The following is a 144,179-nucleotide window of genomic DNA, read 5'->3' as shown; positions in this document are numbered from 1 at the left end:
CTTTTTTTTTTTTTTTTTGAGACAGTGCCTTGCTCTGTCACCCAGGCTGGAGTACAATGGCATGATCTCAGCTCACTGCAAGCTCTGCCTCCCGGGTTCACGCCATTCTCCTTCCTCAGCCTCCCCAGTAGCTGGGACTACAGGCGCCCGCCACCACACCCAGCTAGTTTTGTTTTTGTATTTTTAGTAGAAACGGGGTTTCACCATGTTAGCCAGGATGGTCTCAATCTCCTGACCTCATGATCCGCCCGCCTTGGCCCCCCAAAGTGCTGGGATTACAGGCCTGAGCCACCACACCCAGCCAGGAGCTGATATTTTTATTGATGCACATGAGGTCACTGTGTACCCAACATAGTCACTAAGTTTCCTCAAGCCTGTTTGGACTATTTCTCCACAGATGACTCTGTGTTCACACAAAGCTGGATTCTGAGTAAAATTCACAAAGCACATGATGGAAAGATGCATAACTGGATTTCCATGCAGATTCATGAAAATTCCAAATGATTTCTCAAACATTTGTGTTTGGATTAAGTCCAAAGCATGATTTGCCTCAAGCTACTTGCTCCTTAATTTTAAATCTGTATGGATCATCAGGAAAATGAAATCCATACGTTTCTCATTTATTCATACTTACTTCATCAAAATACAGTTTGAAAGAATCACTTGATGCTTTAAGCACTTGAAATCATATTTTCCTTCCCAAATAGGGAAACTGCCTGTAGTCTGTGCCTCAAAGGAAGAAAATGTGTTCATTCTTTTGCAGTGCGGTGGAGTCTCAGCTCAGACTTCTTCTCTCTGTTGGACTCAATAAAAATGTCTTCCAAATACAGCCTGCATATTGTCATCACCATATTGCAATCTAGCAAATTAAACCACAATGTCCGGCCATCAGAACGAGATATATTTCTTTCAAGAAAATGAAAGATTCAAAGCCAGTGAGTCCAGCATTTCTCCCAGGCACCGACACTTTCCACTGGCAGTCCTTTTCTTTGCAACCAGACAACTTCAATGTTTCTATCTTACTTCTAGCTGATAAGGAAAGTCATTTTGAAATCCTACTTGCTTTCGTATTAGGAAAACATTAAACATTTTTCGCATGTCATAACTAGCTTTTTCTCCCTTACCCTCACTTACTTTAATCTCTCTCCCTCGACACCAAACCACATGTAATTCCCCAAACATGACCTGTTTCAGTTCCTTTGCAAATGCTGTCCTCACTCACTGGATGCCTTGATCCCCTCAGTCCACCCAGGTGCCTTCGAGATTCTGCTGGAAGGCTCTGTGGTCCCTGTGCAATTACATGCTTCATCTCCAGTGTTTCCATGTGGCTGTACACATATTTCCACTCACATTTATCTCATGGTGTAATTATTTATATTCAGAGTAATCTCCTCCAATAGATTTTGTCCTATTTGAGGGCAGTAAACAGGCCTTCCTTTGTCTTTGTTTCTGTCTCAATGCCAGATAAGAGACCTTCAATTACTGTTCACTGGTTGAATAAATGGTTAAATCCATGCAGGGCTGAGTGACATTTAATAGTCATTACCATATCTTTACTGTATCTATACTATGTAGATATTTACTATATCCTTACTATATCTATAGTGAGAAAATATATATTCTAGGTTGGGGAAGTAGGGATTCAAGTTTCACGTGTAATAAAATATATCAGAGTTGGCATTTTTTCAAATTAGTAATTAAAAAATTCTGTTGCTGAAATGAAAGCAGAAAGAGAAGAGAGACCGCCAATTATCCAGAGTATTCAGACAATGTGGAGATAGTCTAGATAGGGGAGGCAGCGCCTCCTCCACAGCTTCATAGGTCGGCTGTGCTCCATGTTAATTATGCTTTTATAATTTTTCCAGGATTTATTTTCCCCCTACATCTCTAGACCTTGTTGCTAACCCAATTTAAGTCTCTGAAAGTGCTGAATTTTAGATAATTGAACCAAAGGCATAGTTTCTGGGGGGAGGCATGGGAAAGACCAGGCAGTTTTTTCATAACTTTTCACATATAAATTCTCTCTGCTTATCTATCTTTATACACACCATGTATGTGTATGTGTGTATACATATGTATGTATGTATATATACACACACATATGTACACACACAAATATATATTTTATATATGTAAGAGTATATATATACATGCACACACCCATATACAGGTAATATTGTATGTGTGTTTCTGTGTGTCTATGTTCATTTAACCTTGGATGTGAATATATTATCAGATCCATTCAAATCCAACCTTCTAATTACCATGTTGCCCTAAAGGAAAATCCTAGATTCCTACTGTGTGCAAGATAAAAAAATTAATGCATTAACCACACATTATTAAAATAATAAGAAATACCATAAAAGCTGAATGGATTCTGGCCTTCATGTTTTCAGTATCAAAAAGAAGAAATTGATGATTTAAAGAGGAAATGAGAAACTAAGCAAGTAATTCAAACAAAGTGCATGTGTCTTCTTTCGAAATAATGAAAGAATCCATTAAAAGTTTTCTTATTGACCTCCCTTGCCTCAAAACTTTGAGAAGCTCGTCCAATTTTTTCTGTTTGTTATGTTAAAACTATGGGTTGAGCAGTCTAGGGAGAGCTCAGGAGTGACAGGGGAATAAAGTTCATTGGGTATTTCAGAGTCAGAAAAACCTTAACTCACATTAAAACTGTAAGCACTGAGAAGTAGGAAACGGTGATTCTTATCTCCTAAAGAGTTTTATAGTCATCAATGCCCAGAGTAAGCTGATGGACAGGGAATGGGTGACCTTAACAGATATAACTATGTATGGGTTCATTGTACCATGAAATTAAATTTTAAATCTGAATTGATGAACAAAAATGCTGGTTTGATATTTTTGAACAATAGCTTTAATAATTTTGTAACTATTTCCTTTCCATAATAATCGATCTAAATTTGGGACTATGCAAGGAAGCTCCCCTTTTCCAAAAGACTGTAGCTGAGCTCTGCCATTAATTAGTAAATTTTAAATGTAAGTAAAATTAGTGCATTTAAAATGTTTCTGGAATAATAGGACTGATTATCCATGGATTAGAAGGATCTCCATATCTTCATCCCTTTTTTTTTCTTCTTCTTGCTCCTTTACAGAGACTGTCCTCTCCTCCCTCTTGCTGTGCTATTGATCCCCCTCCATAGTCTTTAGGACCCTATTGCATTACACATCTCCACTTTTTCATAGCTCAGTCCCTCCCTGTCCGCTCTTCCTCAGCTCAGGTTTCTCTTTTTCTGGTCTATGCAAATATCCTATTTCTTCTCCTTTATTTCATAAGAAAGACAATTTAAAAAGGGGTCTACATCTTTTTCCTTCACTTTTCCATCACATGCACTCATGTACTGACACCAAATAACAGCTTCCTCTACAATCTCTTGACTAAATTGCAGAATCCAACGGCTTCTTTCCAGTCCTCATCCTACTGCTTTCTTTGTGTGGGCATTGCTAATGCTTCTCTTCTTAAGAACCTCTTCCTTCTGGCTTCTAGGACAAAGGCTTCTACTCCTTTGTTTATGACTTTTTCCTGTTTGCTGTGTTTTCTCCCATATTCCCCAAGGTCCTACCCTGGCCCTGATCTTACTTGCTCCGCCTTCCCCCATTTCCCTCCATCAGTCTCATGCTTTCTTGTGCTTGCACCACCACTGCTTCAGATGGCTCCCAAAACTGCACCCTCTATTCTGGCCTCTCATCTGAGCACTTGTGCCATATCCTATTTGTCTTCTTGACATTGTCACGTGGATGTCCTCCTAGCCTCTCAGAATCAGTAGGACTAAAACCCAAATCATAACCTATTTCCCCATACCAGCAACTGATTCCTTGAGAAGCTCTTGCTGAATTGTTTTTGTTTTTGTTGTTGTTGTTTGTTTGTTTTTTGAGATGGAGTCTCGCTCTGTCACCCAGGCTGGAGTGCAGTGGCGCAATCTCGGCTCACTGCAAGCTCCGCCTGCCGGGTTCACGCCATTCTCCTGCCTCAGCCTCCCCAGTAGCTGGTACTACAGGTGCCCGCCACCACGCCCGGCTAATTCCTTTCTGTATTTTTAGTAGAGATGGTGTTTCACTGTGTTAGCCACGATGGCCTTGATCTCCTGACCTCGTGATCCACCCACCTCAGCCTCCCGAAGTGCTGGGATTACAGGCGTGAGCCACCACACCCAGCTGAATTGTTTTTGTTTGTTTTGTTAAAACCATGGATTGAGCAGTATAGGGAAAACTCAAGGATGGCAAGGGAATACACTTCATTGGGTGTTTCAGAGTCAGAAAAACCTTAATTCACATTAAAACTGTGAGCACTGAGAAGTAGAAAACAGGAATTCTTATCTCCAGAAACTTCCAAGTTCTAAGCAGTGAAGAGCTGGAGTAAGGAGTGTATGGGGAGACTAACTGTACCAGTTTCTCTTCAGGGTATTTTAGGATTTTTTTTTTATTGGTATCTTTACTTACTATTCATTCATTTGTTTATCCATCTATTCACTTATCCTTGCAATTCCTCATTCATTCATAAAATATTAGTTATGAAAATTATTTGTGCAGGAATATAAATGTCAGTAAGACATAGTCCCTGACTTCAAAGAATTTCATAGGAAGGGACAAAAATTGCATTAAACTTTTCAGATGCTATGATAGAAATATTCAACATTTGGAACCAAGTAGGAGATGGCCAGCACCACTGGGGACAGATAAGTTTAGGAAATGTTCGAAACTAGTTGGCACCAGACACATAATGAAGGATAAGTTGGTATTCATCATGTACGCAGGCTTGAGATACTGCCTGAACAAGGGCATCAGGATCTTAAACAGCCTAGTGTCCCAACTAGACAGAGGCAGGGAGACTGAGAGCTGAAACGACAGCAGTAGGCATGGCCGGATAGTGAAGACGCTTGTTCTCACCATGCTTAGGAGTAGAAGTTTTATCGTGTAGTCTTTCGGGAGTTCCGAAGAGTTTGAGATGGGAGAGTCCCCACTAGAAAGTGGATTAGTTTCCTAGGGTAGCCAAATACCATCAATGGATGGCTTAAAACAAGAGAAACATTCTCACACAGCTTTGGCGGTTAGCGCAGTTCCCAAGGGCCATGCTCTTTTTGAATCCTCTAGGGGAGGTTCTTCCTTGCCTATCCTAGGTTCTGGTAGCCCCAGGCACTCCTTGGTTTACAGCAGCCCACACCACCAACCACAGTCTCCTTCATCACATCACATTTTCTCTTGCTGACTCTGGGTCTCTTCTCTTCTCACCAGTCATAATGGCTTAGGGACCACCTTAATAACCTTAGCTTAGCTTGATTATGTTTGCAAAGACCCTATTTTCAAATAAGATCACATTCTCGGGTACTGAATGTGAGGAATTAAACCTATCTTTTTAGGGGAAACAATTGTTCAAGCAATAACAGGGAGATGTAATTTTATTTTATCTTTGGGCTCCTGCTACCATCACCCTACTCAAGTCTAACATTTACTGTTCAGACTTTATGTTCTTAGTCCAGTGAAACTCACAGCTTCCTTTATTTTACTCCTCTTAAAACAGCTGGAATAGTTTCCAATTTTCAAATAGAACTGTATTAAATGCTAAAGAGGAATAAAAGGAAATTATTGAGGAAATGTCATCTGTATAACAATAATTTAGTTTCCTAAGTACAGATATATTTGTCTACCATCCTGTTTAAAAAAGCGAAGAGGTTTATTTGGTTTCCAAATCTCTTTCCACTAATCATGCTACCATTACCAGCAGCACTGTTTCTTCTACCACCACCACCACTATTGCTGCTCCTGTCGCCACTAGCAGATTGCTGGCAGCTATCATATATGAAGTGTGTATCTTGTGCCAGTCACCATACTAGTTGCTTTATTTAATATGTTTCATTTAATCCTTATCAAAATAAATAAAAGTGATGAGGTGTTTGTCAATATCCCACATTATTGATAAGGAAACTAAAAACTTGGATGGAAATAAAGGAGCTTCCCTAAGATTACACAGCACGTAAATAACAGGACAGGCAGTCCATATCAGAGAACTCAAGGGGAAGAAGCAGGTTTTTGCTGCATGGAAGAAACCAGGGTCATGCATACAAAGATACCTCAATGTCTGACTCGCTGTAGGTCACACTAAATGTTGGACACACCCAGGCTCGTGTCTTTTCTGCCCTCAAGTGTTTTCTCTACCTTTTATCTAACAAAGTGCTTGGTTGAGATGGGAGCATAGCCTTTCTCATCTCAAAGCACTACCCCAGAGCCAAGACTCATAATTCTCTTAAATGGAACATTCTATGGGGAAAAGTGGGGTGGGATAAGTGTTGATCTGACATGTGGTCACCCAAATATGGGCCAAAGACAAATTAATAGATGACATTTGAATGTCATTTATTTCTTGCCATTCTCTTAGATTAAAGGCTCTGGGCAGTGAGGAGGAAAATAGTAAAAACTCAACTGCATCCTTCTCTCATGTGGTTTTGAGAGGATTCTTCATGCATTGTGTAGGTTTATGTTGTGCTCATTTCCAACAACCATCTTCAGATGTAAAATAATTAGTCAGTTCTGGATTTAGTAGAGCACTGCCAATGCAAGAACATAGGCCACATCCCAATGAACTATGCCTATCTCTGAGAGTCATCCTATAGCCACCCTATTCTACCATCCCCTCAGTGGGGATGATAGACAGCTTTCACAGATTTTAGAGATTAGGATAACAGTTCTTTATCATCATCCACATTTATGAAGCATGTATCATGTTCTAGGCACATCTTCAAATGTGTTATATATCTCACAATAACCCTATAATATAGGAAATACTATCTGCATATTTTAGATGATTGTATTGAAACGTTGTTAGGTGGGTAACTTATCCAATGTTGCACAACTAGTTAAGTGACAGAGCTAAGTAGCAAAACTAGATCAAACAAACACCATGCTTTGCTTAGCATTCACAAATCTGTATTTGGGGCAGCATGGCCTTGCTTTCTGTGCAAAGCCTAGGGATACTGTTTCCCAACAATAGATCTGTTGTGCCTTTCGCTCCTCTTTGTCCTAAGTTCCCACCCTGGACACCATCCACTGCTTATATTTTTAGATTGCCAGTACCTTTTAATATGACCTACAATCTCCCAACACTGACTTCAGTCTACTAACAGCCCTACGTCAATTAGCCTCTGCTTTTTGCCTGTCTTTCCAGTTTGACCTGAAGTCAGAGAAGTTAAGTTCAGCCTCATATTCTGTATTCATGAGATCACACTGCCTCTCTTTCTACAGAGCCTTACACTCTGCAGTAAAGCCTCTGTCTTGTATTCTGTGCCATCAGCCATACCCACTGCAGAACCATTTCTTAACCTTCTTATTCTTCAGATGCCCCTTACTGTCCCAAACAAAGATACCAATGAGAAGGATTATGCAGCAGTGTTAATGAGAAATCAGAAACAAGACATTTTGAGGAAAAGCCACATTGACCAAGAGTTGTCAACAACTTTCTCCCAGGCAGTGACTTTATTTCCAAAGATCATAATCACTCAACTTTGAAGTCTTCAAAGTCTGTTCTTCCTGGTGAGTGTGTGTGTGTGTGTGTGAGAGGGAGAGAGAGAGAGAGAGAGAGAGAAAGAGAGAGCATAATTATTTATTTGAACATGGAAATAGAATCTTCAGAGAAGCAATTACCATGCAGAACTGACAGCTCTTGCTTCCTAAGTTCAAATGGTGTATTGCAGCTTCTGCAAATTGGCTCATTTTCCTCTATCATCTAAATGCCCCAGATCTTCCTTAGTGCTCAAGTGAAAAGCTGCTCAAGGAAGATGAAGTATCCACCCAGCTCTTTGCCAAGGAAGCAATTACTTATAGCCCTGAGAGTTTTCTGTAGCACAAGCAATAATAATGGATTATATCATCATCACTACCACCATCATCATATCATCTTATTTGGCATTTTACAGTGCAATCACAAAATGTTTCCACAGCCAATTTATACTTTGATCCTTATTAAAACTACCCCATGATTTAGGCATTGCTATCCCCACTTATATATATGAATACAGAAGTTCAAAGAGGTCAAACTACAAGAGAGTAGAATCTGTGCTAACCCCCTTGCCTCCGAACTTCTAGACCTGACTTGTTCGTTTATATCATATTGTGTACAGTCAGAGGTAGATGATCCCTTACATAGGCAAGCAATGTGATATAGTGGTTGGGAACACTAATTCTGGAGGGAGACAAAATTAATCAAATCACCTAGAGGTTCAAATCTTTGCTTTTGTGCATGCTAGTTGTGTGGCCTGGGATATGTTTTCAATTGAAACTCAGTTTCCTCACCTGGAAAATTGTGTTTATATGTCTACATATGATACTGGAGCAAAAATTAAATAAAATAATTCCTGTAGAGTAGTCAGGCTCAGTGCAGTGCTTGATACAAAGCAAGTGCTCAATAAATGGGAATTCTATTACAAGAGGTCCACAATCATCCTTCTTCAATTCACGACTATGTAAAAGCTCTAAAAATCAAAATGATAAATTATTTAATCACAAAACCCAAACTAAATAAACCTGAGGCTAACTTTGTATTTCTTATCTTTAATGAAGTTGTTTTTAACTTCATTTATGCAACTTAACTGTGCTGCAGAATTATCACTACCTTTGCTGCCATAAACCCCACTGGGAGTGTTACATAATATTCAATATATGAAATACATTACCTTTCTAAAATTTAAAACTTCTGAAACACAACTTTCTAGGAGGGTGTTAGCAAATGACACTGGGTTCACGCTTCCATACAGGTGATACTAGCATTAGTAAAGGGTGTTAGTACTTTTAGTATGCCAAATTCCTTAGGTATTTATTTATTTGACCTGCTGGGGATGGACTATCTTGCCCCTCATTGTGGAGTTCTAGAGGCCTGGAGCTGAAATGGAAAAGATAACCGACAAAGTTTTAGCCATAGGGATGACTGAGAGGTAAGACTTGTCAGGTGCCTGAGAAAACAGAGGAAGGACACAGAGGGCAGGGGCCAGAGAAGGGAGTTGTGCCAGAATGAGCACTCCAAGAAGAAGACACCAACCCAGAGTTAAACCTGCAAGAGACTGAGTGGAGGAACCACCTGCAAAGGATAAGGGGAAGGGGAAGCAAGAGTAGGCAAGGAAGGTCCACAGACCGCAGTGCTGGTCCAGCACCTGTAAAAGGAGAAAGAACAGAAAGAAGGGCTGACTAGGAAAAACCTCAGATGGCAGCAGAGATCTGAGAAAGTTTGAGCCAGGCTGATGGGGAGCCCTGGAGTACATCTTTGTTAAGTAAGTCCTGCTATGGGTAGGAATAGACCAGCCCTAGTGCTTTCCATGATCAGCCATTGGCTTGGAGCACCCTGGAGAGACTGTGGTCTCAGCATGGGCAGATCTGAATGGATAGCACCTGGGGGTTGTCAGCTGACCACATCCCCCCAGCAGTTCTCTTGCAGGAGGGTCTGAGAGGCATATCTCTATGGCAACTATGAAAGTCAAATTTTGTCAGAGGAGGCATTCTGAGCCAGGCAGAAATGCATCAAAATGAGAGCAAATTAAAACCAAGTAAAGTGAATGAAAGTGCATGATAAGCCAATTTCTAAAGACCTCAGAGTTTATTCCCAATTTACCTCTCTGGGCAGTGGATTTGTGCATCGGCCCAGGTGACTTAGGTACATGTCAGGGATTCTGATTTGTTAGGAATTTGTTTTTGGTTCATCTTATCATCCCCAGAAAAGAGAAGAGGCCATTGGGTCACACGCCCAAACACTGTGGTCATCTAGGGTAATCCATCACACCATCGCTCCTCCCTTCAGTCCTTTTTTGGAACACTGTTTATGGAATTCCAACACAATACCCCACACACAGCAGATTCCCTGGAGCTACAGTCCATGGTCTAGCGCTGAACCTGGACATTGTTGCTTGAACACAAGGAGACACTGTGTTCACTTCTGTGTGTTGAAATTACTGCTCAGGGCTCTGTCCTCTAGAGATTACTTCTTGGGTCTGATAGCTCCACTCAAAGATGAAGGCCTTCTCTTTCTCTATCCCTCCTTTGGACTTTTCCAGCACTCTCTGACTTCAACAGAATGCTCATTTAAAAGAAATGCTTTAGAGTCTTATTCTGAGCTGAGGATTTTGGAACTAGTCTTTATCTAGGACAAGGAAACTTGCTGGTGTTGGCAGACAATACTGTTCAAGGGAACGGAAATCTGTGTCAATCGATGTTTTCCTCAAAGATCAATATAGTACTAATATATTTAGTGTTACTGAACTTCATTAAATATGTATTGGTTCTTTTTATTCTCAGCTTAAAATCATTGTAAGTGTATTCTGCATGCAAATGAGTATTTAGAAATGATGAACAAATTGAGGCTCAGATTGCTGTAGTGCCCCGTTTCGAAGCCTGAGGTGTTTGCCCAAGCTCAGGCTTCATTCACAAAATTAAGATTCAAGGAGCACTGTATATTGAGTGCCTTAGTATGACTCTTGACACAACTCTAGATGGACTAACTTCCTGCAGACTGAGTAGTCATGTGCCCTCCTAATGCCAATGGAAATTGAGATGGGCATTGAGCAAGAACTTTGGCAAACTATAAGCAAGAGTAATATTTGGACAGTGCCATTTTGAGGCAAGCAGGACTTGAAAAAATAAAACGCAGCATATATTTCTACAGACAGCTCCATCTGGCCCTTCTTAAACAGCCCATGTCTGCCCCTCAGTTTGCCTTTCAGGAGAAAGGGGACAGCCCAGGGCTACCTGGGCTGGGAAAAAGATGACTTTTTAATTACAAAGTTGGCCAAGTAATGAACATATCTATAAATTAAGGGAGGATATGTCATAATCTTTGAAGTCTCTTGCAAGGCAAAAACTCCAAGAGACTCATAAATAACATTTAGAAGATGATTGTGCAGGAGTGAAAAAACACAAAGTTCAAGTTGTTCAGCCTTATCGATGGCTTTACAAAAGTTTGTTCTCTGATGTACAGATATGGCCATTTGAGTTTTGATTAGAAAGTTTCTTTTTCTTCTCACCACTAGGAGAAAATGGGGCTTATGCCCATCAAATCCTAGATGAATTTATAATAGAGCATGAGATTTGCAGTCATCACCTGTGATGAAGGTGATTCTGCTTACTCTACTTGACATCTGTCTACATTTTCCTGTCTATAAAATAGGGTCAATAAATATGGGCCTTATATATCTGATATATGACCTAAATGTGATAACTGACGCAAGTTGCCTGCAAATATGATGTGATCAAAAAACAGCAGTTCCTTCCCATACGCAAACACCAGAGTCAATATGGGTTATAGCATCCCTGTGTCATTCTTTATAATTTAGAAGGATGAAAGAATTGGGCCTTAAAAGGGTCATGGGAGTCACAGGCAAAACCAAGCAGACATGAATGGTGCTTTTTAGGTGTGCAGTAAACTCCTGGAGAATATATATGCTCAAAGGTGAAAATCAATGCCACTTTCCTCCAGGACAGAGCACCTCTCAAAAAGGGAAAGTTGGCTTTATACACAGAAGGCAGAGAAATGTTCTTCGTGTACATCTGACAGCTGCACTAACATGTGGTTCCAGGGACAGATCACACTATTCTGGAGCCAGTAGTCAACAGTGAACATCAACTCTGAGAGTTTTGCCAAGAGATATTACAAGAAAGTTTAAGAGTCATTATGCTGTCTCTAGAAGAATGCCCAGAGACCTGCATAACAGCATAGCAGTTAAAATATAACAATTTTTTAAATGTGTGATATTAGTAATCTACTGCTGTGTAACAAAGTAGTCTAAACTCAGAGGCCCATGCAGTTCTCTTGCAGGAAGGTCTGAGTGACATACCTCTATGGCCACTACCAAAGTCAAGTTTTGTCAGAGGAGACATTTTGAGCCTGGCAGAAATGCATCAAAATGAGAGCAAATTAAAACCAAGTAAAGCAAATAAATTTTTAATAGCTCAGTTTAATAGCTCAGTTTTGTTGCTTGGAAATCTAGGGGCAATTTAGCTGGAAACATTTGGTTCAGGGTTTCTCACAAGGTTGAAGTAAAGCTGTTGACTGGGATTGCAGTTTTCTCCAAACTCAGCTAGAGAAGGGTCTTACAATGTCAGTCATGTGCTTTCTGTCTGGCCTTGTAGCTCTTCTCTCTATAGGATGCCTGAGTGTCCTTACACCAAAGCAACTGGTCCTCCTCTCCCCAGGGCTGCTGATGACAGGGCAGTTGGCTCCTTTCAGAGTGATTGAAAAGAGAGAGAGAGAGAGGGCCGGGCACGGTGGCTCACACCTGTAATCCTAGCACTTTGGGAGGCCGAGGTGGGTGAATCACAAGGTCAGGAGTTCGATACCAGCCTGGCCAATATGGTGAAACCCCATTTCCACTAAAAATACAAAAAAAAAATAGCTAGACATGGTGGTGCATACCTGTAATCCCAGCTACTCAGGAGGCTGAGGCAGGAGAATCGCTTGAACCCAGGAGGCCGAGATTGCAGTGAGCCGAGATTGCACCACTGCACTCTAGCCTGGGTGACAGAGCAAGACTCTGTCTCAAAAAAAAAAAAAAAAAAAAGAGAAAAGAAAGAGTGCACCCAACACAGAATCCACAATCTTTTTATAACTGTATATTAGAAATGACATCCCATCATTTCTACTCTATTCTACTCACCAGAAGTGAATTACTGAGTGCAGCCTACCTTCAAGGGGAGGGGAATTATTCTCCACCTCATGAGGAGAAGAGAATCAAAGAAGGCATAGACATATTTTCAAAGCCACCACATGTATTGAAAGAAAGGATTCAATTAGAGAAATAGTAAGCCTAGTGGTGGTCATGCTGTGAAAGATCATAGATGAAAAGGAGACAATACAATCTGAACAAATTCTGTTATCCATTCTGAATAAGAAATTAGTGAGATTTTGAACTGTCTGGGTGAGACCACTGTGTTCATGGAACGTTTCCTTTTTACGTCTAGACATAGACTTAATTTCCCCACCTCCTTTACAGAGATGTAAGACTGAGTTCTAGCCAGTGAAATATGGGGAGAAGAGGTATTGATCTGTCCTAGGCTTTCCCTGTAAAAACTTCTTCCATATCCCCTTTTTTTATCTACTGAGTGGAAATATTAATTGGAGAAAACTTAAGGACCTAGAAAAGAGTAGAGACATTAAAGAAATGAGTAATAGTTCCCAAATTTGCAACAGGAAGTTAGCCTGAGCAGGAATTCTGATTTGAATTAAAACAGGCCCAATTGTCCCATAGAAATTATATGTATGGGTTTTTTGAATAAACAGAAGTTGACCACCTGGTTTTGAAACTTGAAATTTACATTTGTCTCATCTGAATTCCTCCCTCAGGAAACTGACCCTCAGGCAGGGGACTGAGACTTACCAGATTACGGCATCCAGACACTGAGACACCAGACCCCTTGTTCCTCATGATTTCTTCCTTACCCCTCCTTAATTCCTGTTTTACCTGCTATATAAACCCCTCAATATTTTAGTTGGTTGGGAGATGGATTTGAGACTGATCTACAGTTCTCCTTGGCTACAGCACCCGATTAAATCCTTCTTCCATAGGGATACTCATTGTCTCGGTGATTGGCTTTCTGTGCTGCAAGCAACATGACCTAGGCTGAACCCCTGGCATTTCAGTAACAGAATGAACATGAGCAAAAATAGCCTTTTGATTGTTTATTGGGGCTTGACGGGTTGTTTATTATAGCAGCTGCCACAACTTATTCTAACCAATTCACTGTCTTTTAAGGGAGATGGTTCGAAGGTAATAGAGTAAATAATGTTAAGTCTTTAGGATGTTCTAATCATGAATTAATAAGATTATACTTATCTAAAGACTTTTGAAGACATTCAAGAGTAAACTTGCAAAATAGTTATTTAATACCTGTACCCTATGATTGATGAGTTGCTAGTCTTAGGCTGATTCTTGAAGTGTACTATGGGAACTAGACCAGTAATGTATGCTTCTATACAATTATGATATAGAATCCATGATAGAGCATACAATTATTAATCAATGGAATGCATATAATCTGCATGGCCTTAGGGAGAATCAGCATAATGGATAAGGGTATATGTAGTTTTTGGAGTCAAACCTGAGATCCTATCTCTTCCACCACTTAAAACTTTCATAACCTTACTTTTCTTATGCAACTTGTTTCAGTTTCCTAATCTATAAATTGGGATTATGACAATAATAATTATAATAACAATTATAGTATTTACCTAAAATTATAGTGAGGATTAACTGAGATAATATATATCAAATACACAGAAACTTCACATAGTAAGTGCTTGAAAAGTATTAGCCATTATTATTATCATTGTTGTAATTCATGTTGTTTTGGGGAGGGAAATTCATTTTTGCTAGTCCCCAATTGACTGTTTTTTGAGAATAGAGAAATAATGTTAGAGATAAGATAGAACTAAAGATTGTAATTTGTTGGAGTTAAAAAGGCCTTTTACTAAGGCTCATGGCAGCAATCATCTATAGGACCCATGGAAAGATTTTACTGTGATAGGTGAACTCTGTGGCAAACGATAAGAAAAAATAATCCAAAACATATTGGCCAGATGCAAGAATCTATGAGTTTTCCATCATAAACTAGGAAAAAGGTAATCACTTAGACATCTCTGCCCCTTATATTTTTCCTCTTGAGGCAGCTGCTATCATGAAGTGCAAAGCTTCAGTAATTTGGTAAGAAAGGTGAAGGTAAAAGCTAGAGCCTGGTAAGGCTAACTTGGGTGCCACAACTGGTCCCAGAAAGAGCAACTGGTGGATCCAATGTATTCAGAAGGAATGGACAGCTTAAACATGGGTCATGCAGGTACCACACTGGTGAGAAAGAGCAGTCCATCTTAAAAGGCAATACTGGCTCGAGAAGAAACCAACGTAATTCTCAAAGTTTTATTGGCAGTATTGTCATTGCAAGAGGTCAGTCCAACAGGCCAGGCCGATGAAGCAAAGTGTTGAGATGCAGGAGCTCTAACCAAGCAGGTGTGGGTCAAACTTTGAGCTGAGGCAGGGTCCAACTTTGAACTGAGATTGGAAATGATGGAACATCAAGACAGAAGGATAGTTATATTATCTGGGACAGTGATGATGCTTAGAGTAGGGAAGTGGGAATGAATATTAAGAAATGCTCTGCCTGCCTTGCCACACCAGAAACTAGATCAAGTTGGCAAATATCTGTCAGAGCTGAGGGCTATTATTAACTTCTTTTAGAAGCCAGAATTGCCCAAAACCTATAGGTAGGCCTCCTCAATAATGGATATAGCCAAGGAAAGCTGAGAAATGTCAGGACAGAGGAAATGAACACAGATTGACAGTTACTCAAAAAGCTGTAAACAAGTCAAAAAAAAAGCACACCAAAGTGATAGAAGCTACACTCCACAGTGAAGAACTCTCATGACTTTCTGTGGACTAAATATCAGTTTCGAAATTCAGGAAGCAAAGCCTCCAGAAATTACAAAAAACTTATCAGTAGAAGGGAACTTACTAGGCCTCTCTAAGCTAGTGATAGATCAAAAGATGATATTACAGGCAACATTCTCTGATCAAAATGCAATAAAACTAAAACTAGAAACAAAACTAACCTATCATCTAGAAATTTAGAAACTCTTAAATAATTCTTGGGTCAAGGAGGAAATCAGAGAGAATTGGTCACCATGTGGAAAATAGTATCGGACTCTACATGGTACAATAAAAGCAAAGCTCAGTGGAAAATTTATGGTTCTGAATACTGTTTATATAAATAAACAGAAAGATTAAAATAATTGAATTAAGTATGAAACTTAAGAAGTCCAGAGAAAAAGTCATCCAAAAGAAAACAGAATAAAGATAAAACCAGAAAATAATAAGAAAATCCAAAATGATAGAATAAATAAATATATGTAAGAAGGAGTTCTTTAAAGAGGTAGAATAGATTAGATAAAACAATAGCTAATTACAGCACAAATAAAAAAATAAGAAATAAGAATGGAAAAATAACCACAGATGGAAAAGGAAAGAATCTTTAAAAACTACTTTGCTCAACTCTTTGCACATAAATATGAGAACCTAGTTACAATGGATGCTTTTCTAAGAAACTATAAGCTGCTAAAACTAAACTCAGAAGAGATCAAAAGTTTCAAACAACCAATATCCATAAAAGAAATTCAGAAAAATTCAAAAAACTAGGCCTAGATGTTTTCACAAATGAATTCAACAAAACTTAGAAATAAACAAACAGACCATTTCAATGTCGTTTAAATCGTTGCTACTCAAAGAGTGATTGAGGACCAGCATGTGGGCAGCACCTGGGAGCTAGTGAGAAATGGAGAGTCCTGGGCTACCCTTCAAACCTACTAAAGGAAAATCTAGTTTTAATAAGATTTCTGGGATACTGTAATTGTATGCACATTAAAGTTTGAGAGAGCTGATTTATACCAGGGTTGGCAAACTATGGTTCATAGGCCAAATCTAGCTCACCTCTTCTCTTCTTAAATAAAGTTTTATTGGAACACAGTCATACTCATTTATTTGCATACTGTTTATGGCTGCTTTCCCACCATTCCGGTAGAGTTGGGTAGTCAAGACAGTGACCATGGCCGGGCAGAGTGGCTCACACCTGTAATATTAGCACTTTGTGAGGCCAAGGTGGGCAGATCACCTGAGGTCAGGAGTTCAAGACCAGCCTGGCCAACATGGTGAAACCCCATCTCTATTAACATACAAAAAAATTAGCTGGGCATGATGTGGGTTCCTGTAATCCCAGCAACTCGGGAGGCTGAGGCGGGAGAATTGCTTGAACCAGGGAGACGGTGGTTGCAGTGAGCTGAGATCACGCCACTGTACTCCAGCCTGGGGGACAAGAGAGAAACTCCGTCTCAAAAAAAAAAAAAAAAAGACAGTGACCATATAGCCCACAAAACCTAAAATATTTACTATCTGGCCCTGTAAAGAAAAAATTTACTGACCCTAATTTCTACTGCTCTAGGACATAGGGCAAATGAGAAAAGCTTTCATTTATTTTTATGGTACCAGCTTAACAAAGATTAGGAAAATTATGAAACAGGTTGCAAAGACTTCAGACTTGGCAGATATTTCACAAGCAACAGCAAAATAAGATCACTTTCCCTTATGAATTGCAATGCAAAAATGGAACTCTGTTAAAATAATTCAAAAGAAAAATCATAAGATAATTATAATTCTCTCAAGTATCAAAAAGCACTTGACAAAGTTCAACATCATTCTTGATTTTTTTAAAATTGTTAATAAAATGGGGATAAATGAAAAGACTTCCTCAACATTCTAATAAAATTTATAAATTTCCACTCTAGCAGCAAGCTTGATAAGGAAACAATAAACAATTTTTTTATAAAATTGGGACCATTATTATATGTAGACAATATTGCAATCCTAAGAAATGCAAGAGAATCAGTTGAAAAAAACTATGCAAGCAATAAGATAATTCAGTAAGGTACATGTATTAGACATCTATTGCTGCTTGACAAATTATCCCCAAATTTGATATTAGCAGCTACTGAAGACAAATCTGTAATAGCTATTGTCCTCAAATTTAGCATCTTCTATGAAGACTGAATATTTATGTTCCCTCAAAAGTCGTATGTTGAAACCTAATCCCCAGTGTGATAATGTTTGGAGATGAGGTCTTTAGTAGGTCATGAGGGCAGAGACCTCACGAATGAGATTAGCGCCCTTATAAAAGAGGCCTTAGAGAGCTGCCTTGCCCCCCTGCCACACACGTGCTATATGAGGACACAGTGAGAAAGTGTCATCTATAAGCCAGGAAATGAGCCCTCAACAGACACTGAATCTGCCAGTGCTTTTGATCTTGCACTTCCCAGCCTCTAGACTGTGAGAAATAAATTTCTGTTGTTTATAATCCACCCAATCTATGGTATTCTGTTATAGCAGCCTGAACAGACTAAGATAGCAGATTAAAACAGGAAATATTTATCATTTTACACAGCTTCTGAGGGTAGGAATCCAGGATCAGCTTAGCTGGGTTGTCTGGCTCAGGGTCCCTCATGAGGCTGCAGCCAAGATGTTGGCCAAGGCCACAGGCATCTGAAGTCTTGATAGGGGCTGGAGGATTCAGATCCAAGATGGCGCACTCACATGGCTATTGGCAGGAGGCTTCAGTTTCTGCCTGGCTGTTGGCCTCAGTTCTTTGCCACATGGGCTTCTCCACAGGGCTGCCTGAGTGTCCTCACAACATAGCAGCCAGCTTACTCGCAAACAAGCGATTCAAGAGAAAGTACAAATAAGCAGGAAGCCAAAATGCCTTTTATGACCTCGTTTATGAAGTGGCACACATCACTCTTGCGTTAGAAGGCAAACTCTAAGGATATCCCACACCAAAGGGAAGGGGAATTAAGCTCCACCTCTTGAAAGGAAAAGTATTAAAGAATGTAATAGCATCATGGTACCATATCATATACCATCATGGTATGTGAAACATAATTCATAGACAAAATTAATACAATAGCATTCCTATACAAGGTACTTAAAAAAATATGAGATTAAAAAGAAAAAGAAATAAAAATGCTCAAAAGACATCAACAAGAGGTTCATTTTTTAAAGGAAAGGAAACCTAGGGCCAGGCGCAGTGGCTCACGCCTGTAATCCCAGCACTTTGGGAGGCTGAAGCGGGCAGATCACCTGAGGTCAGGAGTTTGAGACCGGCCTGGCCAACATGGCGAAACCTCGTATCTACTAAATATACAAAAATGAACCGGGCATCATGGCGGGCGCCTGTAATCCCAGCTACTCGGGAGGCTGAGGCAGGAGAATTGCCTGAAAAAAAAAAAAAAGAAACAAGGGAAACCTAGGTGGCTAATAAGTATATGAAAGATGTTCAAACTCATTAATAATTAGGAAAATTTAAATTAAATGTGATACTCTTTTACACAACCTCAAAATGAAAAAATAATAAAGTTTCACAATACAGGTGAAAGACAGGATGAGAAACAGGAAATTCTTAGGCATAGCTGGCGGGAGTATTTTACCTTCAAAACAGTTTGATACTATCTTGGAAGTTGGATGGTGAATTTCCTCACAACCCTTTAATTCTACTCCCAGAGAAACTCTCTCTCCTGTACCAGGAGATATGAACAAGAACATCCCCACCATCATTGTTTCTTTCTTTTCTTTTCTTTTTTTTTTTTTTTTGAGACAGAGTTTCCCTCTTTTTGCCTAGGCTGGAGTGCAATGGCCTGATCTTGGCTCACCGCAACCTCTGCCTCCCGGGTTCAAGCTGTTCTCCTACCTCAGCCTCCCGAGTAGCTGGGATTATAAGCATGCGCCACCACACCTGGCTAATTTTTTTATATTTTTAGTAGAGATGGGGTTTCTCCATGTTGGTTGGTCAGGCTGGTCTCGAACTCCCGAACTCAGGTGATCCACCCACCTCAGCCTCCCAAAGTGCTGGGATTACAGGCATGAGCCACCACGCCCAGCCCCATCATTGTTTCTAATAGGAAAAAGAGAAGAGAGATACCCTAAATGTCCGTTTCCAGGATGATGGGTAAATAAATTGAGAAGTGCTCCCTCAACAGAATGAATTAACTAGGAACATATATATCGGTATGGGTAAATTCTCACAAACACACTGAGCAGCAAAAGCAAGCTGAAGAAGAGCACATTTCCGTAAAGTTTAAAAACACTGAAAACAATTCCACATGCCGCTTAAGAATGCATATCTATGTCATAGAAATACTTTCAGAAATGTGTAGGAATGATACACATCGAATGTAGATAATGATTATTTCTAGGAGTGAATGAGAAGAATGTGATAAGAAGAGATAGATGCAACTTTATCACTGATGTTTTGAAGCAAGTCAACTGGTGGACACATGGACATTTGTTTTGTTATTCCTTATGCCTTTGAAAATGTCATTTCATAATGGAGTTTTTTAAATAAAAGGTAATGGAAGAAAATATCCTATTTAAAATTGCAACAGGGAGGCTGAGTGCCGTGGCTCATGCCTATTAATCCCAACACTTTGGGAGGTTGAAGCGGGCAGATCACTTAAGGCCAGGAGTTCAAGACTAGCCTGTCCAACATGATGAAGTCGTGTCTCTACTAAAAATACAAAAAGTAGCTGAGTGTGATGGTACACACCTTTAATCCCAGCTACTGGGAGGCTGAGGCACAAGGATCACTTGAACCCTGGAGGTGTTGGTTGCAGTGAGCTGAGATCGTACCACCGCTCTCCAGCCTGGGCAACAGAGCAAGATTGTCTTTAAAAAAAATTGAATTAAATTTCAACTGGGAAGAAGCTAAAATACCTAAGCTAAGAAATTAAAATAATCTCAGAAAGGAGAAGTGATTAATTGAACTGCATTTGTTTGCATAATAAGTAAAATATAAATAAAATGTAAAGATTAATAAAAACTGGGGAAGGTATTCCCATGTTCCAAAGGGTTAATGTTTTTTATACATACAGAGTTCTTTGTTATAAGTCATCTGAACAATAACTCAGAACAACTACAGACTAAAGTCATGAACTGACAATTTTCAGAAATATAAATAGCATTTACATATATAAGAGAAATACTGGAAAAAAACACGAAGTAATAGATTTGTGAATTAGATTGTCAAAGATGTAAATGTTGGCCAGGGTGCAAGGAGGCAGCCACTCTCGTGTGTTGTTGTCAAACTGTATGGCAGTGTATGTTGTGCGATTGTCTACAGCGGGGAATCTCTAATGATCTATCAAGATGTAAAGAGCTGGCATCCTTTGACCTAGAAATTCCATCCCTAGGATCTTTCCTGGTGATATATTTGCACATGTGTGAAATGATTTATTATACCATTTATAATTGCAAAAAGTTGAAACAAATTAAATATTCCTTCATATGGGCTTGGTAAAATAAAATATAATACATCCACTGAATTGAATATGAGGTAGTGGTCTTAAAGTGGGTCACCTCTCTGTATACACTGAAGAATGATATTCAGGATAAACTGTAGAGCAAAAACTGATATGAAGAATAAAGCGTATGCTACCATTTGTAGAGCAAAAAAGAAATAGTGTACATATATGCTTGTTTATACATAGAATATTCCTAGAAGGAGGCAGATAAAACTAGTAATAGTGATTGCCTCCAGTAGTATCATGGCACCATAGTAGTATGGGAAAACCTTGAATCATGTAATAAAAAAAAGAGAAACAAACAAAAACGAAGCCTAAAACAAAGAAATGAAGAAACCTGATCGAATTTAGCACCAAGTTTCGAATTTAAAAATCCACAGTGCCAGCCATTTGAAAATGGCTAGAGGAGTGTTGCTGATGTGCAATTCTGGCCCTAATTACTTTCTTGCTAACCTCTAAACCTTTCTCCTGAAAGTTTCTGCTACACAGCCAGTCAGAGAGAGAGAGAGAGAGAGAGGGGCAGACAGAAAGAGAGGGATGTGGCTTGTGATCAACATAGTCCCCCAAATCCAGTCAGCATCCTGCAACTGCTTACCTGGTGCTTCTGAGTCGCTTCTAATGAGAGATAATGATGTCAAGGTGAGGAGGTCTCAGGTGCATGTCAGGGAAGGATACCAGTGTAGACCAGCTCAATTTGGATTCATTGCACATTGAACTTTTCTCATTTCCTTGTCTGGCACATTTATAGTCATTAGTGAAGAACGGGGAAGCATTGCAAACACAAGCGTCGGCGAAAGAGACTAGGTTCTCTGTGGATGTACCTGGGAACTGGGGGTTTCAATGAAGAGAAATAATGTCTATCCTCAAGAAGATGCCTTAGAGTGAATACCCCTGCATATAAAGGAGGCATGCTTGGAGGGGTGGGGGAGGGGAGGGATGACAGAGAAATCCTGTCCAAAATATGTAGAATTTGTTCAGATGTTGGCTGAAGACTGTGAGGAATGTAAAGTGAATAAAGCTGGATGAGCTTCATTAGCATATGTGGCTCTGGAAGCATAGGAAAGCTACATGATTTATCATACAGTTAATTGAAATGTTCAATATGGAACCATTCCATCAGAAATGAACATTTGTTGAGCACCTACAATATGCCAGGCACTGTACTAGGTCTTAGGGATGTGTCAGAGAACAAAACAACATCTTGATCTTCACAGTGCCTACATTCTCCTGGCCAGAGAGGGATGTTGGGGAGAGTGGATATGGAGAAAATTGATGACACACAAGTAAATAAGCCTATGACATGCTATTAGGTAATGATCAGAGTCAATTTGCATAGTAACAAAAGAGAAAGACAAGGAGTGGTGTGAGAACAGGGGCTATTTCAGATAAGGTGGTCATGACAGCCTCTCTGATGAGCTGACATTTGATTAGAGACTTCACTAAAGTTACGAACCAAACCATGAGGGAAATGATATTGCAAAGGCCCTGGGGCTGAAACATGATTTTCCACCACACAGGTGAAGAAAAAGTGTTCACAAAATAATGATCAAAAATTAAGACACAAAATGTATATTTCCTATGATTATGTATGCATAGGTATATATGTATATATGTGTTTGCAAGATACATATTTATTATATATTTATTTATATTATCAATTTTTATGTATTGATATATTATTTATGTTGATAATATATAACATATATAAAAGTGTTTACAAAATAATGATACAAATTAAGACACAAAATGTATATTTCCTATGATTATATATGCATTGGTGTATATACACACACACACATACATATATATATATGATATATATATCAGAAAAGACTACTGAAAAATATAAATCCTTATAGGACTTCAATGAAAAGACAAAAAACTGAGTGTTTCTTAAGAGCAGGCAGTGTCTTCTAATTCTTTGGGTCTGATTCAGCCATGACTGGTATAGGTAGAATCTTAATATCTGATGACTAAATGGATGAATCACTGCAATTATTGTGAAAATGTTTTATTCATCATTTAAAAAAAATTAAATGTCTGTTTTTAAAAATTAAGTTTGTGATGACACATTGCATACTCTTCACAGTGGTGGGGTTACTCAGAGGGATATGACTTTAGCTCAGGGCCAGCCCAAAATATATTGGGGAAAAAGACAGAAAGCTAGAATGTATGGATTATCTAACATCTGCTAGATGTTAGATGCTAGTACATCCGTTATTGTGGGCAAGCCACAGAACAGCTCAAGGAGGAAGGTATAGTTATGCCTGTTTTGCAGTTTAGGATGATGAGGCTCAGAGAGCTTCAGTTTCTAGCCCAAGAGCTGAATAGTGAATCTTCTGACCCCGCGTTCAGACCTGCTGACCACAACTATGCATGGTCTACCCTGGAATTCTTCCTTCATGCTCAACTGTGTTTGAATACCACTTCCCAGGACCCAGTACTTTCAGTGATCCTTCATTTTCCCACACCCTCCCAGAGCGGCACCTTGCTGGGAACTGTTCCCTCTGTCCTTCTCATCTATGATTTTAGTGCCAAAAAATAAGCTGACTCCAAAGCTTTGGAGCCATTTACCCTCTTACTAGTGGTGTGACTCTTGGCAGGTTACCTAACCTTTCCTAGTATCACTTTTGTCATTTCTAAATGGAGATAACTATGTGTTAGAATTGTAGGGCAGAGTCGGTGAGATCATGCAAGACTTTGGACCAGTGTGTGATTATATGGCAGACACTCAATAAATACTGGGTGAATCTATTTGTGGCCGACTTATGTCTGGCTCCTGCTAATGGCTGGCTAACCTGATAAATAAATCCTGGATTAGTCACCAATGATAATAATAATGTAAAATATTGTGCCTCTCCAGTAACATTCACAATTTAACATAATTCAAATTCATTGCTGATGGCATGAAGACCAGTCATGGCCACCAGGGAGGACCTCATTGTCATCCCTTACCTTGCAGTTCACCGGAAGGCAGCCCATTTGTTCAAAACTCATTAGGCTGTGACTTAGGCTCGGAGTAAATCTAATGTGGAGGTTGACTGTCATAAATTAAATGAAAATCTCCTACTCAAAGGAGACCAGTCTGCATATGTAGTCCCCAAATTTAAGGTTCAGAAAAAAAAAAAAAAAAAAAAGAAAGAAACTCTTTAGAGCATCCTGGAAGTGAGTCAGTCTAGTAAGCCGTGTTTTCTGAAATCTAGGATTTATCTTTTCACATGACAATTTTATTTTCTTTATTATCTTGACTGAGCACAAGAGAAAGAAATAGACCTGGAACCTGAAAAGTGGGTACATCAGTTTCCCAGTGCTGCCATAACAAAGTACTACCAATTGGATGGCTTAAAACAACAGAGATTTCTCATCTAACAGTTGTGGAGGCCCAGAAGTCTGAGATCAAGGTGCCACCAGGACCCTGCTCTCTCTGAGACCCATAGGGGTAATCCTTTCTTGCCTCTTCCTAGCTTCTGTGATGGCTGGCAATCCTTGGCTTGCAGATGCCTTATATTGTTTGGATCTGTGTCCCTGCCCAAATCTTATGTTGAATTATAATCCCCACTGTTGGAGGTGGGGCCTGGCGGGAGGTGATTGGATCATGGGGGTGGTCCCTCATGAATGGTGTAGCCCCAGCCCCTTGGTACTGTCCCTGCTATCATGAGTCTCATGAGATCTAGTTGCAAAAAAAAAAAAAAAAAAAAAAAAACGTGTAGCTCCTCCCCCCACCTCTCTTCCTACTCCCATCATGTTAAACACCTCTCTCCTTGTTTGCCTTCTGCCATGATTGTAAGTTTCCTGAGGCCTCCCCAGAACCTGAGCACATGCCAGCATCAGGCTTCACATTCAGCCTGCAGAACTGTGAGCCAATTAAACCTCCTTTCTTTATAAATTACTGAGTCTTAAGTATTTCTTTAGAGCAATATGAGAACGGACTAATAAAATGCCTCACTCTAATCTCTGCCTTTGTCACCACACAGCCATCTTCTCCCTGTCTTTGTCTCTGTGTCTCTCCTCTTTTTCATGGACACCAATCACTAAATAAACGGCCTGACCTACTCCAGTATGACCACATCTTAACTAATTACATCTGCAACAACCCTATTTCCAAATAGGGTCACATTCTGATGTATTAGGGATTAGGGCTTCAACATATCTTTTGGGGAACACAATTCAATTCATAACAGTGGGTAACCTGTCTTCCTTGGGGCTTAGGGGGTCACAGGGCTGAGAGAAAGAATGGTTTTCATTGCAGAGGGCCTGTGCCTCACATTCCATAGCTGGTGGGAGAATCGGAAGGCCAGAAATTACCTCACCCCTTCTTTCTCACTATTAAATGCTTGATTTACAGATGCTGCAAGTCTTGAGCTAGGCTTTCCCATTCAGTTATCTTAGAGCTATAAGATGTATGGAACTTTAGGAGCTGGAGTAAATTACTCTATTTCCATTTTAAAAGCCAGATTTCAATCCTGTGTGTGAGAAAAACATATTAAGTGTGACTTAGCCCTGGTTATCCTACTTTTGTTAGGTTGAACCATATGAAATTTCCACTTTTAGAGATAGAAAATGGTCAACTGTTGGCAATTTTACATGATTTGACCCATACATTTCATTAGATGCTGTCATGGATGATCCCTTCTTGGCTCTGATTCTTTATATTGGTCCCAAGACTTTGACTTTTAGACTGTATTCAGTTCCTGCCATTATATCCAACTGGGGCAATGGTGAGAACTTATACACTCTTATCCTGTCTAGTATCCTTTCACGGGCACATGCTCAGGAAAGAAATAAGGGTTTGGGTATTCCAAAAAATCTGTTTTCGAATTAGCCCTCTATTATTTACTAGGTGTTTGACCTTAGAGGGCCAATTATTTAGACTCCTTTTTGTCTCAAAATCCTTATTTGTAAAATGGGATAGACCTTCACAGGCTTATTGTAAGGATTAAATTATATATGTACATTAATTATAGTTTATGTAATTATAATGGTGTGAAATTATACATTATAATAAATTATATATAATTATATACATATTTTTATATATATATGCTAAGCGTGCTATCAGCACACAGTAGTTATTCAAGAAATGATGATTCCCTACCTCCATGATCCCCATGACCTCTACTACAGTCTCTAATAGTCCCAGGAACTGCTCAGAGATGAACTGAAGCAATGAGAAAACCCACTAATGAAAAGGAACCAGGATTAAACAATGATGGCACAAAAATGGGACAAATAAATAGACTACCATGCTACCATGTTTGGATTCAACTGCAGACACTAGTCTCAAGGAATATACCTTGAAACTCAGTTAGCTAAATACTACGTCATTATGTAATCTTTTCTCATCTCACAATGACTAAACTCCATTTGAATTGCATACATAATACAGTCATGTTTACATCAAATGTCGTTTTCAGCATAGGAGTTCTCAACTTTTTTTCCATTGAAAATTCATATTGAAATCCCCTGTGTGTATTTCATGGCACACTCCCTGGAGGCTATTCAGAGACTTCTCTAATTCCTGATAGGCATTTTTTTTTTCCTACTCTAGAAAGCCTGTTGGAAGGGTGACATTATAGGGATAATTGCCCCATTTTTTTTCCAATTCAATTAATTATCTACAAACTTTAACAAATCATCCACCAATATTATGCTTGTAACATGCCTGAAATTTGTGTGTGGTACAATACTGAGGTTGAGAATCACTCTTCTAAGACAGGGGTCCCCAACCCCCAGGCTGTGGACCAGTACTGGTCGGTGGTCTGTTAGGAACTGGGCCGCACAGCAGGAGGTGAGCAGCAGGCCAGCAAGTGAGCATTACTGCCTGAACTCAGCCTCTTTGCAGATCAGCAGCAGTATTAGATTCTCATAGGAATGTGAACCCTGTTGTGAACTGCACATATGAGGGATCTAGGTTGCGCGCTCCTCATGAGAATCTAACTAATGCATGATGATCTGAGGTGGAACAGTTTCATCCTTTTCATCCTGAAACCATCCCCAAACCCCTCGCCGTCCATGGAAAAATTGTCTTCCACAAAACAGGTCCCTGGTGCCAAAAAAGTTGGGGACTCCTGTTCTAAGACATGCTATTATCATGACCATTCAGAATGGTTAAAGCACTCTGAAGCCACTAGGCATTTCAAATCCAAGTAGACAATCACAATCTCCAACATCTTAGATGTTTCTAGGTGCTCTACCCAGAGTGACTGTACAAAGTCAGGACACATTTTCTCTGCATGCTTATGAACAAATGAATCTATTTCAATGACAGTGCGTTGGCAGAAATGGCACTCCTACCTCCATGTCACAGAGGCGTAGTATTCAGGAATGAGTAAAACCACTCTAGGCTTCCTGTCTTCCAACATATTCTATATGTGTCATATTGCCACTGATATGATCAATTCTATCTAACCACCAGAAGCAGTCTCCCATGCCTTTAGGCTCTTAAGCATTCCATTCAGCTCATCTACTCTCCCCTCTGGTCAAAGCCATTTATTACCAATTGTAAGTAATGTGACTATGGGGATGCTACCTGGGGCCACTGGAAACCCGCCATGGTTTACATCCCTTGGAACAGACTCAGATATTGTAAGTGAAAACTCTTTAAGCCAAACCTAAACCTTTTATAATTGAAATTATTATAAATCACACCTCTTAAATCTTCCTGGAGAAGACTTGGGAAAAGTCTCTTCTTGCTCTCTTTCACTGCCAGAGAGCTCCTTAATAAGGAAGCGAGATTAAAATTAAAAAAAAAAAAAAAAAAGACAACTGCCACTTCAGCTGTCCTAAGGGCTAATGCAGGATGTATACGATTTGGTCAAGACATGGAAGCTAGGAATAGGGACAGATAGAACAGAAGGGCAAGCCAAATTAGAGTTATGTTTGATCCCAGCTGTAAAGGCCAATGGCTTCCTATCCAACTCTAAGAAAAAGTCCACACACTTGAGCATAATATACATATAGGGCCTCTGGGATCTGCCCTACTCCTGATGTGTCCCTCTCCTATAGCACTTACCTCTCTGTATTGCAACTATTTGTTTGCCTTCCCTATTAGACTGTGAGGCCTGTGAGGGCAGAGATCATGACTTAGTCAGTTTTAATCCTTAGTAACTTCAGAAACCCAGTAAGTGCAGGGTCAGTTTGCACAATTCTGAAAAAATGAGCAAACTGACTCTGCACTAAAGCTGCCCATAAGCCAAGAGGGCAAAGTCAAGGGAAGTGGACCTCAGATTGTGCATAATCTGAAGCACTCAGGGGCATGTCCTTTTCTTCTAGCTGGGACTGTAAGCTATTCAGGGAAGGCTATTACAAGCAGTAGCCATGAAACGATAAGCTTCATCTCCCCACCCCGACAAATGTATCAGAATCTATGACCCCTTCTAAGTACTCTCCTTGGGAGGCAAAGTGTATATTCTGAAATGGCTATGTTTGCTCAATAAGCCTTTTTTGGAATTGTGATCGGATTCAGTTTATATACCACACAATTAAACCAATCTAATTTCTTTATAGGCACATGTATTTCCAAAGCAATGTTCCCCAACTTGATTGCCCACCATATTCATTGGCCATAGCTTCAGGGCAACTTTTAATAGCTTTCAACAAATTCAGCCTCTAAGGATGAAGATGTACCACATTTCAAGATATTTAAGAGAGTACCAACAGTGTCCATGCATAACTTTCCAGAAGAGTTCCAAAAATGCTTTGAGCAATTTCTCAGTATCTTGAGAATCAGCAAAAATCTACTGAAAGGACTACTTTGTAGGCAATAGTGCTGCTTTGGAATTAGACATTCTCATTCATGTGTTACATAACAATAACCAGCACTTATTAACTGTTTACTATGAACCAACTCTATCCAGCAATGTTTGCATGTGTGTATTCTCACTGAACCCTCCCAACAATTATATGAAAACAACAACAACAACAATGGTTGTTTTTGGCATTTACTGAGTGCCCATGATGGGTCAGACAGTGTTAAGGATTATTTCATTTTAAGCCTATTTTACAGACAAAAAACCTGAGGTTTAGAGAAAAGTAAAGCACTTTGCTAAGGTCCCAAAGCCAGTAAGAGAGGAACTAAGATTCATATGCGAATGTATCTGACTTGCTTATAATTACTCTGATTTATGCCTGTGGTAGGCTCTGCGCTGTGATGTGACTGCTAGATTTATATATATATATATATATATGATATATATATTATATATATTTTGTATATTATATGCTAGTAGAATGAATATATTACATATATGTATTATATGCTAGTAGAATGAATATATTACATATATATATTATATGCTAGTAGAATGAATAAACTTATATCAGTGGCAGTGGTCCAACCAACAAGCAAAAGTGATACAAGATGGTTCAGCTCATCTAATTCCTAAACTACAGCTACGTTCCTGTTCATGGGAGAGAGCAGTGGGCATCAGAGACCAAACCTGGATGTCTCCAAGCCAGCTGCAGCATGGGGCTTTGTGATTTGCTGTTTCACTCCAGTTAAGCCCCTGCAGGGCCCTGAGTCTCAGTCACTCCAGCCAGGCATCAGGAATGGGTACATTCACCTCCCTTCCCCAGCCTTCCCCTATGAATATTTATAAAGGGCTCTAGAATCCTGGTATCCCATAAAAATGCAAAGTACTATTATTATTAATGATACAGTTAGCAAGAAGGACATTTGTTATTTCTACTCAATTGGTTTCCCCCGGGAGCAGAAACAATTTTTTTTGACATAGTATTAATGTGCCGTCTCTGCAACTTTGATCATCTGTCATTTTCTTTCGGACAAAGTTAAGCCAGTGTCTCAGGCAGCACCCTTCCTTCCCCTTTGCAATATCGGCACTAGTTGAGCCCAAGTGGCTTTATGGTTTAGATGAAACTATGGATCTTTATTTGATTTCTAGTATCAGGAAACAATTTATTAGGATCAAGGCAGTTAGGCTACGCGACTTCCTTTCTTGCCGAGGTAGTTGCTAGTCGCACAGGCAGCCCTGGCTCATAAATCTAGTTTTATTTCCCCATCTATTCACCTGGAACTAAGTGATTTTTTTTAAGGCAAAGGGGAGAACACATTTCCTTATGTAAGCACTCTTCCTCCAGCTCGTAATCACCATTGTTTCTCAGACGAACTAGTGAGCAGCTGAAGCAGGGAGCCATTTCCATTTTCGTGCATCATACTTATATTTTCAGAGTTTACAGAAAAATACTGCAACCAATTTGGGATTTCCCTGTAATGAACCACTTCCTCTAAATAAACCAGAATTGATTCCAATGTGAATTTCAGAGACGAAAGGGCTTTCTGAAAACATCTATTTTCATATGCCCTTCAGAAACTACCTTGCCTTTCTTTTTGCTCCCATCCCCCGCTCCCACCCTCCCTCAAGCCCCCCACCCCGCCTTCCCCTCCTTCTTAAGAAGACTTTCCCAGGTCCCTCTTGGCTGTGGTTGAACGACGTTGGCTCCTGTCCATGCTGCAACAAAGACCTGGCATTCCAGCTGTCTGCGTCTAATCTCCAGTGTCAGCTCTCGTTAATGTGTGAGCGTGAAATCAGAGGGGGCAGAGCTGCACGGAATATTAAAACCATGATCAGAATTCCACTGAAATGCTGAGAGTCTGCAAGCACCATTAGAGGAGGCTGTCAAATCACGGCTTCGCATTAAATAAAAGAAAAGATTTCTATCAGAGGAAAGTACAATCAGTGAATCGCTGAGCTAAATTAGCATTTTTTCAATTGGAGATCGAAGTTGATTTATTGTTCTACACGACATTAATGTAACTATGTGCTTGACCTGCTAAGGCAGCTAATTTTTCATTTAAATGGTTTTTTTCCTTCCCAGTGCAAAGGCTGCAATCATATTTCAACTTTGCAGAGTGATCAGAAAAGTCGTGGAATGCTGCAGAAATGTCTTAGGGCGGCCTTCCTTCCCCTCCCCTCTCCTTCCTTTCCTTTTCCCAACTCCAGCGCCTTCCTCCTCCCCTCCCCTCCCCCCTAACCTCATGGCTGGTGGTCAAGGCCACAGAGGAAGAGTAATCTCAAAGCCACCGACTTCAAAGCCTCCATCAAAGAAGCCCCTACGTAGCCATTGAATTAAAAGGGAGTGGGGGAGGGTGGGGTCCTGGCACTAGACGTTCCTACCAGCAAGAAAGGACCCTTTAACTGCCCTGCTGGTGTGGCCAAATCTGGGGCATCCTGGGTCCGGTTTTCTTCTGCAGGCCTCTCAGTATGTGTCTCTTCTCATCCTCCCCATCCCCCTCTCCTCCACACTCACATCGCCTGAAGATAATATACATTTCCAATTAGCAGAGCACATTCTAGTCATGTTCTCTTTTACTGCCCTAACTATCTTCCTTTTGCTAAAAAGCTGGGCTGTCATTAATGAAATCCTGCAGTTCTGTTAATCCGAGGTACAATGCTCCTTTCTCTCTCAGTCTCTCCCTAACATAAAAACTACAGTTACTCAAGCTCCCCTCTTCTGTTTGGAGTCCTCGTTGTTTGTCTTTCATTGCATACCTGATGTAGCATAGTAGCAGTCGAAGTTCCCGGATGGATGTAGAAGGAAAGAACACAATTATATTTGTTTCCCAATGTCCTTGTTTGCAAAGGCAGCTGGCATTTTCTGTTTTTATTTTTTTAAGCACATTGATTTTTAAGCTCTGGAAATTTAGGAATATGTCTTAGGGTAGTTTGGGGGCCTTTGCATATAGCAAATTTGTTGGATTTAAAACGATTATAGCTGGAAGCCCTGGAAGAACCCTGATAAATTACTTTCCGGCATTTATCTGAAATGCCTCTTATGAATTAATGCATTGTATCCATAAGAGAAAGGGCAGGTGGGTGGTGGGCAGTGGTGCTGACATTTGCCACACCTTACCAATATCAATATGACTTCCAAAACATAGTGGACATTGGACCAATAGCTGGTACTTATATTTTTGTTTTCTTCTTCCATCTCCAAACATCTACATTCTGAATTACAAATTGGGAAATTTCCTATATTTTGAGGAGGCATGAAGGCAGTGTCAGTCCCTTAGATCTGGAGGACTTGAGAATTTGAGGCTAAGAACAGAATCAGCTGCCACATACCCAGCTAGCCAAGGACAGATGAGGTGAAGAATAGCCCCCTACCCCACCCCCGTGGCCTCTAAGACAAGGAAATCACTCAGGCATTGGTGGGGGGCGGTCAGTGGAATGAGGGAACCTTCCCTCTACCTTCATCACAATCGGATCTAATTAGCACCCCTTGGTTGGCCAAGATGCCATGGGGTGATTGGGTCGGGGTACTGACCTCTGCTCTGACCCAGTGAAAATGGCTCTACACAGGCCAAAGGTGAGGTTCTTGGCAAGAGACTGTTTAGTTGAATGCTGGAGACAGGCACCAGTTGTCTTTATACCTGCTGCTATGTGGTGGAAGTTGCTTATCTTGCTCATCTTTTACTCCATTTAGAAAGTAACACCATCTCTCCCCCATGTTGACTACCACTCAAAACAACCACTCTAAAAAAGAAGCATGGATTTCATTCTCCAAAGGCAATGAAAGTTTGGTCACTAAATATAGAAAATGCTTCCCCATAAGGCACACTAGTCGTCTGCTTTCCCTTGGGTGATTTCCACTGGGATTCTGTACCAAAAGTCAGTGTTGGTTGATCAGAGTTCCCTCTGTCGCCTGACAATCCACATGCATTAGCCAAGAGGTGGCGTCGCAGCATGATGCTCCCAAATTCTCCATCTGTAGGGCGATCCCATTTGCAAACTCTACTAGAGGGCCTAGATGCAAAGCTCAGTAACTTTCTGCACTCACCATTTCCATGGGCATTTGTTCCCCAAACACAATGCACCTCTCCTTTGCATGATAATCTTCTTGTGAGTGTAGTTTTATTCATGAAATTAAGGACTTTCAGATGATTTTGGTCACTTAATTCTCCTGGCACCTGGAAAAGATAATGCAGATGTTTAATCAGTCAGCCCACATGGCCTGCAACATGCTGAGACCTAAGCAAGCAACATGAATCTCAAAGGCTGGAAAGATCCAGTCTGGGAAAAAAAGCATATGTTTGGGATCAGGAAACAAGCTGGGGAACCAATCAAGACGAGGAGGCAGACTCTACAGAAGGTAGCCAGACTGCACCAGGCAGTACAGTCAAAGGGCATGGTTCAGGCTGTTGGAGCTCAGAAGACAATACCCGAAAGTCTGGTGCTTTGACACACTGAATACTTCAAACTAAAGGAGACTGGAAGATCTCAGAAGCAAACTTTCCAATCTTCTCCTGCCCTCCTGTCTCTTGCCCCTCTTTCTCCACCAAAGTGAGTCCTACAAACCAGAATTCCTCTTCCCCAACACAGGTCATAGAAACTAGAACTTCTTCTCCCCAAAGCAAGCCATAAAACTTACAAAGATCACTCTCTCCCTTCTCCTTTGAAGACCCTCATTCCAGAGGGGTCCTGCCTGACACCCAGGAGGAAAGAATGCTACACAGAAAAACCAGGAAGAATCTGAACACACAGTCCTGGCAGCTGGCTTTCCCCACTCAGTCTCTTACCATTAGAACACAGTTTTTTGGTCACATTTCTACATGGCCGTTTGTTCTTCACTGAACCTAAGCATAAAAATAGTTTTCCCAGGTCTTGGGTCTTCATCCTAAAGCCTCCTGTGTCATGTACAACTTCAATTAAATAAAATTGTTATGCTTTTCTCTGGTTAACCTGTCTTTTGTTATAAAAATATCGGTCATGACCCTTACGACGGGTGAGGAAAGGCATCACATATTTCTCCTTCTACAAAGCAATTCTTAGCACCCAGAGGCATAACCCAGTGGACATTTGGAGGGAAGACAGGACAAAGAATGGAGTCAGGAGCTTAGTCTGTTCAACACAAATGGTCAACACACAGGAACTACCCCAGAGAAAGGAATGCCGTCGGGGGGTGAGACAAGCAGCTGAGCCCTGTTCCTGCTGGGCTTTGGGGGCAAAAGCCAGTGCTCAGGGAAAATGGAACGGCTGCTAGAATAGGTGTGTGGAAAGACTGAGGAACAGGCCCCAAACCGCAGCCCCGCCTTAGAAGCAGTCCTCATCTGCTTCCTCACCTTAGAAAAGACTCATAATAGTACTAACCCATAGGGCTATTGTAAGGACTGAAAGATTTGATAGCTAGATCTAGATCTGAATGGTGGCAGAGGGGTGGGGGCAATAGATCCTACCTGGAACGTTGGAAGCCACTGTGTAAGTTACTATTGTTTGGCACTATCAAAAACCCCAGGGCCATCTCAGGTATACCAGATTCCAGATTCAGTGGCCATGAAGAGCTTCTTTATCTTTTTTAAATTAAAGAAGAAAGCAAACATTTATTAAGACTGTCATGCATGATGCGAGACACTTCCATAAGTTATTTACTTCATTCATTCTCACAACACTCATTCAATCATCACAGAACCCTGAGGTTGGGGGTGGAGGATTACCTCTCCTTTTTAAGTTGAGGAACTAGAAGATTAGGGAGGTTGTATAAGTTCTTCCAGGAAAGACACCACCTAATAGTGGTAAAAATATTGAAATTCACGTTCCAAGGTTTAACTCTAAGTGACTTACTCGTCATAAATACTATGAGAGCTTGAAGAATCTATTCCCAGCAGTGGCCTTTTTAAAACTGAGGCTCAAAATATTCCGAATACAAATCTAATTAGAAAGAATCATCAACAGTATGCCACCATAGTCAACTCTAGCTATGAATTAATTCATTTGGAGAATAATAACTAATATTAATAACTAGCATCACTTGAACATGTATTAAGTGCCATACAATATTCCAAGTAAATGCATGTATTAATACATTATCCTTATACCAATCCTATAAAATATGTTCTATTATTCTCCTCATTTTAAAGACAGAAAAACCTAGACACAAATATGTTAAGTCACTTCTCCAAAGGAACATATTCAGTACGTGGCAGGGTCAGGATTTGAACCCAGCCAAATCTAGACTTCAAATTACACCTTGTTTTGCCACCATGCTATGCTATCCTGGAGAAGAACACAGCACAATTTCTTATCATTATTCTAGTTTCATAAGGAGTTTTAAGGAAGGCAAATTGGAGCCCTTCAGCTATGTTTGAGCCAGAAGACTCTCAATGCAAAAATTATAAATTTAATTATAAGGCCCCCTTTTGTGAGGTTTAGGCCACTAATATACGTCCTACCTCTGTTAGAACTTTCACAGAACTCAAGAAGAACTTGTCCTGTAAGCTTTGGGAAGGTGGGAAAAATAAAAGAAGGAGAAATAAGGTGGCAGCAGGCCCTTCTATCAAATACCAACTGTGCAACTTTGGAGTAGAGGCATTGTGCTGTTGGAGCACGGGACAAAAGAACAATTAATTCTTACTGTGGGGAGGAGTGGTAAAGATGAGAAAACAAATGCTCTTGGGCTGGCTCTTAAGCTATGGGAAGGATATCCACAGGGAGAAAGCAGGGTGAAGTACATGCAGAGATGAAGGAAAAGCATGAGCAAAAGCAGAGAAGCAATGAACTAGAAGATGGCCTTCTCAAATGGCTTAGCTCATGGTACCTTCTTTAGTGCTTATGTATTCCTGGATCATAGTAGGTATGCAATAAATGTTGAATGAATTGAATGGATAATGCTTTCAGCATGCATGGATGAGTGAAATCATAGTGCATGTAGGTCTAAATCATAGCAAGCAATCCAATGCAACTGAAGGTAATCTCCCAATGCATATATATATAGAGATCATGGAGAGTGGTTTAAACAATGAGCAAATCTGGTTCCTGGTGGTCTCTGTCTCCTGTCTCTCGCCATGCCATGGCATAGTTGCGATGTGTGAGAGATTTGTTTGGAGTGGGGGAAGCATATTTTTGTTTGCATTTGCTTAGCACATTGCTGTCGCACATTTTGCTATGAGATGTAAAGTCATCTGCATACACCGGTTGTGCAGTTAGAGATAAGTCAAAACAAGCGTCAGGAGGGTTGTCAGCCACATGGCCTAGGCAGATTGTCATACTCCTTTGCCCATGAGTGGTGGCACCTTCTCCATCTTCCTCCCCCACTCTCCTCCTTGTCCCTGAATCCATACACCTACATATGTAACCTTACATTCCAAGGGTCTAATTGTCAATTGCTGAATTATGTAGAAGACATCTATGCAGACCTCAGATCCAATCCTCTAGAATAGCACTGCCTACACCACTCATACCTGTAATCTCATGGAACAAATTTTGCATCAGCTTTGACTACAAGTAGGTTTGTATCAAAAACCCTCAGGAAGCCATCCCATCCTGCCTCATAGCATTTCCTGAAAAATGAATTTCACAGTGTGCACAGGCCAAATGACAATATTTTCTTTTTTTATCATCTAGAAATATTTCTCTTTTTTCAAATCCATCTCCATCCCAAGTTACAAAGGAGACAAGCATATTCAGAGCGTCAACACCAAGATTATTAACGTCCCAAGGAACATAGGCATGTTACCGGTAGAAACAGCTGTGATACAGAGAGGATACAGAGGGGGGAAAGCTAATAATCTGCAGTCAGGAAACTGTATTTTGAGTATCCAATCGGTAAACCTTTGGGAAAACCACTTAATTTTTCTGAACTTATCTGTAAAATATCAATAAGGTTGAAGAAAAGAGCATCAATACTCAGACATTTATTCAACAAATCTTTAGGCAGTGCCTATTTTGTGCCAGAAACTGTATCAGCCTTCACAGCACAGCAGATAACAAAGCAGACTTAGTTCCAACCCTCTTGGAACTTAAAGCCTACAGGAAGAACAGATAAACAACAAGTGTAATGATTGCTATGCAAGAGAAGTATAGATGCTTGGAAGGGTGCATTAGCCAACAGGGAAAAGAACCCATAGGCTCTGTGGCTACCAAATGCATGGACATTCACGGAAATGAAAACAGCCAAGGATGGCTTGGGTAACAAAGATAATGCATGTGAGAGAATGTAGTAAACAGAAAAGAACTGAACAAATGCATTGTAATACAGATAATATCTTTTGTAAGAGCTCATCTCTGATACATGCTCCTAGAAGATTAGCAAAGGAGATCTAGCATATGCCACATAACAAACTTTTGCTCAACAATGGTGAACGAAAGCCTATATGATGGTGATCCCATGAGATAACAATATCTTATTTTAATGTACCTTTTCTGTATTTGGATATGTTCAGATACACAAATACCACTGTGTTATGACTGCCTGCAATACTCAGTACAAAAACATGCTGCACATGTTTGTGGCTTAGGAGCACAACAGGCTATACTCCAGGTGTGTAGTAGGCTGTACCATCTAGGTTTGCGTAAGTACACTCTGATGTTCACACTGATAAAATCACCTAAAGATGCATTTTTCAGAATATATCCCCATTGTTACACAACATACGACTGTATTTAGAGGCAAGAGGAGCCATTTCCACTTTCTGAGTCTCATCCTATAGGCACTCATCTGTTTTACCAACATATGAGGCTGGCTCCACAGAAGAATATAGAACAGGAGTGTCCAGCCAACCTACAGAAGTGATAAAGAAGAAAGCTTGCTCAAATGCCCAGTGCCTTCTGTATGCTCCTTGGCAATATTCAGCCCATCTACACCCAAGTTCATGGGTTGGAAGATTCCATTACACACAGATTTTAACCACTACCACATTAAGGTCATGCCATCCAGCACTCACACATGTCCATTTATTTTGCCTTTGTTTTGAAATACTAGACCTGATGAGAATAGCTTTGCTCAAATATTACACACAAGGATGCATCAAAAGCCACACACCAGTAAGTGGTTCAGAATTTCCCCCTGCCCCAGCACTCTCACAGCCTGTGTAATATAGGCATTGTAGGATTTGACTGTCTCTGGGTATTGTTGGAAGGAATCATGCCTGGATAGTTATCTAAGTATTTAGCAATGTTCTTTTCTACTTCCAGAGATTCACGGAAAAGACCTTCAAGGTCTCCTAGCCCATTCAGGAATCTCACCTGCATCAGCCCTAGCAGTCAATTTCTACTTGAACACTTCTAATGACTGGGGAGCTTCCCACCTTGTCAAACCACCCACTCCACAGTTGAACTGTTCCACCTGTTAGCTCTTTACACTAATCACCCCACTCGTGAATCTTAGTTCTTCCTTCTGCTAACCCAGAGAATAAATCTGTTTCTTTATTCACCAAGTATTTATTAAGCATTTCTTATGTTCCTGACAAGATTTCATACAAAGACATGTAGGATGTGACTTCTTCAAAAAGTCTACCATCTAATGGAAAGCACAAAAGCAAGGAGCAGCAAAGATGATGTCATAAAGACCCTAACAATACAAATACTTCCTGATGTGATGGTTCTGAGTAATACTTTGCTCAATTGACTACTAGATGTTGGTACCTGGCATTTGAATGGCCTTTTACAGTTACAGTTCACACACTGCATTTACACCTGTTACTTTCAACAACTCTCTAAGCGTCTTTAGATTGTCCCAATTTATAAATGAGGAAATAGAAGCTCAATGAAAATAAGTAATAAATCTAAAGTCTCATGGTATGTGGGATACAAAGGAAGTTAACTTTCCACTTCTTTAAACATCAATTCCATTGTTCTCTGAAATAAGGAAATTCCTGAGTGTATCAGTGAAATGCCAGAAAAGAAAACCTGTTTCCTAATATTCCCAAAGGCAGATGATGAGATGGGGAATAGCCAAAGAGGACAGGCTGTAGGTAGTCCGTAACTGGATAGTGAAGAAAGAACTGCATGAGCCCTTTTCTTTTAAAAGCTTAATTTGAGGACAGACATATCCCAATAATAGTTCCAGAAGTAAGAAGTATCTCTGTCTTTATTTTACAGGTTAAAAAATTGTGTCATTAAAAGGAAAAATGAGTTGTCCAAAGATATTTTCCAGGTTGGAGACAAAGCTCTATCTGTTTCCTGTCAGATCTGAGTGCAACTCAAGTGCAACCTCTTCATTCAGGTGCCCCCAGCACCCACCTACTGGCTGTGACTCACTGGATGGATGTCCTCTCCCACCCAGAGCTGAGTACTGAGTGGAAGCAAAGACACTTATTTAAAATAAAATGAGGCAGTTATCCTTCACACCATGTCACTTTTGATAGCAAGGAAGAACCAGGATGAGTGTGCCTGTCCCTGGCATCCCAGTCACAACCAATTCTTTATCTTATCTTTGAGATCCAAGACAGAGAACACACAATAGAGTGAGTTAATGCAATCATTCTCAGACTCTGGCCTACCCCATCTGCCTCCTCCCCTCCTCTGTGTTGCAGCCATGATTCTTTCTCAACAATTCTCACAAGCACCTTCCTGCTCATTATTTTATTCCAAGTGCCTAGATAAATCCCCAGATGGCTCACTCACTCTAAACCTATCTACTCTGACATGTCAGGGGATTCCTACCAGAAACAGTTAAGCATTTGCCTAAGAGACCAGTGGACTATATTTCTTCTGCTCTGCAAAAATGAAGGAAGGAGCTTAATATATACCAGGCCCCTGAGAACCCCACTCAAAGACTAGGAATCAGAGAGCTTTCCAAAGACTCCTCTGGAGGATCTCTTCCATCCTACTGTATAGTTCTTCAATCAACCAACCGGTTGATAATACATAACTATCTCATGTATAATTGATCTGGGTTTATCCTTTCATTCAACCTCTTGAACACCTTCTATGAGATCAATTATTATTAAAATCCATGGCAACAAATACAGAGCCCCTTCCTTTCATTAAAGGACAAGAGGAAGTATACAGGAAGAGCTTGTACAATTGCTGTATTTTTCTTAGTCCACAACATTTGTGGACAGTTGCTCAGAGAGGTCCATAGAAAAGGTTGCTGGAGTGATATGGCCAGAACATCCTCCAAGGAAAAGTGAAACTGAAAGAGCATCTAGTTTTCTTCTTCTTAATTATGGTCAACTCTATTTTGGCCCCACAAGTTACTAGACTTAGAAAATGGTGACTTTTGTGGACAGCTAGCCCTTGGAGAGCTAAATAGATTGGGTACAGTTGCCCCAGAAAAACACGTGTAATCCTATAAAGCAGTATTTCTTCAACTTTAATAGTATATAGATGTCTTTTTAGAGAAAAACAATTCTAATGAAGCCCCCTGTTGACTTCAATTTTTTTTAGTTTTAATGTTTCTTAAATATATGTAACCATCAAGATAGGTATAAACTCCTTATGCAGATAGCCCTTATGCAGTACAGTCAAAACTAATTTGCAATTTATATACAAACAAAACTAAAAACTTAATATTGTAATTATCACCATTAAAAAATGACCTGTGAGGCCGGGCGCAGTGGCGGGCGCCTGTAGTCCCAGCTACTTGGGAGCTGAGGCAGGAGAATGATGTGAACCCGGAAGGTGGAGCTTACAGTGAGCCGAGATCACGCCACTGCACTCCAGCCTGGATGACAGAGCAAGACTCCGTCTCAAAAAAAAAACCAAACACACACAAAAAAACAAAAAAAAATGACCTGTGAAAGGTCGATAAAAAAGTAATCTCGGCTGGGCGCGGTGGCTCATGCCTGTAATCCCAGCACTTTGGGAGGCTGAGGTGGGCAGATCACGAGGTCAGGAGTTCAAGACCAGCCTGACTAACATGGTGAAACCCTGTCTCTACTAAAAATACAAAAATTAGCCGGGTGCAGTGGCGCGTGCCGTAATCCCAGCTACTCAGGCAGCCGAGGCAGGAGAATCACTTGAGCTCGAGAGGCAGAGGTTGCAGTGAGCCGAGATTGCGCCACTGCACTCCAGCCTGGGCAACAGAGTGAGAGTCCATCTCAAAAAAAAAAAAAAAAAAAAGGTAACCTCTCCAATACTACAAATGCACATATTAGTCCCAGGGTAATTATGCACTTACTTTTGTGTTGAGGTGGCCTCTGCTATCATTGCTGTGCCAATGACTCCCTCCCCTCAGTGCATCTCTTTAAGAAATTATGACAACCCACCATTTCTTCAGCACACTTTGATGTTCTTTGGTCTTCACTGAAGAGCAAATGAATTCTACTTCAGCCCTTTTGCATTAGTGAGACCATTAAAGTGGTACCAGTCAGCACTAAAGCAAATGCATCTGCGGCATTGAAATCACATGGCAGTATTTTTATGAGAAGGTCTTCCAGTTGCTCCAGAATATTCTCATACATGTCTTAAAGATTATCAAAATGAAAACATAACTTTGAAAATTTCTCATAAAGAGCTTTTGGCTTCCCAAGAATAAGTCTCCAGCACCAACCTTTTCCACTCCGCTATAAGATCCCACATAGTCCTGCTTGACAAACACTGCTCCAACATGACCAGGGAACCACCATGGCTTCCATCACCCTACAGTAACAGGGTTCCTATACTACTGTCCAAGCAGAGCTGGCTGGCTATGCTGGCATCACAGAAGTATGGAAGATGAAGCAAAAGGCATGGCCGCTCAAACTGAGCAATGTCAAAAGTCTTCCAGATGGGAATCAAGCAGAAACTCAGCTCATTTGGAATAGTTTGCACTTGCCACAAATGGCCAAGAGATTATTACAATCCAACCCTGTGTAGGATGCTTTTATGGGATGTTATAAAAGAGAAAATACACATACACTGGTTAGCCAGAGAGCCTCGATGACATAACGACCTATTTCATCTGTAATTTCAGTGATTATATAAATGATGAATAAAATCCAACTGCAAGTGCTTTTTTATTATCTTCTCAATGGGGCAAGACCTGAAAGCTTGACCCCTGGAACATAATAGGCTTCTTTAGATGTATCCAGAGCTGGGAATCTGGACTTTGACCCGAAGCTCTTAAAGAGAATATTGCTTATCACTCCCCTGGGGATAGAAAGGTTTCCACAATAAGATCATCTTACACTGGAGGTGTCATACAGATAACTCTTAAAATAAAAGGAACCTACCCAATGTTTCTTCTACTAGGGGCAGTTAGGATATCTGATTGGCAGTACTAAGCTATTCACCAAAGGCCTCCTACCTTGAGTAGGATAGAGAAGGAGTGCAGAGGTCAAGCTGTTGATGTTCATGACAAGGTAGCAAGTGATCCTCTCTATATTGAGATCACTGGATGGGACCAGCCCTGAATCATTCTCCCCAAAAATGCTTGAACTCAGATCAAGTTCTTAAAAGCCAGCAAACCAACTTCTGTGCAAGCCACCTAACTATACATTGAATTAGATATCCTCCAGCCCAGATGGCCGCAACCTGGGTTCTTCCAAATAGAGTAAGATCTCTGGGTTACACTCTTGATGGTCTAGCATCCTGGGAAAGTACTTTGTCATACTTGGGTGAGGTGGCTTATGACTCTTGCCTGTTAGGCATTTGTACTTGAAATCAACCTCACTTCTAAAGTTATTTGATTGAACCAAGAAGCTTCTCCTCATTACTTTGGCCCATCTCAGGGCTTGATCTGGGTATTAGTAACTCACCAGCCATCCAGATAATTTTGGACACTATTTCCTATCATTAGATTCAGCTATTCACTGGAGGAGACAGGCAGATCTAAGCAACCCTGTTTGGTAAAAATAGGTAGCTGAAAGGAGGAATTTACAGATCTTTAACACCTCTGATGGTAATATACAGTGTCCATTAGAGAGACACCTAATCATCTGCAGCTGTCAAATCCAAACTGCCCTCTTTTAAGAGCCTATTTGTTTTCTTGCCAGATCAATGCTCTTATCTGTAATTGTGTGCACACCAGCATCAGCCAATAACCAGTTAACATGCAATTCAATTTCAGAAGAAAAGAAATGTCTTAATTCAAACATTTATTGTACAACTGTGAAAATGCCCTAAGTGAAATTAATTGAGGCTCAGAGGCTATAACTTATAAATCAGTTTGTCCAACTAGAGCAAAGTGATAGAAGAAAATAATATAGGTTTTGGAACAGAGAGTCAACTTTGCTTGGTCTTTCAATTTTTAACCCTGGTGCTGCTATCATTATTATACTACAATGATGATGGTCGTCAACATTACTGGATCTTAGCTGGCACAGCAACTGGAGCTATATTTCAAGTTTACAGTGCTCCTGCAGGTCTTCTGGGCGGAATGATGCTCCTCTTCTTACTCACTACATTCTCCTGTTCTCTTTAGCTGGGTAGCTTTAATCCCAGGATAGATGTATCCAGATGCTGATTGTTACATCTTTAGAGAATCTATCATTAGATTCTAGCCTTTTATTTGAATGGATGCAAAAAAGATTTCTACTTATTGAGATACTTTTGTGTTGTACAGAGCTTTTTTCCTGATTCACACTTTTCTAATTAGATGAATTTTGTTCCCTATCATACTCCAATGTATTTGCTCATAAAGCAAAATAACCTTGGAAAGTGCTAAGCAAGTGAAACTTTTAAGTTGAGACAACATAGAAAAAAAAAGTAGAAAGCACTTTCTACCACATTCTGACTATTGAACACGTGTGTGGTAGAGAATGACCAGCTGTTGGCCAAGCCTGATTCCTCTTTTTCCTGGTCACATAGCTAGACTACACATATCCCCACCTTCCTTTTTAGTTGGGCATGGCTATGTGACTGAGCTCTAGCCAGTGAAATCTAAACATAAGTGATGGGTTTCACTTCAATTCTTGTACTTCCAGTATTCCTCCCGTACCATTCTTCATGTTCTTTCTTCTTCTGTTAGCTTGGTGTAGATGAATAATGACTGTTTGGGAAGCCAAGTGTTGATGATGGAAGAAATCTGAGCCCTGAATCATCCTGTGGAAGACAGCTTTCCATCAATCAGGAACACCTGTTTCATGCTTTACCTAAGAAAAAAGTAAATTTCACATATGAGCCATTAATGTAATTTTGGGTTTGTTTGTTATAGCAGCAAGCATGAACAGAAATAGTACAATGTGCTCAACTGAGTACAAACAGAATGGAAGATGATATCCTGAGATTCCCAACAGCTTTAGGATATCTTCCAGACAAAATGTATTTACAAAAGAATATAGCATTTTCTTTCGCTTTGAGATTCAGGTTCCTTTTCTGAAAAGAGAAAGAGAATTTTAGACTTTCATAAGCCCGTATAGTGCTACTATTTTTTTGCTCATGCAACTCAAAGTCTTTTTTTTTTTGAGAGAGAGAAAATTTAAAACACAGGACCATACAATAAAAAAAAATCTTTTTTCTAAATATGATAGAGAAAAATCAGGAGACCAAGTCAATGTAGAAAGTAAAATAAATAGGAAATCTATTAGCATAAAACCAACTAGTTACCCATGTGGCTTTAGCATTGCTTTTGAGCTTTTTATTTATGCTATATATACATATATACATATATAGCATACATACATATATATACATATATAGCATAAATAAGCTTGAGTGTGTGTATGTGTATATATAAATAATATATATTATGTAACAACACAGTAGATTATGAAGGGAGGAAGAAAGGGAGGGAGGAAGGGAGGAAAAGAGAGAAGAAGAAGGGCAGCTATGATGCTGAAACTCAAGTTGAAACCAAAGCACGGACTTAGTGTTCACTCCATAACTTTCTGTACCCAGTCAACTCTGATAGAATGTGACCTCACCTGTTAATGGGAAGAGCTATTACTGTTTGGTTTATGCTTGCTGCAACAACAAATGAACCTCACATGTACATGGACACATGCGCAGTCTCACACAAGCACACTTACAGACAACAGGTCATAATTCCCCTCCAGCATTAATTCCAATAATTGCTACACTGCTAAATTCTGTCTTCCAAAGAAACGAAACCTTCGTATGTAAATAATTCAGCATTACATCTCTTCCTATGAGGGTGGAAAAAAATTTCTATAACACAGCTTCTAATTAATCCTCAGTATGAAATGTAACTTTACATTAAATGTTTAAAACATTCCTGGACATACCTTAATCCTTTCTCTAACCGAGAAAGGTCTTATAAAATTGACTGCCACTTATCAACCCAACAGAGCTGAAACCCACAATTTAACAAAATTGTTATCAGAAGTGGCTCCCCTGGTTGGCACGACACCACAAAGGTGCATGAAATTCCACACACCCAACGCTTTGAGTTAAAAGCACAGTAATTCCATGAAGTTTTTTGTTCCGAGTTGAGAGAATGATTCTGTAATGACTAACACTTCTTCAGATTTATCAGAGTAACATTATGTTAAGTATTTCATAAATGGATCCTTTTTAAGAAAAATTCTCATGAGAAAATTTTAAGGGAAGTTTAAGGTTGTTTTGTGGATCTCTTCTTGAAATTTTTATTACTAAAATTTAATTTTAATATATTACACATTAAAAAGATTTAAAGAAAACTTTATGGAGAAATGACTTCCCTAAAGATGGCTCTGTAGCCAAAGGAGTTTCAAGGAATAAAAAGGCTCTCCTACTTAGCCCATTAGACATTAAGCATATTCAGATTTCAAGCACGGTCTGGTCATGGAAGTGGAGAATGGAGATGTAGTAGGATTTGCCACACCTTCTCTGACTCTCAAATGTCAGTTCTTTTCTCCTGGCACTCATATATGGATGAGAATGGCTGTAGCTCCCAGGAGGTTGGCCAGTCACTGGCTCCCAGGCACTCTCTGTTGGGCACTTTAATCAGACACATCAGAACAAGTCTAACCTCAGAGGGAAAGGGGCCAAGTCCGCGTGCTGGACATGGTCTGGGCTCAAACCAAAGAGAACCGAGTGTGGATAACCTTTGTGACATTTCTTCCCATTTGTCTCTGTTTCATCTCTGCATATTTCACAAAGTATTGAAACAAATCCTGTTGGGGGTGGAGAGAGTATCAGCTAAAAATTATAAAATAAGAATTGAAAAGCAGAATGAAAGGCCACACAAATAAGCTAGCCATAACATGGATGCTTGTTTGATCCTGGGAAAAATAAAACACAATCACGAATATTGTTCTTTTCATTCATGCTTTTTGCCCAACTGAGGTTCTTGCAACTTTAGAAAATGAAGAAAAGTGTAAAGATAATTTCAAAATATTTTGTAATCTCATAACAAAGAGATTTACAACTGTTAATATTTCAATGTGTTTCCTCCTAGCTTTTCTCTTTGTCTCACCATAAATAGATTATATCATGAACATTCTCCCATGTCATTACTCTATGCAAACACTATTTGTTCTGTTCCTACATGGAAATATCATAATTTTTCCATTTTACCTGCTTATTGTAGGACATTTTGTTTGCTTCTAATATTTTGCTATTATAAATAAATTAATGATGAATAGTTTATCCAAAATATTCTTAAGTGATTCTTATAATTTTCTGAGGATATGTTCTTACAAGTGGAATTATCAGGCCAAGTGGCAGAAACTTCTCTATTGTTCTTGATAACTATTGACAAATCTCTTTCTAGAAAGTCAGTACCTTTCCATTGTAACAAATAATGCATGAAAGTAATTTTCCAAAATTCTTTTCAAAATGAAGTATGATTATTTTGAAAACTTTCACAGTGTAAATAGTATTTCATTATTTGATTTTCTTTTAATTCTAATAAAATGGAATAAGCATTTGATTTCCTCTTTGGAGAATACCCTATTTACATGTTTTGCCAGTTTATGTTTAGATTTTCATATGTTTAATTTTTTTGTATTTTATTGATTGGTTTTTCTGTTTGAACATAGGCTTTTCATGTTTTTTTAATATTTATTTGTCTATTTATTTATTTATTTATTTATTTTTTGAGACGGAGTTTCGCTCCTGTTGCCCAGGCTGGAGTGCAATGGTACGATCTCGGCTCACTGCCACCTCCGACTCCCAGGTTCAAGCGATTCTCCTGCCTCGGCCTCCCAAGTAGCTGGGATTACAGGTGCGGCCCACCATGCCCAGCTAAATTTTGTATTTTTAGTAGAGACGGAGTTTCTCCATGTTGGTCAGGCTGGTCTCAAACTCTCGACCTCAGGTGGTCTGCCCACCTTGGCCTCCCAAAGTGCTTGGATTACAGACGTGAGCCACTGCGCCTGGTTTATTTTTATTATATTCTTATGTTTATTATATTCTTATGTTCTTATAAATCTATTACATTTTTATCTATCTTAGTTTTATCCATTATATTTTCTAAATATTTACAGTAGAAAAGTAATTGAATATCATATATGTACTTTGTAATCCACCACTTGATTTAACACTAATTCATTCTGATATTTTTTTCAGTTCACTATTACTGTCTACTAGAGATTCTGAAAATAAAGTATCAAGTATTCCGAAAATTATGAATATTTAGTTTATTCCTTGCAAATAATTTAACTTCTTGATTCTGTTTCATAGGTAAGCTTCTTTTCTCCCACCTCCACCAGTTTTATTAATAAGCTTGATAATTATAATTCAAGATATAAACTTTTGTTCATATTAAGAAAGAATATTGCTTGTCCTACTTCACTGTAGTTTACTTTTTCAATACTAGATATTAAATTTTATCACAACTATTGACATAATCATGTGGCCTTTCTTCATTTTGACTTACTGAGAGACACGGTACTTTAATAAATGTGAATTATTGTATTCAAGAATATACTCGTCTATGTCAAAATGGGTTTGCTTTTGTTTTTCTTTTTACCATGCCTTTATGAGTGTTTTATTTTAACTTTTTGTATCCACATTCTTAAATAAGGCTATTCCACAGTATTGTTGTGTGCATTATAGAAAAGATTTTCTAAATAAAAGAGGATACAAACAAATGGAAGGACATTCTATGCTCATGGGTAGGAAGAATCAATATCGTGAAAATGGCCATACCGCCCAAGGTAATTTATAGATTCAATGCCATCCCCATCAAGCTACCAGTGACTTTCTTCACAGAATTGGAAAAAACTACTTTAAAGTTCATATGGAACCAAAAAAGAGCCTGCATCACCAAGTCAATCCTAAGCCAAAAGAACAAAGCTGGAGGCATCACACTACCTGACTTCAAACTATACTACAAGGCTACAGTAACCAAAACAGCATGGTACTGGTACCAAAACAGAGATACAGACCAATGGAACAGAACAGAGCCCTCAGAAATAACGCCGCATATCTACAACTATCTGATCTTTGACAAACCTGAGAAAAACAAGCAATGGGGAAAGGATTCCCTATTTAATAAATGGTGCTGGTGAAACTGGCTAGCCATATGTAGAAAGCTGAAACTGGATCCCTTCCTTACACCTTATACAAAAATTACTTCAGGATGGATTAAAGACTTAAACGTTAGACCTAAAGCCATAAAAACCCTAGAAGAAAACCTAGGCATTACCATTCAGGACATAGGCATGGGCAAGGACTTCATGTCTAAAACACCAAAAGCAATGGCAACAAAAGCCAAAATTGATAAATGGGATCTAATTAAACTAAAGAGCTTCTGCACAGCAAAGGAAACTACCATCAGAGTGAACAGGCAACCTACAAAATGGGAGAAAATTTTCGCAACCTACTCATCTGACAAAGGGCTAATATCCAGAATCTACAATGAACTCAAACAAATTTACAAGAAAAAAACAACCCCATCAAAAAGTGGGTGAAGGACATGAACAGACACTTCTCAAAAGAAGACATTTATGCAGCCAAAAAACACATGAAAAAATGCTCACCATCACTGGCCATCAGAGAAATGCAAATCAAAACCACAATGAGATACCATCTCACACCAGTTAGAATGGCATTCATTAAAAAGTCAGGAAACAACAAGTGCTGGAGAGGATGTGGAGAAATAGGAACACTTTTACACTGTTGGTGGGACTGTAAACTAGTTCAACCATTGTGGAAGTCAGTGTGGCGATTCCTCAGGGATCTAGAACTAGAAATACCATTTGACCCAGCCATCCCGTTACTGGGTATATACCCAAAGGACTATAAATCATGCTGCTATAAAGACACATGCACACATATGTTTATTGCGGCACTATTCACAATAGCAAAGACTTGGAACCAACCCAAATGTCCAAAAATGATAGACTGGATTAAGAAAATGTGGCACATATATACCATGGACTACTATGCAGCCATAAAAAATGAAGAGTTCATGTCCTTTGTAGGGACATGGATGAAATTGGAAATCATTATTCTCAGTAAACTATCGCAAGGACAAAAAACCAAACACCGCATGTTCTCACTCATAGGTGGGAATTGAACAGTGAGAACACATGGACACAGGAAGGGGAACATCACACTCTGGGGACTGTTGTGGGGTGGGGGGAGTGGGGAGGGATAGCATTAGGTGATATACCTAATGCTAAATGACGAGTTGATGGGTGCAGCATGGAACATGTATACATATGTAACTAACCTGCACATTGTGCACATGTACCCTAAAACTTAAAGTAAATAATAATAAAAAAAAACTAAAAAAAAAGATTTTCTTATTAGTCTTATATTATCTTAGTAAATGAATTCAGACATGTTGAATATTTTTCTCTATTATGGAAATGTTTACATTTTACATTACTTTCAATGTTTAAAAAACTCTTCAGTGAAACTGTCTAATTTTTTATCCAATAAAATAATTCTATAATGATTCTTTAAAAATGTTTGTCATATTATTTCTTTGGCTCAAAATTTCCAGTTCTTTTTTCTTTTCCTTTTCAGCTTTTATTTTAGGTTCAAGGGGTACATGTTCAGTTTGTTACACAGGTAAATTCTGTGTTATGTAAGTTTGGTGTACAGATTATTTCATCACCCAAGTAATCAGCATAGCACCCAATAGGCAGTTTTTCAAGCCTTACACTCTCCCTACCCTTCACCCTCAAATATGCCCCAGTGTTTATTATTTCCTTCTTTGTGTCCATGTGTTCTCAATGTTTAGCTTCTACTTACAAGTGAGAACATGCAGCGTTTGTTTTCTGTTCCTGCATTAATTAATTAATTATCTTAAGATAATGGCCTCCAACTCCATCCATGTTGCTGCGAAGGACAGGATCTCTTTTTTTTTTTTTTTTTTTTGAGTCAGAGTCTTGCTCTGTTGCCCAGGCTGGAGTGCAGTGGCATGATCTCGGCTCACTGCAAGCTCCGGCCCCCAGGTTCACGTCATTCTCCTGCCTCAGCCTCGCAAGTAGCTGGGGCTACAGGCACCTGCCACCAAGCCCGGCTAATTTTTTGTACTTTTAGTAGAGACGGGGTTTCACCGTGTGATCTCATTTTCTATAGCTGTGTGGTAGTCCATGGTGTATATGGACCACATTTTCTTTATCCACTCCACTGTTAATGAGTATCTAGGTTGATTTTGTCTTCGCTATTATCCAAATTGCTGCAATGAACATACGTGTGCATGTGTCTTTATGGTAGAATAATCTATATTCCTTTGGGTATATATCCAGTAATGGGATTACCAGGTCAAATGGTAATTCTATTTTAAGTTCTTTGAGAACTCTCCAGACTACTTTCCACAGTGGCTGTATCCATTTCTTCTTGAATCAACTTTGGTAATTTGTAAATTCCGTAGAGATTTATCTTTTTATTGTGTTTTACAAAGTAGCAGGAAGTTTCATATAACATTTTCATTAACATTATGTACATTAACACTTTGTTATTTATTTATTTTAAATATGATGTGTTTTTTCTTTATTTTCTTATTAAAATTTCTCAATTTTCTACGTTAGAGGATTTACTTATTACTGCTACTGATTTTTTTTTTTTTCTGTTTCAAATTCATTTATTTCTGTTGCTGTCTTTGCTATTTTCTTTACTATTTTATTCCTCTGCCTTCCTTGGGTTAATTTCATTTTTCTAACTATTTGACATGAAGAATTATCTATTCTTAATAACTAAATGATGTTAGGCTATCAATTTGTTTCTAATTAGAACTTTGGCTATATTCTACAAGTTTTGGTAAACAATTCTCATTGTGATCACATTATAAATATACTGTGACTATAATTTTGACTTTTTTCTTTGATATACTCATTCAAGAATGGTTTAGCATGCTTTTGTGAACCATCTTCCTCTAAACCCACATACATTGCTCACACACCTTCTTCCTCTAAACACACATACATTGCTCACACTTCTTAGTTTTTGTTAATATGATCTAAAAGTTAAAAATATTTTTCAAGGAATATTTCAAAAATAATTCTTACCATCTGTCTTCAATTTTATATCCAAATTTGTCACAAATGACCATATTAAACTCTGTGTTTTACCAGCTAAACACTTAAACACAAACAACAGTGGTTTTAGTTTTTGAAACTCTTCTAGATCCCATCACATTTTATAAATTAATTTTTAATAATTTTTAAAATTATTAAATTTTATCTCAGTGCTATTTGGTACTGTGAGCTAAACCATCAGATTTGATAGCATTAAATTAATGTGTCCAGGAAACAAACTTGAAGTGATAGCCTCTAGAAATTCTCCCTGTAAGCACAAAGGCTATTAGATTGGCATGGTGTTTGCAAATACAAGTTTACCATCCTCCACACGGTTTCTCCTTCCCCAAGTTAACACCTACTTTTCCTTCAAAACTTAGCAAGACAATAGACCCCACTGGAGTTTATCCTCCATAAAGTCATCCTGAATTTCCAGTTGTCTTTAACTTTCCCTCGGGACTTCCAAGACCATCGTGTACATATCATTATTCCACTGTGTGTGCTGTTGACTTTATATGACTTCTCCTTTCCTAAACATTTTGAGGGCAGTGCCTAGCTTATTGCAGGACAATTTGTAAATGGTTAATGCACGTTTTGTTAAATGAGTGGAACTAATCAAAGGGTGACTTGCTCAATCAATCAATCATCTTGAATGGGCAGTAACTTCTATCTATTCATCCCTCTGCTTTGATTGGCTCTTCAGTCCTACAGCTGCAAAGAGGAAACGTTGGAATGAGCTTCCCCTGTGAAGTGAAAATGAAACCTTCTTATGAAGTCAGGATGAGATCTCTTTATGAAGTTAGAGAAGAAAGCTGGGCTCCAAGGGAGTGGACCCATACTATATTAGCAGATGATTCACTCTTTTACTATAGGGACAATGGGCATAAGAACATTGTGGCTTTCTGGGAGCTTCATCACTTGGCCCTATCTGTTATTGGTTTGCTGTTTCCCATTATTTCCCACAGTGGCAGTTTCCAGCAATGTACTCACATAGGAAGAGCCACCTCATCTTCAAGACTGGTCTCACGTTCCAGCTCCTCCTTATAGCCTGCCCTGGCTGCAGAGGGAGTGAATCCCTCCACCTCTGAACTTCTTTGCTACATGATGATCATAGCAGCCATTTGGCTTCTAACACTCACTGCTTTCTGCTAATTTTTTTGTCATTAACAGAGTTGGAGATCTTTGAGGGTGAATGGAAAACTACATTGGTACTTCCCGAAGTTTCTAGCAAAATACCTTGCACATTGCATGTACCAAATGAGCATGTTAATGCATACATGTGTATACAGTCACATGAGAGAGTGTGTGTGTAAAATTATACACTGCACAAATACCCATTTCAATACCTTCCTTCTAAAACAAAATCAGAAAAAGGGGAACGTGAGAAATTTGTGTAGGGAGGGTGAGGTGATCCCAACTGAAAACTTTCTCAGAATATCTTCAATCTCACTTTTTTTCCTCTTTGCCCTAATTTCCAGAAATAACTTTCTGAAAATTTTGCCCCTCCCCTTTCAGAAGAGATAAAAGAGTTATTATTTACTATTCCTGTGTTTCTTCACATTAAGGTGGAAATACTTCTGGATCCTCAAGAAATCTTAAAATGTCCACCAGGTTCATTCCAAAATCATCACCAATAATCAAGAAATGCCTTCAGAGATGAGCATGAATCCACACCCACATACACAATCTCCAAGTACATATACATATATACATGCAAGTCTGTGCCTGGAACCAAGAGATAAATGCATAAAGCCAAGTACACACAGGTGCCCGCACACACAGATGTGCATTCTCCTCACTGGCTTGGGAGGACCCTCGCTGAGAGGGTGAGAATGGATCTTGGGGGCTCTTGGAGCACAGTCAGTTTCCAATAGCAGCTGTCATCAAGCACTGGTCCAGGCAGGCAGAGGGACCATGTGGCTGAATTTCAGGGTAATTAATAATGTAAAAGGGAACCCTGGGTGCCACTGGGCACTTAGCAGCATGTGCAAAATTCACCCAGCAGATATCCAAGTGGGCATGAGGCCAACCATCTTCCCACCCCTGCTTCCTTTGGCAAGTGAGGCTCAACCTGCTCTGGGGAACAGGAATGTAGGAGCGGTGGTGGTGAGGAAGACTCACATTAGGCGGCCAACACATTTTGCTCTCCATGCTGTAGTATCAGTTACATGCTGTTCCATTCCCTTAAACTGTCAGCTCTTCTTAACAGCCTATTGGGATAGTTCACTCCCTACCCAGTCAGACTGTCTGCATCAACAGTTGTAAGGGAGATGTTACTGGCAGCAGTAGCCCCCTGACTTCTCACCTCATGGGGGGAGTCAGCTTGCTCTTCCAGCGAAGACTTTTCCTCCTCATCTTCACCCATCTTCTATTATTTTGGCTCCTCAATTTTTGGTTGGGTTTCATTGTCACATGTCTATTCACCAGTGTCAGCTAACAGCAACATTTGGAAGTAAAGGATTTTACCTCCTCTTAATGTCCCCTGTTTCTCATCTTAACTAAATAATACCTTTAATAAGAATTAATAAATATATCACTGATGGTTGAATGTTAGGTCTTATGATAACGGGATAGGAGAAAAGTTGTTTAAAGAGGTCCTTTTGGAACTACTTGATTATTTATAGGGTTGACTGTAATGTGTTTATTTCTTCTTCCAGCACTGCCTCCTTAGCACTGCCTTGGTTCTGTTTTCCTCTGAAATATGCACCAGTGGTTATAAGGTTATTTCAACAACAGTGCTTATACAGGTGAATCAATGGCAAAGATATTCCCCTCTTCTTGTTTTTCTTTGGAACGAATGTTCCAAGGGGGGCATGAGAAAGTTAAGATCCTTAGCTTAGCAAAAGAGACCTTTCAGTATTAGCTCCTGTCTACCTCTTTAGCTTCAATCTCAATCACTTACATTATACTTCAGCCATGCCAAGCTCCTTGCAATTCACTGAATGTGCCAGTCTCTGTCATGCCTCTACGGCTTTCTACTTGCCGTTTCTATCACCCAGTGTGGCCTTTGTTGAGTCTCCCATGGCACCGTGTGCACTAATTTCTCATAGCACTGGGCTATAGGAACACAAAGAGGACAACCAGCTGGCTGGGGGAATGTCTTAAGACTTCTCTGTGGGTAAGACAAGGAGTTCACTATGACTTGAGTGTGAAAAAAAGTTTCATAGAAACAGAGAAGGAAGTGGGAAGTGGCAGGAAATGGGTGGGCTAACACACTTACCTTGTTGTCTGCTCTCTCCGTTAGGATTATATTGACTACAAGTGGGAAAACAAATTGCAGTGGCTTATGTATAGTAGTTTATTTCTCTCTCAAATGCAAATCAGCCCAGGCAGGAAGTCCAGGGTTAATAGGGTGGTTCTGTTCCAACAAAGCTCCTGGCTCCTTTCAGTTCATAACACCACTCTTGTCTTCATGTCTTATGGTCCAAGACGACAGCATCCTCATTCCAGGACTGCATCCTTCATATGGACTTTTAACTTGTCTCCCTACATTTTATAAACCACCACAGTCATCCATTCTACCTCCTTTCATGTATTTTCACCAACACTGTCATCATATCATTCCAAGCAACCACCATGTCTGACTTGACTCTTGTCACTGCTCTGATCTTTTCTTTGAGGACTGGTGCAATTTTACAGGAGAAATAAAACATAATGGGATGGTTGCTTTGTTAGAAATAAGGGAAAATTACAAAAACAACGTAGAAGAGGGAGAAATTACTTTTAGCTCTGATGATCATAGGCTTTTGAGAAATACTTTGAAGAAAAAAAAATATATATATATATATGTTTTTTCAGATGGAGTCTCACTGTGTTGCCCAGGCTGGAGTGCAGTGATGTGATGTGGGCTCACTGCAACCTCCACCTACTGGGTTCAAGCAATTCTCCTGCCTCAGCCTCCCAAGTAGCTGGGATTACAGGCACCCACCACCATGCCTGGCTAATTTTTGTATTTTTTAGTAGAGAAGGGGTTTCACCATGTTAGCCAGGCTGATCTCAAACTCCTGGCCTCAAGTGATTTACTCACCTCAGCCTGCCAAAATGTTGGAATTACAGATGTGAGCCACTGTGCCAGGCCTAAAATATCTTTAAATATAAATATCTACTAGCAAGGGGCACTAAGCGAAAGAAACTGCATAAGCAAAAGTAGCAAAAGTATAATATGTTCCAAAATAAAAGTAGTCTAAACTGAGTAGTATACGATATAGGCTATATATTAGTTTGCTAGAACTGCCATAACAAAATGCCATAGACTGTGTGGCTTAAACAACGGAAATTTATTTTCCGGTAAATCTGGAAGCTGGAAGTCCAAGATCAAGGTGTCCTCAGGGTTGGTTTGTTGTACGGCCTCTCTCCTTGGTATGTAGGTGGCTGTCTTCTCCCTGTGACTTCACATGGTCTTTCTTCTCTCTGTATGTGTCTATGTCCACAACTCTTCTTCCTGTAAGGACACCAGCCATATTAGATTGGGACCACACTGATGACCTCGTTTTAACTGAATTACCTCTTTGAAGACCCTGTCTCCAAATACAGTGACATTCTGAAGTATCGGAGGTTAGGATTTCAACGTATGTATTTTGGGAAGACAGAATTCAGCCCCAAATAGGCCATTATATTTCAGGATCTTGGAAGAAATAGGCTAGAAAGGTAGGTACAAATCAGATCATAAAGAGCTTTGAAGGTTGGAGTAAGGAGTCTGGACTTTTTCCTAAACTAATGGACAACAGAAGGGTTTTCAGCAAGAGTGGGCTTTGATCAGATGCATGTCTAAGAGGACTGTGTGAGGTCCATAGCCAGGACCAAGTAGAGCCTGGAGGTATTAAGGTCAGCCAGGAGTCTATTGCAGTGAGACAAGAGAAAGACAAGGAAGGTCAGAGATCACAAATTTCAGAGACATTTTGTTCATAGAATTGAGAGGATGTGGATAGGAAACCTGGAGACTATCAGGTTTCTGGCCTGGTTGGCTGAGGAAGGTGTCAGAAATGAAAATCAAGAGCACATGTTGAATTTGAGGTATTTAATAGTATAGAATATCTAGGTGAAACATTCAGGAAACATGCGTCTACAATCGAGGAGCTGGGCGCAGTGGCTCACACCTGTAATCCCAGCACTTTGGGAGGCTGAGGCAGGTGGATCACCTGAGGTCAGGAGTTTGAGACCAGCATGGCCAGTGTGGTAAAACCACGACTCTACTAAAAATACAAAAATTAGCCAGGCGTGATGGCACGTGCCTGTAACCCCAGCTACTTGGGAGGCTGAGGCAGAGAATCACTTGAATCCAGGAGGCAGAGGTTGCCGTGAGCCGAGATCGTGCCACTGCATTCCAGCCTGGGTGACACAGTGAAACTCTGTCTCAAAAAAAAGAAATCCAGGAGGGAAAACTAAGTTGAAAATATAGCACACAAATGATAGTTGAGGTCAGAGTTGAGGCCAGCCTGGGAGCATAGGCCAAGAAAAAAAAGATATTCAAAAGAGCGTCCAGGTGTGTTGGTTCATGCCTGTAATCCCCGCACTTTAGGAGGCTGAGGAGGGCAGATCACGAGGTCAGGAGTTCAAGGCCAGCCTGGCCAACATAGTGAAACCCCATCTCTACTGAAAATACAAAAATTAGACTGACATGGTGGCATGTGCCTGTAGTTCCAGCTACTCAGGAGGCTGAGGCAGAAGAATCACTTGAACCAGGGAGGCGAGGTTGTGGTGAGCTGAGATTGTGCCACTGCACTCTAGCCTGGGCAACAGAGCGAGACTCCGCCTCAAAAAAAAAAAAAAAAAGATATTCAAAAGAGGAACCTGAGAGAAGTGCAGCACTTAAGGGGTGGGTGGAAGGGAAGACAAGTCAGAGACAGAGGGGGAAAAACAGAAAAGAGCCGTGCCACAAAAAGAACACAAATCAGCTTCAAAAAAGAGGAAGGCACAAAGTCAATCAAAAAAGCAGAGTAAGAATTTAAGAGAGACTGCTGAAGTTGGCCTCCAAAAGAGAAGTTTTAGTGGAAGAGTAGAGACAGGAGCCTGACTGCAGCAGGTCTGGGAGTGAGGGGAGGTTTCGTGGTGGGAAGATGAAATGTAGACCATGTCTGGAAGCCTGGCTGTAAAAAGAGGAAGGAGCTAGGAGGTGTTGAGGGGATGTTTTTGGTTACTGTCCCAGTCTGGTTTTCATACCCAGAGATTGCCAGATGAAAATCTCCATTCCGTACCTTGTACCAGAATGACAAGCTGTGCAGAACATTTCACTATTTTGCTCCATAGCTCTGCTTCATGCCCCCACAGTGGAGTGTTCATACTTCTGTCTCAGGATCTACATGTTTTTTTGTTTGTTTGTTTGTTTGTTTGTTTTTGAGACAGAGTTTCTCTCTGGTTGCCCAAGCTGGAGTGCAATGGTACAATCTCGGCTCACTGCAACCTCCGTCTCTTGGGTCCAAGCGATGCTTCTGCTTCGGCCTCCCAAGTAGCTGGGATTACAGGTGTGTGCCACCACACCCAGCTAATTTTTTGTATTTAGTAGAGATGGGGTTTCACCATGTTGGTCAGGCTTGTCTCAAACTCCTGACTTCAGGTGATCCACCCACCTCAGCCTCCCAAAGTGCTAGGATTACAGGTGTGAGCCACTGTGCCCAGCCTGAATCTATACACATGGTTCTTGTTCACAGCCTTGCCCTTCAGTGTCATACCATAAACCCCTCAAGGGCAGGAATCACATCTCATTCATCTTTATACGTCCTACATTGTATGTTTAAAAGTGTATAGAGAAGGAAAGAATAAAGGGAGGGAGGAATAAAAGAGTTACTACTGAGCATTTATCCTGGGCAAAGTGTTATGCTAAGTATTTTTCTTAATCTAGTCTTTACACCAAACCTGTGATAGAGGAACTATTATTATGTCCATTTCACAGCTGAAGAAACTGAGGCCCTGATATAATAAAGTGACCTGCCTGAGGCCATGTAGTACGTAAACAGCTGAGTGTGCATCTGAACTCAAGCATTCAGAATCAAAAGTCCATACTCTTAGCTGTGTAAAAATCAACCCCAGTATTGTGATAATTTTATGTGTCAATCTGACTGGGCCTCAAGGTGCTTAGTTGGATATTTGGTCAAACATTATTCTGGATGTGTCTGTGCAGATGTTTTTGGATGAAGTTAACACTTGATTCCCTAGAATAAGTAAAGCAGATAGCCCTCCCTAAAGCAGATGGGTCTCATTCAATCAGTTGAAGGCCTGGATTGAGCAAAAGGCTGACTCTCTCATGAGTAAGATGCAATTGCCCCTGCATGAGCTTTGAGCTGGGGCATTAGTCTTCCCTGACCTTCAGGCTCAAACTGAAATATTGACTTTCATGGGGTCTTGAGCCCATGGCTTTTAGGATACAGCTTATACCATTAGCTATCCTGGGTCTCAGGACTTGGGACTAAGACTGGACTACACATTGTCTCTCCTGGGTCTCCAGCTTACCAACTGAAGATCTTGGGACTTGTCAGCCTGCATAATCATGTGAGTCAATTTTGTATAATAAATCTATTTCTCTATATACATCCTGCTCTCTAGGGAACCCTTACTAATGCAAGTATTTTGAAAACTTGACCTATATGACAGGATATACTGGAAATAGTTTGAAATATTTATTTCCTAAAAGAAAAAGAGCAAAAGCCAAGAAGAGTTACATTTGATCTGCTGAATTGCACTTCAACTGCCTTACATGGTGCAAAACAGAACATATGATCATCCCATTACTCCTGTGCCGTTGGGTTATGTTCAGCTGTCAGGTTTGTTGGTTTCCTAAATCAACCAGTCACAGACCATCACCTAAAATATTTTTCACTGTCAAATTCTAGAGCATAAAATTAGTCTTTATTGCTTTGACTATTACTGATTTCGAAGGCCAAGGAATGATCACATAGAAAAGGCAACAGAGACTGGACCAGAAGGGCTCCCAGATGAAATGCATTTTGGCTGATGGCTTTCATTGGAACACTGACATGAAGGAGCTGTCAGGGCTCTGGGTGGTTTCCCTAGGGTTGTGAAGGCCAGGCAGTTCATGTGGTTGCTTTTCATCCTCTGCACTACTTCCTGAGAGCTGGACAGTGTCATTGAGTTTGGGCCCACGGACAACGCATACAAGGGAAATCTTGGAACTGCCTGACCGTTGTTCAGGGCCTCTGGTGCTGAAATCCTGCGAATCTCCAGGACAGAAGTCAAGATGCTTTCTGAGAAGTCTCCAAAGTCTCTCCAATGAATAAGAAAATAAAGCCAAGCTAGTGGCTTCTCCTTCTAATGATACCTGGTTTTATTATTTTTTATTTCTTTTTTTCATCAACGTTTATTTTAAGTTCTGGGGTACACGTGCAGGATGTGCAGGTTTGTTACATAGGTAAACATGTGCCATGGCTGTTTGCTGCACAGATCAACCCATCACCTATGTATTAAACCCAGCATCCATTAGCTATTCTTCCTGATGCTCTCCCTCCCCTGACCCTCTCAACTGGCCCAGCATGTGTTGTTCCTCCACATGTGTCCATGTGTTCTCATTGTTCAGCTTCCACTTATAAGTGAGAACATGTGGTGTTTGGTTTTCTGTTCCTGTGTTCAACCATGGTGGAAGACAGTGTTGTAATTCCTCAAAGATCTAGAAGCAGAAATACCATTTGACTCAGCAAGTCCCATTACTGGGCATATATGCAAAGGAATATAAAGGTACCTGGTTTTAGGATAAGGAGAGCTGCCAACTTAATTCATAAAATCAAACTTGGATCAGTCACAGTTTGAGATGTGAAACAGGCAGACCGTGCCTCAGTTTTCTCTTCTTTAAAAGTCACTTTTCCTTCGGTAAATTTTTTCTGATGATTACTGTCCCCACTGCCCAGATCTTAGAGGAGTTTCTGTACATATAGTGTTTCAGTGGGTTTAGCAGGAAATCTCAAGATGATGATAGGTTTTGGAGGATGGGAGTTGAGAATACAAAGTTGAATTGCTTCTCCACCCAGTGGATGTTTTCTTTAATAAAGCCACCTTTTATTGAGGGCTATTTGCCAAGCATCCAGTCTAATACTTCAGATGTGCTATTTAATTGAATCCCCACAATATCTCTTTGACTTTGCTACTATTATAACCCTCCACTTTTCAGATAAGGAAACTAAAGCTTAGAAAGATTAACTTCTATTATGGGTTGAATTGTGTCTCCTCAAAAGATGTGTTCAAGCTCTAGCCCCTGGTACCTGTGAAGTGACCTTATTTGGAAATAGAATCTTTGCAGATGTCATCAAGTTCAGATGAGGTCATTAGGGTGGGCCCTAACGCAGTGTGACTGGCGTCCTGATAGAGGGGACCAATTTGGACACAAGAGACAGACATGCACAAAGGGAAGATAATGTAGAGACACAAAAGAAGAGGACAACTAGGCTAAGGTGGAGGCAGGGCAGAGATTGGTGTGGTGCCTCTCCAAGCCAAAGAAAGCCAAGAATTGTGGGCAAACACCAGAAGGTAGAGGAAGCAAGGAAAAGTCCTCCCCTTATATCTTTCAGAGAGAACATGGATGTGCCAACACCTTTACTTCAGCCCTTGAGACCCTAGATCTGTGAAATAATAAATTTCTATTGTTTTAAGCCACCCTACCTCCTGGTACTTTATTACAGCAACTCTAGGAACCTAATACAACTATCTTGCCCCAAATCACAGAATTAGTAATCTTGCTAATCAGGATTTGAATCCATGTCTATCTGACCCTTAAATCTATATTCATGTTTCATATTGTCTATACTTCACTACCAACTAAGGCAGCATCTAGTAGAAACAATCAATTCTACCTAGGGAAGCTTTTACAGAGAAGGTGCCACTGAAGTCTGCATCTGAGGATGAGGATAAGTTCCCTAGGGGAGGAAGGGAGGAAAGAGAAATCCAGATGGAAATAACAGGGCAAGCACATGAAAGTGTACCCTGTGCTTCAGGAATAAATGTGGCTCATGCTTGGGGTTGCGTGGGACTGTATGATAAGGAAATGTGATCACGCAAAATGGCTACATTTTCTGAGAAAATCCTGGGAGCAGCAGGCCTGCAGGTATGTTTCTATAGTCAAGGAACATCCGAAATTCTGAAATGGTAGGATGGCCAGTCTGTACCCATATCATGAGGCTCCTGCCCTGCACTTGAATGATGGAGCATTCCTGGCAGTGAATCCTTTTGGCACAGTCAACCTACTTACCCAGGGTAGGCTGGAAGATTCCATTAGCAAAGGAATTTACAAGATAAGGAACATTTTCTTTCCTTGTCATTAAACACTGTCTCTTAATTAAGTTGTCTTCTTGCTCCTGATCAGAAAAGAATACCAAAAAGTCCTTTTCCAAGAAAAAGCTGATTTCTCCTCTCATCTCCTCTACACACACCCCACTTCCCCACCCCCAATACTTCACTCAGTGATGGGCTAGTGCAGAGAGCTGAGTAAGCCAAGCGACTGTGGAGGGAGTCCCCTTCATTTCAATGTGTGTGCATCAAGGGAAAAGCACGGCCCAAGCACGCTGGCAGGTGCAAAGGGGATGCTCAGAGCATGCATCTCAGACACAGCCATGCTTAGCTGCGTGATATCAGCAGCCGATCCTTTAATCTCACATAGAGAGAGGAGGTCACATGCTAGTTATTAGACGGTATCACTATTGTACCTCTAGATTCCAGGGTCTGCCTTGTTTCTACTAATAAAGAATTTTTTACTGAACACTGTAGATTTTGATTAAATTCAGGTAAAGTTAATTTAAATGAGGCAAAAGAGGCTACATAGGCAGTGGCCACTGGTACTAGAATATCTTTACATGAATAAGACCAAGAGGAAGAGAGTAAACACCTCGTAGCCATTTATAGCTTGTCTCTTTCTTTGTTCCCTGCCCCATAGTGAAGCAGTTTCAAAACGCTGCCAATTCTTTCTTTTTTCTCCTGCCTTTATCAGTCTGTTTCTCTCCATTTGTAGTATGTAGTTGACATGCACCTACTCACGCTTAAAGTTGCAGCTCATACTTCACCTCTCCTCTAAACACTTCCCTGACCTAACCACCTTCCCTCCCACACTGTGCCGGCAGAATCAGGCACTTTCTTCTCTATGATTCAATTGCACAATGTCAGCACAGCTATTATGAGACTTATCATATCGTGCCATAATTATTTATTTACCCTTCTCTACGGCTGCAAAACAAGCCACCCCAAAACCCAGTGTCTTAAAACAACATTTATGACGATTGTTATGTCTCATGGTTCTGGAGTTTAATGGGCTCAGCCAGTTCAGCCAGTTCTCACTCAGGGTCTCCCAGTAACGACCATCAGACCAAGGCTGGGCTGGAACCATTGCCGACACTTCATCACTCACATATCTGTGATGGGAAAACTCAAACAGCTGGGGCATTTTGGGCCACCTCTTCACCTCTGTGTAGTCTCTCCTGATAGTTTGTCCCTCACAGTAGTTTCAGAGTGGCCATACATGCTACATGGCCCCCCAGGGCTCCAAAGGCAAGTGTCCCAAGACAGTGAACCAGGCAGAAACTGTATTGCCTTCTATCACTGAGTCCAATCACCCATTGCCACTTTGACACAGTCCCAGGCTCACCCAGCGTCAATGGGGAGGGAGAGTAACCCATCTCTCAACCCCACGGGGGAGGGTCAGCAACCCCCTGTAAGGAGAGCATGTAGGGTGGGAAACACTCATGCAGCCATCTTTGGAAAATACAATGTGCCACAGCTATAAATCCAGTGTTTGGCAAAATGCCTGGCACTTAATGGTCTCTACAAATATAAGTGGTTGAATGAATGAATGACCCTTATCCTCCTGTATAGACCTTCTTATCTTATGCCCAGCTATTGAAAATGCTTCTGTGCTTGCCTCTTTCTCTTTAGACTTTCTTATATCCAATTTATCATTTACCCCACTTTCTGAAGGTCCATTTTCGAAAGCCCCTGTTTTTCTCATGTCTCATTTTCAAAAACCTTCAGCGGTTCATAGTTCCTTACCACAGTATGAGGATGTTGTCCCAGCTTGTGATGCTGTGGAGTTCTGATGAGTATAACACAAGTACACAGGTTCATATATGTACACCTCAACGTAACTACGGACTGAAAGAAGAGCATGCCTGGCACATGGATGTGCTGCTGTCTTTCAGATGAGCAGCTACTTTTATTGATAGAAGTTGTCCTGAGTTCTGGTTCTAAGTGATGGATTAAAACATTATGTTTACTTCTGTTCCCTCTTGAAGTTTCACATACACACACACACACACACACACACACATACACACCAGTAGAAGGATAGAAAGGAAACAGATCTTTGAAAGATGAGAAATAGAGACACAACCTCAAAAATGTAAAAGCTGGAAAGTCAATGGGGAGCAGCTATTGATTCGTTGAAGCGGTTTTTTATCAAAGAACTTCATTAGGGCTTAGGAATTGGAAATATCAAATGCCTCTAAAATCAGGAGAGAGGGTTAGGTTGTAAAATGAAAACGAGTTAAAAGCGTGTATGAGAAGCAGTAGCTGCCCCTTCCCCACACTGGCAGAAGACGGGAGTTTTATTCTCTTGGACAAGATGAACCAGGAGGACTCTAGACATGGATCAGCAGGCACGCTGATGATGGCAATGTGTTACTGAAAACGAAGAGAAGTACATAAAAATCTACGCATGGAGCAGTGATATCTTGGGGTCCCTTTTCCTATTCATGAACTCAGATAGATTTGGCCTGTGCCCCTTCCCCACACCAATGAAGAAATTGCTGAATTTCCCTCTGGCAGAGGAAAAAAACCAACTTATCCATGGAACAAAAGCCCATGAAAAAAAAGACTTAAAGGTTTTTACCACTGTGTTTCCCACATGTATTAACCTACAATGAGGCTCACCCTTAGACAAGCCTCTCCTATGTACAAGGAGTTGCCAATAGGATTTTTCAGTGCTGATCTCCTAAATAGGAAGAGATAAAGGTCACCATATACTGAAGAGAACCCACATCTGAAAAGTCAGGGACCAAAACAAATCAGTGGGATCAAAAAACTCAGAGGAAAGAAGAGCAACCCTAGGAGTAGTAAAAGGAGGGGTGGGAAAAGGAAGAGGAGGAGGAGGAGAAAGAAAACTGTAAGTATGACCTTCAGAAAGATTAAAGAAGATAGCAGAGATAAAATATTCAATATACAAGTTGGAAAATAAAGGTGAAGTATATTGCAAGGTGGGACAAAATATAAAGATGGAAGCTAGAAAACCTAAGAAAATTAAAGGATTCATGATCATCTAGCATGTGAATCAGAGGAGTTCTAGAAAGAGAGAATGGAAAAGACGAAGGCAAAAATTATCAAAGAAATCATGCAAGAAAAAATTCCAGAACAAAAAGACACAAGTCTCCAGACAGGAATGGCTGTAAATGTCCAGCAAAATTATAAGAGAACATCCTATAAGCTTCCACAGAAACAGAATGAGGAAGCTATAAAGGATGGTGGGTCTAAATAGCATAGGACTTTTCACAGCAACACGGGAAGTTAAAAGACATCAGAAACATATCTTCAAATTTCCAGGGAAAAATAATTTACAATAAAAAATTCTACATTTGCTATCAATAAAAGGTCAAAATAGAGCAAAGAATTTTTTCAGACAAGTAAGGTCTCAAAAATGCAGTTTCTCTGCACTCATTCTTAAAATACTGGAGGGTGTGCCCCACCAAAAAGAACACATAAACAAGAAATGCGAGATCCAAGAAACAGGAAATCCAACCCAGGGGTGGGGTGAAAGGAATTTCCAGAAGATTCAGGGAAAATGTTAGAAAGACACTATGTAATAGGTCCATGAGAATCCAGCTAAGATGGGAGCAGAGACCTAGAGGGCTCCAGAAGTCCTCCAGGAAAACATGAAACAGAGAGTCCCTGAGGTGTTTGAATGAACAAAAGTACTAAGAGGAGATTTAGCTACTAAGCAAAGTCTGGGGGGAAATTAGTGATGACTACATCAAAAGTGAATTTTAAATAATATAATTATTAATTCCAGGGAAAACAACATATTGTAAAAGGAAAATGTAATCCCAGTACACCACATGGCTCAACTGTGAAGGAAATGCACATAATCCTAATTGTGTACAATATAAAAATTAAATCTAGAAATGTAAAAAGAAGGAAGGAAAGAAAGGGAGGAAGAGGGGAAACAAGGAAGAAAAAATATTTTTAAGTGTTACTTACATTAAACATTTTATTTTTCTTTTTACTTTTTTTTTTGAGACAGAGTCATACTCTGTTGCCCAGGCTTGAGTGCAGTGGCACAATCTCAGCTCACTGCAACCTCCACCTCCTGGGCTCAAGTGATCCTCCCACCTCAGCCTCCCAAGTAGCTGGAACCACAAGCATGCACCACCATGTCCGGCTATTTTTTTGTATTTTTTGTAGAGATGATGTCTCACCACGTTGCCCAGTCTGGTCTCAAACTCCTGACCCAAAGGATCCTCCCGCCTTAACCTCCCAAAGTACTGGGATTACAGGCATGAGCCTGTAATAAAAAGTTTTAAAGCCTGCTGTCTAAAAGATGAAATCTAAACCCTTTTACATGACATTTAGGTCTTTCATAATAGTTTCATGTTAACTCATGATAGACCAATAACACCTGATAACTTTCTTATTCTACAACTGTATTCCATCTTTTCCCTCCAAACTTGGAATTCTCCTACCACCTATCTCCACCCAATTTTATTCATGTTCTAAATTCACTCAGATTCTTACCACTTCCATAATGCATTTCTTGTCCCTATAGATCTTTCCCTTCTCTAAATTCCCACAGCAGTTACTGTCTGTATGCAGTTAGCTAATTGGGTTCTTTGCACTTCAGCTTTCAAAGTATTATGGCTTATGTAAGGGGCTTATGAGTTCCTTGAGGACAGATTCTCCCACAGTGGCTCATGCCGTGCTGCAGAGCTATCTACATGGTAAGGACATTAATATTTTTTGAACAAATTAGCTAATTAATAATTAAGTTACTCCACCTTATGTCTCTCTCATGCTAGGCTTTTTTTGTTTCCTCTACTGAGCAACAGGGGTTTGTTGTAACTTTCCACTGATCTCTGCCTGTGGTTGCTGGGCTGTGCTGATGATTCAGTCATTACTTGGGTACCCTGCCCCCTTCATGCTCAGACCTAGGAACCCAGAAGGTGAGGGAGGTTTGGATCCAGATTGAGTAGCCACATTATGATACCTTGTTAGTGTCGATTTTGTTTTGGAAGATCTTGTTCCTACTGAACCCAAGGGCAAGAAGTTGCCAGTGGAGACTACAACCAAATTAATTCTTAGCACCATATAATGAAAAGACAACAGAACTATCAACTCTTTAAAAGTGATTCCTGGCCCTGGCATGGTGGCTCAAGCCTGTAATCCCAGCTCTTTGGGAGGCCAAGGTGGGCCAATCACCTGAGGTCAGGAGTTCAAGACCAGCCTGGTCAACATGGTGAAACTCCATCTCTATTAAAAATACAAAAAAAAAAATCAGCCGGGCATGGTGGCATGGCCTGTAGTCCCAGCTACTTGGGAGGTTGAGGCATGAGAATCACTTGAACCTGGGTGGTGGAGGATGCAGTGAGCCCAGATCACGCCTCTGTACTCCAGCCTGGGCGACAGAGGGAGATTCTGTCTTAATAAAAATTAAAATTAAAATATTAAAAGTGATTCCTGATGATGCTAAAAAAGAAAAGTCATGTATGGCCTTTCCAAACACAATTAGATCACAGGCAATTTCCTGCCCACAGGTGTCCCATGAGCATCACCTGAACTTTCAAAGGCCATTTGCTTGGCCTTGGGCACCCTGTCTAACCATCCACTTCCCACATCCCCTGACCCAAACACCCCCAGGTAAAAGGGGTCTGTAGCCAAAACACTCCATTCTTACTCTGCTTGTCAGATTCAGTTTCCTGAAGACCAGAAAGGCATGAGAATTACATATTCCCTTAAAAGAAAAGCAAAAATAAAATGCCCATCATGCGGTCCAAAGCTCTCATTTCTGGGTCACAGTTTACTGGACCTACCTAGGACCTCAGAGTGAAGAGATCCAGAGGTCATCTAGACTAGCATCTCTCTATGTCTGCTGCTTCTGATGACAAATCCCCGTGGCTTGCCTGATGTGTAATGCTAGTACTGCCTCTGCTTAGATATTACCATAAAGAAGAAGGACCTCCTTCAGCAAATCAATGGTGGGAGATCTATGTGCCATGTGCCAGGGACTCTTTGTTGGTAGAGGAGTAACTGAAGGGCATTTGCCTTGAATGCAGTGGTTGTTTACATTCTAAAATTACTAACTCAACCACCACCACCTGCCCATCAAGAGAACATAAAGAAAACTTTAGACCATCTTCTTCAGAAACTAGCACATAAACATATTTTCAATGTAATTTTAATAGGTTCAAAAACTCCTGAAACTGACCCATAGATCTCAAGCTAAGAATCTTTACTTTAATGCTGTTTTTGAGGACCATGCAAATGGTACTGGTCCACGTACTAAAATGACAATTAAATTATTCTGTTTTTGTGGTGAAAAATTCAAGCCTTGGAAACTGAGAATTTTATCTCAAATTGTAAGAAGTATCCACCTGGAGTAACTGTGTCTCAGGGACACTGAGAAGGTTAGGAACACTGAAAAGAAGTGGGACAGCCTTGCAAGTTAGTTTATGTGGCTGAATATTTCCTTGACGTGCTCATTGACATTGTGCATGGAAACACCACACTCCTCAGCATTGTGTTGGCAACTCCTAGGTTTCTGAAGGTTAATGATTTTATGGGTCCAGGCCTCACACATATTGCACCTTTCAAAAGCTTCATTTCTCTTTTGTTTGGAGGATTTCCCAATGACTTTTAATTAAGTGTATTTTCTGTTGGCACGAAGGAGACAATAAAGGGAAAGGGTTTGTGCATTCTTGCTCACAAAGCCAACGCTATGTATTTGTGGTCGATGATTGATGGGTGGAGCACTTAAGGTTGCAATTGCAAAGTAAAACCCACAAGTAGATGCTGCCTATGAAAACAATCTTGGGAAGGTGTCTTCTGCCGCACTTGCATGGTGCATTCCACGGTCTATTTGGACTCTTGAAGCTTTCTTAGGCATTGGCCTCTTGCTCCTAGGGGCATGTACTTCCTGAAGAACTTATGGACAAGAAGTCAGCCCACTTGAATGAACTGATGTCAACAGAAAGCTGGACCAGATGTTTGGGGAAGGGAAGAGGTGTGGAGATAATTACTAGAGTAGGTGATACATGTGTCACTTCTTACAAGGATTGAAAAGAAGTTTCCTATTATGCCAAGTGAGATGACACAAGAAGCACATCTTATTTCTCAATATTGACGCCTTGGTCCAAAAGGAATGAATCCATTCTTCCGCCTCCAGGCAACACAACATTCAAAGAGATTGGGTTTTTGTTCTTATTTCAGCATTCTCAAAGAAGGGAATTCTGGCCTTCTTTAACCTTGCATTCCAGAGCCTCACAGTGCCTATACTCAGGAAATAACTTCCTCAGGTTTAACTTCAATCCCTCTCCCTGCAATGTGAGACCATTGCTATCCTCCAAGGATTGAAAGAACAGCTGCCTGGCACCTTGCCAGTCACATCATTCCACTTTCCCATTGTTCAGCAAAGGAAATGGCTCTGGGAATCTGTTGCTTGGCTCCTCGTCCATCACCCAGCAGGAACCCAGGCCAGATCTTCAGGCTTCTTTGAACAGTCACTTTGCTGCTGCACCAGGTATCTACTTGGAGCACTATTTTCCCAGGCCTCTAAAATTACCACAAGTGACTTATCACCCTCTGAAAACAAAACTCTCTCTAAGGGGCTTTGAGAGATGATATAAAAGAATGTTCTACATTTTTACAGTGCTTTACCTAACATTTGTGCCCACAGAATTTCCACGATAGGCCTTATAGCCATCATTTTAAAGATAAGGAAATGGGTCCAGCAAGATTGGCTCAACCAAAGTTCACGCAGATAAGAAGAGGGGAAGCAAAAAGTTGGCCTTCAAATTATGATACTTAAGTTCAGCACTCTTTCCACTACACCAGAGTAAAGTTCTGGACCATGGGTGTCTTGCCTTTGTGATTCTTAGTCTAACAAACTAAGAGGCAGATACACAAGGAAATGAGTGTTAAACTCTTCAGTCACAAGAACTGTGGAATCAGTTGGGGTTGGTTAGGAGAACAGCAAGAAAGCCTCGTGGGACAGGTAGCATTTTGGGATAGTTACGGGAGGTTTTAGAGACAGAATGACCTGACTTCCAGTCCTGGCTCTAACACAGGCTGTGTGACACCAGACAGATTCACTCACCTCTGAGCTTCAGTTTCCTCATGTATGAAACGAAAATAATATCTTTTTCACAGGGTTATTTTGAGAAGTAAATGAGATAATTAATATAAAGTGCTCAGCACAGGACCTGACAGATAGAAGAGCTAAACAGATTTTTAAATAGTAACTATTCATGCTAAGGAGTGAATAGAGCAATGAAACTGAATAGAGTTAAATTGGGAAAGGTTTCATGGAGGAAGTGAAAGTGCTATAGGAATTTGAAAGCAAGATTGGGGCTTAGGGAAGAGGACAAGAAGCGGATTATTTCTTTGCCCTCAGCCTCGCATAGGGAGGCTAGTTTAATCTCTGCATGGGGGTTCCCAACACTGCCTGTCTCTGCAGATTTTCAGATTTTTAAGTCACTTTCTGGAACAGTGTAAAAGCAGTACATCATAGGCGAGGCTGCGGACGGCTGGCTTACAGGATACATGGGGAGATGCCAACGTTAAAGCAAATTCTATCCTAGAATGAGGAACAGCTTCAGTATAACTCCATTAAAAAGGGAGTGTGCTGTAATGTTGAGCTATTCTTAGTGTAGATAACTCCTTAAAAGGTTAAGTCTAATGAGTTGGCTTGCTTGCCATAGATTTGCTGCTTCTGATACAGATGAGAGGGATGACCTCTTTAAGACTCTACAAATTATTGGAAATAGGGATATTGCAATTCTTGGAAATTTCCCATTGATTGATTAAGTAAATGATCTACTAAATGCAAATCTAATTTGACAGGTATACATTTAACACAATTAATAAGTGAACTGATTAGGCAAAACGTTAGAAGTAGCCAAAAAATGCCCTAACTGATTGGAGACTTGTAAACAGACCCCGAAGAGTAAGGAACTCAAGAAGGAAATTACTGGAGGCTCTTAGGGATTGTGGCAACACTGCTTTGGACATCTGCCCAATCCGGTATGGATTTGTGGAACATGAACCACAATGCCACAACTATTTCCAAAGGCAGGTAAATCAGGAATCAGTTTCTGTTGGTGTATGACAAGCCATTTAAGGCGCCCAGGCTGAAGGACTGTGGGATGTCCATCCTGTGCCTTGGTGCTGCCAACTCACAATGTGGGTTTCTGTGACTAGTGGAATGGAGCCAGGTAGTTCCACAGGCTACGCTGCCCTGAATATTCCTCCTGCCTGGATTGCTGGCAATGCAGAGGGAAACACCGGGTCTGGGGGACCCAGTTCATAACCTGCTTCGGAAGGACACTCCTCAAAAACAGGTGCTGAAATTAAATAAGCAAAGGGAAAATGGAAAGGGAGAAAGAAAATCATATTTATTTAAAATTTACTCTATGCTAGTCACTTTGCATACATTGTTTTATTTAATCCTCACAGCAATCCCCAAGGTAAGTATTATTAAACTCACTTTACAAAGGTTTAGTAGCAGTACTTGGATTGGAAACCAGGTCTGACTCACTCCAAAGTCTACAAGTCCACAGTTTTTTTACTTCACAAGGTTGTCTCAGGGAAATGAACTATAGTCTAATTCCTCTGAGACATTAGGATCTGTGTGTTAGACTAGAATGAGCTAGGGTTGCAGAGTTGGTTTCAGATGATGAAGACATGGAATCACTGAGTATCACATCAAGAGATTTGAAGGTCATTCCATAGGCAATGGGCAGTCAAGGTTTTAGAGTGGGGATGGGAGCAGAGAAATAATCAAAATTGTCCTTCCTACTCAGAGTGGAATTCAGTGTGGAAGGGAATAAGAGGAGACTGAATGGAAAAGCAAATAAAAAGGAAGAATAGGTCCTAACCCTGGCAAGTTGGTAATAAAGGTTTGAACTAGATGGCAATCAAAAGACCAAAAAAAAAAGGTACAGAAGATTGTATTTTCCCAAAATGGCCACAGTGGTATTTCTCATCACATGTGCTCTTCCAGATGCTTGTCAGTCCCCTTCAAGAGGTGGAGCCTATGTCCCCTCTCATTGACCTGGGCAGGCCTTTGTGAATACCTCCGCTAACAGAGTATGACAGAAATGATGCTATATGATTGTCATAAACTGGGATACAGCTTCCACCTGGTTCTCTCTGTCTCAGGATGCTTGCCCTTGTAAGCCATTATGCTGTGAGAAAGACCAGGCCACATAGGGAGACCAACATGAAAAGAAATGGCAGCGCATAGCCACTGGCCCCTGCTAAGCTGCCTGCCAACATGGCGCACTAGCTTACCAGATGTGAGAGTGAGTCATCCTGAAGTGAATCCTCCGGCACTTAGTGGAACTTCTCCACGTGATGCAACATGGAACAGGGATAAGCCTTCCAGATAGAGCCCTGCCCAAATTGCAAATTTGTGAACAAAATAAATGATTGTTGTTTTAAGTGCCTAGGTTTTAGGGTGGTTTTTAATGCAGCAAGAGATAACCAGAGCAAAAAGGCCCAATGGGAGAAGATTCACTGGGTGCTTCAACCAACACACATACAGAAGAATCCTGGCCAAATAGTAACAAAAGTTCATTTTATTTACCTGATTGTGTCTCCATTGCTCTGAGGAGTAAAAATTTTACAGTTGGAAAATATTTGTGCATCTATTTACAACCACATAACAAAGAACTAATCACTGCATTTCTATAGTATCCACTCTAATCGGGGGAGATGGTGATGCAGATGATCCCCCTTAATGACAAATGATCTGATGGAGACCAAACCTGCATTGAAAGTCTACTATATGGCCAGGCATGGTGGCTCGCACCTGTAATCCCAGCACTTTGGGAGGCCGAGGCAGATGGATCACCTGAGGTCAGGAGTTTGAGACCGGCCTGGCCAATATGGTGAAACCCCATCTCTACTAAAAATGCAAAAAATTAGCTGAGCATGGTGGTGTGCGCCTATAATTCCAGCTACTTGGGAGGCTAAGGCAGGAGAATCGCTTTAACCCAGGAGGCGGAGGTTGCAGTGAGCCGAGATTGCACCACTGCACTCCAGCCTGGGCAACAGAGTGAGACTCTGTCTCAAAGAAAAAAAAGAAAAAAGAAAGAAAGTCTACTATGTTTTAGGCATGATGTTAGGACCTTTCACATTCCTTTTCTCATGTAATCTTCATAAAACTCCTGCACAGTCTTGCTTCTATTTTACAGGGTCCAGAAGAAGGTCTAGAAAATTGATAAAAATCTCAAACCAAACAAATGAGTGGTAGGGACAAGATTCATATTCAAGTCTGATTCCAATGCTTAGTCTCTTTCCACTACGTCATTCTCCATATTTGCCAAAAAATGATTTCCTTTGGTTTTGGTGCACGTGTATATTAACATTTTTTTTTTTTTGAGTTGTTTGGAGAGGATTCTTTTTTCCTTCCGCAGCAGCATATTTACCTTTCCTAGCTCCTGTTTTTTAAAAAGAGAGTTTGCATTCCTGAAGCATACACAACCCAGTGGTGTTGAAAGCAGATGGTCCAAAAGTATGCTGTGAGACATGGGGACTGAAAATTAAAAGAAAATTTTTTTGTCACAGTTATAGAGTGCTATGGTGCTGTGTATATAAGTATGTATAATGCAGGATGTGTCATAAATACAAGTGACTTTTTCTTTTTTATTAAGTTGGCCGTCACCCTTAATAAAGATGTTTTTGCAATATAAGCTAAGCTATTTTGCTCCAATGCATGAGTGTCTTATAAATTAAAGTGCAGAACACACAGTTAATTGTGCAAAACATACAGATGTCTGCTCTGATCAGTCTGCTTTAGAATTCTGTCAGGGGTTTGTGATTGTTTGAAAGGGAAGTATTCCCTGAGAAGGAGAAGTCATGTGGAGGGCAAGAGGTGAGAGTCTCTCCCTCTGAGTGTCGGAGGTTTCAGTGATTGGCGGAAGTAAGCATCCAGCATCCTCCATTCTGTCCTAGCACTGTTACTGCACACCGTGACCTTGCTCAAGCGTTAACCCCTTGTCTTATCTTGTTGGTTTCTTGGAGAACAATCACACTGCGCCAGCCTTACTGACTGCAAGTTATTTCTTCAAAAAAGTCATCTGCCTTTGTGCAAATCCAAATGCTTTTTATTATAAACAACCCTCTCTTTTTCCTTTTTTCCCCCTGTCAATAATGCATGTCTTCCTCAGCATGCCATTTTCAAAACCTTTGACATTTCACTGCACCTCATCATTGCCTTCATTGTGGATCGTGCCAATTTGTCAGTTTTAATCTGTCTAAAAACCTGCATCTGCCAGCATAAACCATTTTATTTCTTATATGTTGATACAAAGATTTCACACATTGATTTTTGTGTAGCTCTGATTTCATGCAAGCTAAGCAAACAGTGACAGGTTGGTACTTGGGGTAATGAATGCTCAATCAGATTAATACAAATCAATGGCATTGGCAAGTTTTGGATGAGGTGCAGGGAGTAGGGTCTGGACAGCATGCGCTGCCAGAACAAAACAGATGGTCAGAAGCTGACACTCTTACCTCTTTATCTTGATGGACTCATTAGCAGATTTCTCTCCTTTGGGTCTCATTTGAGTTTCTTGGCTTTAAATGGCACCCCATAGATTGCCTACCATCCTGGAAAACTACTGACATACCCTTCTTGTGACCTGGCACAGAGAATATTCTAGTGCCCAGGGTCTGTTTAGCAGCCTGAAAGGCCAGGACTTAGGTAAATGGGTGCTGGAGCTACTGTTATCCAATAGGACCACAGGATCCAAAGAGTTAATGTTCCTGTTAAGAACCTACTTTTCTAAAAACTACCCGTTTTTGAGTGCTGAGTCCTGAACCTGGCAAATTATTTTATTTAATCCTCACAAGAAGTCTAAAAGGTAGATTCTATTATTGTTGTTTCTCTTGTTTTTATTATTGTTATTTTATAGGTGAGAAACTCAGGAGTAAGCAATTTGTCCAAGAGGGCACAGCGGGTGAGTGGAAAAGGCACAATTTGGCTCTAGGTCTGTAGGACTCTGAAGCCCTGTGGTTAGCCACTGGTGTAACCCGGCATCGACTTTTCCCCGGGTCTCATATGCAAGGGCAGATGGCTACGCCTTCAGGCAGCTTTTTCAGTCCTGGACTGATTCCTACACATGGTTCCTTCTTTTCTTCCTGCAGGCCTCAGAGGCTGTCAGCTGTCTCTTTCCTCCCTTTTTAAAACATACCTCTATCCAAGGCTGGCAGAGGGCCAGGGCATCGTCTCCTTGGCTCCGCCTCTGCTACTTTTGCTCCAAAGGGAGCACCATCCCAGGAAAAAGACAACGGGAGCCAAGAGGTTTCAGTCTCCCTCAGATTTTTATAGCCAGTGATCTAGCAAATAGAGATCCTGACTTCCTATTTTTAAATTTGTATTGTTTTTAGTGATTTCCTTTCTAGATGGTGTCTTGAGCTCTCTGTTAATTGACTTGGCTGCTTATACTGCATGAGAGCTGAGAGTGATACAGCTTGAAAGAATTGCTAAGATGTGAGATTCTTAGGCCTGGCCTAAACCTCCTTTATAATCTTTGCCCCAAGTACTTCTGCATTTCTTCATTTCTTCATTTCTTTGCATCTGTTCAGCTTCTCCAAGAACACTTCTATTCCAGGCATGGGGCTTCAAACTTCAGCTTTGCAGATGCTTTCCCATACTCAGAGCAATCTCCTCGGCCCAGATGCCAATGTCCTGTATTCTGCTGGTTTGCCAGCAGACGCCAACCCTGCCTCTACCTGCCTTTACTGTCCACGATTATCTAGGAAACATCCTTTTCCACAAACAGCCTCTGAGCTTTGCCACCTTGTTTCACAGTCACCCTTCAAACTTCTTTAAAAAAAAAATTTCTCTATCTAGAATTCTTTGACACTGTTTTCCTGGTTTCCCAAACTCTGTGGTTTCTCCTTTAACTTATTTTCCCACCACTGCTGAAAATGTAAACCCCACTGCTCAGTCCTTTCTTTCTGCTCTTCAGCTTTTACATTAACTGCCCTCAAGAGTTTATCCAGGCTCATGGTTTCAATTACCATTGCAATAATGATTCACACATTTCCAAACCTAGGTACTCTCTGCTCTCTTCTTTATTCCAAATAGCTTCCTATGGGAAATTTCTATGCAAAGATTCTACCATGATCTCAACTTACTATGCCTAAACTTCCCATTTCTCTCTTTCCCATTCTTCCAGGCTCACTGGTTTCAGCTTAAACATGTTCTCTCCCATTAAATTTACTCATTTATCCATTTATTCATCCACCCACTCAGTTATTCATTCACTGATTCAGTAAACATTTATGAAGCTCCTATTCTGTCAGGTTCTGGGCAAAGCACTGAAGATACAAAAGTAAATGGCAGATCTTGAATTTCTAATGTTGAAGATCCTCCATCAATCAACGTCATTCCCTATACAACCTTTCTTCTTATGGTTTCCAACCACACTAAGGGCTTCAGTCAAACTGGTCTCCTATCCTTCACACGAACATGTCCTTTCCTTACCTTTACGCCTTTGTTGTTGTTGTTTTTCCCACCTAGAATAACTTTCTCCAATCTTTTGCCACCTAAAATCAACATCTCGTAGGATTTTGTCATTCAATGGTTCCTTTCTTCTATTGTGATCACAGGCAGTAGGAGGGCATGGCAGAGAACGTTTGAGTAACAGAAAAGTCTTAGAATCCTTTACCAAAGTTGTCATAAGCAAGCGTATATTTTCATATATTTTCTCAGAATAATATTGATTCATTCATTTACTCATTCATCTAATCATTCACTTCTGAGCTCTGTGGAAAAAGGCATGGGCTTCCTGAGTACATAAGGCCAGTGCCTGGGTGACTGTCCATGCCACTGCTCACCATGGACCCTGGGTATGACCCAGGGTCTTAAGCCAACCACACACAACTCCCACTTCACAGCCAACTGCAGGGAAGTGGGACAGGCAAAGGATGTGTTACAGACTTTGGCCCAAGCCAAGATGTTTGTAAACTAAGTGCCGGGAAAGAAAGTTGGGAGGCACAAAAGAAATATAGTTATATTCTCCCAGCTTTGAAAAACTCTTACATGGCCTTTGAGAGATTGAATGAGTGCAGAAGCCTCAATCCATTCATTTTTAAAAAATTTGATGCATACTAAGTGCCTACTAAGTGCCATTCACTCTGCTAAGTTCTAGGGATACCATGGTGAGTAATAACTGCAGAAAAGCTACAACACAAGCAGAAGTCAGCTCTTTCCCAAACAGATCCCTCTTCCCAGAGCCTTCTCTCTAGGCCTCTTAACATTCTGATGTAAAGGCAATCCCATTTTACACAGATGGATATGCTGAGGCCTAGTATAACTGACTTTTCAAGTTCACGTTGGGAGTTAAACACTATCAGAATAAGAATCTTGAGCTGTAGGCTTTTTCATGGGTATTGCCTCCCTCCTCCTCATTCTGTCCCATGTCACATCCTCAGGTGAGTGGAGCTGGGTGCTGGGGTATGGTCACAAGGGTCTTTGGTGTTGACCTATGCCCTAGAGCAGGAATGTCCAATCTTTTGTCTTCCCTGGGCCACATTGGAAGAAGAATTGTCTTGGGCCATACATAAAATACACTAACAATAGCTGATGAGAAAAAAAATCAGAAAAGAAACTCATAATGTTTTAAGAAAGTTTATGAATTTGTGTTGAGCTGCATTCAAAGCCATCCTGGGCTGCATGTGGTCCATGGGCTGTGGGTTGGACAAGCTTGTCCTAAAGGATAAAGCCATTAATCTTGCCACTATTGACCTGATAGCCTTGAAATTGGATATCCCCCATTCGTGTAGCAAATGTCCTTGGAATACCATGTAGAACAGACACTTCTGACCATCACACCTTCTTTCAAGCTGTGACTCCATAGCTTTTCCTGTGTTGGATGGATGTGTGAATAGATTATCATTCATCTGCTAGTTCCCTGCAGATTAATGTTTAGGCCACATTCTTTTTAAAATTTTCAAAGAAATGGTTTCTTCATGATGTCATATATGTAGAGATTTGTTATCAGGAGTCACTATTTTCTTAAGTTCACTTCACTTAAATCTAAATCTAAATCATGCTATACATCCACAATGGGCCATAGCAGAGGACATTATCTTTTGCTACCACTTGGTAACACAGGCAGAACTTAAGGACAAGAGCAGAGCTCTGGTTCTGGTTTAATTAGAGCCCTGGCAGTCTCACCTAGAACTCAGGTGGGACCGCCAAAGGGAGGAATAGTAACTATCAAAATGACCTTTTTCTTCCAGACCCAGCCTCAGCTGCATGGGGAAAGCAGTTGCCCTGTCATTTGGACCTGCATAGATGGGACCCAGGTCTCTGTCATTTATAGTAGACTAAGGCATAGGAAGGCTGGTGAAAGGCACGGCACTAGAAGGCTGGAGAATCTAGCTCCAGTTAACATCCTTAGATCTCTTCCACCTACTCTGTGCCTCCCTCCACCCCATCCTCCTCTCTAGGACTGGCCCCAGGAGAGAAAGCCCACACCTGGACTTGGGCTAGGCAGAGAGCTCTCAGATGAGACTAGTAGGCTCCAACCAGTTTTTAACTCCAGCTTCCAAATCTTCCTCCTCTTCCACTCTGATCCATAACCCATGTCTCAGAGAGTGGGAATGATGTTAAGAGTCTTCATTTCACTTCTTTCAATTGGGTAAATAGATTTGTTAACACAGTGAAGAATTACCAGTAAATGAATTAGCTTAATTTGTTTAAGTGCCGATCATAGACGAAACATCATGTACCCATCATTTTAAGGTATTGATATAAACAAGAGATCAAGTCAAACAAAGGCCATGAATTCAGTGCTGCATGAAGGACAAGTTAATTTAAACGCGAAGCAATCAATTCAACATGGTGCTAGCTGCCATGAGGGATAATGAAAGCACAGTTCCCTGTCTTCAAGGAGCTTTGAGTCAAATGCAGGAGTCCAGACATTCATGGCAATTAGGAAAAAAAACAAAGATACTACAGATTCAAAACAAAATATATGGAATAAACCAGCCTTTTCAGGTAGAAAAATTTCTTTTCAAATGATAGATTTTGATTTGGGTATATTAATATGTAAAATCACCAGAGGCATTTATTAAATCAGAAAACTATATACAGCCAACATTTTTAAAAATTTTAATATCTAAATTATAAATCATAAGTTATTCAATATCTCAGAGATTATCTAAATTATAAATCATAAGTTATTCAATATCTCAGAGATAAGGACTGTTACTATTTTGGTATATGTCTATTTAGAATCATTTTTGTTCAAATAATTGTCATTTTAAATAAAACAAGTCCACATCATAATACAGTTTTTAACTTATTTACATTTAACAATATATTATGAACAAAAATCAAAATATGGTTACAAACTGTAGATGATACAAAGCCAGGGAGGATAGCTGGTGGGAAAGAATCACAGTCTAGAAGAATCTAGAAAGATCTTGGCAGCACAGTAGGAGGGCCAAGCTAAAAAGATTAAACAGGGATACTTTTAAAGTCCTGAACTTAAATTGAAGAACTTTAGGTCTTAGTTGCCTGTGAATATTTCTTGGCTTTCAGAGTATTATTGGAACCTAGGCTGTCTCAACAAAAGCCTGGTGTCCGTAAGAGGAGGGGAACATCTCTCTTTAGGTTGTGCTGGTCTGACCATATACTGAATTCTACACTCAGTTTTATGACCAGTGTTGGTCAAGAGGACAATAAGCAAGATGAAAACTATGTCAAATGAGTCATAATTGCAACAACTAGAAGTGCTTAGCTGGAAAAGAAGAGACTTTGGGCTGTGTGTGTGTGAATTCTTGTACACACGTGCGAAGAGATTTGATGTATTCTACGTAACTTTAGAGGGCAAAAATAGTTGGACGACTCTGAGATAATCCTCACAGCATCTTAGGAGAAATAATTATATAAACATCTGAGCTGTCCAACAATGGACCAGACTGCCTTTGTGGTGAGGAGTTCCCCTTTCTTGAAAATACTTAAGCATAGGTAGAGAGTGTACCAGAGGTTCATGCCACTGGACTTGAAGAATCCTGTGGTCCCTCCCAACTCTAAAGATTGTAAGACAAGATGAAATAATGTCACCAAACCAAATAAATAACTTACACTTGATTTGTGGATTTGTGCATGTGTGTATGTTTGAGTACAGTTGACCCTTGAACAATATGGGAATTAGTGTTGCTCACTAACACTAATGCTCCATTGAAAATCCAACATGTAATTTTGACTCCCTCAAAACTCAACTACTAATAGCCTGCTGCTGAATGGAAGCCTTACTGATCACATAAATAGTCGATTAACACATATTTTGTATGTTACATGTATTATATACTGTATTCTTACAATTAAAGTAAGCTAAGGAAAAATGTTATTAAGAAAGTCATAAGGAAGAAAAAATGTACTTACTATTCATTGATCCAAGTGGAGGTGGGTCATCATAAAGGTTTTTATACTCATAGTTTCATGCTGAGTAGGCTGAGGAGGAAGAGGAAGAGTTGGGGTTGGTCTTGCTGTCTTAAGAATGGCAGAAGCACAGGAGGTGGAGGACGTGGAAGGAAGGGCAGGAGAGGCAAGCACACTCAATATAACTTACATTGAAAAAAGTCCACATATAACTGAACTTGTGCAGTTCAAAAGTGTGTTGTTAAAATACAAAGTGTATATGGATGTTTAAATTATCTACACTTTCAAATACTTGCATCTAGGGAACTTTCTTTTAAAAATATATCTTGAGCTTAAATCTAAAATCAGTTGCCTGCCTACTTCTCCAAGATGTAGAGGAGAAAAACAGACTGAGCTTGAATTCCAGTTGCCCTTTATCCTAGCAGTACGACCTTGAGAAACAAGGGTAAACTTTGAGTCTTATCACACTTATTTCAAAAATAAGGAAAAAACAGAGAATCAAAGGAGCATTGTGAAGATTAAGTGACTTATGCTATCACACTGCCTGATGCATATCAGGTACTTAATACATAGTAATTATTATTATTATTATCATACTGGCCTTTGTCATCCTCTTTCTTTCTCCCCTTTCTCCCCAGTGTCTCTTCTCACTCTCCAACTTTATCTTTCAAGTCACTGTTGGCTTATGTCTGTGTCAATATTCATCTGTCTCATCTCTCCTATAATTCTGCAAGTGGTGTTTAATGAAGATTAGAATGACAAGGGTGTGTGGAGTATAAACTATAAACACAATGGTACAAGAGAAAAAAGTGAAGGAAGAGAGTGCCAGAGAAGCAGAACAGGCCAGCTCTTTCCCCACCTCCAATCCCTGTGTCTTTTCCCCACCTCCCTACCCCCCAAAAAAGAGAAACAGGAAAGAAGGCCAGTGGAGAAAAAGATACTGTCAAAAGAACAGAAGTGGAAACATTGGATCAAGGCAGGATCTCACACTGGAAGGGGCCAGAAGGAAGTGAGAAGCAACAGACAAATCGCCGGGTCCAGAGTGAGTGGAATGAAACAGATAGATGGTCTTAAAAAGAGATAACTAACGAGTCTCCGATAACTTTAATTTTCTGGGCCTTGGTGAGCTCTGCCTAATCTTCAATTAAATGGAAATATAAATAGCTGAGAAAGAAGCCAGTGGATGGGAACTGACATAATGGACTATATTGACTCTCTGAGAGATATAAGGAATCTTCTTAAAAGCATAATGTTTTACACGATCATTTGTCAGGCTTCCTCTGGGTGAATGATCTCCTTTGAGGGAGGTAAGTGGATTGGCTAATCTTAGTGTTTTGTTTAAAGTGAACCCTGCATTGTGCTAGAAATCTGTTCACTTTACTGAGCAGACAGGGAGAGGGAAGGAACACAAACATGCCCACCGCTCTTTCTTTCTCCTGAGGGATCTGATTAGCTGATTGCCCAACTGAAGATCCAGCATCCACTTTTCTCCACCTGCCATGTGGCTCTTTAACTCATCACCTTCTCCATCAGGGCCCTTGTTTGAAGGTAATCATTCTTATCTTCCTGCTCTCACAGGATGGAAATAATCTACAGACCATCTAAGCATGTACCCCATGGATACCACCTCCTCCCTCCACTCCAATTGTCTACCCATAGAAATACCCTTAGCTCCATGACTTGCCTCTTCTATCTCTGTACTTAGTGCTGGGAGAGTCCCTGACTCCCGGCCTACAGTAATCCTCCTCTCTCTCTCATTATTCTCTTCACTAACAGTTCTCCAGCTTGTCAAAAAACCAAAATGCAAAGGTCCAGGCAGAATTTCCAGGAACAGGGCCTGAGGATCTGTAGTTTCACAAGTTCATGGTTGATTTTAATGCACAAAACAGTTTGAGAACCACAGGGTTTTGTGTGATTTGTTTAGGACTTAATCTACATTGCCATGTCTTGTATGTTAATTTTTCACAAGTTGGGTCTAGCCTCCAAAAGTGAACTGTGATTTCCTTCTTGATATTCCCCTTCCCTTGCACATTGAGAGGTGCTCAGAAAATGTCTGCTGGAGATGATGCTAGGATAATTTGGGTTTTGGTGTTAATTTTAATAGCAGCAGGTTGAGGACATGCTGGTTTTGCACAACTCTATCTTACTAACATCACGAAGCCTACCGATCCCTAAGCACTCAGCCCTTGAAGATTTGTCCTTGGGATTGGAATTTTTAGAAACTTCCCATCCAGCATTCCCTCCCAGCTTGTCCATCCTCCCCACATCTAATACAATAATGCTAATGCGCTCTCACTACCAACAGCAACTTACTCCCTGAGGAGGAAAAAAAATCACCAGGTGACCATTGAACAGACCCTAGAGATAAAAACTCGTTATCTGAGGAATTTAGAAGGAAGCAAAGACCACCTGGTGACTCTCAAAACAGGCCATCGGAGGAGGTGGAGGCAAAACTCCTTATCTGGGGAAAATGAGAAGTAATTAGACTTCCGTATTATCCAAAGCAAGCATCTCACTCCAGATTTCTTCCCACCCCCTCCGCCAAAAAAATTTATAAGTAACTAAAATTTCTATATGTCTCTGGAATGCCATGCAGAAACTCATTTTACAACCCTAAGTTCCCACTTTAAGGTCCATAAATACCCCTAAGGAAAACTGCAGGTCAACGCTCGGTCCTCTGGCTGAGGCACCCCGCTGCACTCTTCTGCAGCATTCTTTCTTTCTAATAAACTTTCCTTTTTCAAACCTATACTGTTGTCAGTAGATTCTTTTAACCAACCTGTGAGTCAACCACTTTCCAATGCCAGGGCTCTGACACCTTGCCTGGCACTCCCAGTGCTTCTGATACTACCGCAGTGAAATGATTTTTGGGGGTCACAATTATCATATGACAAAAGTTTTCATCTAAGTTCTTCATTCTCTCCTATCACTTCATCTCCCAAGAGAAGAGAAATCTAGAGACAGAGGAGAGAGACAAAGGTTCTGAAGCAGATAAAAAGCTGTCTTTGGTTAGAAACTGTGACGATCCATTTTATCTCAACTTGACTGATCTAAGAGGTGCCCAGGCAGTGGGTAAAACATTATTTCTAGGTGTGTCTGTGAGGCTGTTTCCAGACAATATTAGCATTTGAATCAGTGGACCAAGTGAGGAAGATCTGCCCTTACCAATGTGGGTGGGCATCCTCCAATCCATCGGAGGCCTGAACGGAACAAAAAGATGGAGGAGTGGATTTTCTCTCACACTTCTTAAGCTGAGCCATTCATCTTCTCCTCCCCTCAGATAGCAGAGATCCTGTTTCTCAGGCCTTTGGACTCCAAAGCTTATGCCGTCGGCTCTTATGGTTCTCAAGCTTGTAGACAGCATATTGTGGGACTTCTCACCCATCATAATGGTGTGAGCCAATTCCTGTAATAAATCTCCTCTTTATCTATCAATCAATCAATCTATCTTTCTATCTAATTTATCATCTTCTATCTATCTAATCTATTTTCTATCTCATTTATCGATCTTCTATCTTTCTATTTGTCTGTCTATTGATATCTATCTATCTATATCTATCTACCTATCTCCCATTGGTTATTTCTCTGGAGGACTCTGACTAATACAAAAACATACCAGATATCTCCAGTAAAGTGACCAAAATGGTGGATCATGTAAACCCATGAAGAAAGGGGACACATTGTGTTGGAAAATAATTAATTCTTAGGTCATATTCATATACATTTTCATTTTATGAATGGGGGTAAATAATTTCAAGGTAATTCGAGATGTATTAAAAGCAGTCTCAAAGTCTGAACTGACAATATTAAACGTGTTTCAGTGAGAACATAAGATGTTTACTTGTGTACAAAGTGTTTTCTGTCTGACTCACACTTTCACTCAGACTGTGGCTCCACCGTAAATAAGAACACTTCCCTACAAGTCCTTCTGGACCCAAGCGACAGCAAAGTTACAAAATGCAAGAGTCGATTTTCTCTTTCACTTTCTTGTCACTTAATTCCTATTTTCAGTAGACCGAAAGGCTGGTGGCTACTTACAATTAATGTAGTTTCAGTATAAAAATTCTTACCAGTTGACCCAAGGGTTTACTTCTAGGATCCGGGTGAACCACCATCTACGAAAGTTTACCAGCTCTAAATCCTACCCATGCTGAATTGAGTCCAGTGCCAATCTTAACAAATACGAGTGCACACTCCCTGTTCATTCTTTGCTTCTAAACCCTCAGATAAAGGCATGCCAATTTCTTCTCTTTCCTGCCCTCAATTTGCCATTTCTACTTCCAGTTCTGAAGATGCTCTTTTCGCCATCATTGTCCCTCTTTAAATTCTACCTGTATTTCAAAGCTTGGTTCCGGTAATATCTTTTTTACAGGACTTTCTCCAATAACTTATCCTCACACTGATCACCCAGTGTTCCTTTAAATAGAACATCACTGAGTCAACTACACAGGTTAACTCTCTGGTCTTTATTTCTGGTGTTTGTGCTTTGTCTCTTCAAGTAGATGCAAGTGTGTCTGGATTTTGAATTAGACAGGCACACCTTCCCACAGACTAGTTTTGTGACCTTGAGCAAGTTACTTCTCAACGCCTCAGTTTTCTCTCTATAAAATGGGGAGAATGTAACACCCCATAGAGAGTTACAGTGAGGACTGATCAAAGTAATTGTTCATTATATGGTAGATATTATTGATGTTAAACAGTCCCTTACAGAGGTGTCTGGCTCAATGTCACATTAACATGGCCTCACAGTCTACATGTAAGCCTCTAACTGGCATGACCTTTTTCTCCAGCACCCGATCGAGTCTGTAAGCTTTCTAGAAAATTCTTAAAGCTCATGGTAGAAGAAAGTTTTTTCTTACATACATGATACACAATATACACACACACTTACAAAATAGATATCCATATACATCGTCCTACTTTCTAAAATTAAATATTTAAAATGGAAACTTAAGTTGTCAAATAAAATGAAACTGGCTCCCAAGGAATACAGGCACATTACTTTGGTAACTCCCTGGACCTACCAAAAGTGCCATCCGGGCTGCTTGAGGAGTTATAATCCTGGAAATTTTATTACATACTTAACCATCACATGTAGACTTGGAACAAAAATCTTTAGTTGTTCACATCTAGCTTTATTTGTAGGCAGCCTAACAGATGTGAATTAAGGAGTAGCAGCCTCTGTCCAAAACACCTCACTCATTTGCTGTGGAAGTGCTAATGGAGAGTTACTCCTCTGTGATAAGGCTGCAGATATGTTTATTAGAGAAAAACCATCTATGGTGCTGTTAAGGACTGAATTATGCCCCCCTCCAATTCATATCTTGAAGCCCTAATCCCCAATATAACTGTGTTTGAAGATATGGCCTTTAAGGAGGTGATTAAGGTTAAATGAGGTCATATGAGTGGGGCCCTAATCCAATATGGCCCATGTCCTTATATAAGACAGACACCAGGAATGCGTATGCACAGAGAAAAGGCCATGTAAGGACACAGCAAAAAGGTGGCTGTTTGCACACCAAGAAGAGAGGCTTCAGAAGAACCGCACCCTGCTGGCAACTTGATCTTGAACTTCCAGCACCTAGAACTGTGAGAATATTAATTTCTGTTGTTGAAGCTAACAAGTCTGAAATGCCAAAAGACATGCATTCTCCATGTTAACGAAAGTGTCCTCAAATAGTGAGACTCCTGACCGTCACCACGGAAAGCAGCTGACAGCACTGAAACTCAAAACAGGCCAGTTTAGCTGGAAGAAGGGGCACTAAGAGTAGATGGGAAAGACTATTTCAGCATACAGACTGTTGTCAAGGGAAGACAGATGAGAACAAGGTGCTAGAGTGGGCGGCCCTGGGCAGTTCTTTCTTCCAGGGGCGGTGGAGCTTCTGCAAATGAGAGGGTTGGAGGCTGCAGGTTCAAGACAAGCCTTCTCTTGCAATGCACTCTGACCATGGCAGCATGGTACCAGGGGAATGAGCACTACCATAACCAGAAGGGCTGTGTCAGAATATCTATTCAGCTGCCTATCTCCACAGACCCTGAGCCATGCTGTCTGCAGTCTCTTCAAATGTTTAAGAAAAATACAGCCAGCAGAATTCCTGGGGATGGTGAGGTCAGGGCTTGAAGGGGTTCAGGACTCAGAGTATGGTGCTTGGAGAATATTTGAACTGTTTTCATTCCACCACTGCTTTTCCAAGCACATATAAACACCACCCACATGCCACTCCCATAAGATGATTCTGGTTTAGTAGTCCAGAGACCTGAGCTCAAGACCTATCTAAGGGCTGGGTGCAGTGGCTCATGCCTATAATCCCAGCACATTGGGAGGCCAAGGTGGGAGTATTTCTTGGACCCAGGAGTTCAAGACCCACCTGGGCAACATCACAAGACCTCGTCTCTACAAATAATAATAAAAATAAAAATTAACCAGGCAGGGTGGCATGCACCTGTCGTCCCAGCTACTCAGGAGGCTGAAGTGGGAGGATCGCTTGAGCCTGGGTGGTCTAGGCTGCAGTGAGCTATGATCACACCACTGCCCTCCAACCTGGACAACAGAGTGAGACTCAATCGCAAAAAAAAAAAAAAAAAGACATATATGTGAAACTCTTCTAAATTCATTGCTTTTAAAATACAACACTACAAGTTATCAATCTTGCAAGTCCAGGTTTCCTCCTTTTTAAATGTGCGGTAATTTTAGGTGGTGAGGTATACAGAGACCCCTAGGCCATAGCATGAATCTGTACTCTAATCTCTGCACCCCCTGCTCGCTCTGTGGCATTTGGCATCCGTGCCTCTTTCCTGTCTAGGTCTCAATTTCCTTGTCTATAAAGAATGGGGATAAACTTTATCATTTATAAAGTCCCTGCCAATTCCAGAGTTCTGGTGTGCTATTTTAAAAAAATCCTTGAGGGCAAAGTACAGAGCGTGTGTTTGCATGTGTGTGTGCACGCGTGCACGCTCTGCATCCTCTTAGCTCTGCAAGAGGTAGAATGGGCAAAGCAATTTGTTCACTAAAATGGCACAATCATTCTTGCTTTGATTTGTCTGACTATAGGAAGCACTCATCGCCACAGCAGCTCTACCCACACATTAAATATTACCAATCAGCAAAATGTGAAAATATACATGTGGAGTGGAGAAAAACCCACTCAGGGAGGATACTTAGAGAAGGTAGGTCCTAAATTGCAAATGCTAGGAAAAAAAAAAAAAGAAATCCACCCCACTTGCCCCTCTGGCTGCAGTGAAATGCCAGGGCACCACGCAGGCATCCTGAGAACTTGGAGCCACACAACAGGGTGCATTCAGTGCTCCAGAGCCATCCACTGCCCCACATGCTCTGGCGCCAAGATACAATGTACATGCCAGTCCCTGAATTACAGTCAACCTGAAGCAGCATCCGCCAAAGATTAAATCAAAATTTACCAGGTAAAACCCAAATGCAGTAAAGGTTCCAACAGGACAATGTGGAAAAGTGTATTAAAATGAAAAAAGAAGAGAAAAGTTTAGGGGAAAAAAAGGTTCAGCCAAAATAAGGCAGCCATTGGAATTTGCCAAGTGGCTCCTTTAATTAAGGACGGTCTTCTTAAATTACATTCATTTCTCTTACCCTTTTCAGGGCAGTCCAGGGTGAATAATATGTTTGTTTCTGGCTGAAGAGGTGCCAAGTTGAAGGCAGTTTTTGGTTAATAAAACTGGTCCATGCTATCAGCCAGAAATCTTGTCTACTTTTAGAAATCAAGAGAAACTAGTTTGATCTTGATCTTCAAGAATGACAGAACCTATTAATCCATAGCATTTTCATTTTAAAGCATATTCAGGACAAGTGAGAAGAGTAAATCGTATTTCACCCTGCTTTTCTGTTCCTTGAGCCTCCTTCTACCTGGCTTTACATGTACTAATATTTATGTTTAGCACAGCCTGTGCACAGATGCCAGGCAAGTCATTCCAGAAACTCTTTTAATTACTTTTTTCCCAACTCAGAAACTAGCAATCGTTTTCCATTATCTATAGACAAAAAAAAAAAAAAAAAAATCCCCATTCTTTATTTTTTAAAGATGGAAACTTACTGTATTTGCTCAGGCTGATCTCAAACCCCTAGGTTCAAGCGATCTTCCCATCTCAGCCTCCCGAAGTGCTGGGATTACAGGTATGACGCACTGTATCAGGCCAGAAATTTCCATTCTTGATTTTGACAGTTAGAAGTTTGAGCAGTCAATTGCTTTATCTCCTCTACCCTCATCACCCACCCCTAAAGCTTAGCCTTATTTATTCTCAACATGGCCCTTGGCGCCAAGCAGGCTCTCTTCTTCAATATCACCCACAATCACAGACTTACCCATCACTGTGCCCTTGTGGATGCTGGTTTCTATTTTATTTGTCCAATTCACTGCTTTACCCTCAACTCCTAGCAGAGGACCAGACATGTAGGAGGTACATAACAAGTATATGCTGCAAAAAAGAAAGAATGCAAAAGGAATAGACCATGGACTTAAAACCATTCCATTGCTTCCACCAGGCTGTATCTTAATTATCCCTATAAGGCCACTTCAAGTGCAGCCTGCTCCATGAATCCTTCAGCTGTCTATCACACACTAACATCTTCTGTCCTTTGAAGTTATGTAGACCTTACTAACCTGTTGAGGATGAATTTGACTGCTTCTTGTTTTTCTCACAGTGCCTAACCTACAGCGAGTCTCTCAGTGGGTTCCTCTAATTTTCCATTTGAAGAAAGAAAAGGAAGTCAGTATTTAAAAGACCCGGATGCTGTATTTCCCTTTCAGTGCTATCTAAGATGTTTTTTGTTTTTCTTAAATGATTTTCCTCTTCTTTTTCTTATTATTTTTTTTTTTTTAATTTTTTTTTTGAGACAGAGTCTCGCTCTTTCCCCCAGGCCGGACTGCAGTGGTGCGATCTCAGCTCACTGCAAGCTCCGCCTCCCAGGTTCACGCCATTCTCCTGCCTCAGCCTCCCAAGCAGCTGGGACTACAGGCGCCTGCCACCACGCCCAGCTAATTTTTTTGTATCTTTAGTAGAGACAGGGTTTCACCATGTTAGCCAGGGTGGTCTCGATCTCCTGACCTCGTGATCCGCCTGCCTCGGCCTCCCAAAGTGCTGGGATTACAGGCGTGAGCCACTGCGCCCGGCCTCCTCTTCTTTTTCTGATTTGTGTGATGTGGTCCTCATCTGCTCTCCTTTTGCTCTCTCTACTGTTCAGTGCTGCATTCAGAGGACAGGATTGGGACTAGATTGTCTTGGCTCACAGCCCAGATGTGGAATTTCCTAGCTCTGTGACCTTGGGCAAGTTACTTACCTTCTCTGAGTTCTCAGTTTTCTCATCATAGACTTGTTATGAAGGTTAAATAAATTAAACTGCTTTGAACATTGCCAGGTACATAAAATGCCAAATTCATATGACCTTTGATTATGCTCTAGCCACACTGGTCTTCTATTTCTTGAAACACACCATACACCTTTCTACTCCAGAACTTTCACATATGTTATTCCTCAGTACTTGAAATCATTTCCTTGCTCATTCTTTCCCTTCAGGTCTCATGTTAAATGGCACTTTGTTAGGGACGCCTTTCTTGACTTATATGCAGTCTAGGTTAGGTCTCTTCTAATTTGTTCCTAAAGCTCCCTAAATATCAGCATGACACTAGTCACATTCACAATTTTTTGTTCAAAGATCATTTCCCAGGTTAGACAAGACACTCCAAAGGCAAGAAGGGGATGTATCTGTCTTATTCATTCTTTTTTTTTTTTTTTTTTTTTTTTTTTTTGAGAAAAAGTCTCACTCTTGTCCCCCAGGCTGGAGTGTAATGGCGTGAACTGCAACCTCCACCTCCCAGGTTCAAGTGATTCTCCTGCCTCAGCCTCCCAAGTGGCTGGGATTATAGGCATGCGTGACCACGCCCAGCTAATTTTTGTATTTTTAGTAGAGACAGGGTTTCACCATGTTAGCCAGGCTAGTCTCGAACTCCTGACCTCAGGTGATCCACCCACCTCAGCCTCCCAAAGTGCTGGGATTACAGGTGTGAGCCACTGCGCCCAGCCTGTCTTATTCATTCTCGAACACAGAACACCTCACACAGAAATTACAAATACATATTTATTGGGTAAATGAATCAATGAACTATCATGGGGAAACTGGAAAAGATTCATAGGACAGTCCCAGACTTTGGAACAAGGTTGCATCTGACAATAAAATTATTAGATGCAAAATAAAGTAGATTAGATTGGCCACCTAGAGAGTAAACAGAAAATGGATAGCTGAGGAGATCGAGAAACACCCAAGCCCAGGCTAGGTTGATTGGAATGTGCTGGCCTTTAGCATTATTGCAAAACAGGGATGCAGAAATGTCAGCGGTGTGTTATATAACAAGTATTTTTGCCACCTGTAATAAATCATCATGGCACATATCCCAAAAGCTTTCCTCTCCAAAGGGAGCCTGGGATCCAAGTTGCCTGGATAATTTTAGCGGTGCCTCCCTTTGGTACATGTCTGAAGAACAATGGTTCTCCCATGTTGTTGCTTTATTCACTTCTTATTTGGCTGAGGGGGAGGGGAACAGAGTAGGGAGTTGAGGCAAGTAGGTCAGCAACACATGCCAAAAAGGACTAGAGATTAAAACACATGTTTATGGCTGGCAAAGGGCCCCTTCCCACAGTCTATCTTGAAAGTAGAAAATAGCTCACCATGAAATATTAAATAAGTGAACTTGCTACAAGCACCCACAGTACAGTTTCTAAAATATACTCACACATTTCTGAGCCTCCTAATTAATCGGAGGAAGTTGGAACCTCATGGCATTGTAGACAGCTCTAACAAGCTGGTTTTAAAGGAGTTAAAGAAATGTGTTGATTGGAGCAAGTCAGCATTCACAATAAGGACAAAATGTTCTCAAACGCATCGAGGCAGTTCTGTAGTGGAGAAGGAAGTGAACTTGGGCCTACTGGGAGATGAATGCCTTTCTCCAGAATCCCAGCCTCAAAACTTCCCTTTTTAAACTGTCTTCACAGCCTCTTATTGGGATACCAATACCTGAATTTTAGTTTGTGTTCCTCAGACTGCCAGGTGGAACGAGTACAAACGAGTAGCAAGTGGCAGAGGAAGCCTGCAGGGAGAAAGGAGTGGGGTCCCCTGACGGCCTGCAGAGCCACAAACAGAGGAAAAAAAATCATCCTTCTCATTTCTGCACAAAGTGAAAGAGGGGCAAAAGATCCGCAAATTAGTTCATTGTGAACGCCTTTGTGAATAACCTCCACGTTTGCTCTCAAGTAGATTTCATAATTCTTTTGATAGCTTTGAGAATAAAATGAGTAAAAAGTTAACTTCCTTTTGGTCCTCTTATCAAGAGTAAATAAAGTTCAACTTTGCATGTTCTCGGTTTAGCCAGCCCCCTTCCTGGGACCCATTGATCAAGTATGTGATTGAGAGAATTCAATAAACATGAGGAAATGGGACCTGTTTGGGAACAAAGATCCCTACGGGCTCTTCTCCAAAGAGAACCTGACTCTCCCCTGTCACCATCACGAGCCTCGGCTGGAGAGGCTTTCTTACCTTTGCAGGCAGGTGCTGAGCCACCAGGTGGGCCTGGCCTGACCCTAGAACTGCAGTGTGCTTCCCTTTTAAATAAACTAAGCTGAGCAGGAAGACAAGAAGAAAGATAATGTCCGTGATGAATGGGCAGTCAGGCTAGCTGGCTTTCCAAACTTGGTTCTTCCAGCATCCCTCTAGGTGACCTTGTCTAAATTATCTCCTGTTTCGAGGCCTTGGCTTCCCATTCTGTATAATGTGGATGACAATTTCACCCTTACCTTGTTTGCTGGTTCAGCATCAAACTGCCATCCGACCTTATGGTTGCATGGAGGGCATCTGACCTTCATGTAATATCAGACAGAATAACCAATATTTCCAGCCAGTGCTTATGTTAAAAAGAAAATAAGCATTTTATCCAAATAACCTGAAAAAAAAAGACAAAATCAGTATTTCCAACAAAAGTATTAAAAAACCTTTAAATGTTATAAGCTGTGCATGTGTTACCTACCGAAAAATAACTATTTTGAAAATCGAAGCAACAATTTCAGAGCTTTTCCACTAGTTCTTAATGTATTATTTTACATCAAGACTTAATTCCATGGGTCGATTTTGATTAGATGAATGCTTTGTAATTTATCAGTATTCTCTACTTTACCATCAATCACCTTCCCTAAAACAGCACAACTCAGGGGCTTCAAATGCCCCAGATGGTGGGATGCTCCTTCCACTCTTTCAGCAGGGGGTCTTTACCAGGTGTGATCTCAGAATATATGAAACACCCTTTAGGGACTTGTTTAAAAACCTTGGCCGGGCACAGTTGCTCACACCTGTAATCCCAGCACTTTGGGAGGCTGAGGCGGGCGGATCACTATGTCAAGAGATCGAGACCATCGTGGCTAACACAGTGAAACCCCGTCTCTACTAAAAATACAAAAAAAAAAAAAATTAGCCGGGCGTGGTGGCGGGCACCTGTAGTCCCAGCTACTCAGGAGGCTGAGGCAGGAGAATGGCATGAATCCAGGAGGCAGAGCTTGCAGTGAGCCAAGATCGCACCACTGCACTCCAGCCTGGGTGACAGAGCAAGACTCCATCTCAATAATAATAATAATAATAATAATAAATAAAATAAAATAAAATTAAAACCTTTTGTGTACAAAAATTCAGAGCAAAGAATAGCCTATTCCATAAAGGTCATGAGGCCTCAGAGATTATCACATCCAATTACAGATGAGACAACAAAAGCTCAGAGAGGTTACGTACATTGCCCAAATGTATACAGCTAATTGATGACAAAACAAAGTTTGGAACTCAAGTTCCTTGAAACCCACTACAGTGCATTTTGCAATGTATTTTTTTACAGTCAAATTAGGCTAATAAATATTTACTGAGTGCCTAGAAGGTGAAAAACACCATGCTAGGTGAGGTGAGGGATACAAAAATTAAAAAAAATACACTTCCAGTCCTCCCAGGGCTTGATGCTAGGAGAGGAAAGACATTGCTTTAATTTAAGGCAGCTTTAGAAAAACTACAGTATTCCAGATTAGGTAGTAAAAGGTTGGGAAAGATGAAAAAAAGTAATTTTGGTTCTGAAGGAACCAAACCCATTGAAGTTTTCTTTTGAGCTCAGCCTTGAAGGATGCTACATTTGATAGGAAGCCATGCAGATAGAAAGCATTCTAGAAGCCCAGGGCACAGTTGTAAAGGTAGATGTGGTTATGAGCTCTCTGCTGATTTCACTAGTTCATTAGAGAAGGTGGTGTCTGAATCTGTAGCGACTAGATACGTGGCTCAGTACTCTGCACTGGGGGTGCATGGCTAGCCTCTGATCTGTATTCAGTCATAGCATAGGCCATCGGGTTTACCCATTGATGAAAAGCCTAGAGCGTTTGGGTTCATTCCCATCACTTACCAGCAGTGTGATTTTGTCCAAGTTATTGAACCGCTCTCTGCCTCAGTTTCCTCATTTGTAAAGTGGGGATTATAACAATACCTCTCTCTTAAGATTGTTGTAAGGGTTAAATTAGTTCATTTAAATAACCTTGCACACATGGCTCACACCTGTAATCCCGGCACTTAGGAAGGCTGAGGTGGGTGGATCACTCGAGGTCAAGAGTTTGAGACCAGCCTGACCAACATGGTGAAACCCCGTCTCTGAAGCTCTGTCTCTACTAAAAATACAAAAATTAGTTGGATGTGGTGGCAGGCACCTGTAATTCCAGCTCCTCAGGAGGCTGAGGCATGAGAATCGCGTGAACCCAGGAGATGGAGGTTTCAGTGAGGTGAAATCACACCACTGCACTCCAGCTTGGGTAACAGAGTGAGACTGTGTCTCAAAAAAAAAAAAAAGAAAAAAAATAAGCTTAGAACAATGTCTGAAACATGGTGAGTGCCAGGTACGTATTTGTTCAAAACATCTAATCTGACTGAAGGCAGCAGATTCTTTCAAAAGATCCCCTAGAGAGGTAAGGAATAGCTGTGAAACGTTCCTATTCTATTATTCCACTTAGAAGAAGAAGAGAAATACTCTAGTATTCATTCTGTGATGAATTCTTAAAAACAATTTTTTTGAGGTAGAGTATCCTAGGTCATTGCCCTGATGCCCTTACTCACTTCTGCTAGCGGATCCCAACTGTATGAGGTGACCCCCCTAGAATGCGCCTCACCCTGAGATGATGGGTTTAGCCTTGCTTGGAATCATAGTTTGCTCTTGGTAATGCACCGAAGTCACATGGAGCTTGATTTTCCATGGCTCAGAATAGATCCTGACCTCGCTGTGGGCTGCTCCCCTTTGCTAATGGTTTCATGTACTCCAGATTGCATTACTACCAGGAATCGATTTTTCAGCTTTTTAAAAGCGGTCTATTTTGGTCAGCCTTCTTCCACTCTTAGAGATGTATTTATTTCCCAGAATGTGTAGCAACTCTTAGACAAAGTAAATTTGGATGACTGAAATGGAAGCAATCTGCTGTCCAGTTGTCGGGAAAGCTGGGAGGTTTTCCTTGGAAAATTCTTTTGTAGGTCAAAGCAAAGGAAATTCATTTATCTCATGTGGAGGATCAAAGTGAAACAATGTAAAACCTAACTGAGATTTGAGAACTTTAGTAAAGGCAGTCACATCTATAGAAGTCATCAGTTCATACAGCAGCACTGCCCAGTATGGTAGCTACAAGCCACCTGTAGGAATTAAGCACCTGAAATGTAGCTGATGTGATTGAGGAACTGAATTTCTAATTCTATTACATTTTAATTAATTTAAATTTAAAAACTGATATTTGATTCAGTTACAGAAAACCTTTTTAGGCTTGCGGAGACTTAGGGATGTGAATCTATTTAATCAACTACATTATGCAACCTAAATACGTATCAAGTATTTCTGATGAGAAGTTAGCATCCAAATTGAGATATGCTGTAAGTGTAAAATATACCAGATTTCATAAACTTAGTAAAGAAAAGAGAATGTAAAGTATCTCCTTAATATTTGAAATGATAATATTTTAGTTATGTTGGGTTAAATAAAATATATCATTAAAATTAAGTTCACTGGTTTCTTCACACTTTTATTGAATGTGGTTTAGAAAAATTTAAATTACGTACGTGGCTCATATTATATTTGTATTGGACAGTGCTATTAAAGAACAATTTCAAATACATCAATCCATTTGTTCTTTACAACAACCACATGATTTGGTCAAAATAGGTATTGTAATTTCTGTTTTAAAGATATGAAAACTAAGGTTCAGGCAGTTGTGGCTCACCAACCCTTGGAATGAAAAGACAGAGCCTGATTCTGTAACTTCTGATTGGAATCCAGGGCAGTGCAATTACTTGGCTTAAGACCAGAAACAAAATTTTGTAAAGACCTCTTAGACTCTCAGACTGAACCTGTTAACTCTGTGCATAAGTGGCTAAAGGGACTAACGAATCTCAAGCCTTAAAGGAGCAACAATAACGCAAGCAAAGGTCACATGAGCATGCAAACACACAGACATCTGCAATGGGCACATTGCATTTATTTGACCTTCGTGGTTATTTGGGGAATCCTTCGAAAAGCATTTCTATACTATAAACAGGGTGTCCAATGTTTCATATAACCATTCCTCTGAATCCTGTGGAGGACCAGTGTTTCATATAGCCAATCCTCTGAATCCTGTGGAGGAATGTGGACAGTGAGATTTGTGCAACGATCACAAGGCCAATAGCAAACTGACTAACCACAGGAATTTAAAATGTAGGCTAAACACAAAGCAAAAGAAAAACTGTAAAGAACCAAAGAGTAAAACTAATAAATGTCCAATTCATTAATTGAGAAAACCCATAAAACTGTGCAGATAATAAAATTAGAACTTAAAAAATAAAGGGCAATATGTTCATGAATGGAAACATAAATTATTATAAATTGTTACTTCTCACCGGGCACAGTAGCTCACGCCTGTAATCCCAGCACTTTGGGAGGCTGAGGCAGGTGGATCACTTGAGGTCAGGAGTTTGACACCAGCCTGGCCAACATGGTGAAATCCTGTCTCTACTAAAACTACAAAATTAGCCAGGCATGGTGGCGGGCGCCTGTAATCCCAGCTACTTGGGAAGCTGAGGCGGGAGAATCGTTTGAACCCAGGAGGCAGTGAGCCCAGATTGCACCACTGCACTCCAGCCTGGGTGACAGAGTGAGACTTGGTCTCCAAAAAAAAAAAAAAATTTTTACTTCTCTCTCCAATCATCAATTTACAAGTAGCACTTAACAAAGGAACATGTTAAACTACTGACTTAGTTCATTTTGTGTTGCTATAACAGAAAACTTGAGACTGGGTAATTTACAAAGAAAAGAGATTTATTTAGCTCATGGTTCTGCAGGGTATAAAGTTCAGGACTGGAGCCCACATCTGGTGGCCTCTGGTGGCAGCCTTGTGCTGCATCATAAAATAACAGAGAAGTGAAAGGGAAGGATGCTTGTGCAAAATGACACACACAAGAGGCTGGCCTTGCTTTATAACAACCCACTCAGGCAGGAACTAGTCCATTTCTAAGAGAGTGAGAACTCACTCCCAGGAGATAGCAGTAATCAATTCATGTGGGTAGGCCCCCATGATTCGAAAACCTACCACCAGGCCCCATATCCCAACACCGTCAATTGGAAATCAAATTTCAATATGAGTTTTCGATGGGATACACTCAAACCACAGCAACTATATCATATAAGAGTGATAGAAATGCAATCGGCAAAATCCATACAGTGGGAACACCCAGGACAAACAAGACAAACACCCAGGTTCTGCAAAAACAATATATGTCAAGATAAAAACAAAAGAAATGGAAAGTTAACATGGATATTAAAAGAGGCTTAAAAGGCAAATCAACAATTATACTTTGTGAATCTTGTTTGAATTCTGAAATTTATGAAACTGTAAAAAAAAAAAAAAGACACCTATGAAGCAATTGGAAATTTGAACATTAGATAGTTGATGGTATTAAGGAACTATTGTTGAAGATTTTAGTTATGATAGTAGAACTATGGTTATTTTTCAAAGGTCCTTTTCTTTTAAAGGTATACAGTAAAATATGTACAAATAAAATATGTCTGATATTAGCCTCAAAGTACTGCAAGAGAAATTTAAACTCTAGTACAATCATAAGTTAGTGTTAGTTCTATAATGGTAAAAATAATTGAGGACATATACACTAGTGGCCCTTGCCACAGACTAACTATTCTTCTAAAAATCTTGCTACCAGAGATTTCTGCTTTTGGCTATGATGAAGTAAATGGCATCAGCTTAGCTTTCTCACTTTAAATAACAATAAAATTGGTCAAAATATAGGACACAAATACAGTGCACATATAGACTGCAACCTTATGAGAAAAGATAAAATTAGGTAAACCTAACAATTGTCTTTTCTTTCTGCCTGGACACCCATTCCAGAGCATAAAACTGAGAGGTGGGTTTGTGAGCAGAGCAGAGTTCTTACAAAGTTAAAAAGACAGATATCCAGGTTTGGATAGGCTCGGATATCTGGAATAGGCAGGCTGGAGTACTTGGGAGAAGGGTATTATGCTGAGAAACAAGTTCTGCAAATCTGGAAAGGAGTCTCCTTGAGTTTTGTATGAATATTAAGCAGTGAATGAATAGGATAAGATCACACAAGGCTGGGTAAAGAATAACAACTAAAGAATAATCAATTAATCAATAAATTGAAGAATAGCTACCAGGGTTCACACAGAACTGGGAGACATTCAAATTCCCTCCAGACAAGTGAAAGTTCTCATTAAAACAGTTGAAGAATTCTACAGAGACCACAGAAAGGGCATTACTTACTGTGGCACTGAAATCACCCTAGAATTAAGATTCTAAAACCACTGTAACAACGTTTCAAAAACAAGCCTCAAAGGATCAAACTATTCTGGAATTAAATTAACTCCTGGCCAGAATAAAGCCCAACACTGTTTACATAAACACAACAAAATCCAGACACTCAACAAGTAACATTCTAAATATCTCACATATAATCAAGCATTACTAGTCATGTGGAAAAGCAGAAACTTGGCTCATATCCTGGAGAAAAATCAGACATTTAAAACAAACACATAAATGATGTGTAGATAAAAGTAGCAGAAAATACTTTAAGATATTATAAATATGTACAAGGATTTAAAGGAAAACATGAACACAATGGACACTTCATGTTGTTTCTGAGATAAGAAGACAAATCTAATGTATAGTGACCTAAGGCAGATCATTGGTTGCCTGGAGGTGGTGATATGAGATTGCCTGGAATGAGGCTGTAGCAATTATTTTAGAGTGATGCGTATGTTCTATAACTTGATTGAGGTGATGATTATACTAAAAAATTATCAAAATGTACACATAAAATGGATGCATTTTATTAGTATGAATATACTTATATGATGTATTTTATTATATACATTATATTAGTATACCTAGTATGGTATATTTAGTATATAAATTATATATCAAATTTATATATCAAATATATATTTGATTTTAAAAGCTCAAAAACTAGGTAAAAACAAAGGGAAGAAAGAGGATAGGTTGTGAACCTATGGAGATTGACCATAGATTGATTTGGAGGGCTCGATGATGGCTACATGGTGATTTGCTACATTATTCAATATACACTTTTAATCTTTGAAATTCCTTATAATATTTTTTAAAGAAGACAACTAGGCTGCTGGTCTTGTCAGAGGGAATGTAAAATTGCAGATAATCTTTTTTTAACTTCCCATAACCTTTTATTTAAAAAAAAATATGTATTTTTCATTTACAACCTTGATTCTCATTTCTTTTTCACTACCCCTTCATAGACACCTAATTGGTAAACATCCTTGGATAATTGTGTCTTGGAAACTTTTAGTATTGCCATTTGTACATGTATTTTAAATTTACTTATTGAACTGTGCAGTAGGTCTCATTCTCTTTCCTTTTTTTCACTCAATACTATTTAGATCTATCCATGACACTATACGTAACTGCTGTTCATTCCTTCTATTTCAAGAGTTTTACTCAATCATTCCCCCAGTGATGGATGACTCAAGAACCTCCCATTCCTCACTCTTAAAAAAAAAAAAAAAAACCTGAGGAAAACATTCTTGTGTATGTCTTATTACGTATCTATCTACTGAGGTTTCTGTCAAATTTGGCCAGGAGTGGAATTGCCATCTGTTAGACCACATACATATCTAATTTCCATAAGGACCCCTTCCACAAAACCACTGAATAACTTCCCATCCTATTCAGAGTGAAATACAAAGTTGTCAAAACACCTACAAGGCCCTTTTCTATCTCCTCCAATTTACCTCTCTTACTGCATCTTCTCTTTTTCTCCTCTTCATTTCCTCAGATCAGGCCACACTAACCTTGCTTTCCTTAAATATCTTAAGCATATTCTCCACTTATGTCCTTGTGCTTGCCATAAACTCTGCCTTCTCCAGGACTCTCTTCTCCAGGGTATATATGTGATTTATCTCTCACTGGGCTTTGCTCAAATATCTCCTCCTCAATAGGGTCTTCCCTAACCACCAAATTTAAACTTGTAATTGTTTCCTTTTCTTTTGACCACCTACTTTACTCTCATCCTGTCTTTTATTTTTTCTATGCCTCTTATTACCATCTAACATACCTTAGTTTTACATTTTGTTTGCTGTTTTCTCTGTCCACTAGATTATAAGCTTAAGGAAGATAAATATTTCTATATGTTTTGTTCACTCACTGCTGATTTCCTAGCCCTTCAAATAGTTTAAATATTTGTTGATTAAAATACTGCCAGATTTATCTCTAGAATGCCTATACCAGTCTTTACTACTGTGAGCAGCATGAAGATTCTTGTTTTTCTCGTTCCAGCTCAGTATTTGGTGTTATATGACTTTAGTTTTTACCATATAGAAAATTTTTTTGACATTTTGTTTTGATTTTATTTTTCTTTTTTTATTTTATTTTATTATTATTATACTTTAAGTTTTAGGGTACATGTGCACAACGTGCAGGTTTGTTACATATGTATACATGTGCCATGTTGGTGTGCTGCACCCATTCACTCATCATTTAGCATTAGGTGTATCTCCTAATGCTATCCCTCCCCGCTACCCCCACCCCACAACAGTCCCCGGTATGTGATGTTCCCCTTCCTGTGTCCATGTGTTCTCATTGTTCAATTCCCACCTATGAGTGAGAATATGCGGTGTTTGGTTTTTTGTCCTTGCGATAATTTCCTGAGAATGATGATTTCTAGTTTCATCCATGTCCCTACAAAGGAAATGAAGTCATCATTTTTTATGGCTGCATAGTATTCCATGGTGTATATGTGCCACATTTTCTTAATCCAGTCCATCGTTGTTGGACTTTTAGGTTGGTTCCAAGTCTTTGCTATTGTGAATAGTGCCGCAATAAACATACGTGTGGATGTGTCTTTATAGCAGCATGATTTATAATCCTTTGGGTATACACCCAGTAATGGGATGGCTGGGTCAAATGGTATTTCTAGTTCTAGATCCCTGAGGAATTACCACACTGACTTCCACAATTGTTGAACTAGTTTACAGTCCCACCAACCAACAGTGTAAAAGTGTTCCTATTTCTCCACATCCTCTCCAGCACCTGTTGTTTCCTGACTTTTTAATGATCACCATTCTAACTGGTGTGCGATGGTATCTCATTGTGGTTTTGATTTACATTTCTCTGATGGCCAGTGATGATGAGCATTTTTTCATGTGCTTTTTGGCTGCATAAATGTCTTCTTTTAAGAAGTGTCTGTTCATATCCTTTGCCCACTTTTTGATGGGGTTGTTTGTTTTTTTCTTGTAAATTTGTTTGAGTTCACTGTAGATTCTGGATATTAGCCCTTTGTCAGATGAGTAGGTTGCAAAAATTTTCTCCCATTCTGTAGGTTGCCTGTTCACTCTAATGGTGGTTTCTTTTGCTGTGCAGAAGCTGTTTAGTTTAATTAGATCCCATTTGTCAATTTTGGCTTTTGTTGCCATTGCTTTTGGTGTTTTAGACATGAAGTCCTTGCCCATGCCTGTGTCCTGAATGGTATTGCCTAGGTTTTCTTCTAGGGTTTTTATGGTTTTAGGTCTAACGTTTAAGTCTTTAATCCATCCTGAAGTAATTTTTGTATAAGGTGTAAGGAAGGGATCCAGTTTCAGCTTTCTACATATAGCTAGCCAGTTTTCCCAGCACCATTTATTAAATAGGGAATCCTTTCCTCATTGCTTGTTTTTCTCAGGTTTGTCAAAGATCAGATAGTTGTAGATATGTGGCATTATTTCTGAGGGCTCTGTTCTGTTCCATTGGTCTATATCTCTGTTTTGGTACCAGTACCATGCTGTTTTGGTTACTGTAGTCTTGTAGTATAGTTTGAAGTCAGGTAGCATGATGCCTCCAGCTTTGTTATTTTGGCTTAGGATTGACTTGGCAATGCGGGCTCTTTTTTGGTTCCATATGAACTTTAAAGTAGTTTTTTCCAATTCTGTGAAGAAAGTCATTGGTAGCTTGATGGGGATGGCATTGAATCTATAAATTACCTTGGGCAGTATGGCCATTTTCATGATATTGATTCTTCCTACCCATGAGCAGGGAATGTTCTTCCATTTGTTTGTATCCTCTTTTATTTCATTGAGCAGTGGTTTGTAGTTCTCCTTGAAGAGGTCCTTCACATCCCTTGTAAGTTGGATTCATAGGTATTTTATTCTCTTTGAAGCAATTGTGAATGGGAGTTCACTCATGATTTGGCTCTCTGTTTGTCTGTTATTGGCGTATAAGAATGCTTGTGATTTTTGTACATTGATTTTGTATCCTGAGACTTTGCGGAAGTTGCTTATCAGCTTGAGGAGATTTTGGGCTGAGACGATGAGGTTTTCTAGATATACAATCATGTCATCTGCAAACAGGGACAATTTGACTTCCTTTTTTCCTAATTGAATGCCCTTTATTTCCTTCTCCTGCCTGATTGCCCTGGCCAGAACTTCCAACACTATGTTGAATAGGAGTGGTGAGAGAGGGCATCCCTGCCTTGTGCCAGTTTTCAAAGGGAATGCTTCCAGTTTGTGCCCATTCAGTATGATATTGGCTGTGGGTTTGTCATAGATAGCTGTTATTATTTTGAGATACGTCCCATCAATACCTAATTTATTGAGAGTTTTTAGCATGAAGGGTTGTTGAATTTTGTCAAAGGGCTTTTCTGCATCTATTGAGATAATCATGTGGTTTTTGTCTTTGGTTCTGTTTATATGCTGAATTACATTTATTGATTTGCATATGTTGAACCAGCATTGCATCCCAGGGATGAAGCTCACTTGATCATTGTGGATAAGCTTTTTGATGTGCTGCTGGATTTGGTTTGCCAGTATTTTACTGAGGATTTTTGCATCAATGTTCATCAAGGATATTGGTCTAAAATTCTCTTTTTTGGTTGTGTCTCTGCCAGGCTTTGGTATCAGGATGATCCAGGCCTCAGAAAATGAGTTAGGGAGGATTCCCTTTTTTTCTATTGATTGGAATAGTTTCAGAAGGATTGGTAACAGCTCCTCTTTGTACCTCTGGTAGAATTTGGCTGTGAATCTATCTGGTCCTGGACTTTTTTTGGTTGGTAAGCTATTGACTATTGCCTCAATTTCAGAGCCTGTTATTGTCCTATTCAGAGATTCAACTTCTTCCTGGTTTAGTCTTGGGAGGATGTATGTGTCGAGGAATTTGTCCATTTCTTCTAGATTTTCTAGTTTATTTGCATAGAGGTGTTTATAGTATTCTCTGATGGTAGTTTGTATTTCTGTGGGATTGGTGGTGATATCCCCTTTATCATTTTTTATTGCATCTATTTGATTCTTCTCTCTTTTCTTCTTTATTAATCTTGCTAGCGGTCTATCAATTTTGTTGATCCTTTCAAAAAACCAGCTCCTGGATTCATTAATTTTTTGAAGGGTTTTTTGTGTCTCTATTTCCTTCAGTTCTGCTCTGATCTTAGTTATTTCTTGCCTTCTGCTAGCTTTTGAATGTGTTTGCTCTTGCTTTTCTAGTTCTTTTAATTGTGATGTTAGGGTGTCAATTTTAGATCTTTCCTGCTTTCTCTTGTGGGCATTTAGTGCTATAAATTTCCCTCTACACACTGCTTTGAATGTGTCCCAGAGATTCTGGTATGTTGTGTCTTTGTTCTCGTTGGTTTCAAAGAACATCTTTATTTCTGCCTTCATTTCATTATTTACCCAGTAGTCATTCAGGAGCAGGTTGTTCAGTTTCCATGTAGTTGAGCAGTTTTGCATTCTAGTTTGATTGCACTATGGTCTGAGAGACAGTTTGTTATAATTTTTGTTCTTTTACCTTTGCTGAGGAGTGCTTTACTTCCAACTATGTGGTCAACTTTGGAGTAGGTGTGGTGTGGTGCTGAAAAGAATGTATATTCTGTTGATTTGGGGTGGAGAGTTCTGTAGATGTCTATTAGGTCCGCTTGGTGCAGAGCTGAGTTCAATTCCTGGGTATCCTTGTCAACTTTCTGTCTCGTTGATCTGTCTAATGTTGACAGTGGAGTGTTAAAGTCTCCCATTATTATTGTGTGGGAGTTTAAGTCTCTCTGTAGGTCACTAAGGACTTGCTTTATGAATCTGGATGCCCCTGTATTCGGTGCATATATATTTAGGATAGTTAGCTCTTCTTGTTGAATTGATCCCTTTACCATTATGCAATGGCCTTCTGTGTCTCTTTTGATCTTTGTAGGTTTAAAGTCTGTTTTATGAGAGACTAGGATTGCAACCCCTGCCTTTTTTTGTTTTCCATTTGCTCGGTAGATCTTCCTCCATCTCTTTATTTTGAGCCTATGTGTGTCTCTGCACGTGAGATGGGTTTCCTGAATACAGCACACTGATGGGTCTTGACTCTTTATCCAATTTGCCAGTTTGTGTCTTTTAACTGGAGCATTTAGCCCATTTAAAGTTAATATTGTTATGTGTGAATTTGATCCTGTCATTATGATGTTAGCTGGTTATTTTGCTTGTTAGTTGATGCAGTTTCTTCCTAGCCTTGATGGTCTTTACAATTTGGCATGTTTTTGCAGTGGCTGGTACCAGTTGTTCCTTTCTATATTTAGTGCTTCCTTCAGGAGCTCTTTTAGGGCAGGCCTGGTGGTGACAAAGTCTCTCAGCATTTGCTTGTCTATAAAGGATTTTATTTCTCCTTCACTTGTGAAGCTTAGTTTGGCTGGATATGAAATTCTAGGTTGAAAATTCTTTTCTTTAAGAATGTTGAATATTGGTCTCCACTCTCTTCTGGCTTGTAGAGTTTCTGCTGAGAGATCAGCTGTTAGTCTGATGGGCTTCCCTTTGTGGGTAACCTGACCTTTCTCTCTGGCTGCCCTTAACATTTTTTCCTTCATTTCAACTTTGGTGAATCTGACAATTACGTGTCTTGGAGTTGCTCTTCTTGAGGAGTATCTTTGTGGCGTTCTCTGTATTTCCTGAATTTGAATGTTGGCCTGCCTTGCTAGATTGGGGAAGTTCTCCTGGATAATATCCTGCAGAGTGTTTTCCAACTTGGTTCCATTCTTCCCGTCACTTTCAGGTACACCAATCAGACATAGATTTGGTCTTTTCACATAGTCCCATAGTTCTTGGAGGCTTTGTTCATTTCTTTTTATTCTTTTTTCTCTAAACTTCTCTTCTCGCTTCATTTCATTCATTTCGTCTCCATCACTGATACCCTTTCTTCCAGTTGATTGCATCGGCTACTGAGGCTTCTGCATTCGTCACGTAGCTCTCATGCCTTGGTTTTCAGCTCCTTCAGGTCCTTTAAGGACTTCTCTGCATTGGTTATTCTAGTTATCCATTTGTCTAATTTTTTTTCAAATCTTTTAACTTCTTTGCCATTGGTTCAAATTTCCTCCTGTAGCTCGGAGTAGTTTGATCGTCTGAAGCCTTCTTCTCTCAACTCGTCAAAGTCATTCTCCATCCAGCTTTGTTTCATTGCTGGTGAGGAGCTGCGTTCCTTTGGAGGAGGAGAGGCGCTCTGATTTTTAGAGTTTCCAGTTTTTCTGCTCTGCTTTTTTCCCATCTTTGTGGTTTTATCTACCTTTGGTCTTTGCTGATGGTGACATACAGATGGGTTTTTGGTGTGGATGTCCTTTCTGTTTGTTAGTTTTCCTTCTAACAGACAGGACCCTCAGCTGCAAGTCTGTTGGAGTTTGCGAGAGGTCCACTCCAGACCCTGTTTGCCTGGGTATCAGCAGCTATGGCTGCAGAACAGTGGATATTGGTGAACCGCAAATGCTGCTGTCTGATTGTTCCTCTGGAAGTTTTTTCTCAGAGGAGTACCAGGCTGTGTGAGGTGTCAGTCTGCCCCTACTGGGGGGTGCCTCCCAGTTCGGCTGCTCGGGGGTCAGGGAGCCACTTGAGGAGGCAGTCTGCCCATTCTCAGATCTCAAGCTGCGTGCTGGGAGAACCACTACTCTCTTCAGGGCTGTCAGAGAGGGACATTTACGTCTGCAGAGGTTACTGCTGTCTTTTTGTTTGTCTGTGTCCTGCCCCCAGAGGTGGAGCCTACAGAGGCGGGCAGGCCTCCTTGAGCTGTGGTGGGCTCCACCCAGTTCAAGCTTTCCGGCCGCTTTGTTTACCTAATCAAACAACTAACTCGGCAATAGCGGGCACCCCTCCCCCAGCCTCACTGCCACCTTGCAGTTTGATCTCAGACTGCTGTGCTAGCAATGAGTGAGACTCCGTGGGCATAGGACCCTCCAAGCCAGGTGCGAGATATAATCTCCTGGTGTGCCATTTTTTAAGCCCATTGGAAAAGCGCAGTATTAGGGTGGGAGTGACCCGATTTTCCAGGTGCCATCTGTCACCCCTTTCTTTGACTAGGAAAGGGAATTCCCTGACCCCTTGCACTTTCCAGGTGAGGTGATGCCTCGCCCTGCTTTGGCTCGCTCACGGTGCACTGCACCCACTGTCCTACCCCTACTGTCTGGCACTCCCCAGTGAGATGAACCTGGTACCTCAGTTGGAAATGCAGAAATCACCCATCTTCTGCATCACTCACGCTGGGAGCTGTAGACCGGAGCTGTTCCTATTCGGCCATCTTGGCTCCTCTCCTCTTGATATTATTTTTTTAATTACTAGTGAAGTTGAGCATTTCCTTATTTATTTATAGGTCATTTAAATTTCCCCTCTGTGAATTTCCAAGTTATTACCATTCCCATTTCTTTTTCTATTGAGTTTTTCAGTTTTATTGTTAACAAAGTTCTTTGATGGTTTGACTATTGTACATATTAATCTCTTCAGTTTTTGACATTGAAATATCTTCTTCCAATCTGTCACCCATCTAATCCAAGGCACATTTCTATTGATATTATTTATGGTGTTTTTAGGGAACAACAATCACATACTTTGATATAGTCAGATTCATAAATTTTGCTTAATAATGTTTTTCCAAATCAACTTCTTTGAGGTATAATTTGCACACAGTAAAATACACTACCTTTAAAGTGTTCAGTTTGATTATTTTTGACAAATAAATTACCCATGTAACCACCACACAATCATGACATAGAACACATTCATCTCTTCAAACAATTCCCTTATACCCCTTTCAAGTATGATAGATCCTGGCCTCAAGACCATTGACCTATTTTCTATTACAGTTGGTTGGTTTAGTATGTTCTTGAAATGTATTTACATGGAATCATACCATATGTACTCTTTTGTATTGCTTATATTTTACTTAGGATAAGGTTTTGGAGCTACATCCATGTTGTGTTTGTCAGTGTATTTACCCATTCTCGTGCTGATGGACATTTGGGTTGTTTTCAGTTTGGGACTTTTATAAAAATAAAGCACTAAGAACATTTATGTACAAGTTTTTGTGTAGACATATGTTTTAATTTACTGGGGGTAGATACCTAGGAGTGGAATTGCTGGTTCATATGGTAATCACATGTTTAACTTTATAAGAAACTGCCAGGCAGTTCTCCAAAGTGGTTTCACTCAAATCTACCAATTTTCCACAGTTCGTTTTGTGCTTTTGTGGTCTTGTTTAAGAAGTTCTTCCTCACTAACAGGGTCATAAAAATAGTCTGTGGTGTTTTTTGTTTTTGTTTTTGTTTTCTATTAGCTTTACAGTTTTACCTTCTACATTTGGGCCTTTAATTCATCTGCCATTCACATTTGTAAATGGCATGCAATAAAAAATCCAACTTTACTCTTCTGCAGAGAGTGAGCCAGTTGTCTTTCCACCATCCAATTTACAATCAATATTTTCTTCACTGATTTTGTTGGCATTTCCATAATATATTATTCATCTACATACATGGCTGGTATTTAAACTGTATGTTTTATTTTTATATTTCTACAGCAGTATCACATTTTGTTTTAAATTCCTATGCCTTACAGTATGTCTTCATATCTGATAGATTATATGGTAGTTACATTTCTTTGCTTTTTTATGAAATTTACTTAGCCATGGGCTTATTTATTCAAAACTTCGAATTTTAAGTATTAATTTGTTTTCATTTTGTTGATTTTTTCAAAAATAACTTAGGAAAAAATTAATTTTATTTTAAATTTCATTGAATATAAATTTGAAAGAAAAGTTTTATGTTTGTCATATTAACTTATTCAAATATAGGATAACTCTTCATTTATATCTTTTTGTGTTTTCAAATTTTCCACAAGAAGCTATAGAGTTCCATTAGTTTTATATAAATCATAAGTTTTTATGCTATTTAGAATGATATTATAGTTTCTATTTTCTTGTAATTATTTATCACTTAAGTAGGAGAACACTATAACATTTTTGGAACTCTCTTATTAGTCCTAATAGCCTGGTTTTATAATATTTTCTGTGTAGATAATCTTATCATCTATATATAATAAGAGTTTTATCTCCTTTCTCTCTAATGCTATACCTTTTACATCCTTTTTGTTTTTTATATCTTCCAAGACGTCCAATACTTTGTTGAGCTGTAACAATAATAGTGGATATCCTCATTTTATTCCTGACATTAGAGAAAATGCATCTAAAGTTTTCCTGTTGAATATTAGCCTTGATGTATTTTTTATATAATGTTAAGGATTTTTTTAAATTCCTTGTTATTTGATAGCTTTCAATTATAAATAGGTTTTAAACTTCATCATAGTTTTTTTCAGAATCTACTGAGACAATAATTTTTTTCCCCTTTCATTTCAGGTAAAAATTCTACACAATACTTATGCATTATTTAATACATTGTTTATTTTAGTTTACCATCTATTTAGAATCTATGTACTTATGTTTATAAATACAACAGGACGACAATTTTATTTTGGGGGGTAATACCTATACCTGGATTTTGGAATCAAAGTTATACTTCCCTCATAATGTGACTTGAGAAGATATCTGCCCTTGTATGCTGTATAACACAAGGGTTATCTCTTCCTTGAACTCACCTGTAAATTATCTGAGCCTATGACTTGCAGGGAGTTGGGAGGAGAAAGCATCAGTATACAATAGTGATGTAATATCTGTGTCAGCAGGGTCGTAAAAGGACAAGGGAAAGAGAGTGAAACTGAAGAAACATTCGAAGAAATATAGCTGAATAATTTCTGCATTTGGTAAAAGACATAAACCTATGATTCAAGAAGTTGAGTGAACGCCAAACGAAATAAACCCAAAGAAATTCATATCAAAATACTTCATAATAAAATATTTGAAAACTAAAGACAAAATGATCTTGAAAGCAGAGAGAGAGAAATTATGCACTACCCATAAGAGAAAAAAAATTTGAATGATAGCATATCTCTTGTCAGAAATCAAGGAGGCCATAAGAAAGTGGTAAAACATTATTCAAATAATGAAAAAAAAACTATTACTCCAGAATTCTAGCCAGTGAAAATATCCTTCAGGAATGAAAGTAAAATAGTTATTTTCAGATGAACAAAATTAAAGGGAATTTGTTGTCAGCAGACTTATTCCAAAAGCTTTGCTAAAAACATTTTTCAGACATAAATGATAATATAAGGAAACTATGAGAATCAGGAAGAAAACAAATGACAATGCAAAGAGTAGATATATGGATAAATATATTTACATCTTAAATTTTTTAAAATTTTACTTATGTTTAATTAAACATAAGCATATAATGTTAAAATTATAACATATTCTATAATTCTCAATGTAATACTTAAGATAACTATATTGTAAAGGGGAAAGGAAAAAGGGAACTGATAGCAATAAGGTATTTATAATTCTCTTTGAAGTGGTGATGGTAAAATGTTGATACTAGTAGACTGCAAAAAGACTATGTATGTGTATGGTAATCCCTGAGGTGATTATTTAAAAATACAGAAATAGGTATACTAAAATAAATTACAGATAGATCAAATTGATTTCTAAAATATGTTTATTCTACAAGAAGAAAGGAAAGGGGAAACAGAAGATTGAAAATAGAACAAACAAAAAGCAAAAAATGAAATTGCAGATTTAAATTCCAACATATCAGTACATTCATTAAAAGTTAGTCATCTAAAGGTACCATTTAAGAGATTGAGATTGACAGGATTAATTAAAAAGAAGAAAAAAGTGGCATTGGGGAACATGATCCAACTACATGCTGTTTACAAAAAAACTAACTTCACATATAATTACAGTAGTAGATTAAAATAAAGTAAGCCTGGGCAACATAGCAAGATCGCACGTCTAAAAAAATTTAAAAATTAACCAGGTATTGTGGCACATGATTATAGTCTCAGCTACACAGGAGGTTGAGGTGGGAGGATTGCTTCAACCCAGGAGGTTGCGATACAGTGAGCCATGATCATGCCACTGCACTCCAGCTTGAACAACAGAGTGAGACCCTGTCTCAAAAATAATAAATAAATAAAAATTTAAAAATAAAGTAAAAGGGTGGGAAAAAATACCATGCAGATACTAATAAAAAGAGAGCTGAAGTGGCTATGTTAATAGACTAAAGAACAAAAAAAATTAACAGAGTCAAATGAGGACATCATATGATAAAAGGGTGAATTCACTAAGAAGACATAACAATCTTAAATGTGTATGCACCATAAAACAAAGCTGCAAAATGTATGAAGCAAAAACTACCAGAGAAAAATGGAGAGAGAGAAAAATCCACAAATATAGTTGAAGACTTCAGAACCCCTCTCTCAGTAATTGATAGAACCATGAGACAAAATTTTAGCATGAATCTAGAACAACTGAACAATACCTTCAACTAATGGGATCAAACTGATTATTTATAAATTGCACCAAAGACAACAGAATACACATTCTTTTCAAATGTTCATGGGACGTTCATAAAACAAACATTAACAAATTTAAAAGAATTACAATCTTGCAAATTATATTATCTTACTATCATGGAATCAAAGTAGAAATTAATAAAAGAAAGGTAGCAGAAAAATCCGAACACTTGGAAAGGGAACAAGGTATTTCTAAATGATCCATGGCTCAAACAGAAAAATCTCAAAGCAAATTTAAAATTTAAAATTTAAAATTTAAAATGAAATAAAAATATAACACATTAAAATATGGGGGATGCAGCTAAAACAGTTCTGAAAAGGAAATCTATAGCACTAACTGCTTATATTGTAAAAGGAAAAGCAGATAAATAATCTAAAATTTCACCTCAAGAAACTAGAAAAACTCAAAATAGGCAAAAGGAATGATATAATAAAAATAAGTCCAGAAGTCAATAAAATTTAAAACAAAACAGTAAAGAAACTATAACAAGACAGAAAATTCATCAAATATAAAGCAGATACTTTAAAAAAATAGTAAAGTCAAAAAACTTTCAGCAAATCCAACAAAGCTAAAAAGAGAAGATACGTTAACAATACTGGAACTAAAAGGGGATATCACTACAGACCCAACAGACATTAAAAAAAAAATAACAAAGTACTACAAATTACTCTGCATATGTAAATTTGACATTTGAAATGAAATTGACTGATTCATTCAAAATGGCACACTACCAAAACTCACTCAAGATAAAATAGATAAGGCAATTAGAGAAATTGAATTTGTTATTTTTTTATAAAAGAAGTAACAAAAACTGCAGGCCAATATCCTTCTTGAACAGAGATGCAAAAAAATCCCCATCAAAATATTAGCAACTCAAATGCAGAAATACATAAAAATAATAGTACACCATGACCAAATTGGGTTTATTGCAGGAATAAAAGACTAGTTTAATATGTGATACTATGATGGTGGAAGTCTCTTTATGGGAGAAGGGGGAAGAAATCTTGAAGACACTTTTCCCCATTCTAGCTCAGTACTCAGTACTTTTCTACTAGTAGCTCCCCACCCTCACTCTCTCCCCAAACTTAGGGTCCATAAAAAAAAACAGAACCTTTTGTTTAGGGCTCCCTTAACAGTGAAACGGAAGTCAAAGAAAAACTAAATTAGTGAAGAGACAGATTGGAAGATTCAACATAGTAAAGATATCGATTTTCCTTCAATTGCTCTATAGGGTTAAAGCAATTTCTATCAAAATCATAGAAAGATTACTTGCAGGTATTGACAGGCTGATGCTAACATTTACATAAAAAGGCAAAGAAACTACAATAGCCAAAACAATTTTAAATAGAAGAGTGAAGGTAGAGGAATAACATGACCTGATTTTGACTTATACAGATGCAATAATCAAGAGTGTTGTATTGGTAAAGGCACAATATAGAGGCATTTCTCACACATTGCTGATATAGTCACCAGAGAAGTTTGGCAGTTTCTTATAAAATTAAACATATGCTGATCATATGATTCAGAGCACAATGGAGCACAATATAGGGTCCCACGGCAGATCTGCACAAATATTGCCAACTACTTTTTGGCAAGATGCAAAATCATTTCAATGGAGAAAGGATTGTTTATTCAACAAATGCTGTTGGAACAATGATAGGCAAAACAATGAACCTCAATCTAAACTTTACATCTTGTACAAAAATTAACCCAAAATGAATTATGTACATAAATGTAAAGCATAAGATTATTGAAACTTTTAGAAGAAAACATTGGAGAAAATCTTCATGGTTAAAGGTTAGGCAGGGAGTTCTTCAACATGACACCAAAGAATGATCCATAAAGAAAAAAGTTAATAAATTGAGCTTTATCAAAATTACAAATATGTGTTCTATGAAATATCCTAAGAAACTATTTGCAATATTTGCAATGTATATATATATTATATATATAACAAAGGTATTCAGAATACATAAAGAACCCTCTAAACTCAACAGTGAAAAAGCAAACAATCTAACGCAAAAAATGGGTGGCAAACTTGAACAGACACTACCAAATAGGATACATGGATATGTGGATGACAAATATAAACATGAAAAGATGTTCATTATTAGCCATTAGGAAAATGCAGATTAAAGCTCCAAATATGATATCATTACGCATCTATTAGAATAGCTAAAGTTAAAATATTGAAATTAATACTGATGATAAAAATATTTGTAATAACCACATGCTGGTGGAGTGACTGCATTTCTCCCACATTGCTGATATAGTCACCAAAAAGTTTGGCAGTTTCTTATTAATTAAACATATACTGATCATATGAGCCAGCAGTTATACTTCTGCATATATTGCCTAGAAAAATGTAAAGTTGTGTCAATATAAAAACCTGTACACAGATGTTTATAGCAGCTTTACTATAATAGGCAACAACTGGAAACAACACAAATTCACTTCAACAAGTGAATGGATCCGGTACATCTGGCCGGGCACGGTGGCTCACACCTGCAATCCCAGCACTTTGGGAGGCCGAGGCAGGTGGATCACGAGGTCAGGAGTTCAAGACCAGCCTGGCCAAGATGGTGAAACCCCGTCTCTGCTAAAAATACAAAAAATAGCCAGGTGTGGTGGTGGGTGCCTGTAATCCCAGCTCCTCAGGAGGCTGAGGCAGAGAATTGCTTGAACCTGGGAGGTGGAGGTTGCAGTGAGCCGAGATTGCACCACTGCACTCCAGCCTGGGTGACAGAGCAAGACTCCATCTCAAAAAAAGAAAAAAAAAAAAAAGAACTCTGGTACATCCAGATCAAGGAATACTATTCAGCAAAAAGGAACAAACTGCTCATACATGTAGCAACTTGAATTTTTTTAAAGTTAATATCAAAGAGTTATCTATTATACAATCCCATTTATATAACATGCTCAAAATGACAAAATTGTAGTAAGAAAGAACAGATCAATAATTGTCAGGGGCTGACAGAAGGGAGAGACTAGTAAGGTATAACATGAAATATTTTTTTTTGGTGATCGAATATTTCTGTATCCTAATTCTGATGACTATTCACCAAATCTAACATATGATACAATTTCATAGAACTATACACCATAAAAAGAAGTGCATATAAAAACTGGTGAGACCCAAATAAGATTTGTACTTAAGTAATAGTGTTGTACCAATGTCAGTTTCCTGGTTTTCAAAAGGTACTATGGCTATGTAAAATTTTGTCATTAGGGCAAGCTGGTTAAAGGAAACACAGGAACTTTCTGTACTTATTTTTGCAACTGGTCATGAATATTAAGCTATTTCAAAATCAAAAGTAATAAAAATAAACTTTCAAATATTACTGACTTTTATTTTCTACTATGTACTCTCCCATTTTCTTTGTCAAAAAAGATTTGCACTTTTTTTTTTTTTTTTGCTGTTCTTTGAGTGAAGCTTCACAGAAGTAGTGATAAACATGTTTGACAAGCAGTCCTTCTATTATAGTTTCTTTTTAATTTATTAAGTAGCTGCTCGAAAGAGTTCATGGACTAGTCTTCATGATATTTGTCTTTTGATATGACATCTATACTTTTATTTCTGTTAAGGATTAATAATTACAACCACTGATTACCCAATCTGGAAAAACAATAAGTTAAGTTAAAAACACGTTCTTTACTTTGTGTTCTTTCATAAATTTACTTTTCAAAATAAAAAAACACATGCTGAAATATATACACATAAATGTATAATTGATAACTTTTTTCACAGAATGGACACACTCATACAACCATTGTTCAAATCAAGAAATTAAACATTATTAGTACCTAGAATCCACCTTCTTTGTGCCTTCTCTTAATCACTCAAAAGTTACTCTAACTGTAGAGATGGGAAAAATCTAGCTCAGAGAGGTGAAGGAATTTGCCCAAATACACAGTTAAGAAATGGCAGAGCTACAATTCAAATTCAAGTTTCCTAAACACTAGAGCTTTTTTCACTTCCACTTTTGCTAAGATTTCACTTAGCAATCTTTCCCCTCATATTGGCTGTATTTTCATACTTCATGAGTCTTATCTTCAAAGTTAGTGACCATTTTTTATTTTTATTCATGACATTTTTTAGGCTTCAGCAAGTAGAATCAGGTAAGTGGCTATTTGGTCTCCTTATCATGCATAGAAACTTTCTAAATTAAAATTACGTTAATTCATTACTTCATTTATTAATTAACAAACTCCATGAGAGGGATTAAAAAAAACACAGCCCCATCCACCAGAAAAGTAATTGCAAAAATTATTGACTTTAGTATAAAGTAGTGTTGATGATAGAAGTATTAAATAAAAATATGGAATAACCTGATCTAATTCATCCTCTACATGGCCAACAAAGTCATCTCTCCAAAAGAGTAATCTAATCATGCATCCTCCCCCAAGGGTCTACACTCTTCCCAACACATGTCGCCTAAAGATAAAGTCCACATTCCTTTGTTTAGCATCTGACTTCTGACTTTTTTTTTTTTTTTTTTTTTTTTGAGATGGAGTCTTGCTCTGTGGCCCAGGCTGGAGTGCAGTGGTGCGATCTCAGCTCACTGCAACCTCTGCCTCCCTGGTTCAAGCAATTCCCCTGCCTCAGCCTCCTGAGTAGCTGGGATTACAGGTGCACACCACCACATCTGGCTAATTTTTTTGTATTTTTAGTAGAGACAGGGTTTCACCATGTTGGCCAGACTGGTCTCGAACTCCTGACATCAGGCAAATCCACCCACCTCGGCTTCCCACAGTGCTGTGATTACAGGAGTGAGCCACCATGCCCAGCCTTGGCATCTGACTTCTAACGACTCCTGCATCTCATTATTCTACTGCTTTCCACCCCCAGCACCACTGAGACCAGATATGTCTGAATTTGAATGCCATGTCTATCTCTTACTAAACATCTGGCCTTGAGCAAATTATGTAACCATTCTCAGTTTCAGTGTCCATACTTATAAACTAGAGATAAACTTTATTCACAGGGCCTGTAAGGTAAAAGAGATAAAGAATATAATGCATTTTTGCCCAGTGCTTGGCACATAGTGAGCATTTTGTGAATGGTAACTATGTTAGCTATCAAATTATGCTGGGCTGCTTATAATTCCCTAACAAATGTTATCTAACTATTTCTTCTGTTTCAGATGTTCTCAGCCTCTCCCTCTTGCGCTTTTTTGTTTCAATAATTTCTGTACCTTCTTCAAAACCCAACACAGACATCATCTTCTTGGGGAAGATTTCCTTGTACTCTCTTTTCTTCCTTCCCCACCTGTTTCCCAGTTATTCGGTCCTTCTTCTGTATTACCTACTTACCATCTATACATATTTCTGGTGTGGTATAATCATGCTGTGTCACAGTCTGCTTACATTTCTTTTCCCCTACAAGCTCCCTCAGTGCAGGGACTATGCTCGATATCTAATATATAGAACGCCCTCAAGAAGTATTTGTTGAATGTAATTGAATTCAAACTGAGCATGGTGAAAATATAGAGAAATAAATATTTAAATCTACTCAAGGAGACAAAGGAAAATCTTCAAGAAGTGGGTAGCATCTTAGCTCATCTTCAGGTGTAAGTAGGATTTAGCTGGTCAGTAGAGAAAGGGAGGAGAATACAGGCTCAGAACACCGTGAACAAATGCAAACCAGCATAAAACCCATTGTGTCCAGTATGATAGGCTGTAGAGGGACAAGTGGAGATGAGGCTAGAAAAATCGGTTGAATTTCTGAACTCCATGCTGAGGCATTTCTCCTTCATTCTGCAAACCATAAAGAACCATGCATCTACAATTTTAGTAAATCACTCTTGGGAGTGGAGGGAGGGGAGAGGGCTGGAAAAACAAAAACAAAATGAAGATAGATAGGTAGACCAGTTAAGAGGCTATTGCCTCAGTGAAGCAACAAGATAATAAGGGGCTGAAGTAGTGTGATAGCTGTAGGAATTAAAAGAATGGGACAGATAGGCAGATACTGAGTAGCTAACAGACATGAACTGGTGAATAGGCCCCCAAATAAGAGATGGGGAAGTAAATAAGAAACAACTGTGCCAACTGTTACAGTTCTAGTTTGAGACGAGCTTTTTAACTAAATAAGAGCTACAATAGAATCACACATATTAATATTTCAGCTGTCAGTGATCACTGCTCTGGATCCTTTCCTGACATTCTGAGATACGACACTCCCTTTTTTGTCCCACAATGACATCTTGTCAAAATAGTAACTGCTCCTACAGATAGCAAGTACAGTTAAGCTGTGTGTTAGATATTATAAAGCTGCACTATTACTCAACTTCTGCAATAACCATATAAGTTTGATATTATCTTTCCATTTGAGAGATAAGAAAACTCAGATTCACAAGACTAATTCACCAGAGGTGGCCTAGCTAGTAAACGACACAGCTGGGATTCAAACTCAGGACTATATTCTCTTCTTCCTTAGGAATATAAGTCCCAATAGAGACTACATTTCCCAGATTCCCTTGCAGTTGAGTGTGACCATGTGACAAACTTCTGGCCAGTAAGGTGTTAGCATACAACTGACCATTGTTCTTTGCGGGAGGGGTTGTCTTTTCTTCTCCCCCTTCCTCCTTCTTGCTGGCCAGATGAGCATGTGATAGCTGGAGCAATGTAAAGATACCTTGGATCATGAGGTGGAAGCTAGGAGCCATGGAAGGATGTAGGAGAAGCCCAGATTTCTGTTGACTTCTAAAGCTATAATGTCAGCCTTCAACTACCTATCTACAGACTTATTTTTGTGAAAGAAAAATAAATATGTCTTGGTTAAGCCATGGTTTTCGAAGGTTTTTAGTGGGTTAATCACAGCTGAACCTGCATTTTAACACATTCAGACTTAGAAACTTGTGCTCTTTATTTTTATTCATATGTTCTCTCAAACAAAATAATATTTCATCACAGCAAAGGCCACACAATATTTCATTCTGTGCAGAATATTTCATAGAGTGTAGAACATATCTACACTATAAGAAACTTGAGGATAATTCAAATTTACAATTATTCTCAACTTCTTGCACAGTGCCTGTTGCAGAGCAGCACCTCAACCAATATTGTCAATTAATTAATTCATAAATGAGGGAATCAATATTTTAAATAATCTGAGATCAATAATTACCCCTATGCTAGCTTTTGCCTATTACCCATCATTCCCTTTAGCACATTGGCACCAACTCTGAAGAAGTGCAAATTGACCTAATATTGACCATAGAAAAGCAGTAAAGATAAATTTAGCTTCCACAACAAAAAATGCATTTGAACTCCCCACTCTTGGATTTCTAGGCATCCTTCCATTAGCCCCAGCTCTAAGAAGGGTCTACCCAAAATTTGCTGCAGGTGCCCTGTCTTGTTGTAGTCCTAACATGAATCCAAGATGCTCCACAGAGCACAGAAAGGCTCCTGTCCCATCCCAGTGTCTGGGCTGGAAACAGAAGAGGCCTCTACCTTGTCACAGTGAAGAGTAAGTCATCCCAACTCATTATGTGTGCATGTAAGGGAAGAAAGAAGAACTGAATAACCAACTCCCAAATTATGAAGGGGCAAGACTACCTAAAAAAAATAAACCTTGGCAGGGCGCAGTGGCTCACACCTGTAATTCCAGCACTTTAGGAGGTCGAGGTGGGCGAATTACCTGAAGTCTTGAGTTCGAGACCAGCCTGGCCAACATGGTGAAACCCTGTCTCTACTAAAAATACAAAAATTAGCTGGGCGTAGTAGCAGGTGTAATCTCAGCTACTCAGGAGGCTGAGGCAGGAGAATCGCTCAAACTCAGGAAGCAGAGGTTGCAGTGGAGCTGAAATGGCGCCATTGCACTCCAGCCTGTCTCAAAATAAAAATAAATAAATTAATTAAATAATTAATAAATAAATAATAAATAAAAATAAAAAATAAACCTTGAAGTTTGGAGCCCCCAGTGAGGTGATTCAGTGGAGATGTTTCATATTTAAGGAAAAGAGATGAGTTTAGCAAGATGTGGAGCCCAGAGCTGGAGCTCATGATGTTCCTACTGAAGATTCTACCGTGCAAGAGCCCTTAAAAATACAAGATAATAGAATTTTTTTTTAAAGGCAGATGTGGATATACTTCCAAATATACATCCACATCTGGAAAGAAAAGGCACAGGGCTCTAGATGGAAGGAATTAAGCGGGTATTTGTATTACAGCGATTGGCTTTACCTTCTCATTTTGCATAATCTCTTTTTCAATGGTGAGGAGTGTAATTTCCCTTCACTTCATAGAATGGTACTTGGAGAGGACAGAGAGGAAGTCTCTGCATTTTGTGAAAGAGAAAATTACCAGCACCGCTTTTGTTCTCTTAGGCAGGATTTGGATGGATTACGCATACTTAAAAAGGAAGGCGGCTTTTAACCTTAAAAAAAAAAAGAAGAGAAAAGAAAAAGAGAATGAAAACTCCTTGCATTAACACAGTGCATTGACATGTTACTAAATCTAAGGAATTTTGAAGGATAAATTCCCAGACTTTATCCAAAACATGAAACAAATTCTTCAAACACAAGCTGCCAAGCTCATCTACTTGTTCAGATCCCTGCAACTTTGGTCTCACCAAACTGCTCGCTTAGCTTTTTGATTGGTTGCTTAACCCTTCCAGGCCGATTGAGGCAGTGGGCAGGAGGAGCTGGAGGGGGCTGTTCAATCAGCTCAGAGCATTGCCTCCTCTCGGAAGATCAGACTTCTGGAATCGATTTTGGTCCAGAATTGCATTACCCAAGGAATGCGGAGTATGCACAGGCCTTGATGGCTTGTGAACCACACTTCCTGAAGCTGGCCACAAGCCAGAGCTGAGGCCATCAGCATCTTAAAAATGTATTGTTTATGAGACAAAGAACAATCCACTCAATTTCTGAAATCACTGAAGTGGAAAGCTTGTCTGTAAGTAACCTAAAACTTGGTTGACATTTAGGCTTCTTTGTATTTCAAGTATATGGGAGGGATCAAATGTCACCCCAAAATGTCTTTTACTCTCCACAGGCAGGCATTGTAAGGCATTGAGTAGCCTAGGATTATATCTTGCTGAAACTAAACTGCTCTGGTCAGAAGACTATTTTTCTATCAAAAATATTGCCAACTCACGTCTCCAAAAGCAGAAGAGATAGGACAAAATGTGGTAAGGAAAGATAAAAGAGGAGCGACAATTCTGTCTCTCCAATAATTTAAAGACCAGTGGGCAAGATGAGACAAATGTCTGTGAAGAATGCCTAAAAATGAAAATAAAGCAACTGTTTGAAGGGGAATCCTGCACAGTTTTTTAGGACAGGGTGGTTTATGGAGTCATGGCTAGAAACAAGGGGAACGTTCCAGCTGTTGAGAAAAGATTGGGATGAAGGCTCAGAGGCAGGAATTAGTAAAGTTAGCTGTGGGTGTGCGTGGTTGGAGTGAAGAAATCCTAGCCTGAAAAGAAGACAAGGTAAGCACAGAGTAGGGATGAAATGAAAGGAGAACCATGTGGGGCTTAGCTTTGCTTTATGCTCCAAGTAGATTATAATTATCTTATGGTTATATTATTATTCTCCACTTAGGCAAGGAGTAATTTTCACCTGATATCTTTCAGACTATCTTTTCCATTTCACCTCTTGTTTGGAACATTTTCTTCAAAGTTACCTCCTCTAAAAATGTGCTATTGGCTCATAAAAGCCACTTCTGGCTCTCGAATTCCACAAGACCATGTAAGTTACCATACTAAGTAGCTATCCTTTATGCAAAGAGAGAAGTATGTCTTTTCAATCAGGTGATGTATATAGAATCATAGGTCAGACATCTGTCCGAATAATTGGGTAATTCATTATCTAGCACTGCAGGCAAGTCTGAAGCATTTTATTCCTCCGCTACCGAATCACAGCATCTTAAATAGTATTGATAATGACATTGCCATTTTCATGTTTTCTACTGAATTCCCTTCTCTGCTCACAAAGAAGCCTAAGAAAACTCTACCCAAAAGGAAAATATCTTATTTTCCTTACTGTCAGAATCACACATTTAGTTAGCCAATTTTTTTGTGATATCAATAATAAAAAGTAACACATTCTCAAAGGGTATTCATTGAAATTCTAGTGAGGCCAATGTCTCCAAGTGAAACCCTAGTATTGATTCTAGTGAACTGAATCACACCAACTTCATAGGAACCTAGAGCCAACCTGACTGAGAGAATTACCCCAAATTGAATGAACCTTGTATAAGTTTGGCTGTGTTTTAAAAATGTTTGCTTCCTAAAGTAATACAAGGAGGTAAAGGACTGCTTTGAAAGCAAACATGGCAAATGCAGGCAAAAATCGACCCTCTTTTTAAACAGACTACAGTCAATAAAATTAAGTGAGCTGCAGTATAAATTTTTCAAGGATGTAGATAGTGTCTATCATAGTGTTTTGGTGATCAAATGAGTTAAAGAATGAATGGCTTGTTTTTTTAAAAAGCTCATATTCATTAGTTTGAGATGGACCAATCAATATGAAATGGTTGGAAAAGATAGTAAATAAAATGGGTTAACTCTTTCAATCTATCTTAAGGTAGCATTAGCAAGAACATTGAAGAAAACAATTAGTTCGCTTGTCCAGAAATCAAGGTTGTTGCAATTGTTATCATCAGGGACTGCCATAGACTGATTCAACTAATTTTCCCATGAGCAGTACATTCCAGAGCTTTTGAAAGGCCCCAACATTTCACAGCATGTCTCACCAGCAGGGAAGGCCCCTTAAAGATAATTTAATCCAGTCCATGTGTTTAGAAGGAAGAAACAAAGCCCCACAGAGGTGCCATAACTTGTCCAATGTCACACAGATATTTACCAGTCCAGCTAATTCCCCTTCCATGGAACCATGGGTCCATCCTATAAACTCATGGGAAGCAAGAACAGCTAGGCCAAAAGGAACTGCTGAACCCAGGTTGCTGGAGCCAGAAGGGCTATTTAGGAAAGACTAAGCTGGTTGCAAGTTATTCGGGAGAATTGAACAGATACAGAGCAATGTTAAGCTGGGGCACAAAAGCCACAAGATCCCTGTCCAGATGAAGTAAAATGCAGAACAAGGGGAACACGAAGCTTTGTTGGTAAAAGCATGGAGAAGGAACATTGCAAAAATCCAGTGAGCTTGACTGCTGCAAGGATCTCCAAATGCAACAGTGTCAGAAGAATTTGAGTTTCTTCTGCGGTTGGCTGGAAGAAGGATACAGTGGCTCATGAGAGCTTCATCGCAGACACTACTGAGTGAGATACCATCATTTCCAGTGACACAGAGCAAAAATAAAACTGAGGACCACAAAGAAATGACAGGGTACTCAAATCCAGGCAGAACAAAAGTGCAGAGAATTTTCAGTTGTTTTAAGAGAAAAATATCTTCACCCTAATGTCAAGGATAGATATTACAAAGAAAAGAAAAGGGACTGTGTTAAGATTTCTCTTGACACAACGTTAAAGAAATCTATATTACTCTTAACATGGTAGCAGGCAATGTTACTATGGCAGACAAAGGCAAGGCGGCAAAGGGTACTTCGTAGAAGAGGATGAAACAATTTTCATAGCATGGAAAAATGGGCCTTAAGTGGAATGTGAGAGAAAGGTTTTATATCTTAGGCCAGAGTCTGGAAAATAGAATGTTTGAATACCTCCATGGGGAGGAGGGACAGACCTGCGCAGCATTCCAAAGGGTGGGATTCGCAAAAAGCCCAGACAAGACGGGCTGCCCATTGATCATTTCACCCAAACTCCATATGAAAATATTAAAATTCAGATTGTGCCTATAGACAGAACAGCAGGACATAACCTAAAAGAGAGAAATAAGGCTTCTTCCAAGGTGGAGTGGACTCAATCAGGCAGATGGGCCCTCTTGTTTCAACCACACAGTGATGGAATTGGCAAGGGTCAAAAAATCACAGTTGTCCTGGAGCCAGGGCTGACTGGTTTGGCTGAAATGGCTTAGTAGCAATTTGGTTGCCATGCTTGCAGAAGCAGCTTTGGTTAATTATCTCGGTGTTTGGGCTACGTGAGGTCAAATATTTGGAGAATTAGAAAAATCCAAATAACTGACACCATTTTTTCTTTGAGTTTGTCTCCAAATGTTTTGGCATCACCATCCTTGAGTCAAGGAAGAAAATATGAAGAATGTAAAAGTATAGTAAAAAGGCAGATTTATGTTCCTGGGTTTTTACTGATAGATGATAATTGTACATATTTATGAGGTACGTGTGATATTTTGATACATGCATAGACTGTGTAATGATCATATCAGGGTTATTAGGATATTCATCACCTCAAACATTTATAATTTATTTCTTTTAAGAATATTCCAAATCTTCCAGCTATTTTGAAATATACAATAAGTGATTGATAATTACAGTCATGCTACTGTGCTATCAAACACAAAATTTATTCTTTCTAACTGTATTTTTATATGCATTAACCAGCCTCTCATCAACCTTCCCTTCCTCCAATCCTTCCTACCCTTTAATAACCAGCATTCTACTCTCTACCTTCATGTGATCAACTTTCGTAACTTCCATATGTAAGAGAGAACACATGTTATTAATCTTTCTGTGCCTGCCTTATTTCACTTAATGTAATGTCCTCCAGGCTCGTCCGTGTTGCTGCAAATGACAAGATTTCATCCTTTTTATGGCTGAGTAATATTTCATTGTGTATAAAAACCACATTTTCTTTATCCATTCATCCTTTGATGGACATTTAGGTTTATTCCACATCATGGTTATTGTGAATAGTGCTGCAAAAAACATGGGCATGCAGATATCTCTTTGATACACTGATTTCCTTTCTTTTGAATATGTACCCATCAGTAGGATTGCTGGATCATATGGTGGTTCTATTTTTTGTTTTCTGAGGAATCTCCATACTGTTTTTCATAATGGCTGTACTAATTTCCTTTTTAGCAACAGTGTATTAGAGTATCCCTTTCTCTGCATCCTCACCAGCATGTTATTTTTTGGTTTTGATAAAAGTCATTTTAACTGGGGTGAGATGATACTGCATAGTGGTTTCAATTTGCACTTACCTGATGATTAGTGATGTTGATCTTTTTTTCATATACCTGTCAGTCATTTGTGTCTTTTTTGAGAAATGTCTATTCAAATCATTTGCCCATTTTTAAATCAGATTATTTGGCTTTTTGCTATTGAGTCTTTGAGATTCTTAGATACTTTTAGTTATTAATCCCTTGTCAGATGGGCAGTTTGCAAATATTTCCTCTCATTCTGTAAGCTGTCTCTTTATTCTGTTGTTTCTTTCACTGTGCAGAAACATTTTAGCTTGATGTAATCCCATTTATCTATTTTTGCTTTTCTTGCCTATGCTTTCGAGGTCTTACCCAAAAAACTTTGCCCAGACCAACGTCCTGAAGTGTTTCCCCAATATTTTCTTTTAGTAGTTTTATAGTTTTGGGTCTCAAATTTAAATTTTTAATTCATTTTTCATTTGATTTTTTAAAACAATGCAAGATAAAAGCCTGGTTTTTCTTCCTCTGCATTTGGATATCCAGTTTTTCCAGCAACATTTATTGAAGAGACTGTCCCTTCCTCCAAAGTATGTTCTTGGTGCCTTGGTGTCAAAAATGAGTTGGCTGTAAATGTGTGGATTTATTTCTGGGTTCTCTATTCTGTTCTATTGGTCTAATATGTCTGTTTTTAAGCTAATACCATACTGTTTTGGTCACTGTAGCTTTGTGGTACATTTTGAAGTTAGTGTGATGTCTCCAATTGTGTTCTTTTTGCTCAAGATTACTTTGGCTATTCAAGATTTTTTGTGATTCCTTACAAAATTTAGGACTTTTTTCTATTTCTGTGAAGCAGCTCACTGAAATTTTAATAGAGATTACATTGAATCTGTAAATCACTTTGGGTAGTATAGACATTTTAACAATATTAATTATTCCAGTCTATGAACATGGGACAGCTTTCTTTTTTGTTTATCCTTTTCTATTTCTTTTGTCAGTGTTTTATACTTTTCATTTTAGAAATCTTTCACTCCTTTGGTTAAATTTATTTCTAGGTATTTTTGTGGCTACTATAAATAGGATTTCTTTCTAGATTTCTTCTTCAGATAGTTTGCTATTATTGTACAGAGGTGCTACTGATTTCTGTATGTTCATTTTGTATTCTGAAATTTTACTGAATTCGTTTATCAGATCTAAGAGTTTGTGAAGTCTTTAGGTTTTCCCAAATATAAGACCATGTCATCTGCAAACAAGGACTTCCTTTTCATTTTGAATGTCCATTATTTCTTCCTCTTGCCTAATTGCTTCAGCTAAGACTTCAAGTACTGTGTTGAATAAGAGTGCTGAGAGTAGAACCCTTGTTTTGTTCCATATCTTAGAGAAAAAGCTTTCAATTTCTCTCCATTTAGTATGATGTTACCTGTGGGTTTGTCATATATGGCCTTCAGTATTTTTAGATATGTTCCTTCTATATTCAGTTTGTTGAGTTTTTATCAGTAAAAGGTATTGAATTTTATCAAATATTTTTTCTGTGTCTACTAATTTTATTATATGGTTTTTGTCCTTTATTCTGTTAATGTGGTATATCACATTTATTGATTTGTATATATTGAACCATTCTTGCATTCCTGGATAAATCCCATTTGAGTATGCTGTATTATCTTTTTCATATATTGGTGGATTCGATTTGCTTGGATTTTGTTGAAAATTTTTGAATATATGTTCATCAAGAATATTGGTCTGTAGTTTTCCTTTTTGTTGCATTTTTCACTGATTTTGGTATTAGGGCAAGGCTTGTCTCATAGAATGAATTAGAAAGGATTTCTTCTGGTTTAATATTTTGGAACAGTTTGAAAAGAATTGGTGTTAGTCCTTCTTTAAAAGTTTGGTAGAGTTCAGCAGTAAAGTAATCTGGTCCTGGGCTTTTCTTTGGGAGGCTTTTTATTACTGATTCAACTTTTTTATTAATTATTGATTTGTTCAGGTTTTCTATTTCTTCCTGTTCAATCTAGGTAGATAATATGTGTACAGGATATTGGCCATTTCCTTTAGGTTTTTGCATTTGTTAGTATATAGTTGTTCATAATAGTATCTAATGATCCTTTGCATTTATGTGATATCAGTTGTCTCTTTGTTTCTGATTTTATTTATTTGGGTCTTCCCTCTTTTGTTTCCTTTTAGTCTAGTTAACAGTCTGTGGGTTTTATTTATCTTTTTTAAAAACCAAAATGTTGATTTTTTTTTTAGTTTCTATTTGTTTAGTTTTCCTCTGACCTTTACTATTTATTTCCCTTTGCTAATTTTGGATTTGCTTATTCTTGCTTTTCTAGTTCTTTGAGGTGACTTATTAGGCCATGTATTTAAAATCTTTCTACTTTTTTTGATGTAGGCATTTATCTCTATAAGCTTCCCTCTTAGTGCCACTTTTGTTGTATCCCATAGGTTTTGGTACATTGTGTTTAAATTTTTATTTGTTTCAAGAAAGTTTTTTATTTCCTTTAATTTCTTCATTGACCCAATGTTCATTTAGGAGCATATTATTTAATTTTCATGTATTCCAAAATGTCTAAAACTCCTCTTGTTAATGATTTCTGACTTATTCCATTGCAATCTGAGTAGATGCTTGATATCATGTCAATTTTTAAATATTTTTTGAGACTAGTTTTTGGGCCTAACATGTGGGCTATCTTGGAGAATGTTCCATGTGATGATGAGAAGAATGTGTGTTCTGCAGCTGGTGGATGAAATGTTCTAAGATTTGTCTTTTAGGTCTATTTGGTCTATAGTGCAGTTTAAGTCTGATGTTTCTTTGTTAATTTTCTGTCTAAATGATCTGTCCAATGCTAAAAGTGGAGTTGAAGTCCTCAGTTATTTTTGTAAAAGTCTGTCTCTTTTGTTCTAATAATATTTGCTTTATATATCTGGTGCTCCAGTATTTGATGCATATGTATTTGCAATTGTTCTAGGCTCTTGCTGAATTGATCTCTTTGTCATTATATAATTACCTTCTTTTTCTCTTTTCATGTTTTTTGACTTGAAGTCTATTTGGTCTGACATAAGTCTAGCTATTCCTATATGCTATTGGTTTTTGTTTGCATGTAATGTATTTTTTCATCTTTTCACTTTCAGTCTATGCGTGTCTTTACGGGTGAAGTGAGTTTCTTATAAGGCAGCATATAGTTGAGTCTTGTGTTTTTTTTTAATCCATCCAGCCAGTCTATATTTTTTAATTGGATAATTTAAACTGTTTACATTCAAGGTTGTTATTGATAGGTAAGGAATTGTTCTTGTCATTTTTGTTAATTTCTGTGGTTGTTTTGTACATCTTTTGTTCCTTTCATCCTCTGTTATTGTTTATCTTGCAATTTGGTGGCTTTTTGTATAGTGATGATGTTTGATATCTTTTTCTCTTTCATTTGCTTTTCCAGCAAGCTTTATATTTTAGTGTGTTTTCATGATCATGGAAATTGTCCTTTCATTTCCAAACATAGGACTCCCTAAAGCATTTCCTATAGTGCCAATCTAGTGGTGATTAATTTCCTTAGCTTTTGTTTCCCTGGGAAAGGCTTTATTTCTCCTTCATTTCTGAAGAATAGTTTTGCTGTGGATAATATCCTTGGCTGGCTGTTCTTTTCTTTCAGCACTTTGAATATATCATTTCATTTTCTCCTGGCCTGTAAGGTTTCTGCTGAGAAGTCCACCGATTGTCTGATGGGGATTCCTTTATACATGACTTGTTGCTTTTCTCCTTCTGTTTTTATCATTCTCACTTTGTGTTTCAGTTACAACAGTTTGACAATAATGTGCCTCACAGAGTACCTTTTAAGGTTGAATCTATTTGGGAATCTTTCAGCTTCCTCTATGTGGTTGTGTATATCTCTTCCAAGATTTGAGAAGCTTTTGGTTATTATTTTATTAAATAGGTTTTCTATACATTTTTCCATATCTTCTCCTTCTGAAATTCCAAACATTTGAAAGTTTGTTTGCTTGATAGTGTTTCACATTTTACAAAGGTTTTCTTCATTCTTTTTACTTTTTCTTTTATGATTAACTATCTTCAACTACAAAAATTATTTCTTCTGTTTGATCTAGTCTAATTTTGAAGTTCTTGATTGAATTTTTTATTTGATTCATTGAATTTTTCAGTTGCAGGATTTCTGATTGGCTCTTTTCCGTACATATCTTCTTATTGAATTTCTAATTCAGATCATGAATTGTTTTCCTGATTTCTTTGTATTGTTTATCTATGTTCTCTTATATCTCACTGAGCTTTCTTAAGATCATTATTTGAATTTATTTTCAGACATTTCATAAATGTTCTTTTCTCTGGGGGTTTGTTAATGGAGAATTATTGTGTTCCTTTGGAAGTGTTCATGTTTCCTTGCTTTTTCATGTTTCTTGTGTCCTTATATTAATATCTGTGCATCTGGTGCAGTTTTCTTCTTCTTCCAAGTTTATAGAGTGGCTTCATAAAGAAAACTGTTTTCCTATAGATGTATTTATAATGTCAGTTGGGTAGGGTGCTTTGGCTTTGGTTCTGGGTGGGCATTGTAGTGTAGTCACCAAATGATCATTTCTGCTGTAATCAACATCAGCAGTGTCCTTGAGTTCCTGAGTGGCTTAGGCTGTGGTTGTTTGTGGAGCTTATAATGTGGCTTTTCTGGGGAGAGGTGCACCAGGTGGGCTAGTCGTCAGGCCCTTAGGTGGCATGTGGGGGCACCAGAAGTGGTGATGGCTTTCCACTAGTGGACCAGTCTTTGAACCCCAGGTGGGATATGTGGTGCCAGTAATGGCAACAGCAAGTCAGGCAGGCAAGTCCTCAGGCCCCTGGGTAGGGAATGTGGGCACCAGTGGTGTCTGCAGCTAGTCAGGTATATTTTTGTTAGGTTTTGTTTTGTTTAACTCAATGATATGCTCTAAGCCAAAGTTCTGGCTATTTTTTCACAGGTAAAAGGAAGTGTAGCATTTACGGCATTGGATGAGAGATCACCTTAAATTTGCCTTAGTGCAAATCTCATCTGTCTGAATTTATCAAGAACAGGAATATTTGGGCAAATAAACATATATATGATCCAGAAAAGATGATTCAAGGTTTGTTCTTTGTGTGGAAAGTGGTTCAGAGCATAGAATTTGAAGTCAAATAGAGCTAGCTTCAAATCATGGTGTTCTTGTGTCCAAAGGCAAATTGCTAATTTCTCTGAACCTTAGTGTGCATATCTTTAAAATGGGATGAAAATAGCACAACTTTACAAGGTTATTGTGAGCATTAACTGAGATCACACCCATAGACCATATAATACAATGCCTGGTACAAGGGATGTGCTCAGTAAATATTAGCTGTGACATAAATAAGATCAAAATAAATTGAGGGAGGAGACCTAAGATATTCAGATGGGTTCTTTTTGTTGTTATTGTTTGTCTCTTGTTTTATCTTGAAGTAATATACAGAAGACGTTTCGAGGACTATTGAGCTACATAACCTCCAAGGGTCACTTCAATTCTAAGGTACCAAGTCTTTATTTTATAATTAAATATCTTAAGCCATCACTCACCTTTTCTATTCATTGTCCAATCATCACTAATTTGTTAAGAAAGGACACCCAACAAGTGCTGAAGCCAGTGTGGAGCAATTACAGGCCAGAAAATTAAAAGGAGAAAAGACTGGTCTGCATGCAGTTCAACAATTGCATAGAGCAACCAAGGTGTCCTAAGTGTCCTAAGTCATCATATTGTGCATGCACACAAAATAATGGCCAACATGTTGAATGAGATGATACATATCACGCTCTGTGCTTGGCATTTTGCATGTATTGTCTCACTTAAATCTCATAACCCTGAGATAGATACACTCATTATCACCATTTCACAGAAAAGAAAAAAAAAAGCTTAAAGAGATTTTAAAACTTACTTGAGGTTATATAGCTAGGAAGTAGCATGAACCCAGCCTATCAAAGCTCAAGTTTAACCACTCTACTACCTGTCTATTATACATCTTCCAGCCTTTTAAAAGAATAATTAACACACTGTTTTTCAATATTTTTGTTTTAATCTATAAAGTGTTCCACACTGTCTTTGTGAAGTAGAAAATCAGCAGGTACTGTGAATTAAGTAATAGACTGGAAAACTAGGTTCTGATCATAATTTGGGCACTAAATAGTGGGCAAGCCATTCAAAATCTCTGTCCTGCTAATCCTCTGCTTTAAAATAATGTTATTGTGTTTTACATCTAAAACCCATTTCATCCCTATAAATTGACTAATTGACTAAGAGTTGGTTTCATGGATGAAAAGTTGCAATTTCTTTTTTCTTTCTTTCTTTCTTTTTTTTTTTTTTTTTTTTTTTGCTGAGACGGAGTCTCGATTTATTGCCCAGGCTGACTGCAGTGGCGAGATCTCAGCTCACTGCAAGCTCCGCCTCCTGGGTTCACACCATTCTCCTGCCTCAGCTTCCGGAGTAGCTGGGACTACAGACGCTCCGCTAATATTTTTTTTTTTTAAGACGGAGTCTTGCTCTGTCGCCCAGGCTGGCGTGCAGTGGCGCGATCTCGGCTCACTGCAAGCTCCGCCTCCCGGGTTCACGCCATTCTCCCGCCTCAGCCTCCTGAGTAGCTGGGACTACAGGCGCCCGCCACCGCGCCCGGCTAATATTTTTTGTATTTTTAGTAGAGACGGGGTTTCACTGTGGTCTCGATCTCCTGACCTCGTGATCCACCCGTCTCAGCCTCCCAAAGTGCTGGGATTACAGGTGTGAGCCACCATGACCAGCCTAATTTTTTCTATTTTTAGTAGAGACAGGGTTTCACTGTGTTAGCCAGGATGGTCTCGATCTCCTGACCGCATGATCCGCCTGCCTCGGCCTCCCAAAGGCATTTTCTTAACCATCACAAAATGTGTAGGGGACAGTTCCTTGGTATTTACCTGACTTAGTAACACAGAGCATTTTCTCATTGAAAGCTCCAAGGCCTGGCACTTTCTCTACTTCTTGGCACCTTTGCTTCTGGGATTTCACTTTCTACTGCAATATCTTCTCTCCTAGATCTTTATTATCTCTACCCAAATTCACTTTGTAACCAACGTACAATTAAAGGTGAAAACGTCATAATAAAATCCATCTGCTTTATCTATCCAAGGCTGGAGACTTTCTTCATAACCAAGGACATTATTAAATTGCTGACTACCCTAACTAAGGGTACTAGTCCTTGGTATGCCTGAGAAACAATAGCATAGTACTATTACTGGTGACCAAATCATTTGAGATGATTAAGAAGAAAATAAACTCATTTCCAGAGTTGGTCATGGGAGGAGAGGGGAGAGAGGAGACCCTTTTAATAATCAATTATTAACTCATTCTGCCCATGAAAATATTTTTCAGACTTGCTTCCAACCCTTAAGAATGGAATAAAAGAATACAAAATGACATCAGCGCAGTCATTATTTTCATTCTCTCCAATACCAGTAGGTAGATTTTTGGCTGATAAATCATAGTTTTCAAATTCCTCCAATGGAAAATTCTTTGACTATAACTATTGAATACCCATTAATGTTGACAAAGTTGGACTGCCTGGCCTTGTTCTTAGGTTAAAACTGATGAGCAGACCCACTCCTTACCTTGCTTATGTAAAAAAGACTAACACAATCCTAGTACAAAACAATTTTATGACTCTGGCCAGTGACTACTTGGAAAGCAAAAGACATCAAACATTCCCCCCAAATTTTGATAATACCAAATGTCCTCCCCAAAATGTGTTGAACAGGAGAAAGAGAAAATAGAGATGCCAGTGATACTGCACAAAATCAAATCTGAATTTCAACTATTGCAACCTAATAGGGGTTTAGTCACTTAAGAAAAAAAAAACCTATTATTGGACACTTACATGTGCCAGGTGATATGAAGATAAAGAATACTATTCTTCCCTGAAGGAGTTGACAGTGTACTTACTGAAGGAGATGGTGAAGTAATCAGAGAATTCTAAGTTAGAGTTGAGTGCTTTCCCCACCACGAGCCATCACACCCGCAACAGAGTTGGACTAATTCTAGCTTTAGGAATCAGTTCACACCAGCTCCTTGAACAGTTGGATCCATAACCAAAAACCACAAGATGAGGGGTGAAATGTTCAGCCATCTCTGTAACAATGACTCAAGCCATCAGAAGCCCACAGAAGGCTGGAGCTGTATTGGAGAGGCTGCTGCCAAAGCTTCATGCTGACTCCATCTGTGTCATCAGCATTAACATCACACCTCCTCAACATCTTGGGGCACAGCTCACTTCTGACATTTTCACACTAGCAGCCAGTCAGATTCTGAAACTGATGTTTATGCTGCTGACATGTCATCTTCTTTTAGCCCTCTTACATCAGTCTGTCTGCTGTGCCTTTTCCGCAGCGCAGCTCAGTGTGGATCACAGGCAGTCAAAAAAAACAAGACAGGAAGTAACCCTAACGTCATGGAGTCCCTCCACAGGAGATGAGTAATTTGTGGGGAAATATTAGTGTTCTGAGTGTCCTCATCCCATCCTCTCCTGCTTTCATACTTCTGGTCCCACTGGCCCAAGCATCTTATTCCTCCACGTTCTTTGCCCTGATGCAGAGAAGCTTGCTTCGTTGTTCTTCTTAAGGACACTTCAGCCTTTGCTTTCAATCAGCCAGCTCTTCATTCAAGAGATCACCCTTTTGCTTCCTTGTGTCCATCACAATTTTCTTCTCAAGATAATCATCTCAGGTCCATAAGGGGCTGCTCCAGACACTTTGCAATGAATATGCTAATGTTGTCCTGTTTTTTAATTCTGTGATTTTTGAAAAATCTCCACAAGTTAATATTATTCCAATTTAAGTTACATTTACCACATATTTACTACTTTCCTGATGTTTTTCCTTTTTTTTTTTTTTTTGAGACGAAGTCTCGCTCTGTTGCCAGGCTAGAGTGCAGTGGTGCGATCTCGGCTCATCGCAACCTCTGCCTCCCAAGTTCAAGCCATCTCCTGCCTCAGCCTCCTGAGTAGCTGGGACTACAGGTGCATGCCACCACGCCCAGCTAATTTTTGTATTTTTGGTAGAGATGGGGTTTCACCATGTTGGCCAGGATGGTCTCAACCTCTTGACCTCGTGATCCGCCTGCCTCGACCTCCCCCAAAGTGCTGTGATTACAGGCATGAGCCACCACGCCTGGCCCCTGAATTTTTTCTTGTACCTTAGAACATCTATCTACAATTTTCCTTCTGCATGAAGAACATGTGTTGGAATTTCCTTTGAAGAAAATGTGCTGATGACAAACTCAGCTTTTGTTTATTTGAAAATAACTTTATTTACTTTTATCTTGAAATATGCTTTCCCTGAGTGTGGAATTCTTGGCTGGCAGTTATTACATCAAACTGAGAATAATCCACTATCTTCTGGCTTCTATTGTTGCTACTGAGAAGTCAACTTCAGACTAACTTTTATTCTTTTAAAGATAATATATCTTTCTGCTGTGGCTGCTTTTAAGATTTTTCTCTTTGTCTCTGGTGTTGTACAGTTTTCCTATGATGTGTCTAGGTATAGATATCTTTTTATTTATCTGGTTGGGGACAAATTCTAAAAGAGCTATAACACTAGTTATGACATTTTGATTTCCAGGGGTTCTCTATTTGGCTCTTTCATCAAATTTGTGATATCATTTTTATAGTACCCTATTACTTGAAGTCATTTTCAAACTTGTCTTCTATTTCTCTGAGCATATTTAACATGTCTATTTTATAGGCTTTCTCTGATATTCCAATATCTGAAATATTTGCAAGACTTTTTCTTTTTGTTTTTTGTCTGCTTTTATTGGTTCTTATGCATGTCAATTTGTTTTCTTATAGACTTGGTTATCTTTGGCAGTGTGATGACTTTTTTTTTTTTTTTTTTTTTTTTTTTTGAGATGGAGTTTCACTCTTCTTGCCTAGGCTGGAGTACAATGGCAAGATCTCGACTCACTGCAACCTCCACCTCCCAGATTCAAACGATTCTCCTGCCTCAGCCTCCTGAGTAGCTAGGATTATAAGCATGTGCCACCATGCTTGGCTAAATTTTTTCTTATTATTATTATTTAGTAGAGACGAGGTTTCACCATGTTAGTTAGGCTGGTTTTGAACTCCTGACCTCAGATGATCCACCCGCCTCAGTCTCCCAAAGTGCTGGGATTACAGGCATGCACCACCACGCCCAGCCTGTGATGACCTTTCTACTCAGGGGAAAAAAAAAAAAAAAAAATCACTGGAATGATCTCAGGCTTTCTTCATAGAGTACTTGGATTTTCTTCTGTTGGGTGCCCAAGAAAACTACCAACTGAGAACCACCTTGTTTTGTCTTTTATTAGATGTCTCACCTTGTTTGAACCCTGGATTTTTATCTCTGTAATCCTCATCTTACATCAAAACAATAGTTTAAAAGTACAAGAATACCCTCAGAAGAAAATAAGCTTCCATGGTCAGCTTTCCTTTCAAGATTTCTAGTTTCTCTTCAGCTTCTCTTGTCAGTTCTTTGATGTTTTCAGATTTTTTTTATTGGTTGGTCTGTATAATCTAGAACCAAAAAAGCTTTGGGTGTGATGAGATTGTGCATTATTCAATATTACTAGGACCATACAACTTTAAGGATATTTTCAAATACAACCAATTGAATTTAATTTTTTACATGGTTTTAGCAGACTTCTAGCCCCAGTTTATGAAGACTTCCTCCAGATCTGATAAAATATGATTTAAGGTAATGAATGGAGGAAAATGAAAGCATCTGTAGCATTTGTAGTTGTGTGCAACCAAATACTACAAGTTACATATGTGCATATAACTCAAAAACATTTTGTCTCGTAAATTTGACTCTAATTCTTTATTTTTAATGTCCCCAAGATATCTTATTATACAGTTAAACTATACTTATTTATTACTTATCATCAACCATTATATTTTCCAGTTTTTCATCATCATAATAACTAATACCGTGTTGTATTTGTTAGTTCATCAAAGAGTATAAGCATATACGGCTCTTGACAAGTACTGCCAAATTACCGTCCAATAAATATATACTCTCCAGCCACATGACCTGAGTTTTTGTTTCAACGACGATAACATTGACTGTTGTCACCAAAAAAATACATACAGTTGCTTAATGGAAAAGTAAAAAATATATAAATTTTAAAAGAGGGTGAAAGATATTATATTGTTTTAATTCTAATTTCTTTTATTATCATGACAAACTTTTTGTCTAAGCTTATTGGTCATTCACATTTCTCTCATAAATTATCTGTTCTCTGCTATTTCTAAATTTAAACATATATCATGTTTCTATTAATATATTGCAATACTTTACAAATTACATATATTGACCCAGTGCCTTTAACATATTTACAAATATTTTTATACTTTGCCTTGTAGATTGATTTACAATACTTTGTTACATACATAAGTTTGTAGTCAAGTATTCCAATTTTTTCTCTATGGTTTCAATAATGATGATGGATTGACAGGAAATCCATTTGTATAATTTATTACATTAATAATTTTTGAAGACCCAGAATAGCCAAAAGAATCTTGAAAAAAAGAAACAAAGTTGGAAGGCCAACACTTCTTAAACTTCAGAGGTTACTACAAAGCTATAGTGATCAAGACAGTGTGGTATTAGCATAAGGATAAGCAGATTGATCAATTCAATAAAATTTTAAACCCAAAAATAAACCCTTACAGTTGTGGTCAGTTGATTTTAGACAAGGGATCCAATACAATTCAATGGGGGAAAAATAGTCCAATAGTCTTCTTAACAAATAGTGCTGGAAAAAATAAATGTCTACATGCAAAAGAATGAATTAGGTCCCTTCCTCAAATCATACACAAAATTAGTTCAAAATGAATGTAAGAGTTGAAACTATGTAACTCTTAGGAAAAAAAAAAAAAAAAACCATAGAAGTAAATCTTCACGACCTTGGATTAGGCAATGATTTTTTTAGACATAACACCGTCAAAATCACCAAGAATAAAAGAAAAAGACAGGTAAGTAAGTTGGACATCATCAAAATTACAAACTTTCATGCTGCAAGTGAAACCATCAGGAAAGTGAAAAGACACCCCACAGAATGAAAGAATATTTGCAAAAAGTATGTCTAATAAACGATGAGTATCTAGAATAAGGAACCCTTAAAGCTCAATAATGAAAAATTGGCAAAGCATCTGAATAGGCATTTCTCCAAAGAAGATAAACAAATTGTCAATAAGTATCTAAAAAGATGTTCAATATCATTAGTCATTAAGAAATACAAATCAAAACCATACAACTACACACCCACTTGGGTGGTTATAATCAGAAAGACAAATAAAAATGTGAATGAAATTGGAACTCTCATCCTGCTAAGGAGAATTAAAATGAGGCAGATGCTTTGGTCTGGAAATCCTTCAATATGTTAAACATAGAGTTACCATATGACCAAGCAATTCCGTTTCTAGATGTATACCCAAGAGAAATGAAAACATATGTCCACACAATGACATGTTCACAGCAGCATAACCAAAAAGCAGAAACAACCTGCATGTCCATCAACTCATAGTTAAAAAAGTAGTATATCCAAATAATAAAATACAATTTGAGCATAAAAAGAAATGAAATACTGTTACATACTACAACATAATGAACTTTAAAAATATCATGCTAAGTAAAAAACTCCAGATATTCACAAAAAAATACAAAATGTTCACAATAGGCAAATATATAGAAGCACAAAGTACATTAGCAGTTTCCAGGAGATAGAGGCAGCTGGAAATGGGGAGTGATTGATAATAAATGAGCTTGGTGTCACGTTTTGGGGTGGTGAAAATGTTTAAAATTAAGTTGCAATAATAGCTGTATAATCCTGTAAATACACAAAAAACTAGGTTGAGTTCTACACTTTAAATAGGTAAATAGTATGTGTGTGAACTACATCTCAATAAAGCTGTTAAAAAATAAATGCTGGAAAGTAATTTGATAAAATTCTAAATCTGTTCATGATAGAAACAAAACTTTGCAAAGTGGAATTTAATAATTCTTTGACATAATAGAGAATATCAAGCCAATATTATATTTCAGCACATTTAATAGTAAAATACTGGAGGCACCCTCATTAAACAGATAAAGCAGTGTACTAATATTTAACATATTTCTGGAATATTGAACCAATGCAATAAAACAAGAAAAAGAAAGAAATGACATTTTCAACATTCACAAGAGATATTTTCTATATATAAAATTCAGTAGCTTGAAGAATAACTGTAAATTCTACACATGTTCATCCAAACAAAAAACTGAAGAGAATATTCCTCAACTCATTTTATAAGGCCAGTATTACCCTAACACCAAGACAAAACAAAGACATTACAAGAAAAAAAATTATTATGGTACAAAAGATCTCACCAACAATTTACAAAAATTCTTAACAAAATATTAAGAAATCAAAAACAGCAGTACATTTTTTAAAATCATCATAATAGACTTAGAAAGGCAAGGTTGGCTCACTATTTAAATATAAATAAATGTAATTCATTATATCAACAGACTAAAGGAAAATATGATTATCTTAATATAAGTACAAAAGTCACTTAACCAAATTCAACATGCATTCATGATTTAAAAAAAAAATGCTCTCAACAAACTAAAAATAGAAGGAAACTTCCTTAGTCTTATAATAGGCATCTACCAAGAAAACCTGCAGGTAGCATGATTCTTAATGATGAAAAGACTGAAGGCTCCACTAAGTTTGGGAGCAAGGCAAGGATGTTTTCTCTCATCACTTCTACTCAACATCCTACTGAAGGTCCCAGTCAGTGCAATAAGGCAGGAAAAATAAATAAAAGATAAGCAAATTGAAAGGAAGAAACAAAACTGTCTCTATTCACGGACAATATGAAAGAACGACTAGAATTAATATGTGAGTTTAGCAAAGTTGCAGGTCAATGTACAAAAAAATCAATTTTATTTCTACATATTAGTAATGAATACTTTGAAATTGAATATTTTCAAAATATAATTTACAAAAGCACCAAAAATAAATATTGTATTATACTTAAGTATCGGTGTTTTTTTAAAAAAAATGTGCTTACTCTGTATGCTGAAAACTTAAAAACACTGTGAAAGGAGTCCTAAACAATTGAAGATGTATATTATGTTCATGGATTAGAAGACTTAATATTGTTAAGATTTCAATTATCCTCAATTATCTAGACATCTAACATACTCCAATATATTTCCAAGACATCTTTTCTTTCCACTGCTCAGAGAGAATGTAAAGTGCAGAGATTCTTAATCTTTTTTGAATTACATATCCTTCAGAAGAAAATTTTAAAACAAAAAGGAAGCAGGGAGGGTACCTTAATACAAGACAACATGAGCAAGGGAAAATACATCTCTATAGTTCATATTATTAAGGAATATTAGAGCTGCATCCCTGGAAATCACCTTACCCAACACTCTGAATTACAAACGAAGAACTTGAGCCCCAGAGAGCTGATGCAGCTTGTTAAAACTCATACAGCCTCACAATTTTTGGCACGTCCTGGCAAAAGATAATTCTCCTGAATATGTATCCAAATTATTTTTCCCAAAACACTACATTATATATACGTAAAGAGTGATTTCCACCTGCCTAGAATACTTTGCATCTTGAGAACGTGAATCTTGTTTCTCACTCTGCAGCACTTACACACAGTAGGAAAGCCATAAAATTGTACTAAATTGCATTCAAAAATGCCCAATAAATTGGTCTATGCTGAGCAACTGATAGTTGCTTATTCTCAGATGAGGTTAGTGGACTTCATTTGAAGTATGTATGGCCCAGGATTCTCTGGATAATCTGGAACCAAGAAATTACCTGGAGCTAAGAAAGTCCTTTACCTCACCAATGGCAAGGATGGAAAAGGAAAGCAGTTCAAAATCACTGCCACCAAAGCATGCGTCAGAGAAATCAAGTTTGTTTTTTGTTTGTTTGTTTTCCTATCTAAGACTTAAAGCTGAAGATAAACAAAAGAACCAAGCAACTCACTTTTTTTTTTTTTTTTTTTTTTGAGACAGAGTTTTGCTCTTCTCGCTCAGGCTGGAGTGCAATGGTGTGATCTCAGCTCACTGCAACCTCTGCCTCCTGGGTTCAAGCGTTTCTCCTGCCTCAGCCTCCCAAGTAGCTGGGATTACAGCTGCCTGACACCATACCCAGCTAATTTGTGTATTTTTAGTAAAGACAGAGTTTCACCATTTTGGCCAGGCTGGTCTCGAACTCCTGACCTTAGGTGATCCACCTGCTTCGGCCTCCCAAAGTGCTAGGATTACAGGCGTGAGCTACCACACTCAGCACCCACATCTCATTTCATAATTCAGGGAATTTTCACTCTCAAGGCTACTGAAAAGTACCAATTCAGAGGACTACCCCTACTAAAAACTGGTACTCCTATTCAGCCCTGCCAATATGAGAAGAAAGAAAGCTTGATGAAAAAAATTGTCTAGGACATTGCAGGGCTTGTGAAAAAGAGCTATCCGTTGCCTCATCTTAGGGAACTTCTCTTGCCCCTTAACTGAGAACAAATCACTTTATAAAGTTTGAGGGTATCAGCAAGATGGAGAGGCTGATATTTCATTCTGTGGCTGGAACTAAACATGAGTTGAGAAGATTAAGAGATACAGTCTCCCCAGAACTGACACAGCAAGGTAAGAGGGGAATATAGGAGAAGCGAAGTGTGATGCCACCTCCTGGGAGTCAGCAGCAAGATGCAGCCGAATCTTCTAAGACATCACCAATGACTAAGGAAGATGAATCTTCTAAGATGTCACCAATGACTTAACTCCTCTAGATTAAGAGTTCCTCGTCCGCAAGGCATGTTTAGCAACTATCCACGTACTTGGAGATCATGGACAATGATCAAGAGCAGCCATCATGAACATCCAAGGGCAAGACTGCAACAAGGCTCAGTCATGAAGAAAGTTTTCATTTTTCTTTTTTGTTTTTTTCCTTTCTTCTGTCCTAACATCTAAGAAATTACTTGCAGGAAGAACTGTGTAGAACTCTCTGAGAGCCAGTCCACACAACACGGATCCTCACTACAAGACAATAAAACCCCAGTACTGGTGGAGGAGAGAAGAACTACTTTGAATATAATATGAGATGAAAGTTTTAAGTTGAAAGTGCTGGATCTCAGAAACCAATATAAAACCACTTAAATAACTAAGAGCAATAGAATTTATACAACCAAGCCAAGCTATCATTAAGTGAGCCACTATCCAGGATGAAAAGTGAACTCAACATGACATGGGGGCAGAGATAAAGTAAAATTTTTCAACTTATATATCCAACAAAATGCAGTTTGTCAAGAAATTGGTTACATATATTAAAGTATTATATGTATAAATGAAACCCAAAAAGATTCTAAGTTTAAACTTCCCCTAGTTTCTCCCCACCTACCTGGTTTGCAAGCCAAAATTGACCAGTGAAAAAATAAGGTTCCTAAAACTCCTACACTGATCACAGCCTTCTCCATGACTAATTTCATATAAAACTTCTCATCTCATCCTGCTCTAAGCCATGTGAGTTTTGTGCTTTTGACTCACCTTTCCATTTACAACTTCATTTAGCTCTTAGACTCAACATTTGGCACAACTTCTCTGGACATGACCTTTTGATTCTCCCTTCAAATATGATTCACATTTTCCTTCCAGTTCCAGAGCCTTCAATCATCCTGAGTCAATGTCTCACCTGATTTAACTTAACATCTGGGCTTGCAGGCTTCAGTGCCACGCCAGGCTGCCAAAGCTCCCATTTGTGTTTTTTATCTAGACTAGGCCTAAGGAGTCAGACCATGCAAGAACATAAAGAGGGCTATTGCACCAGGGAGACAGTCTTTTTTTTTTTTCTTCTTAGATCCTAAGTTAGTAAGTTTGATGTTGTCTCCAACCAGTGCCCAGATCATCCCATATCTAAGGAGTCATTGCCTGGAAAGTATCAGACAGGGTTAGCCTCATTAGCACCAACTACCATCCAGCATTGAGATAGTTAACCAGAAACATGTTCTAGCAGAAACCTAAGGTTTCACAGATAAACAAAAAGCCACTTAAAATGAGGATATGTGGATGGGGACTTATAACAAAGTACTATAGATTTTAATTTTAACTAAATCAAATAGAAATGTAAATTTATTTACCAATCTTATAATAATAAGGCCACAATTTTTTCTTTGACTCTTCTGATCAGAGTTCTGCTTAGTTCTTACTGTATAAACAATACACTTTTAAGCATCACCCATGATCTCTGGTTTTTGTTTCTTTAAAGTGAAGCCAGAGCTTCATGAGGTCAAGTCATTTATAAAGAAAGCTACGTGGAAAAAAAAAAAAAAAAAAAAAGCTAAGTGCAGAATTCTAGATTTTTAGATTTTTTGTCAACATTTTTATAGTGGTCTCATAACTATAAAATCAACAGCAGCTTTGTAAAGTAATCCATCTTTACTGAGTCACTCAAAAATATTTCAAGTTTGTTTTCAAATAAACAGCAAACATCTTTTCACAATCATAATCTATTGCTTTATATATTAGCAAATTACATTTTACAATTATAATTTCAAGTACAACTAGAATAAACAGGTTTTGGAATAAACTCAACTGGCTCTCTCAGTAAGCATACAATTTTTTCTGAGCATAATTGTACAGGCTTACTAGAAAGTAGCCTGCTAGTTATAAGTACTTGCTCTGCTAAGGGCATTAGTTAGAATGTCTTAGAGGGAATGAAAAACATTCATTAATCTAGCAAGTCAATTAAACAGATGCATGTTAAAAGAGCTTCTGCTATACATAATAATATTAATAATGATCATTTATAACATGCTTTATTGTTTACAGCATGCTATCACACACGTCACCAGGCACACACAAAACACTCTTTGTAAATCCCCTTTTTACAAACATTTACTAAATGTAAAAAACTAAAATTAAATCAAATGATGAATCGTTATTTTTATATTTATTTCTCATTCTTTTTACTTCACTTTAATTGCAATGTCTTTAATAGCTTTGATCTTTCTCCAATTTCCTGAAATCTTCCCCATTTCAACAACAGACAATTTAAGGTTTCTAGTAAACATAAAAAATGAGAAACATTGACATTGAAAAATAAATAAGTCAGTGAAAGTGATGACATGTTAATAATTAAGATACTTCTATAGAACTGTGTATTTAACTTCTTAGAATCAGGGAAAATTTCATGAAAAATGAACTCCAGGCCGGGAGTGGTGGCTCACGCCTGTAATCCCAGCACTTTGGGAGGCCGAGACGGGCGGATCATGAGGTCAGGAGATCGAGACCATCCTGGCTAACACAGTGAAACCCCATCTCTACTAAAAATACAAAAAAATTAGCCGGGTGTGGTGGTGGGCACCTGTAGTCCCAGCTACTTGGGAGGCTGAGGCAGGAGAATGGCATGTGAACCCGGGAGGCAGAGCTTGCAGTGAGCCAAGATCGTGCCACTGCGCTCCAGCCTGGGCGACAAAGCAAGACTCCATCTCAAAAAAAAAAAAAAAAAGAAAAAAAGAATAATGAACTCCATATTACACTTTAAGTAAAATAATGGTCATTGGAATTGAACTTTTAAGAATGGATATAATTTTAATAACTGAGGAAATGAGTGGGTAAGGAAAGGAATTTCCTCCAAAGTGAATGGCAGGAAGAGAATATAGGAAGGTATAGAGTGTGCTTTAAAGTGGAGAGTATACAAAAGAATACTAGCAAACCAAATCCAGCAGCACATCAAAAAGCTAATTCACCAACATCAAGTAGGCTTTATCCCTGGAATGCAAGGTTGGTTCAACATACACAAATCAATAAATGCAATTCACCACATAAACAGAACTAAAAAACCATATGATCATCCCAATAGACCCAGAAAAGGCTTTCAATAAAATTCAACATCCCTTCATATTAAAAACCCTCAACAAACTAGGCATTAAAGAAGCATACTTCAAAATAGTAAGAGCCATGTATGAAAAACCCACAGGCAGCATCATACTGGATAAGCAAAACTGGAAGCATTCCCCTTGAAAACTGGAACAAGACAAGCAGGTTCTCTCTCACCACTCCTATTCAACATAATACTGAAAGTCCTAGCCAGAGCAATTAGTCCAGGGAATCAAATAAAAGGCATCCAGACAGGAAGAGGAAGTCAAACTATCCCTGTTTGCAGATGATATGATACTCTACCTAGAAAACCTCATAGTCTCTGCCCAAAAGCTCCTTTATCTGACAAACAACTTTAGTAAAGTTTCGGGATACAAAATCAATGTACAAAAATCAGTAGTATTTCTATACACCAACAATATTCATGCTGAAGGCCAAATCAAGAACCTAATTTTCTTCACAATAGCCACAAAAGGAATAAAATGCCTAGGAATACAGATAGCCAAGGAGGTAAAAGATCTCTACAAAGAGAATTATAAAACACTGCTCAAAGAAATCAGAGATTACACAAACAAATGGAAAAACATTCCATGTTCATAGATAGGAAAAATCAGTATTGTCAAAATGGCAGTACTGCCCAAAGCAATTTATAGATTCAATGCTATTCCTATCAAACTACCAATGACATTCTTCACAGAATTAGAAAAATATATTCTAAAATTCAGATGAAACCAAAAAAGACCCTGAATGGCCAAGGCAATCCTAAGCAAAAAGAACAAAGCTGGAGACATTACATTACTTGACTTCAAACTATAAGGCTACAGTAACCAAAACAGCATGGTACTGGTAAACACACACACACACACACACACACACACACACACACACACACACACACACACACACACACACACACACACCAGTGGAACAGAATAGAGAGCCAAGAAATAATGCTGCATATCTATAACCATCTGACCTGAGACAAAATCAACAAAAAACTAGCAATGGGGAAAGGACTCCTTATTCAATAAATGTTCCTGGGATAACTGGCTAGCCATCTGCAGATGATTGAAACTGGACACCTTCCTTACACCATATATAAAAATCAACTCAAGATGGATTAAAGGGTTAAATGTAAAACCTAAAACTATAAAAACCGTGGACAATAACCTAGGAAATACCATTCCGGACATAAGATCTGGCCAAAATTTCATGCCCAAAACACCAAAAGAAATTGAAACAAAAACAAAATTGACAAATGGGATCTAATTAAACTTAAGACCTTCTGCCCAGCAAAAGAAACTATCAACAGAGTAAACAGACAACCGACAGAATGGGAGAAAATTTTTACAAACCATGCATCCAACAAAGGTCTAATATCCAGAATATATAAGGAACTTACAGATTTATAAGCAAAGAACAGTTGTATTAAAAAGTGGGCAAAGGACACGAAGAGACACTTTTCTAAAGAAGGCATAACATGGCCAATAAGCATATGAAAAAATGTCCAACATCACTAATTATTAGAAAAATGCAAATCAAAACCACAATAAGATATATGATCTCACACCAGCCAGAATGGCTATTATTAAAAAGTCAAAAATTAACAGATGATGGTAAGATTGAAGAGAAAAAAGAACACTGAATACACGCTGGTGGGAATGTAAATTAGTCCAGCCATTGTAGAAAGCAGTTTGGTGATTTCTCAAAGAACTTAAAACACAATTACCATTTAACCTAGCAGTCCCATTATTAGGTTCATACCCAAAGAAATATAAATCGTTCTACAGTAAAGTCACATGCATTCATATGTTCATCACAGCACTATTTACAACAGCAAAGACATGGAAACATCCTGAATGCCCATCAATGGTGGACTGGATAAAGCAAATGTGGTTCATATAAGCCATAGAATACTGTGCAGCCATAAAAAAGAATAAGATCATGTCCTTTGCAGCAACATCAGTGGAGCTGGAGGCCATTATTCTAAGCAACCTAACACAGGAACAGAAAACCAAATACCACATGTTCTCACTTAGAAGTGGGAGCTAAACATTGAGTACATATGGACACAAAGAAGGCAACAACAGACACCAGTGCCTACTTGAGGGTGGAGGGTGGGAGGAGGGTGAGGATGGAAAAACTACCTACCAAGTACTATGCTGATTGCCCGGGTGACAAAATAATGTGTACACCAAACCCTCACAACATGCAATTTATTTACCCATATAACAAACCTGCACATGAACCTCTGAACCTAAAATAAAAGTGAAAAAAAAAGAGAGGAGAAAAATAAAATAAAATAAATAAAATGAAGACTATGTGCTGGAGCAGTAAGAGAAAACTCGCAAGCACTGATTCAGAACCCTGCCTTAGAGCAAAACTCTAGCAGTCCCAGAGTGAGTCAGTGAGATCCAAAAGGCCCATTCCTGAAAGACAGATGAGTAACTCTCTCCAGAAGCCACCAACGTGGATATTATTGAGTTTAGATTTTCTGAAGCAAACTGAGAGAGATTTATCTTTTCTGGGTCTGGTGGTTTTAAATTTTTGAAACCATAGCCTCAAAGACAGGAAAACAGAATCGTCA

The 144,179-nt window shown here is 39.0% G+C and overlaps 1 long non-coding RNA gene across 1 annotated transcript; it reads right to left on the bottom strand.

The window, feature by feature from the left end:
* Positions 1-54,214: 54,214 nt before the first annotated feature.
* LOC134740285 (uncharacterized) lies at positions 54,215-131,469 on the bottom strand. The gene is made up of 6 exons (XR_010127653.1): positions 130,564-131,469; positions 117,916-118,108; positions 117,371-117,558; positions 91,288-91,433; positions 79,477-79,545; positions 54,215-55,323 (listed from the first exon to the last, which is right to left on the bottom strand). It is a non-coding gene; the product is annotated as an uncharacterized LOC134740285 (long non-coding RNA).
* Between the last annotated feature and the right edge of the window lie 12,710 nt (positions 131,470-144,179).

This window comes from Pongo pygmaeus, chromosome 9 (assembly GCF_028885625.2).
Source record: "Pongo pygmaeus isolate AG05252 chromosome 9, NHGRI_mPonPyg2-v2.0_pri, whole genome shotgun sequence".
In the NCBI taxonomy this organism is placed as follows: Eukaryota; Metazoa; Chordata; class Mammalia; order Primates; family Hominidae; genus Pongo; species Pongo pygmaeus.
Note: the sequence above shows the minus strand (reverse complement) of the source record. Positions and strands in the feature narration are given on the sequence as shown.